We start from the raw sequence: 144,179 nt of genomic DNA, 5'->3' as shown, positions 1-144,179 counted from the left end.
CTGTGGGAGCGTGAACGCCGAGGGTCAAGGAGAGAGAGTCTCTAGGAAAAACTCTGTTCTCTCCTCACTCACAGAATACTTCTGTATTCTCATTACTTTACTTTTGGCCATCAAATGTTTGAATTTTCCACACCAAGCAATTTGGACGCTATCTGCCTAGAATTAGTGCAGACTCCACAGGTTAAGGGTTCAGTCCCACCGGATTGCCCCCCCCTCCCTTCAGACACCAATTACAAGTAGTGGGTCCCCAGGTTATTCACAACTTCTGTCTGACTTGGCTATGAATGGAGTTTCCCACGACTCCCTCCTTGGGTTTGATCATTTGCTAGAACAGCTCAGAGAGCTCAGGGAAACATATTTACTGGTTTGTTATATAATAAAGATTATAATAAAGGGTATGGAGGAGCTGCCAGATGAAGAGGTACATGGGGCAAGGCCTGTAGGGTTCCTGAGCCCAGGAGCTTCTGTCTCTATAAAGCTGGAGTGCGCCATCCACCAGGCACGTAGAATGTTCACCAACCCAGGAGCTCCCCAAATCCTGTGCTCTTGGGATTTTAATGGAGGCTTCATCACATAGACATGATCAATTATTAACTCCATGCCCACTCTCTACCGTCTCTGGAGAAGGGGTGGGGTGGGGGCTGAAGGTTCCAAGCTTCTAACCATGCCTTGGTCCTTCTTGTGACCAGTCCCCATTCAGGAGCCCATCAAGAACCACCTCACTGGAACAAAAGAAGCTCTTATCACCTAAGAAATTCAAAGGATTTAGGAGCTCTGAGTCAGACACTCCTGTCACTCAGGAAATTCCAAGAGTTTTAGGAGCTCTGTGTTAGGAACCAGGGTCAAAGACCACATACTAACAGGAATCAGGGGCAGAGGACAATGTATATATTTCTTATTATTTTCAGGGAGGGCTTAAGGACATAAATGCAATGCTTATAAGAAGGCATGATGTGCTTTTGCAATACTTTATAACTGTTTTTTAGCTGATAAGAAAAAGAATCATTTAATATTTTTGGTGACAAAAGCTTAAGCCTCAATCAAGAAACTAGATTGACTTTCAGATGTTTTAAAGTTCACCATTTTACATTTTTAAAAAGCAGCACATGGATTATACATAAATGCCACTAAAAGAACACATTAGTTCGATCATTGCTTTCTGAATAATGCATATTAACAGCATGAAACAGCATGGAGGGCTCTGCACTCGGCAACAAAAAATAGAAAAACTCTTCGTGTAAACTGTTAAAACCATTGTTTAAGAGTAGAAAAACAGACCAATAAATTATTTCTAGAAACAGACTGATCTATAAGTGCATTGGGGGAGAGGTAGCATGGGAAACGTTTGTTCTACACCTTCAAGTTTGCAGATTAAGAAAAATATTAACTGTTGAAATGTAACAGAAAACTGTCTAAAGTAAATACCAGTCAGATATGTGAACTGGAACATAAGCCATTAAGCAGGGTCACAGGCAAATTTGTGACCAAGATGGGACGTAAAACCCACCATTACAAAAACAAAGTAATCTGTGACCCCATCTATGACATTGCTAATATTTACACAAATCTTTTGTGTGTCACAGTGGCTTTTAACTAGATTAGAATTTGATTAGCAGATATTAGATAGTTAATTTCAAACTCATGTCTACAATAATTCCCTTTCCTTTTTTTCCTTTTTACTTCTAAAATGAGATGGAAAACCTGCAAAGAGATCAAAAACATTTATTAACTTTTGAGTTTTTGAGATTGTTGCTTCTTTTTATAAAAATACAAAACTTACTTAATGTTACATGACAGCCAATGGGAAAGCAAACTAAAATGTAAAATCTTCATATTTCTCCTATCATTCAAACCAGGCACCTTTATGAAAGGCGCCAGCTTTTATGTCCACACGGTATATGATCAATAAATATGCACAGGCGAATGTATCCATAAGAAACTCGAGGAAAGGGTGAGTTCACGAGCAGAGCATTTTCCTTTTCTTTCCCAGTTAAGCTTTGCGGTGAAGCGAGAAGGGTCATAGGAAGACCAGGCTGGCTCTGTGCATCCAGCTTCCCTGGGGGCTGAAGCTACTTCAGATTAAACAAATAAGCGACCCCAACCTCTGGGAGGGGCGCTGAGTGCAGAAGAAACAAATTAGAAAGGTGGTTGAGTTTGGGGAGCAGGGAGAAAGGTGCACAAAGATGGAGAAAAATGCTGAGCTGTTTACCTGACCTTCGCCCCGTTCCTGGACAAATATGAAGCCGGTGCTTTCGCTGAGTTTTTGCGTCTTCTATCAGGGCCAAGTGGGGCTGGATGATGCGGCCTTGGCGCGGCGCCCCACAGAGCCCCCGGAGACGGGGCGCAGGGGCCGGTTCACCTCAGCTGCTGCAGGCGCCTGAGAAACCGCAGGTCGGGGAGACACTTGTGGCCAAAAGGGTTTCCCAGTGAAGGGGATGGAACCTGCAGGCAACACACCTAAGGCTCTGAGGCAGGAGAGTCGTTCAAATACGTTCCACTTCAATAGGGAAAGAGATGTTTCCTAAAACCATTGGTAGATGCATTCACAATGCATGTTGTAGGTTTGTGAAATAAGAACAAAGATCGTTGAATTAAAAAAACTGTGGCTGGAGAAGATGGCATGATTAAGTCACAGAATTCTTGAAATTTAAAGACTAAAATTTGTGATTGCAGGTGGGGATACTGAGAATATTTTAAAATCAGTTTATCAGACGTAACTGGAGTGGACCAGACCAGGAGACTGCTTTGTGGTGGATATACCCAGGTCCTTCATCATCTAACTCTTGCTTGCCTCCCAGTAGCTCCTGATAAGTCTCCTTGGATTCTTACACTCTAGGGCTACAAAACTGTACATGGGTCTCTGTCACATGCTTCTCCCTCTCCTCTGAGCGTCCTCCCTGTACCTTTTACTTTGCTAGTGGCTCCTTGATTTTTATGCCCCAGTTTGAAAATAATCTCCTCCAGGAAGCCGTACACAGTTATGCTAACTAAGATTTTATTTCTTTGGAATCATCTATTTATATTTAAGTCTCCCCAACTAGATTATAAATTTTTGTTTATCCATTCATCCATCCATTGGACAAGGAATTAACTTTCTATGCATGTCAGTAGTAGGCCCTGCTGACAACGGTAAAGCAGATGGAAACGGTTCCTGTTTCCGTAGCCTGCCAGTCTGAGGGAGGTGCTGGACTCTTTGATCTTCTCGGCAGCTGGCCTCGTCTTGAGGGTTCACTGAGTTGCCAGTGAATCTTCACTGTGTCATGGAGAGATTCAACAGGACTAAGTTCTGTGTATGCAATTTTGTCACTTCAGTAATACAAAAAGCCACATCTTATACTTGTCAGGTATTTTTCAAGGTATCAGTTAGGAATGGGTTTGGCTGCATACAACTGAAAACCCAGTTTGCGGATAAGGGGTTAGTGGTTTTCACATACCAAGAAGTGTGTGGTTAGGCAGACCACTGTCTCCATTGCCATCAGGGATTCAGGGTCTGCTTCAGACACCCCTAACGTGTGGCTTTTATTTTCAAGATCGTTGCCTCATGGTGGCAAGGTGGCTGCTCCACTTTCAGCATCACGCTGCATTCCAGGCAGAAGAAAGGGAAGGGTAAAGGGCAAAAGGTACACGCTAAGTGACACTGCCCCCATTCAGGAGATTTCCCTGAAGTCCACCCAGCAAGTTCTAATTACATCTCGTTGGCCTTAAAGTACGTCATGAGACCACAGATTAGCTATAAAGCAGGCTGGGGAAAAAATCTTTTAAACTGGTCATACATTGTCACCATGAACAAAATTTGGGTTCTGTTCATAAAAGAAGAGAAAGTAGATATTGGGTAGACAGCCATCAATATCTGCCATATACAGAAATCATGATTATAATCATTTTATTCATATCACACAGGCAGTTCCTAACTCTGGATTGACTGATGTTAAAATGTTCATTTCAAGATTTATTGTTTGTAACTCCGGTTGTATTTACTCATGCTGCAATTATAAAATGGGTTATGAGTGCTTGTTTATTCCCAATGTGTTCCAAGCAATTCCAAACATAACAGAATTATATTGCACAGAGGTAAACTCAGAAAGTACTAGAGGAGTGTTAACTCTCCTGACAACTGTGGGAGGCCTCCTGCTTGGCACAAAGCCGAACATCTGACAACTGACTGTCTCAAAAGATAAAGGAAACAATGAGTGGAATTAACACTATGGACTGAATTCTTACCAGCAAGAAAAAATAATGTAAAGAGGCCAGGCTTTAAAATCAGATGGTCCAGCTTTAAATTCCTGGCTTTTATGCTTATTGGTTATTTGACTCTTGGGCTATTTTCTCAATGTCTCTAAGCCTCAATTTTTCACTGATAGAACTCAGATAATAAAAAAATATTTCATAAGATTGTTGGGACAGTTATATAAGACAATAATGTTAAAGGCCTGGATAGTCAGAATTCTTTTTTTTACTATAAAAGTCCTATTTGTATTTTGAAGTAGAAGCAATTGGAATGTTTAGGGAGAAATGATCCTTTTAGTGTTAATATACCTTAAGGAAGGGAATTCTAGATATAAACAGGCTTCAGAAAATACAAATTTGCTTTGTGAGCATACAAATGATGGCATTTCTGATTTTGGAATATAGATTTCAAAATTTTCTAAGACAAAATAGGTATGAATTTACAGCCAGAGATTTTAAAAGGGAAGACGATTTGAGGAGGTTGGTAAGCAATAATAAATAACACTTAGGCCACATTATTACTGTGATGAAAAAGAAACAAATGGCATTCAGAGAGCATCCCAGTCAATAGCCACAGATTTTTAAAAACATACACAGGGCTAGTGGAAGAGGGGCCCGTAAGTTAAGATGCTGTGCAGCTCTGGCATAGCCGGCCTCTCCAGCAGGATCTGAGCCTCTGTAGTTTTCTGTACCTCTCTTGATACCTTACTTAGAAAGGTTGTTTTTTAGCAAATCAGAACAAGTCAGAAGGCCGTTCAAGATAGTCAGGACTTTGGTGGCATTTGATCTGGAAAGAAAGACATCCCTGAAGACGCAATGTCTGTCTACAAAGGCCCAGAGGCCGCCATGTGGCCCAGGCTTCAGACGGTGTAGCGAGACAGAGGTCGGCAGAGGTGTGTTTGGCCAACTCTACATTGTCCCAAATAAATTTTTTAATGTTTTGAATTAATAGCCAGCTCTTAAAATAATAAGATTTTGTTCTTAAAATCTTGACTTCTGACTTCTCTTTAAGAATTAGAAATTATATCTCGCCTTATGACAGCAAAGAGCTGGAGGTGAGTAGAGGTTGCCTGTACACGGGGCATGCGCCCTCCATTTCATCAACCTGTTATTCTCAGTGTCTGCCTTACACAGGCGGATTCATAGCAGTCTTTCATCAGTTTTTGGCCATACTTTTCCTAATGACTAAAATCTGGTGTAACTGGGCACGCATTGGAGTGTGCAGTACTCCGTTAGACTTTAAGACTTGATATAGAGTTTATTTATAGCCCCTACCTTTAAAATATCTCCATCCCTTGGTTCATCCAGACAATACTTATACCTCTTAATTCAGTGCAATTCATGTTTGCTAGGCTATCTGGCTCTGTAGTTGATTCTAGGGAAGGAGTACAAAACAATTATAAAAATGAAACACTAAGAATATCAAAGAGCTCACACATAGCCATTTGACAAACTTCCTTTACACTTACAAGTGTAACCGTAATTTTCAAACTCCTTTATTTAAGGAATGAGCCTTTTTTTCTTTTTCTTTTTTTTTTGGCCTGAGGCATCAAACAATACTTTAAAGAATTTTTACAATTCGTCCACATGGTGTTAAGAAATGGCATGGTATCCAGTGTACATCTAAAGATGCTGAATGAGTGTGTACTATGTACAGAAAAAGAGTTTTCTGGACAGAGGGCAACTTAAAAAAAAAATACTGACCCTGCAAATGAAATATTTTGCTGTGTTTATTTCCCATTATGAATTACTCAAAAGCCTGAGAAATTGTTAGGGCTTGACTTAGAGCTCTGGCTCTCTTACCTGAAGAAAAAAAATTGATGTGTTTTAATCACCTGTTCATGGGAGATGAAATGTACCAGGGCTCCCTGCTGCCAAAAATTAATTTGCTCGTGCACCAGGGCATGCACTGAGCGCGTGGCCTGGTTTCAGGGGAAACATGCCCGTGGCTATTTTGTAAGCTAATGTGAGCTTGTGCAGCAGTGCAGGGTCTGCCATTGACTGGATGATGGGCTGTGACTCAGAAAATCCCGGTTTCTATTTTTGCCTTTTTCCCTGACGTAATGTGTGACCTCAATCTTTTAACCCCTCTCTGCCTCAGTGTCCTTACCTGGTCAATGCTTCTCCCATTTTATAGAAGATAAATAAGGAGTAAAATATTGCTTGATAGAAAAAATAAGTGTTCTGCCACAGCAAAATATTGATTTTTTTTTTTTATGAATTGCTTCATAAAAATGAGATGTCACAAAGGAAAGTGAGGATAGAAAATCTGCCAAGTTAAAATAATACTGCCGGTAACTGTGGTAATTGTTCCTGATATTATTATTACTTGTAATGCTGAATTCATAGTGCTTTACTATAGAAATGCCATGGTTTGAAATTCTGTCCCATTAGATATGTCATTCACAGAGCAACATAAAAATAAGAAAGCTATCTTATTATATGTATATGTGTATTTTCTCTGTCTCTCTTTCATTCCTGGAGAGAAAACAGAGAAAGCTCATTGCCATTGTCCTCCAACACAGTAGTACACAGGCAAGGAAAGGAAAGTGTCTTTAGGAGGAAGAGGAATGAGACTTGGCTGTTCACCTAGAAATAACAAGTGAGAACTCTGTTGGTGAGTTTCTTCTCCAAACTTAACTGAGCAACAATATGGAGGACAATTGGCTCAGCAGTCAGCTCCTAATTTTGAATGGACATGAGCTAGTCAAGTGGATTTCCCCCTCATTTTGTTGGTTTAAATATAACCTCTGACTTTCAGTTATGAGCTAGCCCGATTCTGGACACTGAATAAACAATGTAAATAAGCTTTTCTTTAGAATATAACACTAGGCCATGCTTAAAAATAATACATAGTCCATAGCGCTCCAAGTTTAGGCTTGCACTAGTATGTCTAATACAAGAAATGAATTTGTATTTCTTCATTCACATTCTCTTTACTAGTTTCCACCTGTAACCAGGCCATGGCACAGAGCCACACCAACCCGCCCTATGCATCCTTTGATTAGCGTCACAGTCTTATTTCTGACCAAAGAGATCTCAGGTCCTGACAGGCCTCTAGTGAGAAAACATAATGTCAAAACCTGAAAAGACCTAAGCGTGAGCTCAGTTCAACTATCTTTTTGGAGCCCTAATAGTTTTCAGTTGAGGGACAAAAAGATGAACTCACTTGCTTAAGGTCTCATAGCTAGTGTCATGAATGGAGCCTATGTATCTTGATTCTAAATTCAAAGTTGGTTACTGTTTACTGTATCAATGCATTAAATAAGCTGCTTTTGTGTCCCAGGATATGCATTTTGTTTTTTACAGAAAGTTTGAAATGTAATGTAAGAACTGTAACTTGGTGGTTAAAAACAGGGGTTGGGAATCAGGCTGACTGAGTTCAGATTCTGACACAACTTAATGTGAGAACTTGGGAAAGTTATTAATTGACATAGCCTTTCTATTTCCCCATCTGTAAATAGATAAAACAATAAACTCATATGCATATTTTTGTGGGGATAAAAATGAGATAATCTGTATAATGTAGTTAATATAGTCTATAATGCCATTTAAGCAGGTAATAAATGAAAGCAAGGTGTACAGCAAATATAATTTTTTTTTCTCCTGGAGTACTTTGCACAAGTCCAGTTAAATTACAGAAACATACAAATTCTTAAAACTGGAGCTTTAGATGTTATCTGAAAAAAAATTCAAAGAGCTGAAAGAAATGATTCTGAGAAATGTGTGTAAAGTTCCTTGAATGCTTGTTTATTTAAAACAGATATTTGATTGCTGGAGTCAAGCCTAGAGCAAATCTTAAATGATATGTAAAGGAACACAATAAATCTAAATTTGGAAGAAGAAAAAAGAAGGGCGAAGCAGGACAAGCTTTCAGTGAAAATTCCATTTATTATTTTTCCTTTTTAAAATCTCTAGGGGATAAACTCATTCCTACGTTTTACACTTGGCCCTAGTAATTGGCTTCACTGCCCTTCAGAACACAGAAATATGGCAGGACACATGAACCCGGCCGTCCTGCAGATCAAATAAAACCAGGGACGGTTGGTATTTCCCTCACTTTAGCCTCTTGTCTGAATTTAATAGATGGGTGTATAGAATCTGAGCCAGCTGTAGGCTACAGAATCCAATCCCGAAGCTGTTCCAGGAAGGGAACTTTTCTGCTTTGTCCCTCGTCTCTCTTGGTATTTTCATTTCCTCTGCCGGGCTCAAGTGACTCAGACTCTCTTGCCCTCTCAGAGGCCTGCCTCTCCGCAGGCTGCCGATATGCACGTTTTGAAGACTAAATTGCAGCGTTAAGTAATGAAACCTCAAGCCACAATCCTCCCTTAATATCGTTTTTAGTTGTTTTCTCTTGGACCATTACGAACCCTGTCCATGACTTTGTAATAGAGAATAGGAATGCATGTTGGCCAAGCATATTCACAAGCTAATTATGCCAGTGGTTCTTTCTGTGTAAGCAAACACAGAGCCATCTTAATAGCTCCCTACGCATTTTCCTCTATTATAGACCTTGCAAGCTGTGAAAAGTTAAGGTTTCTTTTAAAAATTCACTTATTCCTCAGTCAGAGAATCAGACAGGGACCAATATGAATGCACTAGGATTTTCTTTAATCACTTTGCTTTGGAAGAAAACAACCTAGTAGCTCTGTAATGCACGTTTGTAGTGCATTTTCCTAGGAAATGAAATCTTAAGTAATGTTTGCCCTATGCATTGGGGTAGAAGCTGGATGGTGACCCACATTATTTTATGACGGTGATGCTGTGGGCTCCATGTGCGTTTCTTCTGGTGTTGTCCTTTAAGACAGAACCCCATTTGTACTTTTGCCAAGTGCCCAGGCTTCTATGGCATTAACTTTGAATATACACTCTACCCTCCACCTTTTATTCTATTATTTTGCCTTCATTTCTTGAAATCCCACTTTCTGCCTATATCTTTTCCTACCTTATGTGTTCTTTTTTAGACTTCTTAAATACTTTTCCAAATGAAGCATGAGTGAGTGGATGATAAATGAATGAATAAGCTTCTCAGTGTGATCTGTACATTTGTCTTAATCTCACAATTAAATTTTAAAATTACCCCCTCAAAAAAGCAACGTTCTTCTTGGTAATACTATAGTTTATAGGGCAATCCATGCTAAGTTAATTCAGGTATTTGTTGATGACTGTTTTGTACCAGGTTCTATGTTGTGTAGTAAAACAGTGGTATATAAACAGACATGGTTCCTGACCTCATGGAACATGCAGTCTATTTAAATAAGGTTTTCTACTAATTAATTACTACAACATCAGCATCAGTATTTTCTCTTCAATATGCTTTACTTCAATATATCCTGCCATACCTTCAATATACAAATACATATTTGTTTGCATGTGTGATATATGCAGCTGTTTTTACCTTAAACATGTCTAGTCTGACAGAGACTACAGCCTGGCACAAAATCTTTCAGTTTTCTGTTGAAGGGTTGCTAGCACTGTCCATCTAGGAATTATTGATTAGGATTCATCCTTCATATAACTCTCTAATAGATTGTAGTCTCTGTTACTTTAATGTTTAGGATAAAATTTATTTTCTTTTGCTCATTATAAAAGGAATTTCCTCTGAGGGTCATGGACAGTCTTCACTACCTAATAAATCAAAGCTGAACATTCAACTGTTAACTAAATTAGTGTGTTGCTGTGTGTGTATATGTATGTACATGTGCATATTATTAGATGTTTATAAATATGCGGTGACTACTGGCTTATGAACTAAGTGGGTTGAACAGACGTAACACCTGCCCTCTAGTGTTATTGTCAAAAGCTTTTATTAACCACATACTTGTACAAAGCATTGGGCAGTTGCTTCACCAGAAGAGCTGCATACTCAGAGTTCTTAGATTTTTTTCCCCTGTCAGAGATGATTCTTAGGCAGCTTAATTTTCATATTCATGAAATTAAAATATTGGAGTTTTTTGTTTCATGGAAGATTGAAGCAATATACATCAACTCATAGTCTGGCACGTCCGTAGTCATGTGCAGGTGGCTGTTTGCTTTATCTGCATCTTTTTCTTTCATGGTATATTTTCTCTTCTCTATCCCTGATTCTGTCTTTCTCACATAAGAAATCCTTAGATATTTTAACATCTTTTTTAAATGTATAGGATACTAGGTTCAGGTTGATATTTAACTAACTGACCATTTGTTCAAATCATTTAAGAAAAATATCTTTAATAATTAAAACTTAAGTAGCTATAATGTGCACCACAGTGCTGCACAACTCCAGGGGGCACCATCATAGCCTCTGTGACTTGTACTTCACAACCAGATGCGCATATGGATCCCCAGAAACCCACCTCTGGCTCTGATCTTTCTCCTACAGTTCCAGTTTGTCCACAGAATGTCCCATTTCCCAATATTGATGTGGCTAAAAATGACATTTTAACTCCTCACAATCCAATAAACTCTGTACTGATTTCTCTATTTTTGTTCTTTTAATCACTAAAAAAAAAAAAAAATCAGTGTCTTAAAGTCCTTCTTCTTGCCTCATATCTCCTTAGTCACAAAATGTATTGAGTCACCAAAATGTCATGGGCATCTATCCAGATCTTTTCCTTGCTGGTCCTAACATTCTTAGTTTAAGTTCCTTATTAACTCATGTTTGCATAATTGCCAGTTCCCTTGCTTATTGGGGCCTTTCTCTTTCAATGATCAAAACTCCACTTAAAACTTCCACTGAAACTAGCTTGTTAGCACAACTCAAAGAGATTTAAGCCTCCAAGAATTTCTATGAAACTTAGATGATTATTTTCTAAAATAATCAACAAAGTTGTAAAATTCTTGAGGGGCAAAACCTCTCCTAATGCATAGTGTGCCATCGGGACACCCAGCACTGACTATAACCTGGTCCACCATCAGATGATAAACACATGCTCAGGCCGCTCTCTCAACTCCAGATGTCTGCAGCTGCTCTCCTGGCCAAGGGAGTGAGCACGGCAGTGTCCCTTAGAAAGCACCATGCCTATGTCCCGGTCCACCTACCACCATGTCTCCTGGGCCGGTGACAGTATCCTCCTGCTCTCCCCCTACAGCCCTTTCCTCCCATAGAACTCACTGAAATACATTGAAAACCCAGCTCAAATCATGTCATCCATTTGCTGCAACTCTCCATTCTGAATAAAATCTAAACATCTATGTCTACAAGAGGCCACATCGTCTGTTCCTAAGCTCCTCCCTCGCTCCTGCGTTTCAGGGCTCTGCCCCTCCGTCACTGCTCGGCCACACAAGCTGCCTTGGTGTTGCCCCGAATACCCCGCTGTCCCTCCTCAGGGCCCTGTCATCCAGCGTTTTCTCTGCCTGGCATGTTGCTCGCTGACACTCCTGTGCTTACTCCCTAATTTTACTCAGAGTGTTTCCCACAGAAGCCTTCTCTGACCCTTTATCAAAGTTATGACCCTTTATCCTATCACTGTCTCTTTGACCTCCTGTATTGCATGTCTACTTTTTTATTTATTGGCTGCCTTCTCCACTAGAATTTAAACTCCATGATGGCAAGGAACTCACTGAGGAAAAGAAGCATTAAACATATTCTCTTTCTTGGTTATCTGACTGTGAGATAAAAATAGTGGCTTTGTTGGTAGCAGGACTAGAAGCGGAAAAGACGTAGAGGGTTAGTGCTGTGCATAGATAATTTCTGAGTGAGAAGAAGCTCTGAGTATTTGAATTGAAGAGCCAGAAACAAGAGTGTGGGCTATCAGGGGAATGGCAGTTACAAGAGAAATAAGACAGACAGAAGCCCGGTCACCATGGTAGTGAGGGAGCACTGAACTCCTTTTGCTGAGGGACAAAGCAATGCTGCGATCAGTGAGCTTTGCTAGGTTCTCCCAGTTCCTGGACATTTCCATTATGTCAAAGCCTGCCTGGTCAGCTGTATTCTATGTTCAGGGTGGTTTCAACCTGCTCTGCTATTTGCAGAGGCATGTACTTTTCAAAGTACCCTAAAAGCTCATAATGAGGTACGTATAAAACAATTTTAACATTTACAAAGAGATTTCACATCTATTTTTCAATTGAAACGCAAACCCTAACATAGATGTTAAGAGAGGGAGTGTCTTCATTTGACAGGTTCAGTTAAGTTTCCTTTGGGGAGGTTTCGCAGCTAGTACATGTATGATTTCCCCAAGTCTCATGTTCCTGCCACCATTCCAAGGAATCACACAGCTTTCCATTAAGCCATGGACACCATTTAAACTCCAGATTGAATCTGTGCATCATTTGTCATATCTTAAAGTCAATTATTTGGAATTCAATTTTGCAGATCTCAAGATCTTAGGTGTCTGGTGAATAATAATAGGTACTGTGTGTTTTTTTCCTTTGAATGACAGGTTTTGTTAACAGAGTCAGAGGGTAATAAATTTGCCAATGATAATGCACAATAAAGCACAGGGGCCATTTGATGCTCTAGGTTGCTGTGTGTTGAGGACTGCTTGTATTTAATGACTTATCAAATATGATAGTCATTAATATTCATAAGAAAATGACCTTGATATGATAGGACAACAAAACACCTTTAAAAACTCAAATCCACACATAGAAGCACAGTAAAAATGACCAAAAAATCAGGTTTTTCAATAAGTCAATTTTTATTTCTTTAATACTCAGTGCCAAATCATCTTCTAACTTTGTTGTCTATAAACTACAAGAGATAAAAAAGAAATCCTGTCACACACACCAGCCTTTCTCTCTGAACTGATATTACCCTTGAATCACTAAAGAGGTGTCCTATTTCTGAGATTTATGTTAATTCATTGTAGAATTAAAGATTTTCATTGTTGGCAGAAACCTGAAAGATCATATAGTCCAACCATCTATCTCAAGCTTACAAAATGTGCTAGCAATTTCACTGTTTGCAAGAGGTAAGTTACTGTTTCCTGACATTGTACTTCTGGAAACTTCTAGGAAGTGTAGCCAAATAAACCAACACTCAAAACAACTATAATAAACAAATAAACAACACTTCCCAACAACAGCAATTGGAAGGTGATATGTCTGAGATTTCTTTGCTCTGAAAATGGCCTCTGTGGTTGTTTCAACACTGTCACATGAACTTCAGTATATCCAGGCTTCATGACCTTAACACAGACAAGCACTCAGCTCTGTAGTTTGCAATAAAGTCTAATACAAAGTAATGCTGTAAAAAAGAATTGGTACCCACAGAGCAGGAATCTAGGATACATTCTTTTTTTGTCTGGTAAATCCTCAGTAAATCTGGATGGAGAGATGTGAACTGCACTACCAATTTAGTAAGATTGAATGGTAGATTCAATAAAAGATTGACACTTTGAGCAATGAGAGTCCAGGAAAGTCTTCTTGTCAGGATATTCTAGTAATCTTCTTTGAGAAATTCTTAATCAATTGCACCATCCTTTCAAACACAGGATTTTAATGAGACACAGAGATGTTCTAATCCTTCAAGTCAGCTGAAGTTTTTGCAAGAATAATAGTGTCAAGGCATCTACACGTTGCACATAACTGCCATGGAACCGTGATTGTTTCAATAAAGGATTTAACAAGAAAGGAAGTGAAAATCAGAGCCCATATCTGCCTGACTCTAAAATCCATACTAAAATCCATAGCACTATGCTTTCTCTCGGTCAATGGGAATTGTTTATTCAAAACAATGTGTTGTCATCTTTCTGGAATAACATGGAAATATTTACATCAAATATATTTTTCTATAAGTAGGCAACATATGTTGACAGCACGTGAACTACTTGAAAATTCAGGAGTGACTGATGAGAAAACAAAGATAATGGGGTAATACTAACAATGATCATGTCCATGCATAGTGTTTCACCAATTATAAACTATTTTCATTTATGCTTTTTCATTTGAACCTCACAACAACCCAGCTGAGGCTCAGAGATATTGAAGAACTTATTCAGGGTCACAGAGGTAATAAGTAGAGTCATTGAGAACCAAAACCAATGATTCCCACATAGCTTTTAAATTGCTCAACTCCATCGACCGCCCAACACATTTAGATTAAGACAGAGGCCATTTTAAGATCAAATCATATTTAATCAAATAATATTTGATCAAATCATATTTGATGCTGCTCTTCCAATTTATGCAATTAATGGTGTGGGGGGTTTTTTTTGTTTTTTTTTTTTTTGTTTTTTTGGTAATTCAAGACATCAGTTTCAAGTGTAAGAAAAGTCCCCAGTGGACAAATACTTCTGATTTAATAATAGGATGCTCTGGTTTCAAAATAGCAGGCTGAACATACACTGAACTCTGACATGCTACAACTCTAAAAATAAAACTTTATATGTGTATATAGTTAAGTAAATATATACATCTATATGTATTTAAGTAAACAAATGCATTATCACATTCTCACCAATAAAATAAAAAATATTTTCAAAAATCATGATGAATCTCTAAACTACTTAACAAATGGTATGGATTTTAAAGAGATAAATAGCAGCCCCAAACATGTGCCGAAGTCCAAGGGAAAGTGACACCAAATGTGCTTCAGGCTAAGAAGTGGGGAAAACCAGAAGCTGGAGAAGGCCAAGGGGTAATCAGAAAGATGCCTGATTTGGTTGTTGCAGTAAAAATGAGTTGGCTGATAAACCCTTAGAAACATACACATGCACTTTGTTTTAAGGCTAGGAAACTATGACAGGAGTGTCTGTTTCCAAGAGAAACAATGCTTGGGACAGAGAGCCGAGCCCTGGATAACAAGTGGAGAACAAGATCTATTAAGCCCAGATCAGGTGCCAAGATGTCACACCAGGGCATCCTGTCCTTCCCCCGTACTCATTTAAAGCCTTGTAGAGCTCAATACCTTATAGGAGCTTCTGTTTTTTCCCTCCAGTCAGGTTTTACGTACAGATACCACTGGCCATCTGCAAGAATCATAGCACAGAGAGAAACTCAAAGTCAAGAATGACAGACAGACTGAGGAAAGCCACCCAATGAAAAAGGCAAAACATGGAACTTCCTCTGAAAAAACAGAACTAATAAAGCATTAAGAACAGGATGTGTAATGAATCTAATGCTATTATTGGAAAGATTAGGAAAAGCATTATACCCAGAAAACAAATTACAAGCAGTTAAAAGGAAGAAATAATTAGAAATTAAAAAATTTAATACACAGACATGATTAAACTACACACATACACACACAACTAATAGCTAACTAGGTATAGAAGAAACTTTTCTTACCCTGATGAAAGTTATTGACTAGAAATATTAAGCAAAGGTTATATTTAATGGAAAATATAATGCAAGTAAAACCAGAAATAAGATGAGAACGTCGGCTGTCTTGGGTAATATTCCAATTGTGTCTGAAACAAGAAGCAAAAGGTATAATGATTAGGGAAGGAAATAAAAAACTTTGATTATTTACAGATAATATAATTGCTTACCTGGAATACACATGATAATGAATGGCAAGCTAGTCGAAGTAGTCTGAGAGTGTGTCTAAATGATATCAACAGACAAAAACCAATGGCTTCCATATACCTGAGCAATTACTATTTAGAAAATCCCAGTTACAATAGCAATAAAGACAATGCAGTAACAAGAATAAAGTTTAATTAAAAATTAGAATACTTTTATAGAGAAAATTATTAAATGTTATTAAAGGACATAAAATAAGACCTCAATAAATGGTGATGTGCCATGGTCATTAAAAGGAAGACACATTATTATAAAGATGTTGCTCTTTCCCAAATTAATATATAAAGCAATGCAGTCCCAATCAATAACCCCATCAGACTTTTCATAGAAGTTGACAAATTGAATATAAAATTTGTATGGAATACTAATTATGTAAAAATAATAAAAACAATTCTGAAAAAGACTGTAAATGAGCTGGACTTGCCCTATTAGACATAGAGTTTATCACAAAACTAGGGTAAATAATGTGGTATTGATGCAGAAATAGACAAGTAGATTAGTGGACCAAACAGATCCCAGGGACAGATACATATACATGTGGATACCTGGCGTGTGAGGTTGGGAGGAAAGAAAGGATGGACTACTCAACAGAGAGTTCCATGATAACTGACTTGAAACTTTTTCTAACTCATGAAAAACAATGAGTTAGATCCTTAGAAGAGCAAATCTAACTGTCTTATAGACCTAAATGTACAGCAAAATTAAAACTATTCATAATACTGATTGCCTCTTAGGAGGTAGGGAGAGAAACAATTAATATGTGGTAGTAGAGAGTGATCAAAGTAATTACTTCACCTGTACTATTCAATTTATCTAAAGGGGGAATGTATTCTACTAACTTACATTGTCGAAATCAATTTTACAAACTAGTTATAAAAAATATAATGTTATAACTGCATATTCACTTAGTGCAATTATTCTCATGATTTATAGTTCATTCTTGTAATAAAATTAATAGCTACTTTTTATTGGTCACCTACCACATGCTAGGAACTGTACCAGAAGCTTTATATACATCTCATTAATCCTAATTCATCCTGGGAGTTAAGTTTTACTAAAGTCTGATAGGTGGAAAAAACTGATTCTCAGAGAGGTCAAGCACCTGACCTGATATATGGCAGGGCCTAAGTTTGTAAAACCAGCACCCAGACTCATTTCTGTAACACTCTGAAACCAATGCAATTCCCACCAGCTAAGGCTTCCATCATGTCGCAGACTGATTAAAGCCGACCACTGTCTTCGGCTAATACGGAGACCAGGAGTATAGCACCATTTAAACATGAAGCCTGTCTCACAATTGTCTTTCTCTGGGCCCTTATGTTATAAGGCCGGTGTGAGAGCCCAGGGCCTCATTTGCTCTTTGCAGCTCCTATTAGTGTATACTCCTGATTTTTCAGCGTTCAGGATAAACTCAGCTAGCCTAAGGGATTTGCTAGCTAAATGACCCAGTCTGCAGTACCACGAATGTGCCCAGACCAGAATGTACCAGCTTGGGAGTGAGGGTGATAAATGAGGCTTTTGTTTATGCCTGGGTAAGCCGTGCACGATGCGTTACATAATGCTGAGATTGACGCAGTGTACCTGGCTTGGATGTAGTGGTCACTGGAATGTGTCTTGCTGAATTGTGTGTGCAGAAATATGCTAGACTGGTGCATATAAAGCTGGGCCTAGAGAGGGGCAGTTATGCTTCAAGAAAGTCACTCACATAAACATTATCATCTGCAACTGTGATGGCCCTATAAGGTATTGGGGGTGGGCCCAGAGGCTGCCTCTGTCCAGGAGAATGCAGTTCTCTCTGCACAGCAGGGTGTCAGAGTACAGAGGGTCTTAGTCACAGCGAATTGCAACTGAAAGTTGCCTCTACAGTTGGGCAGTGCACAGCTGGGCAGCCATGCATGCTGGTTCTGTTGCTGTGTGTCTTGACAAAGCTGTCTTCTTTGTGGTCTTTGATAAGTAAGCCCTGTTTGATTGGGCCTAGCAGTGTCTACATCTAGTCTTTTAAAAAATCTGGACCATCTATTGACATGGGCCACTACAGTAGCTGTGCATACCTTATTATGGGCCTTGGCCTTTGTTTTATAGATTCTCTGGTTACTCATTGGGAAAGCACATTTGTCAAGTCAATTCCTCATGCTTCCAAAGTAACCACATGGATAATCTGTGTAACATGCGTGTAATCTTTCATCATCTTATTATTAAAAGCCTTCTGAGGGGATAAATTAGATTTATAGCCAATACTCCATTCACTAATACAATAAATAATTATTTTATATATTTTCTATTTTTATTCAATACAAATGCTTGTAGCTCTATAATAATCATGTAAAACAAGTGCGATAACCCACATGATTAGATCAAATTGTAAATGTACCAGTCAAAGAATTATGGTAAGTGAGGGAGTTGAGAGTGATGTCTTCTTGGTCCCTGGATAATAGCAAACCTTTTTTTGTTTAGGTATAATTCCATTTGGTAGATGGAATTTTTTTTATGCTGTTGGCAAGTTATATCTTAGATCCATTAGACAAGTCATTGCTAAGCCCTGCTCCAATACTGCAAATTGAAGCATAAGTGATAGGAAACAGGAGCTTCTCATGCAAGCATGCAGTCATCACAGTGAACCAGCCCAGACTTGAAAGTCAGGAAATACTTGACATTCTAAAGATTGTCCTAAGGACAGTGATTTCAACTCTGTAGATTTTCCTTTCTAGTGTGAGTTGTAGATACTCAAAAAAGTTGCCTTTAGAAAACATTAATAAAATAAAGTAAACCTGACACATGTTAAATAGCCCCAAGCAGAATAAAGTGATTGTCTTAGTTTAAGGATACCTCCATCAAGAATGACATATGGCCTGCCTTGGAGGGAGTGATCTCACAGGGGAATGGCTGTGTGCTGTGCCTAGACGCCACTGATGATACAGCAAAAATGGTGGCACTATTGATTTCACATGTCCCTTGAATGTGATGTGTAGAAAACACAAACTCCTTGCTAAAGCCTTTTTATGAATATATTCTCTAATAATTGCATCATTAGGAGATCATAGCAATATGGTACCTCACCTGGAATCCTACAGAGACAAAGTTTCACAGAGCTTTTAAGAATTCTACACCTACATAAACTATAAAAGAAAGGCCTTTGTTCAGAGTGCTTCTAGATGAGAGAGAACTGGCTGAATGCAGGAACCACATATGAAAAACTCTTAGAGAGTTTAGAAAATGTCAAATTTGTAAAGACATTTCCCCAGAAAGTATAACAGTAAGGATTTAACTGACTGCCTCGAAATGGATGCAGAGAAGGAATCTTGTTCTCAGTGCTCTGTATCTCATTCCATTACTAGGCCTAGTGCTAGCTGCACCAATCTGAGGATGCCTGGTTTGCTTAGATGCTGAAACTCTTCATGCAAAAGAAATATATTATTGCAAGGTATGTTGACTTCAAATAAATTATTGCAAGGTATGTTGAATTAAGGTATTTTTGGCTCCCTTTTTAGCTCCCAGGTCCTTAGATAACACCTAGACAAAGGTAATCATTGCTACTGTGAGTAGCTTCATATAATCACTCTTCTGTTTATTCTCTCTTTCAACTAATAAGTATTCTGTAGAGAAAACACTTTGAGGTTATGCAAATAATCTCTTCCTTAGACAAAGCGTATCTCTTAAAGTTGTTAAATCAAATAATAGAAGTGAGAACATATTTAAGAACATGAAATTAAACCTAAAGAAAAATAATATGCTTGACTAAAATAGAGTGGAGGAAGAGAGGGGTGGGAGAGGAGAGAAAGAGAAAATATTGTTCACGGTAGGACACTAATAGAAATTGTATAAAGCGTAAAGATAGTATATAAAATTATAATTACAAATGGAAGTCCCTAGAAGCAAAATATAATCCTTTGGACATATCAGAACTGTATTTTAAAATTAAATCTAAAGTAAGCAGCAAATAGACCATATGATGAAAGACTTTGATAAAACTGTAGAAGCAAACAAAAAAAAGACAAAACTAAGACAATACATAGCTGTCATATCTATACATAAATAAATAAAGCCTCATTCACCTATTAAAAGGAATGGATTTTCAGAGTGAACCACCAAGCAATATCTAACTCTTTTTTTTACAAGAGAAATTTAAAACAAATAGAAGATACAGAAAACTAATTCTGAAGGTTGAAAATTTTTAAATGGACATATATGCATGAAGAAAATGCAAGCCCAACAAATCCCAAATCAAGTAACAGAAGTATGTGGTATTTAACAGTACAAAGATAAATAATAAGATAATGTCAGTGACTAAAATAGGGAAAGAAGGGGAGGGATGAGAAAAGAGGGAAAAAAAGAAATATTAGGTCATAATCCTAGTACCAGACAAGGCGGAATTCAGGCCAAAGAGCATTCAGAGAGTCAGTGCCCAAATGTGCAGTTCACAGGGAAGACTGAAATACCACAGCAGTGACATTCATAAGGCAGCATTCACAGAGATACTAGAAATAAAAATATGATAGTGCCAGGAGACTTTAATTCACTTCTCTTAGTCTGTGCCCAGTCAAGTTTATAAAATAAAAAGTATAGAGAAGATCTAATAATAGAATTAACAATTATTTCTTAACAATTATATTTACTAATTAATAAAAACAAGTAATAGAGCCAAAAATCTAAACCTTTTTTTAAGGTTCCTTAATTTCTGGTAAACTCAAAAATTAAGATGTATTAGACAATTTTTTAAAACTTTGATAAATTTCATAAAGCAGAAATAACATTTTTCTACCACAATGCAAAAAAACCCCAAATTAATAGCAAAATCATAAAAAGAGCCCTTCCAATTAAGAAATTAAAAATTGCAGAGAACCTAGGAAAGATAAAAGGCAAACACTATATCAAATCTAAGAAATATGTTTAAATAACTGACCAGAGAAAATTTCATTGTCTCATATAGTGAAAGAATAGAAAGGAATTGAGCACCTGATTAAAAGAGTTAACAAAAGAAAAGTAAGAGAACTAAACCAAAAGGGAGACATTATTAAAGAGAAAGTGTGTGAGTTAGAAAATGGAAAAACAGTAGGACCATTAAACAAATCCAAAGCTGCTGCTTCAGAGGAAAAAAAGAAAATGATAAATTATATAAATCATTTTATATATGCTTAGCATATATGTGGGAGCATATATGTGGGAGCAGCAATTCCATAACTTCTTCTGTATCTTTTATAAAAATATATATTTTTAGATTTTTGTTTCTTATTAAGTTAGTTTTGGTAAACGTATTTCTAGAAAAGTATTCATTACATTAAGGTTTCCAGATTTATTTGCATCAGTATGAAAACAATCTTCTATGATACTTTTAATTGATTAAGCTGTACCATATTACCAGATAGAGGAAAAGCATATCACAAAGGTTCATGATTCATGAATGTTGAATGGCCCTGTTTGTATTATGTTTGAATTGCATTTAAAGCCCTAAAGGTGGAAACAATAAGTACTCAGGAGCAGCAGGACATAACCTCTTAAATAGCAGCAAAACCAGACCTGCTACATCAGCCCAACTCCTTACTTAAACAGAAGTCAAGACATACTTGAAGAGTCATGCGTTGGAGAGTTGTCAGCCTAAAGATAGGGCTGCAGTGCCCTTTCCCCAGGGAGATGAAAGGAAGCTTTCCGTCACCCTCCCTCAATCCATGATAAATGGACAGTAAAATAAAATGCTCAGAATTGGGCTCCGGGGGCCAGAACCAGCGTTTCCCCTTGTGCAGTTATCCCCTGTGCTTTTTGAATCAGGAGTGGTGGCAGGGCAGCGGAAGTCCCCCGCTATTTGGCATGCAAGGCTGGGTCAAGTGCACGCTGCAGGCAGCCAGGCTTGAGCATCGTGCTGACGGCCGGTGTAAAGTCACCAGGTGAAGAGGCCGCTGCAGCCGGAGCCCCAGGGGTGAGCTGCCAGCGCAGGAAGAGGCATGAGCAGATCTCAGGTCAGAGCACTGCGCACTGGGGAGCTGCCAGCAACCCAACAAGGGCCATGATTCCACTGTCCCCTTCCTCTACCCCAAGCCCAGCGAAGCTAAAGAGGAAGGGCCCCCACTCTGGGTCCTTCCTCGGGGGAGGCCTGGCTGGCCCTGGGGCCTGAGCAGCTGAGCATGAAGTTGGACTGAAGTTGTGAACTGAATGAACTTTTTATATCTGAAAATAACAGGAAAGATACGGCTCCTGCATGAGGTGTCTTTAAGGTTCAAAAAACGAGGGGCATTCTATAGCGCCTTTGGGACAAGTGATTAGAGAAAAAAGTAAAGCAATTTCTTGCTGTACCTTCGTTTCATGACTCATCTAACTGAAAATCTGGAGGCAGGTATTGTGAACTTGGACACCTCAAACCTCTTGCTGTTAGAAACTGTGGGACTCAATCTGGCGGATTATAGTTTAACACGAACTGTTCTATGTTTCAACTTTTGCAAGAAAATGAAATATGCATGAGAAGCAGATTGATCAGGAACATGCCTCTTCAGCGCATTCTTTTGCTTTGAAGTGTGTGGAATTCACGACTAGTAAATCCTAACTTTGAACTGATTGACGTGTGTCCTGTATCACTATTTTGTAATGTGTTTAAGGCAATATGTTCTATCTGAATATCTAAGGCCATATTTTCTACTTAGGAATTTTCATCTTTCAAATATAGTGTAGTATGCATATTTGTCCTCAAAAAAGAAGTTCAAGTAAAAAAAAAGAAGTAGTCCTGGTTGCTTGTTCCTATGGCAAAGCTACACACATAATGTGAATTATACAGATGTGTTCCACTGTGGGGGCCACTTCATTGGTCAGATGGGAGCTATATAGAAATGTGTACTCATCATCAATAACCTGAGCTCCCAGCCTGTGTCTGGGTGGCCTCTGCCATTACCTTCAGTGTAATCACTGCTTCCCATTGAAACAGAAGCGTCTGGTCTCTCAGCAGAGCTCACAAGGCAGCCAGCAGTAACCTCCCCCTCTTTCCTTCCACCTTCAGAAGAGCAGACAGGGAAGTTGTGTTTTACTTGCTGGAGCTAAAAATAACTCATTTGTAAGTTTTGTTTCCATGACTTAATCCTTCAAGGCAAAGGTAAAATGAAATTATACATCCTGATGGTGAAATTATCTAGGCGGGGGCAGGCAGGTGTGGAGAACCATCTTTCCCTAAACTGCAGTGCTGCTCTCCTGATTGAATATAAGGTGGTGATAAATGCACAGCCTTTGGTAAAAATATCACTTTTACCACTAATTAGTTGGGTAACTGATCAGACTCTTGGTCTGTTTCCTCTGAGGTAAGAAGAGCAAGGAAGAGAAAGGACATACCAGTATAAAAACCTGTTCTAACCAGGAAAACAGGAACCATTCCTTACAACACAGGGTATTTACTGAAGGGAATGGGTGATGGAGCAGCGCTGGAAAGCCACCCAAGCAGAGTTAACCTCTGGCAGGCACAACTTTCTAGTTGACTCAGCCCCCTGTAAACCTAAAAATAAAAGACCTTTCGCCCTAGTAGGTTTGGCTCAGTGGTTAGCATGACAGCCTACAGACTGAAGGATCCTGGGTTCTATTCCAGCCAAGGGCACCCACTTACTTGGTTGCAGGCTTGATCCCTGGCCCCAGTCGGGGTGTGTGTGGGAGGCAGTCAATTGAGGTATCTCTCTCACATCAGTGTTTCTCTCTCTCTCCCTCTCCCCCACCCCCTTCCACTCTCTCTGAAAAGCAATAGAAAAAATATCATTGGGTGAGGATTGAAAAAAAAAAAAGCCTTTCAAAGTGAGAGGCAACATTTATTTGAGATCAAGAATAGCTATTGAGGATGCACTGATTCAGGCAGAAGCCCAAATAGTGTTTTGGCTAGGAGACAAAAGCAAAGGTTATTCATAAGAAAGGAAAGGGGAATATTTTCATCAGTAGAGGAAGGCATTTCTATTGTTGCAGATAACATAACAGTGATGTTAATTCCAAACAACAGTTTCAATTTTCAGTTCAGTCGTCATCAGTCTTGTAGTCATAATAGCTGCTTTTTTATTATCTTTGCAAACAGTTCTTTGGGACATGATGTTGCTTAGGCCCAGTCCAAAGGTTATTTTGCCCTGTTTTGACACTCCAAAGGATTGAGACAGAGGCATGCAAGGCAGTTTCTGTGGCATGGCAGCTCCCACTCTATTTTAAAGTTGGTTCTATTTATATTATTGTTTAAACCCCAAATCCTGATACTTAATGAGGATTCCTCAGTAAAAGTTTAGGAGAAGAGACTGGAGGAGAAGTGATAACCACATCTGCTCTGGTGGATGCTAGATTAAACAACCCTATGCTCTCTCCCTGGCCAGAGCCTTGACGAGACTCCAAAACCCAAGTAGGACTCTGGGATCTGAGAGGAGAAGGGAACCTATGTTCTGCTCGGGTGGAGCCCCAGGGACATGGCAGTGCTCAGGCTGAGAGGAAGTGTCTGCGTGGGGAATGACATGACAGACTCCTCGCAGCTCTGCCCGTCACCCAGCAGGGCCCGTGTGTAGCAGAGCAAGTGTGGATGTGCAGGGGCAGGCAGACAGGGATGAGCTACTTCAGTAGCAACCTGAGTGAAAGCTTCACCACGTGTTTTTCTCCCTGGAGCCTAGTGAAAAGCTTTTAAACTAAAGATTGTATGAAGAAAGCACTGTGGGACTCAGATAGAAAACACATCAATGTTCTCACAAATAAATTGTTATTTATAGGAAGCCAAGCTAGGATGGGGTTTGGTTTGCAGCGGACATCTGTTATATTTGGTCTCTGCCTCTGCATCCAGGCTGAGCCGGTCAGTATATTACAAACCCTGCATGATTGCTTTAGTAGCAGGCACACAGTCTCAGGGTAAAAACTGTTGGTTTTTAGCTACTGAAAAGTACATTGTTTTCTTATTGAGGGGCTGTTTCCATGAAGCTCCATGGGAGGGAGTGAGTAAAGAATGAAATCAACACAGAAGATGCTGGAGTAGAGACAAAGAAAATCAGGACTGGATGACATCATTTGGGCTGTACCTGAAACTAGTCCTATCCCTGGACTTTCCTGTTGTTTGAGCCAATATATTTCATTTTTGTTTAAGTCCATTACTGTTAAGTTTTCTGTCACCTGCATCTAAAAGTCCTAAGTGATACACTGTTCAATCAATTTATTTATTGCCCCATGTGACTTTGGGTAAATGACTCAAGCTTCTGAGCCTCAGGAAGAGTAAATGAGATAATAGCACCCTCAATTTCAGGGTATTCAACAAACATTAATTTCTTATATAGTATTACCTACTTTTCAAAGAGCTCGGGTTTTGAAGCTGAGCACCTAGATTCTAATCACTTGCTAGCTGTCTGTCCTTGGGCAAATTACTTATCCTCTCTGCCTTAGTTGTTTCATAAAAGTAGAATAGCATTTGTATCAGTCTCATAGGTTTGGTGATACAGTGGATATGGCACTGGATTTGAAGTCAGAAGAACTTGGCTTATGCCCAACTTCTGCCACTCACTAGCTCCTTGACCTTTTGTAAATCACTTAAATAATGTGGATCTCAGAGAGCCAAGGCTACTATTACTTGTTTGTAAATGTCAATAGTCTTCTTTGGAAATCTCAGCATTTTATCTGTCAGTGTGGTTGCCAAATTCTTGATAGGGTCGTGTTGTGAAATGGGATCATTTTAGAACCACCGATGAAGCAGCAGTGCTCAGCCTGGCCATTAAATCCCAGGTCGAACTTGTATAAGAAACATATTCTGGAGCCCACTGCCGTAGATCTCTGTTGACTAGGCTGTGGGTAAGATGCGAGAGCCTGCATTTTAAAATAATTCTTCAGATAATACTGATGATCACCTAGGCTTGGAAACTATTGTACAAAGGGGCTTGATAATCCAATGATGAGTCTGAATTCATTCATAGCTTCTTAAATGAATAATATGAATTTAAAGATAAGTATTTTAGATTAAAAAATTATGCATACATAGTAGAATATTAGCTCTGGAATGAAGCGGAGATGATTAAGTTTGATCCACTTATTCACAAATCACTTTTTTCCCAAATCTCTTGATGTTTCTAGATTCTGGAGGTTTGCTCAAGGCCCTACATTTTATAGAAACAGCTACAATTAGAAACTCAGTCCTGACTTCGCTTTTCCTTTCCCCATACTGTCATCGTAACAGGACATTCAGGAGATGTGCTCTCTGCTTTAAGGAATGAAAGGCAAGATTTCAGGCCCACTTTCTCAATGTTTTTCTCAGTTCTTTAGTTTCAGCAAAGATGGCAGAGAGGGGTATTGCCTTTGTCTGGGAAGGGAAGGAGGCTAAGATTTACTAAATGCTGATTCTGTAATCTAATTTGTAACCACAGAGGGCTATGAAGAGCAATTAGACACTGACCCTAGTAGGGAGATCCTATCAGAACAGCTTTCCTATGGCACAGAGGGGCTTCAGTGAATATTTATTCTGTCTTCACTGTTACCAGGCTTCAGAAATGTCCATCTGCTATGTACCATTTAATTTTCACAGATATTTCACTCTTTCCGGGGGACGGTGAATAGATGAAAAATTACTCTTTTAATGTGATGAGCAATACAGATCCCTCAGCCCTGGTCATATTAATTCAAATACCAAATTTGTTTACTTAATGATAAATTATACTTATTTTTAAAATAGCTTTGTAAGGTATTTTTGTAATGTACACACAATATTCTATTCTAGCATTTGTACTATATTTACTCATCAATCATAAAACTCTTAATGAGCCTATGTTTCAGAATTATCAAGCAAACCTATTATTACTAAAAGCCTGATATTTCATTCATGCTGCCTGAAAAATGATTCCATTTAGATATAATTTATTTCATCTAAGTCTTTACATTTGGTTTTAGTTGTAATTACTAAACCTGCCATCTAATTCCATGTATTGTTTTTGTTTCTATAATGAGGAAGCCTATTTAACTCGGAGAATGTAAAAATGTTCTTTATAGTAGTTAATAACCTCTGCAGGAAATATTAATCCACATAACACATGCATGATCTGACTAAAGTCTTTTAATAATTTTCAAGGATAATTTGGTTTTATGAATGGAATCAGAATATTATATGCCCACAGGGCATTTTTTGTTTTGCACAAATAGCAGTCATAAATGTAATGCTTTTAATTCAACTTTTTATGCAATATTTTTTTTGAAACAGAAGAGTTATAAAAATAAAATGAGAGTCAGAAGGTCGAAGTTCATGTCACTTGTAACTGGCTGAGCTCTCTAAAGTAGATTAATCTCTTTAGAACTTAGTTTCCTCATTTTTTATAAAAACAGAAAACTAACCATGCATATTTTAATGCCAATATGAAGATTAAGTGGCATAATTTATATGAAGTCTCTGTTAAACTCTTTGAAACTGTTAAAGATTATAATCGCCGTGAAGTTTCATAAGCTATTTAGCTTTTAGGAAGATAAAGAGCTTCTTATTCTGGGACAGTCATTATCCCAATAATGACCTTATCCAGTGTGTTTTTCACCATCCCAAAGTCGGCTCATATATTTTATTGATTTTATCCTAAGTTTGCATATCTGTCTGATAGGGTGAATTTTATTTTCCTTATTTTATAAAATAAGGGACAAAAAAAATACACAGTTAGGTAACAGTTTTATTCTCTCAGTGAGAGTGCGAGCTCTTTTCTGGAGGCCACCTGCCTTGGGGAGCTAGTGGGCCTTTGCCAGCATCTTCCTCCAGATGATTTCCTCGGCGCAGTTCAGAAGAGAAAGTGGGAGTGTGCCCATTTGCTTTCTGGGTGTGCAGAAATGTCTTTTCTAGGATGCGGGGTGGCCAGAGGCAGAAAGACAAGTCGGCGCTAGCCCCAGGTGAGTCTGAGTCAGCGCTGAGTCAGTCTGAGCCAGACCTAGGAGAGCCCGTCTGCACTGCATAGAGTGATTGTGCATGTGATTCTGAAATATTGACGTAAGGCACATAAAACGAATGTGTGGCGGTACACCATGTTGCTCCTCCTGCGTGACAATCATAATGTCATCAGTAGCACACACTTATTAGGTACTTTGAGGGGCCTCCGGAACCTGAGAGTTCACAAGTGCCTTCCACCCCTGCTCAGGCACTGGACCCAAGAAGATTCACTGGCTTTGATCCTGAGATTAGGGTCTTCAGTGATGGTGCTACAAAGTCACAAAAGGCGGAAGGTTAGGGCAATGTCGCTGAAGTGGGGATCTGAATATAGAATGAGGGCATTAGTGCCGGTATTTCCAAAAGTAGGGTTTTATATTAGTCAGGGTTCTCCAGAGAAGCAGAACCGATAGGATATCTATGAGGAGATTTATTATGGGAATTGACTCACATGATTACAGAGGCAGAGAGATGTCACAGCCTGCTGTCTGCAAGCTGGAGAACCAGGGAGCCAGTGGTCTAATTCAGTCCCAGTCTGAAGGCCCAAGAACCAGGAGCTCCAACATCTGAGGGCAGGAGGAGATGGGGATGCCAGCTCAAGAAGACAGAAAATTCGTCCTTCCTCTGCCTTGCTGCTTTATTTGGACCCTCTGCTAGTTGAATAATGTCCACCCTCACCAGTGATGTTCTTTACTCAGTCTACTGATGCAAATCTCTTCCTGAAATATCCTCATAGATACATCCAGAAATAATGCCTTATCAGTTATCTGGGCATTCCTTCTCAGATTCAAATGGACACACAAAAGTAACCACACAGGTTTTATAAGTGGAAGTGTGGGAGGAGGTCGTTTAGGCAAGCTAGGAGGGACAATAAGATTAATGAGTTGAACATATCGTGTTTCAGTCAATGAGCATTGTGGGGTACCAAGGGGTTTGTGATCATCAGATCATCTCAAATTAAGAAAATTACTTCATCTGCTGCTCTTTTTATCAGAGCGTAAGAATCAGTACGCTCTGATAAAATTTTCTTATAGTTCCTTTGAAAACATTTCTGACCATGGCTTGCTACTCACTGGGTTAGGAGAAGAAGAGAGTCCTCCCAAATAAAGCCATCCTGCCTGTCAGCACCATCATGGTCATGTCCAGGGGATGGGCAAGGTGTCCCGGGTCTTCCATGTGATAAAGAGGCATGGTGCTTGCTCCAGATGAACTTAGTACATTCTAAATACCTGGCATAGCTTCATTCTGTTTCTACTGAGAATTTTAGTTTCTCTAAACCTTCAAACGTACTGTCTCGTGTCTGACTTTGGTTTGTAAGGGGATACGGATTCAACAAACTGCCTCCTTAGTGGTTCTATAATGAGAGTCCTTACTAATGATACTTGTTTCACCCAGGTGCTAAGACAGCGAAGTTGCCGCTGCACCGATGTGAGTCACATATTACAGTGGCATCCTTTGTTTTTATGAGGGATGAAACTGAAACAAAGCATTTCTCATGGTGTTGCTAGGTAACAGAAAATATCTGGAATTTTTCACTCTCCAGGCAGATTCCCTCTTTCCTCCTTTTCACATTCAGAGATTGAAGTTACCTGTGGTGAAAAGAGCACTGGGCAAAGGCCCTGGACACGAGGTCCTGCATCTGCTTTACCGCACAGCGAATGTGAGTCTTGGGCAAATCAAGTGGAGCTGCTCAGCAAAAATGTGTTCAGTGCCTACTATGACACGGTGCTAATCCCTAGGGATACAGCAATGAGAAAATGATAGTCTTCATTCTCAAAATGCCTAGTATGTGGTAGAATAGAAACAGTTATCCACAACTGCTATGCAATGTATTTTCTGACATAATGAGATAAAGCTCAGGGCACTATGGGAATGTGAAATTAAAGCACCAAAGAAACTGAGGTTATGTTTCACTGTACGAAGACACTGACTGATAAGTGTGAATTCAGACTGTGGACTGGATCCTCTGTCAGGACACAGCTTCACAATCCAACACCAGTGCCATGATGTAAAAACAGGTATGGTGACATATTAAACAGAGAAAGAGGGAGGCTCCCTGCGTTTAAATCCTAGTTCTGCCTTATTAACTCCATCACTTAGGCAAGTACTTCTGCACCTTGTTTTCATACCTGTAAAATGGAGAAGACAATTGAGCTATCTTATAAGTTTTCCAGAAGTACAAAATCAGCCATTGAAGACTAGACACTCTTATAGGCAATTCATATACTTTATTTACTTTTTTAATTTATAAGATCCTAGCACCTTCTTATAGGCTGTCAAAGAAGGATGAGAACAGCTTTTAGTTTTAATTTCAGTTGCCTGTAATACACTTTGCTGGTTCAATTCTATAATTCTATCTCATGTCTCTCTACTCACCATAGGAACCCTGAATGGATATAGGGCTGGCTGTTAAAGTAGTGGTGTTAATAATATCAACATTGGTCTTCGGTCTGTAGTTCTAAGCTGAGGAAGATAGGTAGGTCCTTTGCCAGACAATATGGCCAAGAGCTTACAAACATGGTAAAATTCGTCATGGAAGCTCTAAACAGAGGAACACACTTGCTGTTAATAATCCCTTCTACCGCATCATACAGATCAAAGTGCTTCCCTTCCCTGAATCGTGCAGTAGGTGGCCCACTCCTTATTATCCGTGAATGGCACTCCATTCTGTTGGACTTTCATGTGATACATGGTCTGTTAGCTGTGTAAGGTTCAATGACTGTTTCCTAGGGAAAGGAAATCTCAGGGATCAATTGCAGTAAGTATAGGAAAGTATAGATATTTAATCCAGTTTAACCTGGCCTTGGAACCATTGGCTTTTTGACGACTGTACTTCTGTTTCATATTAGGGCTAAGTAGCTCACTGAATGGCCCACCCATGGGAGACATTCTGCTCTTCCTTTTGAAGCTGCAAAAGAGACACCTAAATCCCAGTAGAAAAGTGCTTCTCCACAGATGGCTTTGAACATAATGTGCCAGGTCTGTCCTTTGTTGAGGCCCATCCAGAGCTCTTTAGCTACCTACACACAGATGTCCCCTAAAATTTATTACTTCCTTTTTTCTGTAAACAGCTTCCTCTTTTTCATCAGCCTTGCTGCCCTTCTTATCTCAAAATAGCAGCTTTTACTAACCTATGATAAACCAATCTGAAGATGAGAAAACTGAATCCGAGAGTTTGTGAATATCGCACCACTTCTCACTGCTTATGACTCAGTGTTCAGTGCTTCTTCCACCACCTCGTGAGAGATCTGCTTCCTGATAGAGGGTTGAACTAAATGTGTACATAGTCTCCTCCCATGATTGTCTTGTGAGTTAGGTTATTGATCTTAATAATTGTATTATCTCACAAAAAAGTTTTATTAAAAAAATTAAACCTAAAAACAAAATGATTTATGGAAAACTTTCAAATGAGGGTAGTAACTTGCAATATCAAATGACTGGCCTTAGTATTAGAATGAGAGTATAATATTATAAAATATGACTATTGTAAAATATGTTTAAAAAGATTTGTCTTAACTATAGAGTAGAAAATCTATTCTTGTGTGAACTGCCTCAGATTCTAATTAGGCAGATTTTTTTAGTGTCATATTTTTTTTACTGCATTCTATTTTTTTACAGTAAAAATGAATTAATTATCACTATAATTTGAGACTTGGTCACTGTGGTATCTTATTTTAAATAGAAATGGAATTGTAAAGGACTTTATTCACATGACCCCATCACCACAAAGCAAAAAATCTCTACATAATGTCCTTGTAAAACAACCAACTAGTTGCTCCCTGAAGATATTTCTTGTTACATTTTTCTGTTTTGTTTTCCTTTTATTAATATGCAAATTTGTGACACAGTTGTGGGATGTATTCAAGTGTACCTCTATAGATATATCCATGAGGGATTCTTCTATCTGTCTGTAGAATCTTACTAATTGCCTATAAACAAAACACCAGTATCCTGGATACCAAGAGAAAAGCACTGACAAAGTCTGGCTCAATAGCTCTCTTCTTTCAGACTTCCATAGAAATCGCTATTAATATATCATAACCCCAAATAGGACAGTTGCAACACACTATATTTAAAAACATTTCCCTGTGAATTAAAAACTAAATATAAAATAAATCTATACAAGTATTGAAAAAAATACAGGAGAAGATATAGTATCCCCGATTGAGCACAACTTTCTTAAGAGAAGAAACCCACTGAAATGAAACAGGATAAAAAGAAAACAAATTGATAGATATTTCTGTATAGAAGTGTACAATTTCCATCTGATAAAAAATATTTTAAAACTCAAATTCAGATAGACTGAGAAAAAGAACTTGTTTTTTAAAAAAAGAGAAAAATCTCTTTAGAAATTAAGGGAAAGATAGCAAAATATAAAACTGAGTAAAGAGCATAAATAAGACAATTCACAGAAAAAGAATTGCAAGTGAACAATAAATATATTAGAAGATGCTCACCAAACTAGAAGTTGGGAAACATAAATTTTTAAAAATGTCTTTTCATTTATTATCCATCAGATTAGCAAAAATTAAAAAGATTAATAACATCTAGCATTGGCAAGGGTGTGGGGAAAATTGGTATTCTCATATGCAATTAATGAGGTTGTCAATTTGTACATAGCACTTTTGGAAAATAATTCTTGCATATTTTATTAAAATTGAAATGTGCATAACTTCTAATTCACTTTTAGAAATATTTATGATAGAAATGAAAACAGGACTATGTAATAATACACGTATAAAAATGTTTATTGACTCATTGCTTGCCATAGCAAAAAAATGAAAATGTACTACATATCTACCAATAGGTCCCACATAAATAAATTATGGCACATACATACTCTGAAACACTCTGCTGCTAAATTGGTACCTAATCTGTATATAATTGGTATCTAGGCAGAGTTAATGTCCCATCTACCGTGCCATATATAATGTGGGACTTCATATTATACCTAGACTTCATATCCCAACCATCTTTGTCAGCCCAGTTGCTGAATATCTCTCCTTCTGCATCATAAACTCCCTGACTTCTCAGGGTTGAGGCGTGTGGAATTCTTTTAGATTTCTCTTGCCAAGGAGCTTTGAGACTGGGCGTGAAGGAAAATGTGGTCTGTAAGACTTCTTGACTTGTGTTAAGACCTGATGGAGAGGTTCTGAGAAAGGTGCAGAGTGATTTAGAAGAAACGGGAGGAAATAAGGGGCATTTCTTAAAGCCCACCACAAAACAGAGGACTTCACCCTGCAGAGGGAAGACAGGGAGCTGGGTGAGTGCAGTTGGGTGGGCAGCTAAGCAGCAGGTCAGCATGACTGAGCCAACTAGGACCTGAAATTCTAGTATTGGGGTTACCAGCCTCCCCAAAATGCCCTCATAGGAAGCACAGCACAGGTGTTGCAGCTATGGGGTCATGCAGACAGGGTGGTGCACCATGCACATACCTTGGCACTGCTGTGCAGCCAGCAGTCTAGGACTTACACACACATTGAGTTGGGGGAGAAGTGACTCATATCCTGCCAGCTTGAAATACCAGGTCTCAGAGTCAAAAATGAAGTTGATTTATGGGAAATGCAGGAAGTGATATTTCTTACATACCTATGCTTAAAATTTATAACTGCTACACTTGCGCCTTCTCTCTAGGTGGCAGGGAGCATGTAAGAGAATTTCCTTCTGTTTTTGATATTGAGAGAAAAGTATTCGCCCTTCTCTGACAGATAAAGCTTTGGGACTAGATGTGGAATTCAGCCAGTGAGTGTCTTTTGTGTCTTGTTCCTGGGAAAAAAATTAAGAGTTCTCAATCTGTTTCTAAGAAAATCTTCTTTTAATGGAAAAATTTAAAGGCAAAGAAAAAAACAGAATTTGGCTCTAAGGTTAACAGTGGTTTTGGAATGTGAAACTACAGATAATAAATGAGATCTCAATTCCAGTTGTTTTTGGGGGTTTCTTTTTGGTAACAGCTTTTAAAGTGATTTTAAAAGTAGGGAAAACCTAATAATGTTTTTACTCCAAGAAAAATTCATCTCCTCAACCTTGCAGTCAGGTAATAAAAAAGCACATTCAATGTAGGGAACTTCATGCCTTCTGAGGCACCAGTAATGCAAGCCAGGTTTCTCTTGTCCTGTGAGGGAGTTTGCTTTGCAAAAGGTAAGGCCCTTATGTATTACATTATGTCCTGCTGGAGAATGAGTCATTCTGCTTGTTCCTTCCTTAGTCTTGAAGTTCTCAGCAAAGCAAGTAGAAATTGATTGGTCTACTTTGAACAGAATGAGACTTTCAGCTGCCCAAGAGTTGGAATCCCTCCCTGTGCTACATCTTGAGTCCTCCTATGTGGCTTGTGTTGGGAAGGCTCACATTTCTGCTATAACATCATTTCAATTTCTCCTCTTTCTCTTTCTTGTAAATATTCTTTTAAAAAATTTTTACTTTAATTACTTTATATGTTACATATCATATGACCTTGATGTATGTTTTAATACCTGTATTATATTCTATCATGTAGATGTTCTATTATTTGCATAAACATTCCCCTATTACAGGAAACCTGGCTTGCTTCAGATTTTCTTTATAAATAAACATTGATGATTTATATTATCATTTATATAGTTTTTCTGTATCTTAGATTTTGTTTCCTTAATATAGATTTCTGGGTGTAGTTCTTGATAAATAAATTGCTACAATCTTTTAAACATTAAGATAAAAATAACTTTGACTCAGAAATCCTGGTTTTAGGAACAAGTCTTTAAGATAAATTTTAGTGTCATAAATTGGATCAAATTATATGTTTACTTGAAAATGAATGGATATTATAAATTGCTCTTAAACATTTCCCAATCTGTTTTCCAAAAGAAATAATTAATAATGTCTTAGCAATGTATGAAAGTTAGGAAGAAGCTGTTATCATTATTCAACACTACAAGTTTAAAATATTCTCTCTAACTTAATAGGCACAAAACAAAAATGTCACCTTGGTTTAATTTTTGCATATACTGCCAGGCTTGTAGTTGTGAGTACATGAAACACAGAGTTTATTCTTATATTATTAATTTATTATTGTATCATTTTCCACAGGAACACCTGTAAACCTACTTTTGCCTACATGTATGTGGTTGCCAGCAGGTTATATATCTTTCAAATTTTGTTTACTAATTGTATTTCTTAATTTGTGAATTACCTTTTTCACTCTTCTGCCTACTTGTCTTTCTTATCAAACTCCAAGAAAATAATAAAATATAGAATTAATAAATAATAGTAATAACTATTTATGTTTGTTATAAGTAGTCCTATTTCTAAACTCTTACTCATATGTTTCTACACCTATAAAAAAGATGTGAATTATCTTTTTCACATACAGTACTAAATATTTATCCTTTTAAACCAGTCTGTTTCCTTAGAGAATCTTATAAAATTCTCTTGTCATACTTGTGGAATGGACACCATCCAGCAGGTCCATATTCCTATGGACTTACATCTAACTATTTGTGTTAGTGTTTCTAGTTCACTTTGTAATTCACACGTAGTTGGGGCTTATAGACTGTGCTTGTAGACTGTTCGTACATAGTAGTGGTTCAGAAAATTACTTCAAAGCACTAGTTAAAAGCTGCAGAGCTGATCTAAGGATATTGATGTGCTAATTACATTGTCACATATCAGGATATTTTATTTATTATTTATTTATTTATTTAAATATATATTTATTGATTTCAGAGAGAGGAAGGGAGAGGGAGAGAGAGAGATAGAAACATCAATGATGAGAGAGCCATTGATTGGCTGCCTCCTGCACACCTCTGACTGGGGATTGAACTGAAATCTCCTGGATCCTAGGTTGATGCTCAACCACTGAGCCACACCCAGCCAGGCCATATCAGGATATTTTATTTACTTACTTACTTACTTATTTATTTATTTATTTATTTATTTATTTATTTTTAATTTATCTTTATTGTTGAAAGTATTACGGGTGTCCCATTTCCCCCCAATTGACCCCCTCCACCTCGCTCCCACCCCCTCCTCAGGCCTTCACCCCGTTATTGACTGTGTCCATGGGTTATGCATATATGCATATAACTTCTTTGTTAATCTCTTCCCACCCTCCAGCCCCCTTTCCTCTTTCCTCTGAAATATGATCACCTGTTGCATGGGTCAATGTCTCTGGCTCTATTTAGTTTGTCAGATTCTTTTGCTCATTAGCTTCTTCTTAAAGAAGACCCTTCAGCATTTCCTGTAGTGCTGGTCCAGTGGTGATGAACTCCTTTAGCTTTTTCTTATCTGTGAAGCTCTATATCTGACCTTCAGTTCTAAATGATAGCTTTGCTGGGTAGAGCAATCTTGGTTGTAGTTCCATGTTTTTCATCACTTTGAATATTTCTTGCCTCTCCCTTCTGGCCTGCAAGGTTTCTTTTGAGAAATCAGCTGACAGTTGTATGGGTGCTCCCTTGTAGGTAACTAATTGCCATTCTGTTGCTGCTTTTAAGATTCTCTCTTTGTCTTTAACCTTTGGCATTTTAATTATGATGTGTCTTGCTGTGGGCCTCTTTGGGTTCCTCTTGTTTGGGACCCTCTGTGCCTCCTGGACTTGTAAGTCTATTTCTTTCTCCAGGTAGAGGAAGTTTTCTGTAATTATTTTTTCAAATAGATTTTCAATTTCTTGCTCTCTTTCTTCCCCTTCTGGCACCCCAATAATACAAATGTTGGGCCTCTTGAAGTTGTCCTAGAGGCTCCTTATACTAACTTCATATTTCTGGATTCTGTTTTCTTTTTGATCTTCTGGTTGGGTGTTTTTTGTTTCCTCATGTTCTAAATTGCTGATTTGATTCTCAGTGTCCTCTACTCTATTGTTGACTCCCTGTAAATTATTCTTCATTTCAGTTTGTGTAGCCTTCATTTCAAATTGGTTCTTTATTATGTCATCGATTTTCTTAGTTGTTTTTGTAATAGTCTTACTAATATCCTTGAGCATCCTTATAAACAAAATTCTGAACTCTGTATCTGTCAGCTTGCTTGGATCTATTTCATTTAGTTCGTTTTCTAGAAATTTCTTCTGTTCTTTCCTTTGTGACATGTTTCTTTGCCTCCACATTTTGGATGCTTCCAGGTGTTTGTTTCTATGTATTAGGTAGAGTTGCAATGTGTCCTGGAATTTGTAGAGTGGCTTTGTGTAGTAGGTGTCCTGTAGGGTGCAGTAACTCAGCGCCCCCTAGTCACCTGAGCTGGGCCTTCTAGGTGCTCCCCTGTGTGGGCTGTGTGCACTGTCCTGTTGTAGTTGAGCCTTGGTTGCTGTTGGTGTCATTGGGAGGAACTGACCCCCAGACCAATTGGCTGTGAGGATCAGCTGCAACTATAGCCAAAGAGCTGCTGCGCTGGAGACACCCCTATGAAGCAGGATTTACTTCAGTGGAGCTTTGGTGTTCACCAAGTGGGCCCCTTGAGTGTGTCACTTATGGATGTGGTAGGGTTGTAATTCAGCGTGGTCAAGTCTGACCACCAGGTGCACTGTCTCTGGGGCCTCCAGGGAGGTGCAAAGTCAGCCCCTGCCAGTGCCTTGCCCAGGGCCACCCAGCATGAGCTACTTGGCAAACTATAGTTGGCTGCTACTTGTGCTGAGCTTGGAGGTGTCCAGGAGGGGCCCAGCTATGAGCCAGTTGCAGGCTGCCGCTAGTGCCAGGCCTGGGGCCACTTATCAAGCTGTATGGGGCCCGCTGCTGCTTGTTTGAGAGATTTTAGGAAAGTCCTGAGCATGAGGCTCGAGAGGCCACTTGCACAGAAAAGCCCCTGGAAATGACCTGGATGAGCTGCAGGTGGGGAGGGGCGGGGCCTCCGGGAATCACGGGGCGGGGCCAAAGGCGTGAGTCAGGTGCTGGTGATTCAAACATGGCACCTGCCTGCCGGCTGTGTGCGGGGAGGACTCGCCACAGGAGCCATGGCCTCCGCCAGCCCTTCTGCCTGGGAGGAAGCCGCCCTCCGCCTCTCGCCCGGATCTCAGGCAGGTTAGTTCCCCCCGAGTGTCCCGGGTCCTTTCAGGCTGCTGCCCGGCGCTGGGCTCAGAGGGAGCGTCCGAGTGAGTCCGTGCCGGGCCCTTTAGAGGAGCTGCTGGGGCTCCCGCAGCCTCCGTGACCCTCAGGGACAGTCCCCGCTGGTTTCACAGCCTGGAGTTGTGGGTGCGTCTCTCCCCAGCCCTGGAGCCCTGGGCTGGGGGCCTGCTGTGGGGCTGGGACCCCTCGCTCCTCTGGGAAACCCCCACCGCCGAGATTCCCTCCCGGGTTTACCCCGTGGCACCGAGTGTGGGCCCACGGCTGCGTCTCCACAATTCAGCCCCGATCCGCCCGCGTCTCCGCCCCTCCTACTGGACTCTGTGCTTCTTCAGCTCCCTGGTTGTGGGGCTTCTGTTCAGCCAGATTTCAGGAGGCTCTGAGTGACGGTGGTTCTGTGTTTTAGTTGTGATTTTGATGTGGTTGCTGGAGGCAGCTGTTCCCTACGCCGCCATCTTGTTCCTCCCTCATATCAGGATATTTTAAAAGACGCCTAAAAAAGGTACACAAGGACAACATTTGGATTTATGTGAAAGCCATAGCAATCAACCTGCTTTTGGAAACAAAGCCATTCGCCAGCAAAGAGTCAGGAAAAACAATGTGTTTAAATGATTCATTTCAGATCTAAAACATCTCTGTAATGGCCAATTTGTAAAGAATTATACAGTTCTGTATTAATCACATTAAATTACCAGCAACACAGATTTTATATGCATCAAGAGGCCTTGAGTTGTAAACATCTTAAGTAAACAGGTCACAAAATTCATACTGCTTATTTTAAGTAGAGCACTGATGGATTTCTAGTCATTAAGAAAATTGAGGCTGCAATCTAACTTTGGTTTTTGGCTCTCCGCAGATAGCTTTAAAGCCTGAGAAGCATAGAATTTGGTTGAAGTCTTCACTGACTGTTGAAAATTTCCCTACCTATCTCTGAGCAAATGGTAGCTCGTATGTTGTTGTATGAGAATAACTGGGGATAGAGTGAGAAAACAAACCAGAACAGCTGGTTAATATTTCAGATTATTAATTTATAGCATTTGTTATCCATGTATAGAATCGGGGGAAATTAGTATTATAGTGGCTGGGTCTGCATAGACAAATTCTAAGGTCATCTTCATACCAAGAAACTGAAGGGTTGGAAGGTGAAAAATACCAATATCCTGAAAAAATATCAAATTTAAGCAATGGTTCTTAATAGGGAGGTGGGGAATTTTGTACCCTCAGAGGAAATTTGCCAGGGTCTGGAGACATTTTTGATTATCTTAACTTGGAGGGCAGGATTGCTACTGGCATCTATCTAGCAGGGACCAAAGATGCTGCTAAGTATCCTACAATGCACAGGACCGCTCCTCACAACAAAGAATCATCTGGACCAAAATGTCAATAATGCTGTTATAGAGAGACCAGAAATTAATGAGGTATTTTTTAAAACTTGGAATATGTACAACTTGTCTCAGTTCTCCTGTTTTTATTGATTTGGTCATAGGGATAAAGCCAATAGGGAAAATATGATTTCTTATTATAAATTTGTTTAACTTGTTGATTAATGCCTAAGGTGTGGAACCCGTATTCTAGAAAAATGTGTTCGTTTTCTAATCCTGCGAATTCTTTAAGTGAATAGTGTTTATCTTATGCTGTGGCAAATTAGTCAGGTAAAAATGAATTTACATAGCATTATCATAAACATTAAGACTGCCTCCATACCACACAGCATGAGGTGGAATCTGGTCATGCTGTAGTTAATGTGATTGATATTAATAACAAGCAAGATGCTTCAGAGCCCCAGTGAAACATTTGTCCTGAATTATCTGGGTTAACTGTCCACTCTTATTATGGGAACTGAAAGAGAGCCAAATTTTCTCTCCATGCAACACAGAGATAAACCAGATGCTGTGGTATTTCAGGGTGTAGGCAGGAGAGATAATTAACTAGGTTTGTTATTGCTCTTAGCAAAGAATGGAACTTAAAAAAAGGGAAATAGAACCGAGGAAGAAAGTGTGACAGAATATTTCATTCATTGTAATTGTGCGCTTATAGATGATGCTGGCAGTTAGTTTCCCTAAATTCTCTTGCATTATTTCAGTACAATTCTTTTCAAAATATGGAAGGCAGATGGAATATGTGTGGAAGTCGTAGGTGCCTTAACCGTTTGTTTCTGTGGTCTGAATACATTTGATGCCTTGTTTATGTGGTCAAGGGTGGGCCTCCTTTCACTGCCACTGTCATTTTTGAAGTATTTATTAACATATGTTGGTAGTAACAGTAAATAGCTGTCAATAGTTTTGGTAAGATATTAATTTCATATCTTACAACATATGTTAGCATGTTAAAAAATGTGTGTCTCCCTATAAAATGCCTTGCTAGAAAACCCAATTACATGGAAAGTTTTTAAAAATATAATGAATTAAAACATTTGGCATACTGTCTTTAGCAGGTTATCACATGGTATGAATTGTCCCTTCTTTTATTTGGTAGCTACTTTTCTTTCACTCACTAAGATTTGTTCGTTAATTTACATTAAATAAAAATTCAGGTGAAAAGCAAATTCCTATGGTTGTGCTTCAGGACAATATAGCACAGTTGAGTTTATACATTGAGTTTATGCTTCAAACCAATGGCAATAACAGATAAAAGAGAAAACCAAAAAATATGTGTCCAGGTTCAAATCCAAGGTGAAATCTTTATGAACCAGAGATGGCACAGAAATGGGCATATAAATGGGGCTGAAGCCACTGGCATTCTGGCATTCTGGCATTCTGTGGTCGCCAGGACTTTCATTCCTGCCAGGTAAAGGGAGCCAGAATCCTCCACAAGATGAGGGTTGGAAAGAGGCTTGCTAGGGAAGCCATGGGCTCAGGGACAGCCCTCTGACCCATGAGATGAGAGTAAATAAATGCTGTTAAACTGCCTCCTGACACTTCAGATTTATGGGAAGCCAGGAACCTAGGGAAGTGATCGGAATGAGCCACAACTTCATGACCATGAACTAAACCAATCCATCCACTGGTTTAGTGACTGCATTTGCAATGTCCCAAATTTCACAGCACAAGAATCCCAAAACATCATTATGAGTCCTTGTTTTGGATTAGGAACCTTTGCTGGTATGAATGGGGTGGAGCCACAGTTTTTTCTATGGTATTGGCCTGCAAAGAGCAGTTATTGTCTAAAACTGTTCTGTCTTGTCAGACTGCCCATGTTCTGGTCCTTTGGCTAGAGAGATCTGGCTTTTCTTGGAACTTTTGTTGTTGTTCACATCTGATGGCACCTGGATTGCTGTTTTCTTTAGCTCCAAGTCTGAAAAATTTAAGGTAAAATAAAACCCAGGCTGCTCACTGCTGTATGTTCCTTGCATTTCAAGGTCCCTAGTCAATCTACGTTCTTGTCTCCACCCTCTTGTGTTATGTTTGTTTTATATATCAAGTCCAGGGATTTTAGTTGTGCTTAGCAACATGAATAGGGCAAATTATGTCAACTCCATCTTCCTGAAAACAGAAGGCTTGGATTTTATTTTTAGCATTGGAATTTTAAGTAAAAAAAATAAAAGCATGAAGACTAGAGCAGAAGAGAAATAAAATATCATGCTCTTCTTTAATTCTATGAACCAAATACTTTAATTTGGAACAAACTAACAGCTGAATGGAATTGCCAGACATTTCCCAGATAGACTAGATATCAAATTATTTAGAGAATTTTAAATTCTCCCTGGATGGTGACAGTTCATCCATCTTTTAATTTTAGTTGTCATACTCATTGCCTTCAGGCTCAAAAAACAAGTACCTCAAGATGTCTGTCATTTAGTAGGCAGAGAAGAGTTGTTACACAAGGGAAACTACAAAAGATAATCATGCTTTTAGAGCTTATGAAATGAAAACACTATGTAGTCAAATAAAAGCAGTGAACAAAGCTGTAAGTTTCCAGAAGTTAATGCTGTTCTGACAAAGAGTAAAATATCTATGCATAACAATGACCCCTTCTTGGGCCACTGAGCTCCTTAGAGAAATAAAAGTGATGACCCAGGAAAAATGGCCACAGTGTTAAAACTTAGAATTCTGTGTAGGTTTCTGAAGCATACACAGACAGAAGCCAAAACATGCACTCGGCACTAAACAGCTTTCAGCTCATCCTGCTTGTACTAAAACTAGTCTAGTTGTGAAAGATTTATGTCTAGCGATTTAAAATAATTGATCTCAGCTTGAGTCTTGAAATTTTTACTATCTTTGCTGAACTTGCATTTAACACTATAACATATTTTCCAAAATAAGGGTCTGAGTAGCAAACTACAATGCTACAATTGCAGTAGCATTTATTATGCTCATACAACAAATGGCATCCCTTCTGAGAGCTCTCTGTTCCTGAGAGACTGCTAGCTTGATTCTCAAGTACCTTTTATGCTTAGACCTTTCTGAGACACTGACTTTATAGTGGTTAATGTCAACGAAAACACTTCCATAAATTCATACCAGGCGATCTGGGGATTTTGTGTAGCACTGTTATCCTTATATCACTAAGAGGACTCCACGACCTTGATTCTCTCTTATTTATTTTTTATTCTAGAATTGTGTTGCATAAAATACCAGGAAAAATAAGTGGACTGATGGCTGAAAATTGAAACTCTTATGATTATATGTGTTTTGATCAAAATGCCACTTGTAAAGAATCTATCCTGAGAATAAAAGCAGCCTTTACGCTCAGCTCCCCAATCCCTGACAAAATAAAATTTAAAAAAATCAATCTTTAATATAATAGAAAATCCTTGCATTTGCTAGTGATTAGATATATTTCATATGGTAGAATTAAATCAAATAGTTTCTGCCTTAAAGCAGTTTTCATTCTAGGATGTGTGGTCTTGTCTTGGGAGGATGGGCCAAGTTCTGCCTCTTCCATCACGAGCTGTGTGAAAGCTCCACCACAAGAGAGGCAGGAGAGCATAGGGGTTGAGTGTGCAGCACCTACAGTCAGATGGCAGGCTTTAACTCCAACATGACATTTACTAGCTGACTAATCATGAGAAAGTTACTTGACCTCCCTAGGCCTCAGTTGCCTTATTTGTATAAAATAAACTGTCTTAGTCTGTTCAGGCTGCTATAACAGAAAACCATAGACCGAATGGCTTAAAGAACAAACATTTCTTTCTCAGTTTTGGAGGCTAAAACTCCAAGACCAAGGTGCTGGCAGATCTGGTGTCTGGTGAGAGTCCCTTCCTCATAGTGGCTTTTTGCTGTAACCTCACATGGTGAAAGGGGTGAGGGAGCTCTCTAGGGCACTTTTTTTTTAAGGGTACTGATCACACTCATGACCTAATTACCTCTCAAAGGCCTCATCCTCAAATATGGTGACAAGGGGGCTTAGGTTTCAACATATGAATTTGAGGGGTTGGGGGACACAGACATTCAATGTGTGGCATGAGGGCAATAATAGTACATCTCACAGGGTTGTTGCAAGGGCTAAAGGAGTTATTACGTGTAAAATCCTTAGAACAGTGCGAACAAATAAGCGTCAGCTTGTCATCTTGCTACAAAGCGGTGGCTGAGTCAGTACACACTCTTTGTCTCTCACTCTTCTGTCTAACCTCCCTTCTTCTTCATTCTTGCTTCTCTGGGATGTACTCCCTGATCAAACCTGGAAAGGTATGTGTTGCAGGAGGATGTTTGCTTTCTGAAGGTTAAGCAGGATGACCTCTAAGGTTCCTTAGCACTCTAAAATCACCTGTTGTGATGCAAACAGAGTAACTGCAGTTGAAAGACCTAGTTTCAGGTCCTGGTTTTAACAACGGTATTTGTGTGAACTTGGGCTAGCCATTTAACCTCCTCACACGTTGGTTTTCTTTTTAGTAAATGAAGAGATCTACTTGATTCTATGAAAAACAGCATTCTTCACAAATTGTAAGAATCAACTGGTGTACATGAAAACAGTTTGAGATTGTAGAACTCTACAAATTTATATATCTGTTGGGGGCAGTCCTTATCCCTTCCACCTCACATTTGCATAACTAGGGATCTCTGTCCCCTATCCATTGGGGTGGGTATTGGGGAAGCTTCTTTTGCCTCTTATCCCTCCTCATAGGAAGCAGAGTGGTCCAGGTTTTTGGTGGGTAGGGTCCCTAGCTCACGTGTGGCAGGCCCATCTGCTCTCAGGCACCTCCTTGGAGTCAGATGAGGTGCATGTTCATTCATTGTAGCCCTCCTCTTAACTTCCTGCTACTCTGTTACCATAAGCACATCTATTCTTCCACATGAATAGGTCTATCTATTATTGGTCACTGCCAGTGACTAGGTACATAAAGCCATCCTGCTAATCTTGCAGCAGGTTAGAATAGACAAGTGCACTTTGTATCTACCATACTGGTTTAGGTGTCCTCAGCCAGTTCCCAAGACTCTGTGGAAAGGAGGTCCCATCACTCTAAGCTACCTGATCACCATAGTGCACAGGAGCCTTGAAATCTAGGAGTGAGCAGCAACCAATGAAGCAGACAGTTTGTGAGCCTAGTCTCTATTTTGTTGGAATCTGGAAAAGACAAGGAGTGTTTCCTCACAGCTCCACTAGACCCCTCAACCTCTAGAAGTATCTATAACCTGAGATCAATGTTATCCTCAAACATTCATTACTTTTATTCCTTTACTGATGTTAAATCTTCAAAAGGGAAAAGTGGATTTGGAATGGCAAGTTTACAATCACTTTCCCTTTGAAAATATAAGAGAAAAAAATCCATTTAGAGAGCTAGATGTAAAAACCTTTAACAAGAAACAGATCCTATCTGCTTTGAACTGTGTTTAGATGGAAAGCCAGCTGGCCACTGCCCAAGCGTCCCTCCATGTTCTGTTCAGAACTTAGCACACTCTCTCTGTTCAACAAAATATACCATGAGCAGCAGGCATTGGTTATTTAATATGGGTTTAGACTGCTGGTTCTAAAAATAATCAGATTAACCAGCACACTTTACTGAATATCTGTAGGACAGAATAAGTATTTAAAACACTATGACAAAAAAGATTAGAACCAGTCCTAATGGTTCTGTTTCTCTGATTGAACCTTGACTGACACAAATTTTGGTATTGGAAGTGTTTCCACAGACCCTTAAGGGCAGGTTCTCTGAATTAGTTTTACATTATCTGGAATTGATTTTCTGATATGATTAGATTTAGAATCATCAATGACCCTATTCTCAGTGATAACAGTTAATCAAGTGCAGCAATGAACTCAAGTTCATGGAATTCCCTGGTATGATTTTATCACCCTGAGGCAATTGGCCTGATGGAATGCTAGAATGGCCTTTTGAAGACTCGGTTATGAATGGCCATACCAGGGTTGGGGTAATATCCTCTGGGATATGACATATGCTCTAACTCAACAACCAGTAAATAGAGCTATTTCTCTCATAACAAGGATTCACAGGTCTAGGAATCAAAGGGCTAGAAATGGGATAGCTCTTCTCACTAGAGATCAACTAGTGAAATTGTTGCTTCCTGTACTCATGACTTATGACTCTGATAATCTCAGACATTTTAGTTTCCAAGTAAGAAATGCTTCCACTAGACAACACAGCAGTGGTTCCACAAAAGGGAAAGTTGAGACTGCCATTGACATTTTTAGGCAACTTGTGCCAGCAAATCTCCAGGCAAAGAAGGGGTTACCATATTGGCTGGATTGCTTGACCCGGATTATTAAGGGGAAATTGGGCTGCTTCTACACAATGGGAGTATGTCTGGGATACAAGAGATCTCAGAGAGTGCCTCTTTAGTACTACCAGGTTCCATGACTAATTCAGTGAAAAATTACATCAACTCAATTCAGGCAGTAGTCATAAAGGCCCATTCAAGAATGGAGGTTTGGGTTACCCCACCAGGCAGTGAACCACAGCCATCTGAAGTGCTTGCTAAGGGCAAAGAAAATTGGAGAGAGAAAGGTCATAATTTTCATCACCAACTAGGACCATAGGACCAGTTACAGAAACAAAGAATGTAATAGTTTGAGTCTTTCTTCCTTATTTTGATATAAAAGATACATATTTGCCCTTACCATGTCCTAATCTTCTACCATTTAACATGTGATAGTAGGAGATAACTTTATACCTTAGTATTTAAATCACAGGATATCAAGAGGCAGGGTAACTCAGCCAGAAGCAGAATGAACACCACCTAAAGATGGGTAAATAGACTCGGTATCTTCTCTGGGGGAGAGGGTTGCCATGTTTTCAGTTATATGAGGAGATTGTTACATTATGTTCAACAGAGCGATGATCTTGTCTATGTTTATAAGTTGGGTTAAAGGAAGTGGGTATAGAGGTAAGTTGACAATGGGCAGAACGTAGAGGATTCATATTGTGTGAACTTAGCTAAGCTGAGACTACATTTCCCAAGATTCCTTTCCTTGCATAGTACCATTTTAGCAAGAGAGATTTTGCACAAGATTAAAAAGCAAAAGAGGCAGCCATTTCCTTTAAATCTCAGACAGTAGATATAAAGGCCACAAGTAGGGCTGCAGCTTGTGCATATTGATGCTTACGCGTTGGCTCACCTTGTTCGCATGGGCGAGAGAATGCAGCTGCTCCAGGTCCCACTATATCTTCCTTCACCTTCTCTGACTCCTAGGGGTGTGTTTAGCTTCGTCCTAGAAGAACACATCGTCATCAGTTTGGAGACTTACGGGTGCTGAGTAAGCAGCATGGGTTCCAGTTTGTCTGAATTCCAGTTTGTCTCCTCTCTCTCGTCCTCACTTCACATTAGTTTCCCCGTCACAACTTCCTGCCCTACGGACTTCAAACTTCAGCACAGATGCAAAAGCAACCGATTTACTTAGACTATTTAGCCAGTTCTGGGAAGTATGTAAGGTCAAATATAAATACTTACATATGATCACTAGATGTATGTGTGTGTGTGTATATATATATAAATGTATTTACACACATATGTAAATACATATAAATATGGCACATGCACATAATTAAAACCACCAGTATCTAGCATAACAAGTAATAGGCAATCAAAACACCTATGTTGAACTCAGACAATGAATTGAATAGAACTGAAAAGAGAGTCTATATGAACAATCTTAACATTTTAAAACAATAGAAGTTTATTATCTTACTGTTCTGCAGGTTAAAAGTCCCGCGGGCTTGGCTGATTTCTCTGTTCAAGAATAAGATGGGCCTTCATTATGAGGGTGATGGTAGAAATTAACCTAAGGTTATGCATTGCAGAAGTATCTAGAAAGTAAAATTGCTAGGAGTTGGATGCTGAGGGTAGGGGAGAAAGAAGGGGAGTGCTTTCAGGTAATTTCCAAGTTTCTGGTTGGAGAAAGGTAACTAAGAGCATGATGGTGGTACTGAGACATGGACTACAGGGAAGCAAGTGGGTCTTGGAGGGGATCGAAAGGGAATGAGAGCTTCCATTCTGGACAAAGAGCCTACCGGACTTGAGATTTATGAGATAAATACAAATCTGTATGTGTGTATGTATGTGTGTGTGTGTGAAGACTTTGTTTTACATGACTGGAAAGAGCAAGGCAGCAGATTTATTGGAGCACTCTGATACTTGGAAGTAAAGAGACAAACATAAAAAAATCAATAACCTCTAATATTAGTTTGTACAAATCTCATACAGATTATTAGTTGACAGTTTGTGATGGATACTGCTTAGTCAGTTAGTGGGATTCAGAAATTTTTGGATGCAAATTTCCTCTGAATATAATATCAGAGACTCTATTCAGGTGTGTGCAGCTTTCTGGTGTTCTTGGAGAATTTCTACCTGCTCACAATTAGGGATACAGGTAATGGAAGTTAAAGGGGCGAAGAAGGAGCTACTCAGCCGATAAAGAAATGGGGTCGAATGCCCCTCTACACGCCACATGCCCTCAGCTTCAGGACCTCATTTTGTTTTCTGGCCTTCAGGGTGTTCCATAGAAAGAAAAACAGAAACTTGGCAAGGAGATTTAGAGACAACCTACACAGCATGAACCACTGGCAGGCGAATTAGAAAATTAAAAGGCAGCTACGAAACCCCGCTGCCATTACCCATCAGAGGTTTCCTCTGAAGTAGAAAATTAATGGCAGTGGTCAAATTCAACCTTTTCAAAGCCAGAGGTTCGTGACGTTGATAACTGAGTCTACAAAGCGTGATGTGTTTAATGCATTTTTAGGAATTAGAATAGAAAGTGAATGTAACTTAATTAAAAGCATAATTGCAATATAAATTAATTGTGTTGCAGGTACCGGACTTTCCTGCTGTTAAAGGCTTGGTCAGAAACTTCAATTTTCTTGCTTTGTGCGTTTTGATAACTCAAAATCAATTGCGCTATTTCAACAAGAGAGCAATCTTGTAAGAATGACTGCCTCTTAACTGTTTTTTTCTCCAGAAGGTTAAATGCAGCCTGACTGTTATGTATGGCACACATAGGCTCACACAGGCACCCCATGAAAGGTTTTCCTGCCCACAGCATCCACTTAACCTTGACTTCACGCAAGGCCCATTCTCTTAATCCTCAAAGAAATAAACTAAACATTTCTTTGTAATTTTTCCAATTTGAATTCTTATTTTCATTACTCAGAAAAATTTCAATTACTTCTGTTAAAAGTGAGCGACAAGAAATAGTTTTACCCTGGACCAAAAAGAGGAAGTGATCTGCTGAATTAAACATAAAGCCATGAGGTGTTTTCACAGCTTGTGAGAACAGTCCGGTTTGTTTGCCCATTAATTAAGGGGCTGATGGGGTGCTGAGATCAGCATCTTCAGCCCTATGCAGGCTGATGGCTTCCCAGCTCCTCATTAGCACTGCCACCACCCCGGCTCCAGCCCTCATTATCTCTCACCTGGACTGTTGTAATAGCCTTCCAACTGGTCCCCTCCAGAACAGTCCCCTCCTGGACCTGGACCTTCCAAGTATCCCTGCAAGATTCATTTTCCCTCAGCACTGTGCTAATTATGGCGCATCTGCTCAGAAGCTTTAATGTACCCCCCACACGCTCCTCAGATCAAACCCAAGCTCCTCAGTCTGCTGCTGTAACGCCCGCCAGCAACGTCCTACCCTCCTCTTCCAGAACCCTCTCCCACTTCTCCTTTCCCTCTAGGTATCAACCGGACTTGATCTTCTTCCTACTCATTGACCCACCTCCCAATCCCTTTTTTACCTCCTTAACTGCTGTTTCTTCCATGCCAATTGTCCTCCCTTCTTGACTTATGACAATTTTTGTCTGTCAAAAAAATACCACCAGCCATGCAAAACCTGCTTCCACTGTGACTGCTTTCTTTAAGCTTCTTGCTCTGCTCATCTCCTTCCCCTTCTTGAGCCAGGTGAGAGCTTCTGTTTATGCCTCTTTCGGGCATTTATCTTATTCTGCTTTATATGTAGTTATTTGTGCCTTCAGAATAATGGCTCAATTTCTTCGATCCATTTCTCCCTTTTGGAAAAAAAAAAAAAATCCAATACCCTCATGTTAATGTTTTTGGGATTTCAAAAGAAAAAAATTATCATGACTAACCAAAAAAGTCAAAGTAGTATTGATTATGCTTTTTAAAACTATAATGGCCCCAACAGAATCTTTCCATCATTTGTTAATTATAACTCAGTACAAACACTGGAGTATACTGAAAATGTATGTAAGAGCTAAGCACAATCAATACCTGTCACACAGTACGTGAGCGATAAATGTTAGTGGTTTTTATTATTATGATTAGCTCCTTGAGAGTAACTCCTGGTTGCAAAATTCAAAACTGGCTGGTCCATTAAGTGACACGATTTTTATGTCATGACAAATTTAAGATCATGTCTTCTCCCTAATGATAATCAATAGTAACAGTCCATTCCATATTTTTTTTTATGACATGGCTTATGGGCTTGAAGAATAAATGAAACTGGCAGAGAAGAAACAATGTAGTTAGTGTAGTATGGGTAGTAAAGTACAGCTAAGTTGACTGGGCACTTCTGGGCATCACTGTGGGTTCAGGATTGGATTGTTCTCACACTGAAAGAGATAGATAAGATACTCTGATCGATAGTTCAGCCAGTCAGGCAAGTAGTCATTTCGGAGCTTTAAATTGTTCAGTCACCGATGTGTATCTCAGGGCTTGGATAGGAAATATGTCATATGACTCAAATAACTTGTTGAACTCACACAAGAGAAAATATCTCAGTGTTTCCAACTCAATGATCTTAAATGGGGGTTATGTAACAAAAGGGCAATTAATGATGTCAAACACCCATTTTAACTTAGGAAAAAGTCATCTATGGTAAAATATTTATAAGCCCAGAATCACCCCAAACAGAAATTTCTCAAGTTTTCTGTTATTATTAGGAAAGAAGGCTCAGAGATTGAGCCAATATCAGAAGATAAAGTTGGAGACTAAACTCAATCACCTCTGTTTTAAAAAAGCTATGAGCATTTTCTTGTCAGATGGCTTAGAAAAGCATGGTCACACAAAGTATGTCATTAAATGCTGATGGAAATACCATCAAACATTCCAGAAAATATTCCATTGGTTCATAAAATTAATTTTATTATTTGTTATTAAAAAAACAAACCAAATGTGTTCTACAAGAACCAGGCAAACAATTTACAAGTAAGTACTCTTTAAATCAACATAGACATTAGCAGGGTTATGGAGCTAAATAAAGAACTAGGAGTTCAAAGCCTCACATTAATTGGGTTTTGAATCTTATCAAAAAATTGAGTCTTCTACATAATTTCTTACTCCCTTATCTTTAAATTGCAAAAAGTAGAAAAAAAATAATTTTTATTAACTGGATTAAAACTTTTAAGCAAATACTCAAGCAGGCTCTCAGGAATTTTACAGTGTGTTGTCTGTATTTGTGCTCTGACCACACAGCTTCCAGGGGTGGGTGATGCCTTTGTGACAAGAGGCTGAGTTTGTAGAAAGAGTCTCCGTTCTATGCTCTGCTAATACAGGAGACAGTCATGAGGTCTCTGGTTATCTTCAGTTAGAAAGAACTGGCCAGCGGTCTGCAGGATCAAGCAAGATTTCCAAGGGGAGGGGACCTGTGAGCTGAGCTCTCAGTGATGAGTGGGTGCTGGGGGAGAGGAGGCAGTGAAGAATGTCCTCTCTGAGGAAGGAGAACAGGGAGCAGGAGGACCTGACTGGAGGCTGCTGGGAGGCTAGGGAGTGACAAAGAATCTTTTATCACCTTTGGTCAGGCATCTCTGAGCCCTCTTATTGACCAGCCCTGTCTTTGGCCTGCCTAGCCCATTTTTAGCAAGAATCCTGCTAAATCAGTTTAGAAAGAATCCCCCACCTTCGATATCTGGTCATCCTGGTCTGCTCTCAGCAAGAATCCTGCTAAGTCAGTTTAGCATGAACCACCCGCCCCCAACTTTGATATCTCTTCTTAGTAATTTTCCATCACAGACCTCGTCACTGCTCATTGATGATAAATTCTCATTGTCCTGTTGTCCTAAGAATTGAGGTAATCTGTTGTGATATTTTTGATAGTCCCCTACTCTAATAGTCTTGACACCTAATAAAGTGAGTTGCATATTGGGACCCACAAAATGGAAGCTCCCCCAGGGTTGGGCCCGCAATGCAAAGGTAAACCTAACTCAGCCTGCTCTTACAGGAAACACCTATCAAGGAAACCTAACATTCACCAATCATAATCCTCTAACTTGGCTCTACCTAGCTTACCCTAGAAAACAGGACTTCCTAGACTTTAAAGGAAATTCCCAGCCTCCTAGCCAGTCCTGATGTATTTCCATGTTGCCTCTTCCAATATTCTATAAGCTTGCTCTTGCCCAAAATCCCTGGGGAAGAGTGCCCAACTGCTTGTGGGTCACTGTACTTCCCCATTGCATGGACTGTTTTCCCTGGTATAGAGGATATCAAACTGTTACTATTGCAGTAATCCTGAATAAAGTCTTCCTCACTGTTGTAACAGGTCTCAGATCATATTTTCAGAGGGAGTGGCGAACAATGAGTGGGGAGGAGAGAGTGTGAAAAAGCAGAGGAAAAAGGAGCTGGGGGAGGCAGCCTGGCACAGATCAGGCAGGGCTCCTAGGCCATGATGAGGATTTTGGTCTCTAGTTAAAGAGAGTGGAAAGGCACTGAAGAGTATTAAGCCACATAGTGACATGGTCAGGTTTGTATTTTTGAAAATCATTTTGGCCTTTAACAAACAGTAACGATACCAGTTTAAAAATTCTTTACAATACGTTAAGGGACATGCAAGAAAAATGAGCTCATTTATACACATGCAAACCTGCACCACAAGAGGCAGGGAGCTGACATCTATGTCAGCCCACAGCTTTTAGTGTTCCTCAGTCCAGGCTCCCCGGCCTCAGTTCGCCTACAGCTAAAAAGTGTTAGTAGTGATTAGCCATGACCATCCCAGCTACAAAATTTTCCCACAGGCTGGGAGGGGTGTACTGGGGGGTGTTTGCAGTTACTCCAGGAGCCCCACCTGAGACCCAAAGAGCCAGGTGAAAAGTATCGCCCGCCAACTGTCAACTGTATGTCTAGGATGTGTGCCCCCACGGGACTGATTTATCAGTGACTCTAAGTGTCTTAGAGAAACCTCTGCATTTTCTTACTCCATTCTAGGATATTACTGCATCTTTGTTTGCAGGGACAAAGAAACTCATTTTCATGGCTTCCTTTCTGCTTTTCAGAGAGCACGTTTAAGTACATTTTCTCCTGATGTTTAGAATTTGTCTAAAAAACAAAACCACCTCATTACTAAACTTCACTTACCAACAACTTTGTTTGTCTCTGATTAATATATGTATATATCTTACATTATGCTGTATAAGGTATTCCCATCCTCTGCTGACTTGTGAGATGTTTCTTTTTCATTCACGGTCAGCTAATTAGCAGAGCAGGTAAAATTTCTAGCATGAAAAATAGTTAAGTATCTATAGGGAAGCATTTTGCTTCATGATTTGGCTGCCAGGTCCTTTGAGATCTTAGTGTTTTATGATTTGGCTACAGTATAAAATCTTGCTCCTTAAGTGTTTGAAAATAGGATTGAAATTTGACAAGTGGGAACATGAATTGTGTCTGACAGTGCTTTGCAGTGAACAATGGAGGCATTTTAAGAAATTGAGCTGGATGCACCCATATACTCTCTGTATGACTAACTATGATAATGACAACAAACAAAAGGACTTGCTGTCCTGCAGCTACAATCTAATATTATATTATTATAACAGCTCAAAAAGCATAGTCGCTTCTAATCCATTATATAAAAATGGGCTGCAATCAAGGCCTCCTGGTGTAGTCATCACACAGACACAGGTATTTTTAAAAGCTGGAAAAGTAGGCAAGAATTCCAACATCACATGAATTTTCCCCCTCCCACTACTTTTTCTGTGGGTGGCAATCAGCAGTGGATATTATTGGGCAATTGACCTTTATAGAAATGAATGAGCACTAGACTAGAGCATTGATTGGTAAGAATTTTGTTTTTATTAAGCAGTAGGAATTGAGGCTTTCTATTTGGGTCAAAAAAATGGATGCAACTAGAGTTTTAATTAGAAATATGCTGGCTTTAATTACCTATTCGTCACTCTTGTTTGATGTCAGTGAAAATGGTTCTACTTTTAATTCACAGTTCTTAGTTCCACCTCCAACCTATCCCCTATGGACAGTTAAATTGGTTGGGCTAAAACCTAGAACATTTAGTATTGAAAAATCACCTTAATAGTAGAAAGAGACTGTCAGAGGCTAAGAACACAAACAATTATACTATGGGCTTCAGAAAACCATCTCCTTTTGGGGGAAGTGGCTGCTCAGGAGCATCTAAGGTATCCTTTTGTGGTCCCACAGTAGGTAGACAATAAAGTTGACTCCCACAAAACAGAACTAGTTCCCTTTCTGCCATCTGGTCCTTAAATGCGTAAGGTTTCTTTCTCATTGCAGCCCAAGTTATACTCCCCCAAAACCACCACTCTTGCAGGTGCTCAGCTCCATCCAGTACAGTAGATGATCTGTGGGGGTAGGATAGCCCTGGTGGAAGAAGCCCAGGTGGCCCGTGACACAGTGAACTACTTATTCACCTGGGCCTCCTCACCCTGCCCTGGGGCTTACTGCCTCACTGAGCACATTGAAGATGACAAATGTATAGTTATAGACTGACCCATTGATAGGATGGGCCAGGGAATATCTCCCTAACCTCCAATGTCACTCAAATTAATCTGTCATAGGAGAGAACGTCTGTAATAAGAAATCAAGCGTTTTGAGTTAAGGTAGTATTTTGAAAAAGAACTTTTAAACTCCAAATGACTTAAACAAAATAAAACCAAGTCATCAGCACTCATTATTAATGTTTACTGAATCTGTATATGCCCACATTAAACACTTCACAAATTTTTAAATCTCAACCATATCCCTAGAGGGTATTTGCTATCATCTCTATTTCATAAATGAGGAAATGTATTAATCTGCCGAGGGGGATTTGTACAAGACCACATGAATAGGAAGTAGCCAAATTCTAGCAGCCCAGCTCCGAAGCTGAACTCCATAGCCTTACTCTATATTGATGGGTTCAGTTATGAACTAGAGGGCACAAGAAGTAGCCCATGCTCCTGAGAAAGTAGGACAGAGAACATGTGTCAGTAGGGGGGAAGGAGAGGCCTGGGACATGGAGAGTGAGAGCAACAGGGAGGCCTGGGACCCCTGTGGAAAGAAAGAGTTGGGCACAGGTAAAGGAAGGCCTCTGAGGCCTGCCTGATCTTACTTTAAACTGTCCGATTATTCACAGTAGCCAGGACATGGAAACACCTAAGTGTCCATTGATCAATTAATGGACAAAGAAAATGTATATGCATAGAAATGTTAACTAACCTTAGTGGGGTGATCATTTTGCAGTGTATGCATGTATCTGATCATCACAATGTATGCCTTACATGTGTTATATGTCAATAATATGTCAATAGAGCTGGAAAACAAAACAGAACTCCAAAAAGGTAAAACTCTCTGAGGTTGGCCCTGGACATAGCTTGGTATTGCCAGCTTGAGATGAAAAAGTCTGCCTATTAGTTTCCTACTGCTACTGCAAGAAATCCCTACATATTTAGTGTCTTAGAATAACAAGCTTAGCTCACAGTTTCTCAGGGTTAGCCAGTTCGTAAGTAACACAAAAGTGCTGGTATTCAGAGCACCTTCTCCTACCATGAGCCACCTCATATCAGCCCATGAACCAGCAGTTAGAACTACTGGGCTCCAGGTATAACTCAGGGCCCTGGCCAGGGAGCTACATAAACAATGGTTTACACAATCTCAGGCTTTCCTTTCTTTCATAGCCAGAAATAATTTCATGCAACTATGGCTGTTTCAATCAACACATATTCTATTTATGTGTTTATAAATGCAAGTTTTATTTTAAGGAGGCAAATTTCTAAACTGGAAGTGAGGAAATTCCAGTGTGTGTGTCTGTCTTAATGACAGCTAAAATATACTCCATAGACTACACATCTACTGGTTAAAGAAAGAAATAGGAACATCTTGAGATGAGTGTTTATTTTTAAATAAAAAATTGAAGATGCTAATATCTTCAGTGAACCACAAAATTAATATGGACAATTATGCTAAGTAATGTTGCCATAGTAACTTTCTATTCAGATTCTCATATACTCAGAACTTTTTCACTCTAATAACCTTAATTATTGATTTTTTCAAAGAAAGTGAAATTTAGCATCTGTATGATATACCATCTAGCTTCCTGTCAGATACTAAATAATCATAACAGTTCTCTACTTTCTAAAATAATGCTCCAAGCAGTGTCAAAGCACTAATTACTGCTTTAACACATCCTTTTTTTTTTAAGCAAACTGATTTGAAAGTCAACAATTTAAAATATGGCTATAGTCATTGTTAAAAGAAATTGACACTATACAAGTCAGCAAGTCCTGTGTCTGCCAGTATAGCTATGTGGCCTCAGTGTTGATGGGACCTAATGTCTCTGGGCTTCAGTTTCCTTATCTGTAAATGAGATTGGTGGACTACATTACCTCACAGTCATATGATGCTCACAGTCAATGCTTTAAAGAGAATATCTGATTTGCATTGTCTTTTTGGCCCTGACCACTGTTCTCACTGAATCAATCTAGGAAGCCAAATCTCTAAGAGTTAACGAGACAATTGATTTATTTCAGGAATTAGACCTTTCACAGTTTGGGGGAGGGGGAGGGCACAGGAGAATTGATGGTCTCATAGGATAGTTAGAGTATCAATGGATTGGCTGACCCCTCCATTTGAGAAGCTAAAACCATGCAGCCATAAGAGAAGCAAGCCAAGGGGGAGCTGGTGGAGAAGTGTACAGGAGAAGCCTGTGGGTCCACAGCCAAGTGTCTAGAGACAGACTTAAGGACACTATTGGTCATCAGGCTCAAAGTCAGGAAAAATGGCTGAAAGAGAAGCAGGAGAGAATAAGTTGAAACTGGAACCTGCTGGCATCTCTGACCATAGGACCTTCTGAGAGGGAGGCTTCTGCTTCACTCTGCCTCCCAAATCTTGTATAAGGTTCTCTTTTGGCCAATTCTAACCTAGAACCACTCAACAATGGGGATCATAGATGCAGCTTAACTAAGTTGATAATGGAATCATTTAATGCGAACAACCCAACAATGTAGTAAGATCTTTGTTTTGATTCCCTCTCTATTTCGAATCCCGTTCTATGCATCTCAGTAATACTCTCAAATCCTTGATGCAAAAAGTAAGGTAATTAACACTTTTAAACAAGTATGAAAACATCTGAGGATTTAAGGACCATGTGGACAATCTTCAAGTGAAACTTTGGTCTAGAATTAACCTGACTGCTTGCTCACACCAGCCCCTCCCTCCTCACAGATGCCTGGGCTGTGGGAGGAAGAGTAGGAGGTTTTGCAGAAATGGGACACAGAGCCATAAGGGCAGGGGAGGCAGTGGGAGGAAATGGCAGGTGGAGATACAGGATCGAGAAAGACACAGAGAAAGGACTTGGGAGAAGGCAATAGGAGTAACAGAGGAATAGGGGTTTGGAAACAAGAACAATGAAAGTTGGAGAAACAGCCCTAAATGTACATCTGGCTGAGCATAAGAATTACCTTGGGAACGTCTGTTTCTCATTACAATGATGTATTTTCTATATCTCCCAAGGAATATATGTAACACACATGTAAAAGTTGGTGCATTATAATTATATCAAATACCCATCACGCTCAGCTTAAGAAAAAAATATTGCCCAGTCTTGAAGCTTCCTGGGTTCCAGTCTCAAACTGCCTCTCTTGCCCTGAGAAGGTGGCCTCTATCCTGAACTTAGAGCCCAGAACGTGAGGTTCTTTTTTAAAAAAAATGCACAGGAGAGTAAATGGTGTGGGCTATAAAAAGGAGGGTGGATGGGGTTTCATTAACTTTTTTTTCTCAAGAGAAACATCAGGTTACTATGACAGTAACCCAGCTTCTCGGGGCTGCAGAGGCCACCTGGGTGGTCTCTGGGCATACTGATAAGGTTCGAGTGAGCCAGCAGGGATCCTTGTCCTTACTCTCACTCCAGTAGCTACACTTCAATGCCTTTTGCATTTTTGCCCCAGGCAAATTCTAGCCCTATGATTATTACACTTAAACTGGAAGAGTAACCTTATCTGCAAGTAGGAGCTTTATACAAATGAGAGGCATTACTGAGATAGTTCTTGTATATAGAAATTCAGTATTTAATAGCCCCACTGAAAGCTGTTACTTTGTAAATGATAAATTAGCAGAACCTTCCAATAAAGAGGGCTATTGTTCTGTTGCCTTTTCTGGGACTTCTAGATTGGTCTCTTTGGGTCCTTTTAGCTTTATAGATTCTAAGCAGTCAATAAGTAGAAGTAAATCACAAGGAAGGGCTTTTTAAGCAAGTGAGGAGCAAGTACACAGCAGAGAGAAGAAAGGTGGAAGGAGCTGAGGCTGTGTCTCCTTGACGAAGGGACTGTCTTATCCGATGTTGAATCCTTCCCTGTGTCTTACACTTTGCCTGGCACAAAACTGTTTGTTGAATTGTTGAGCTGAAATGAGACAGTCATAATTGGTCAGCAAAGCCTCCACAGCTTTCTAGTTTAACCATCTTTTCTAGCATCTACTTTGATTCCAACTCCACTGTTTCAGAACTGCAAGCAAAAATGAAATCCACAGAAAAACCTCTCCAGCGTCAGTGTGTCTGCCAAACGCAGTGGTGACTCAGGAGTGGCCACACAGCAGACAGTCATCATTCTTCAAGTCTGTGAGCTTAAATGTCCCCAAAGAGTCAGATATAAGTCAGCATTTTCATTTCCTTATCTCTGTGCCCAGATTGTTAAAATGCTCTATAGTAAACTTCTGAGACTCAGCCCACATGGGTTGGGGAAAGTGGTGAGTAGGCACCATGAACAGGCTTGACTCATGGGGAGGCTATAAACGAAAGGCAGATGTTCTGAGTTTTGGACCTAGGTCTCACTAGGTCAGTGTGGCTATAGAGCAGGTGTTCTCAACCTTAGCACAACTGTCATTTTGAATCAGATCATTCTTTGTTGTTGGGGGCAGTCCTGTGCGTTGCAGCATGTCTACCGGTATCTTTGACCTCTACTCACTAGATGCCCAGTAGCACTCCTTCCCAAGCTGTGACAGTTAAAAATACCACCAGACATTGTCAGATATCCCCTAGAGGCAAATTTACCCCCAATTGAGAACTGCTATCATGAAAAATGTGTCTATAGAAGTTTTTCACAAAACATTATTTTTGTATCAGAAACTTCCTGTGTGCTCATTAAAATAGAGTCCTAGAGAACATTCCAGAATCACTGGGATGGTAGCATTTGTGTGTTTGACGCGCACCCTAAGAAATTCTTACATACATGAAGTTTATAACCAGTGGCTTTCACTGGGAGCTATGTGCCTGGTTACTTTGGGGAAGGGGCTTATGTTATCAGAGTCCTGGGTGTGGTAGTTATGGGGAATGTCATACACAGACATTCTCTGGGCGTTGGAGGATTGAAGCTGCCCAATAAGATGTGGAAGAACTGAAAACAGAACAGAGACTTTAAAAGTTAACAGCCTGCCTAAAAGTTTTCCTTAAGGCTGACACTGCCAATAACAGCAGATGACATTTGTAATGTACTTTCTCCCTGTTTAATGGGCCTTTCCTCATGTAATCTCCACAGCCCTAGGAGGAAGGCGGGTGCTCCATTGCAGATGGGAAAACTCAAGTTGAGAGGCAGAACCATGACCTGAATGCAGGTCTGTCTTCTCTAATCCACGTTCTTACCATTACGTGATGAGCTGCCTAAATTCCAAAGAACTCAACTTGAAAACACCCTCTAGGGGGACAAAGGTTCTCAAGCTTCTGTAGATCTAGCAGCTAATCTATTAGAATGGCTTTGATTTGATTCACAATTTGGGCTTCTAATGTATCAAAGTCATATCCTTTTGCCATCTTGGCGGGCTGTTGGGTGAAGAAGCAGAGCTGTCCTAAGGGGAGGGATTGGGAGAAACATGGACAGAGTAGCTGGACCATCCCCCAGGGACCCAGCAGGAGAGCAAGGGCCTGGCACCCCTAGGGACTGGGAACCAGCAGTTCTCCCAGCTGGTGTGAGTGTAGACCAGAGCCCTTTAAACAGTTCAGCGTCACCCGATATCCTTTCTGTACTCTGCTTTCTGCTGCATACTCCCTTTCATGTCTTCTTTTTCCTCTAAGACATTCTCTTCCATCTGAATTCATTCACTTGAAAATAAAAAAGAGGTGAGGAGGATGAGTCCAAGTGATTTTTCCAGCTCTGCACCCTTGCAGGGAAGCCCGAGGCTCCAGAGCTTTGCAGAGACCCTGGAGGGCTCTGTCAGTCACCATGGGGGAGAGAGGCCAGGGTTGGAAGCAAGGTGGCATCAGAGCTGAGTGTCTGCAGAGAAGAGAGAGCAACCTTGCTTTATTTAAATCAGGAGAGAGAGAGATTGACAGACAGACACATGCTATTCTGAAGGGATCATACAATCTTAATTTCCAATCAAGTGTATTAACACTAGAGTTTATCTGTATTTATCTGCTCTGTGCTTCCATGACTCTGTCATCTTTCACGTCTTTTACTTGCTTGTTTTCCTCCTTTCTCACTTGGTCTGGAAAAGACGGTGCCTCTGGGGGCAGGATCTGAGGCCACAATGATGTGACTTAACAGTTGCCAGCACATTTTATTTGCTTGTGGTTCCCCCAAATTCAAGTTCCCCCAGTCACAGAGAAAATGCTGATTAAAACAATGCTGAGCTACAATTTGTCTTCCAAACATATTGTGCCCCCACAGTAGGACATGCCCTCAACAGGGCCAGCACTTGTCCCCAGGCCTGGCCACAGACAGGGCTATGGGAGAATGGAGCCACCCAGTGCTCCTCCTGTCCCTTCTTTTTGCTCAAGGTCATCCTGTAAGCCACCTGCAACTCTAAGATGCTGTGACTGAGGGCTTTTCTTGGACTTGCTTCAAGTTGGTGTACTTACATTCATCCTTGGGGGAGAACTGGCCATAAGTGAACCACTTAACACCTGTTTTTCCCATGCAGGGGACAGGTCAGTGGGGAGAGTGAGGATTTCAGCCCAAGGCCATTGTGCCCTGCACTTTGTAAGCACTGCATTCCAACAACTGTTGTGTCTTTGTGCCCCTGTGTTTGGGACAGAAAATACCCATCACACAACAAGAAAAATGCTCAAGAAGAATAAAGGAAGTAGACTTCCCTTTGTTTCCACCCAGGGAGACTTAGTTCACACGCACACACACAACTGAACGAGTCATGTCAGGAAACTCAAATTTCCATTCACCAGTAGAGAGCAGCTACCACCAGGGACCCAGGCTCTGTAGTTCGCTTTCATAAAATCACTTGGTTTTAAAGAATCACATCAATCGTGTCTATTTTAAACGCTTCCCCAGAGGAGTGTCCACTCTCTGAAGAGCCACCTCAAAGATAAAGTGCTCTCTTTAAGGGAACAGATAATTACATTCACGTCTAATTCAAGTCATTCCTTTTATCGTGATGACAGTAGACCTTGAAATCAGTCTGAGTTCTTTGGGGATTTTCCTCAATATGAGTCTGAAAACATGACAAAGAAGTAGACCTAATTACCGTGTCCCCATGCTGGCAGTGCTTTTTTTTTTTTTTTGGTCCCTATTGCCCCCATCTCCTCCCCACTTTATATTGGAAGCATTAAAAGAAACATCTCAAACAACTTAATTGTTCAACTTTTGGAGGAAGTAACAGGGACTGAAATGGAATTCATTCTGTTTTGTCACATTTTCATATCTGGAGATATCCACTGTCTCTGAATTTAAGGAATAGAGTAGAAAAAGTTCAAAAGTTTAGATGTATGAAACCTGAGAGTGCTCTTTGTTTTAAAAGGTGCTGTTTGACTAGAAATAAGGTTTTTCCTGCCATGTTCCTGCATCGTATCCTCTGAGCAGATGGTGTGTAAAGTCCCCGTCAGGGTGCTCAGCTTCCCTAAACTTGTCTCCTCTGCAGCCACCAGGTGCCAGGTAGGAACACTTCTGAACATAGTAGGGCAGCTCTCATCATAGGACAAGATAAGACTCCCAGTGCCCACAGCTATGGGCCCTACTAAGTGGCCAGTCTGACAGCAGTGACTTCAGTCTGCCCTCCCTCTTCCTCCTCTCTGCCCCTACCCCCCTTTTCCTGCCTCCTTTCCCAGACACAATAGTAGGTTTCTAAGAGGCCAATGTACCATGCGGTACCATTCCAACCCTTGGCAAGGGAAAAAATCAGGCCAATTTTGTGCGTAGGCAGGATGGAAGAAGCCTATGTGGCATGATTTTTTAAAAAGCCTATGAGAGCTAACATTTTAAAGTTTATTAGTCTAATGGGTTAATCAGATATTTTAAAAGATACGCCGGATGGAAAGAACTTGAAGGAACGTGACGGGGTTGCAAACGCTGTTCACTCAAGGCTGCCAAGAACCTATAATTTTGCCCCAGGCCATCTTTCCAAAAAGGCTTTCTTCCATCTTTGAATCCACTGAGCTGTGAGACAGCCTGCTCCCTTCTATTGTTCTTGGGACTCTTTCTAGGAAAGCCTTGCTATCTGGTACAGTATTTATTCCTTCTGATGATAAGAGACTTCCTCATTTACCCTTCACTATAGAATTTTATTAATTTTAATGAAATTCAGAAACTTTAAGTCCATCAACTTGATTGATGTCTCTGCTTTGAAGAAGATGTAAGGCTATCCTTAATATTGATTTTCTTTTTCCTTGAGGGTATGCCTAGACCTCGTCAGTCTATTTCCAGGTAAATATGATAGTGATGCGTTATGGATGTTTGAAGTTATTATAAATATTTAATGCAACAAGGAGCTGTTTTAGTCAGCAAAAACCCTTTGGATCTTAAAGCCTGGTAACCTGGAACCAAGGGACAGGTTGGCTGAGAACACCTTTGTAATTCAATTGTCTGTTTACAGATGAATAGTTGGAGGTGGTGAGCTGGTTTTCTAACATCAGCAATGAAAAATTTATGACTGATGCTTAACTTCTCAGGATTACTCTTCCATCAGAGACCAGCCAGTGCTGCAGTGCAAAAATAAATATACAGTTGCCACGGAAACAGAGATCACCTTGGAGATTATTGATACCAATAGGGCTAACAGTGGAGGCTGTGATCACATCATCTGGCCAAATCAGTCGTGATCAAACAAAGAGCAGCCAACACTTTTATGACATGAGCCAAAATCCTCTTTTCCAGACCACTGAAGAATCATCATCATGGTTTTTTTTTCCCTCTGTGAGTAAAGAAGTCTCTCAGTAAATGGTTACATCTTCATTTACTGAACAACTTTTTACTAGCTCAGTTGTCTGTGGTGAGTGTTGAATAACTTTTAGGGAGAAGAAAGGAAGGTTTGATGATAAAACACCTTGGAAAGGAAAATTTAGGACCATGTTTTTTTATTATTTCTCCTTTTTCTAGGAATCATTATCTTTTGAGAATCTGGTAACTTTACGTTTTTATAACCTTTGAGGTTTTAAATGTTTGGGTTTTTACAGAGATCACCTTGGTTGAGAGAGCTTTGCCAAACCATCAATACGTGATGCTATCAAGAGAGTCTATAATTGGACAGGAAGAAATCATTATTGCTTTAACAAACAAGTTCTAAATGGGATGTCAAGGCAATTAAAAAAATCTTTGTTCCCTGGCATGGTTGGTTGGAGATTAGGCTGTCCTGGCTTTAAAAGACAATAAAATCATTATCAACAAGGCTGTGCCAGTTACATATTTCTCTCAGAAATTTTACTATCAGAGGGAGACAAAATAATAGAAATAGTTATGCTTTTCAAGTAAAGAGGGTTACATTATGAAAATATTAAAAATTGATAATGTGAAAGATGATTATTTTGATGCCTATAATGTACTTTATAATACTTCTTCTGGACAAAGTGATGGTACTATAGATGCATTAATAATGATGAATAGTATAGCTTCTGTAGCAGAAAATCCCAGAAATCTCAGTTTAATTCCATAAAGATTACATCTCAATTACAATCCAATCCAATTTTAATGGCACACTGAACAATCTTAACATCACAAACAGAGACCACTGATCTCATGTGCCTCCTTAGACCCAATGAGAAGTACACAATACCATCTACAAAATGCCCTTGCCAAAACACCTCACTGATCAGACAAACCACACACAGGACATATGGGGCAGGGAAGCTTGGCAAATAACACCAGAGAGATATAATCAGCTAAACCAGAATGTGGAAAATGACAAATGGTCTGGTTTCTTCAACACAGCAGAAGAAAAAGAAAAAGAAAATGGAAGAGGTACCTAAATACTAAAAGAGACTTAAGAGGCATGTTAACCAATTGTAATTTGTGGACCTTATTTGTATTCCAATCTGATTCCAAAACGGAAAAAAAAGTTTGATAATGGCATTTTGATTAAATTAAGAAGAAAGAAGGCTCCTTTAGGGATAAATATTGAAACGTTTACAGATGAAATGGTATATCTGGGATCTGCTCCATAATAATTCAGTGGATGGTGGTAGTCGGGGTGAGACTGTTACCTTTTTGTTTTTTAAATCTTTCAGCAACAACAGACTTTGTTAATTGGTATAATGATATTAGAAATGACTTTGCATTGCTAAAATTTGTGCCTTTCTAAAAGCGAAATGGTGTGAGGGATGGGCTTCCACTGTGAAATCGATGGTATTCAAGACAAGAACATGGGTTAAAATATTGTGGCGTTATCCCTACACTTGCATGAACAGATTTAAAAGTCCTGGGATTCCTTTGACTTCATCTTTTATCCTTCATCTGTAGGGATGGTGCCTGAGGTTTTATTCCTAAATTGTCCTACATCCAGATATTGGTTCAGAGGATTCTAATTGCATCTGCTAATTTTTAAATAACTGAATCCTGACTGTAGATGGGTGAATCTGAAATCATGTTCCTGGGACCTCTGGGGGCCCTCAAGACTTGAAATAAGTCCATGAGGTTAAAATTATTTTCCTAATAATAAGGCTATGTTTGCTTTTCTCACTCTCATTCTCTCAGGAGTGTAGATGTAGTTGTCCAGAGGCTACATGCTCTGCAAAAACACCACCACTCTGGCAGCTAGTGTATTTAGCGATGTGTGTTTATTTTCTAAAAGTTTATTTTCCAATAAAATACCCATGAATATAAAACATAACAAAACCCCCTTTGGAGTCTTTAATAAAATTTAAGAGCAAATTGATTTCTGAGCCCAAAAAGTTGGAGTTACCGCTGCATTAGATTGTTATTGTGTCTACCTTGAATGAAACTGTCATGCAAGATGTTGATGGGGTTCAGGATATGCTACCCCAAAATATGGCACTTTGGTATAGTGAATATCTTAAGCTGGAAAAGTTTGAGAAAACAGCAGAAACAAAGTCACTCTGATCTTCCCACTTGCCCTTTTCTCCTGAAAGCTGAGATAAATTTGCCATGTGAAAGATGACCTCTTTGTACCAGGAGAAAGGGAGACATCCTTATCACTCAAGGGAATTTAGGGCCAGGAAGGTTGTATAAACAAACCTTGCTACTCTTTCACCATTTACTACTCCTAGCCCAAACCCCATCATCTTGTCAATTCTTCACAAGTTTATTGTTTCTTTATCTAAAAGGTAGGAATCCTTCCTGTTCTGGTCACTTCTTCAGGTCTTTATTCTCTTGGGAAGACTCCCATGTACATATAAAAATTTAACAAAATTTGTATGTTTTTCTCCTGTTAATCTGTTTTTGTCAGTTTCATTTTAAACCCAGTCAGGGACTCAAAGAGGTTCAAGGAAAACTGTTTCCTCCCCTGCATTGTAATAGGAGCTTATGAATTTTCAGAGAATTATGACTTTATCAAGCTTATAGAACAAACTGGGTTTTTTCCTACTTGCTAATAAGTGTCTTTATTTTCCCAGAATTTGGTAGATTTGCCTTCATTACAAACTGGTAGCAAGGTAAGAGACTAGTTTAATATTCACCAATAATTAAGACACTGATCTGTAATTATTGGTGAGTATCATAATAAAAAAAAACCAACACCCCACTTTAATGGTTATTTGTGCCCATATTGGCTTAGGTGACTTGTATCAGTAATGAAAACCATAAAGCATATGTGCTCAGGGGACTTGAAATAGAGGGTTAGAAAGTTGGAAGAGAAATAAAGCTATAGGGTATGAGAAGATAGAATGGAATCCAAATTCAGGCAGAGAAGAGAGCAGGTGTTGGGGGAAGGGCTGGTATGGAGGGAATATAAAGGACCCATGTGGTGAGGTTCTAGGCCCTAGAAAAAGCAGTAGATATGGGACTTACACTCCTCCATTCCCAGCAGTTCTTGAAATGGTTCTCTGGCAACTAAGCCAGACCTGGATTTCAGAAGAGTAGAGCTCCCAAGGTATAAATTCCCCATACCCCACCCTGCTTGCAAAGAGAACCAGACAGTCACTCCGAGTTAGAGCTAAAAGGCTTAAAATCAAAGTGTAATCAACCAATTAACAAGCATGAATGATTATTTTGGATCTTTTCCTCTTGGGAGCTCAGGGGATGGAGGAAATTGCTCCCAAAGAGCCACATATAGAGAGAGGAAGAGATTGAACTATAAACAGACATCGATTCACAATTTCCTTAGCAATTACTCCTTACCTAGGTGCTTTTTCAAGTGTAGTTAAGAAAACGTGCCACTCTGTTTCTCAAGTTTGGGAAGACTTTTTCTTTTCCTTTTTTTAAATAATGATTTTAGTTCCGAGAAGATCTATCACCGAGAAAGCAAGAAACTTAGAATCTACTCAAATCCATTCAATTATAGGTGACATGAGTTAATAATTTTTAAGTTTCTGGATCATCTCAGAAACAGTCTTTTCAAAACTGTTTGCCTTTGGTCTTCCTGGCCTCATCCAGCCTCTTCACTCTGAGTCCATTGTTTCCACCTCCCCATCCCTCATGCTGTCAGCAGGGGGTTCTGTGCATCCACACAGTAGAGAAGGCCAGAGAGGCAGGAGGGTGACCAGGCCAGAATAGATGGTTTGTGTCCAGAGCTAGGTGTGAGATAAAGGTCATAGTGATATTGGAGGAATTAATGGGCCATGTTTCCTAGACATGAGTGGGAAAGAGGTTCTTGGGGCGTAGATGAAAGAAGCATTTTCAGAAGCCCCCACGGGAGGATAGGACGTGGGAGAAGATTTTATTGGCATGGAGTTATATTTCTCGGGTTCCAAAGTCCCCTGCCCTTAATCCAGTCTGGAAAAGGTGCAGCTGGGGTTTCAGCAGAGCCAGAAACAAGGCCAGTGTCCAGAATTTCCTTTCCATGTTGCAGCTGGGTGTGGTTCATCATCTGAGCTAATTAAAGTCCATTAATCCATGGGTGGAGCCCAACGTGGGGAGAGCATCCCTATGCAGCAGGAGTCTCAAGAGGGAGAAAAAGAGAGAGAAAACTTCTGTTGTTTGGAAGTTTAACTATTCAGGTTTCTCATGCTTGCAGTGGCCTCGCTCATCCTGGCCACTGACTCATTTTCAGGTGTGACTGATGGACAAGTACCTTCCTTCCTCACTCAGACCTTACTGGGCTTGTGTCTCAAATGCCTTTGTCCAGTCCCTTCTCCCATCAATCAGCGGGGGAACAGACTTGGAGAATGTTAAATGCAGCTTTTTAGCAAAGCTATATGAATGGCATACCTATGTCTAGTCTTCCCTTTCCTCCTTTCTTGTTGAATAATAACCAGGTTATTACAATGGCATCAAGAGCACAGTGACCATGCCCATGCAGGAAAGGGGGATTTGGTTGAGTTTTGTAAGCTGCTTAAAGGATGGGCAATGTTTCATTTAGCTTAGTTTTTGCAGAACCAAACTCAATGCTTGGTACACAATGACTCTCAAAAAGTGATTGTTACAGTGGCATCTAAGGGTGGGATCATGGAGGGCATTTCACTTTCTACATTATTCAAGTCCATTTTGAAAGACATGGTTCTGGTAAGAAGCAGCATCATTGTCCAAATGAGGCAGGACCCATATTCAAGGTTCAAGATCTGCCTTGGGGAACTGGGGAGGGAGAGAGTATGAGAAAAGAATAAACCAGAAATACTAACTCAGCCTCTGAGAGCAAGAAGGCATGCCATTTTATCTACGGCAGGAACAGCTATCTGGAGGAATAATTTTCCAGGCAAAAAGGCACACACTGTAGAGAGACTTAAGGTAGGAGAATGTTTTGTTCAATGAACAGCAAGAAATACGAGTTGCTAGAGCTGAGTAAGGGACAGAGTAATAGATGAGGTTAGAGGGTAATGAGGGACAAATTACATAAGATCTTGCCAGGGGTTGGAAGCCACTGAAAGGCTTGAGGAGGTAGTGACATAATTAATCTGGTTACCATGTTGAAAATAGACTACACAGAAGCAAGGAAAGAATTAGGAAGACTAGTTAGGTGGGTGTTTCAGAATTCTAGGTTAGATATGATGAAGGCTTGAATCAGTGGAAGTGGTAAGAAATGTGAGGCTTGTGGATCTATTTTGAAGGCGGAGCCAACAGCATTTGCTGAACAATTGGATATCGGATGTGATAAAAAGTCTTGAGTCAATGATGCTAAGGTTTTGGGCTGAGCAATTGGAGTGATGGAATTGCCATCAACAGAGAAGGGAAAGCCTACAAATGCATCAGGTTTAAGGGAATCATCCGAGTTCCATTTTTGATATGTTAAATTTCATTTGTGTATTAGGCTTCCAAGTGGAAAAGAAGAGTCTGGAATAAAGGGGGAAGTTTGGAAGTCATGGGCATTAGGTAGTTTTAAAAGCCAATATACAGCCATAAAAAGAATGAAATTCAGCCATAAAAAAGAACGAAATCTTGTCATTTGTAACAACATGGAGGGAACTCAAGGGCATTGTGCTAAGTGAAAAAAGTCAGACAGAGAAAGACAAATACTGTATGATCCCTCTTATGTGTGGAATCTAAAATATCTAAGATGTTTAAGAGTCTTTTTAAAAATCTATTTCTTGACTCATTTAATAAAATTATGTAAGCATTAATTTTCATATTTGACTTGGAAGAACAAATATTTGCATCTTATATATCTAATTTCTCATTCTTCTGGTATCTTCTGTTAGCTCATACATATAAAAGTCCATTAAGAGCAAGTTCCTATTTCAGGCTTACACCTAGAAAATGAAAGTAATTTGTATGCTCAGGTACTGCTGGGATTCCTGGGAGACTAGCTAATGAGGAAAATGTGCTATACCAACCACAAGATCTGTGTAAATGGACTAACCTGAGATTCACAAGAAGCACTAACTGAAGATAATTATTTTGATTTATAGATAATTGTATCATTGATGAAATGGAATATCTGCTTTATTTCAAATAGGGCTTGGGCCATTATATTAAAAGGCAAACATATGGGACAAAAAGATAATATAAAGTTAATGTTTCAGAAAGGCCACTGATCAACTCTACAAGTACCAAATTCCCTTTTCATTTCAGAAATAGCTTTTCTGTTTTTTAAGTCTGTAAAAGATATATAAGCTTTTGAAATTATTTTTCTTGTTCATTCTAGGATCAAATAACCAAAAATACCACTGGATTAATTCCTCCTTTACCTTCCTAAAATTGGTTTATAAGCCGTCTGTGCCTGATAGTCCAGTAAAACTTAAAAATTTATAATCAGCCACATATGTTCTCCCTTTGTTATCACAGAGTATTTGCAAACTGACCCTTAAGTGTAGGTCAATAAAATATAGACAGTATTTTTCACCATGAATGAAGAAGTGAATTGTCTCAATACGCATTGTAAGCCCAATGCCTACCAGCGCTGCAATACTCTAAGGCATCTTGATGAATAAAATCTGAAGTCTAGGAGTATAGAAATATTGAGAAAGGAGTCTACAAAGAATATGTTAAAATCAATTTCAGAATTTCCTGGACTTTCCAATATATAAGTAATTCATTGACATACCTGAAGTGATAATAATCTTCATTCTGACCAACAGTCAACTCTTGGTCAACTATGGCAACAGAAATGAAAGAACAAAGAGAACACATATAACGTATGTACTTAGAAATACCCCCCCATCGCACCTTCTCAGGTACTCTCCCTTTTCTTCCATGAGGAGCCCATTATGTTGCAGAATGGTCAGTAATGAATGTTACCTCTCTTTTAACCTATCAACCAGAGAACACAGCCATAAAACTATGTGGACAAAAGTAAATCATGAGATATATAAATAAATAAAAGAAGTTGAAAGAGAAGAGCCTGAATGATCCACAGGTTAAATACTAAATATTTAAATATTTGAGACCAGGCTATACTTTTAGGATTAGATTCTTTTGGTGTAATTTTATAAACAGAATAATTTTGTATCAGAATTTCTTATTGTCTGTCATTGCCAGAACTCTAGAGTAAGAAAAGAGTGGCCTGTATTAAATTGACTTTGTAAGTTGTTAAACATCTTGCTAGCCAGTATTAAACACAATGTAGTGCTCACGTGCCAATATATTTCACTTAGATTATTCATAAGACAAAATTTTTCCTGTCGGTTAAATGGTAATGAGCATGCTACACTGTAAGGGATAATTAATTATAACCCATATTGAATGTGATCCAGGTTCTAAATGTTCTTCATATTTTTTGCTCATATATATTTTATTTGACCCTCTTAAAGGCCCTGAAACAGTAATAAAATGTAATAACGAACTCATAAAATGCAAGAGTCTTTGAAAGATACTTCCTGAACTCTTCAACTAACTGGCTGAAAAGTTAATTTGATTTCTCAGGTTATGAACATTGTAAATGATAACACAGGGTAACACATTTGGAATTCTGAAATGCTTTAGGGAAAAACACATATATAATGAACACAGAAAATGTCTGTGTGCAAAGAAAGAGTGACTTCATTTTTTTAAATAACAACCTCTGAACAGCTTTGAGCTATTGATGACTCATTAGTTGACAGCCTCAAATTAATGATTAATTCACTTACCCTTAGGGCGACTGACTCAAATAAGCTGAGTAATAAACACCGGTAGTGCATTTTAAAATCAATTAGGAATATTTTTTTCACTGCTTCAGGGATTAAAATTATGAGCTTGGTTTTATCCCAAAATAATATATAAATAAAATACCTTTTGCTGTGCACTGGTCTGCAATAAGCGGGAAAAGCATATGTCATTCTTTCCTCTACTCCTTCCCTCCTCATCTTCCTTACTTCCTCCTAGTACATGTGGTTTATAGAATATGGATGTCAATGACTCATTTTCGTTCCATAGAGCATGTTCAAAGATAATATAATGGCTCAGAAAGGCATAATTTCATGGCAGTTACATAGTTAATACATTAAAACACAGGAAACCAATCCATAAAATGAATACTAAGAATTCCCATTTCAAACTCTGCGCCATCTCCCATGTCAGTCCCGAGTGTATCATCCCCTCCCAGCCACCCCCACACACTTCAAAGATGTGATGAAAATTTCAACACTGTATTTTCCACCTGAAATTTTAAGATACTTTTCTCTTTACCAGTCCTAATAAAGCCAAACTTATTCATCAGATTTTGAACATTTTAAAAAATCCTTTTTTAAAAACCTGGTTTGGTTTTAGATACTGAGAATCAACAGTCCTGGATTCAAGTGCTAATTCTGCCAGTAACTGTGTGCTCCACTGGGTGTCAACTACAATGTCCTTATTGCCTCTAAATTTCAGATTTTTATGTTTCTATTAACAAGTGTCCAATCTTTTGTATCACAAATACTGTGGCTTTGGATAGATTATAAACAATTGCACTACAAACAAAAATCTCTAAATTTAATTTGTAGAGTACACATATTCCTGGAGACACAATCTATACCATTTGATGATGAGAAAGAATTAGAGAATTATTAGAAATCTCAATGTGTTAAATGGTGAATTATTAGGTGAGGAGACACAAGTCAGTCATTTTCTCAATCATTTCTGTAATATAACAACTACTGAATCGATCAGTAGTAAAGAAAAGCAATAAAAAGAGAATACATGAAGTTTAATTTTACACAGTACAGTGAAAACCAACCTGATGCTGTGAAAATGACAAAATCCTATGTGTAGAGATTTCCTGTACCCTCGTTATTATTTTCGCTCCCACCGTCAGCAACAGAAATATAAACAATAAGTTTACCAAAGACGTGCTTCAAGAATAGCAACTGAGCTGTGGACATATAAAGGTTGAGTGACTTCACTGGTTCACTTTGATGTGCCCTGTTCTTGGGCAGCCCTGAATTTTAAATTACTACCCCAAGATGGCATCAATGAGTAAAAGGCAGCTCAGTGAAGTTGGCCTTCCCCCCTTGTGCCACCATCCTGAGAGCAGCTTATAGACAGAAACAAATGGAGTTACTTCAGTTTGAATTCTGATCACAAAGGACTTAAGATAATTAAATAGGGATCTGATCCAATATCAAGGTTATATACACTATTATTGATATAGGGTTTAAAATAGGATTGCATATACGATGGGAAAGGGTAACGGGACAATCCATTGAAAGTAGGGGACAGAACCCATGTATGGCTACTCTTTTGGTTCCTACTTAGAGAGCAAGTGATTAAGATCTGTGAACAATCTGAATACCATAGCAGCTGAATAATCACTGGGAAGGCCACAGATTTAGTATTTATAACACTATAAAGTTTTGGTAAACTGACAAATTTTTAAAAAATTATTTTGCTTCTTTTAGTCATTCATGGCATGTTTCAGCAAGGATTAAAATGGGTTAAATTTGAACTGCTAAAATAAGTAAAATTTTATCTTTATCTAGCAAATTGTTAAATGCTAATATCCATTTTGATACAAAGTTGTGCTAAAAAATGTGGTTTTTACTTATATTACCACTGTGTCTTCTAAAATTATAGACACAGAAACATTCATTTGAGCCTGAAAGCTTTTACAACTGAATGGCTACTCTTAAACCAACTGTGGCCTTTTATATTTTTTATCTATCCAAATCAATATTTCCTAATTCAAAGAAGCTCTACCTCCTTTGTTTAAATTATTATGCTTATGTTAAGATTATCAGAGCTAAAGTTTATGTAAAGTGAATCATATATCCATCCTGCTTTGGGCCACCTGCCATTGCCTGGTATGGATGGATGCCTTTCACTTTGCTTGTAGGTCTGCTGACAACTGGCTCACTGCTCTGAAAAAGCTCCTTTGGTTTGGAGGAATGTATTCCCTATGGCTGCTATAACAAATGACACAAACTTAGTGGATTAAAATAATACATATTTATTCTCTTATAGTTCTGGAGCCTGTAAGTCCAAAATCAGTTTCCCTGAGCTAAGGTCAAGGTGTCAGCAGGGCTGGTTCCTGTAGAGGCTCTGAGGGAGAATTCCTTGTAACTAGACCTTTGTTCCTTACATTTCTAGGCTCATGGCTACTCCCTCCATCTTCAGAGCCAGGATCTTAGCATCATCCATTCTTTCTCTGCTTTGGTCACATCATCTTCTCTGTAGTCAAATCTTCCCCTGCTTCCTAATAAGGACCCTTGTGATTTCATTGGGCCCACCTGAATAATCCAGGATAATTTCCCCCATCTCAGTATCTTTAATTTAGAGTTGTAAGCCATTCTTCCATATAAGTAATATTCACAGGTTCCAGAGATTGTGGACATGGGCATTTTTAGGGCCTTTATTCATCCTACCACAGAGGATATACTTGGGGTTGGGGTGGGGATGAGGTGGAGGTTGGAAAGCTCTTAGGTGACACTTTCAGATAGAAATAGTGCACACACACACACACATATATAAATATATACATATGTAATGCTTGCTATACGTCAACCTGGGAACCCCCCTGGAGCATCAACTCATTTAATCTGTATCAGCTGGGACTGGGGCTGGCACTCAGTTGTGATACACCAATGGTCTTGCCTCAGTAGTTCTCAGCACCTCTGGTGGGTCAGCGCCCAAGGCCACATGACCAGAAAGTAGAAGAGCCAGTACAAATCCTAGTCCTCTGGCTCCAACATCCATGATTCTAACCAGTCTGCTCTACCTCAGCTCCTGGCCCTCATTTGAGAAGCAAACTGCTGCAGAGACAGTGACAGGAAAAAGAGATCTTCATCCCAGGGCACTTTATAGTTTATGTTCTTAGTTATCTCACTTCACAGTTGAGGACTCTAAAGACTTGAAATTAAGAAATTAATTGAAATTGTATCTAGTAAAATTGGGAGATTAAGTGATTTATTCAAGGCTTACTGTGGGGGTGGTAAAGCCATTAAGGACATATTGTGCTCTTCTCACAAACTGTAGGCTCAGAACACTCTCTCAGCTCTACCACTTCTCAATGGCACACCTCACGTCATGGGCTGAACTGTATTCCCCTAAATACTCATGCTGCAGTCCTAACCCCCTGTACCTTGGAATGTAACTATATTTGGTGATAGGTAGGGCCTTTAAAAATGGTAACCAAGGTGAAAAGAGGCCTATAGGATGGGGCCCTAATACAATGTGACGGTGTCTTCATAAGAAAGAAAGAGACACCAGAGGTACTCATGCACAAAGGGGAGGCCATCTGAGGATACAGATAGAAAACCAACACCCGCAGCCAAAGAGAGAGGCCTCAGGAGAAACCAGACATCTTGATCTTGGACTTCTATCCTCCAGATCTGTGAGAAAATAAATTTCTATTGTATAAGCCACCCAGTCTGTGGTATTTGGTTATGGCAGCCCCAGCAACCCAACACAGCCCATGATAGGCCACAAGCCTTAGAAACTCTTTGGCTTGGCAGCATCTAGCCCATGATCCAGATTCCTTAAGTTTCCCACAAGAAGAATGGAGATTCTGAATAACTTTCACTATTTATAAAAGCTTAAGGGAAATGTACAAAATATAGTCTAATTAAAATTCCAGTACAGTAACATCAATTATCTCATATTCATCTGAAGCTTTAATTACAGCATGTGTTTTTAATTTAAAACAAGAGAATTATGGATCACTTAATAAAGTTGATTTGTTTGGTAAATAAAAAGCTGGGGGTTTTTTATGGAGGGAGGTTGAACAGGAAGCACCGCGTTAAGCCTCAATTATTTTATTTGGACCCTCCAACACCCATGCTGCTTAATCCTCTTCGAATTGTGAAAGCTCTTTCAGGGTGAACTGAGCAAATTATATGGCTTTAGTCATTTGTCACCTCAGGGGTGCTGAGAGCCATTGTTTTGAAATCTGAGTATTACTGATATTTGCTAGATGCTGTATACATGGTTATTTTTCTGAGAGTCGATGAAATTTTAAATGAAAATGATCCTAGCTGTATTAGGCTTCTCTGGAGAAACTGAACCAATAGAATATACACAGATATATACAGGGAGATTATTATAAGGGACTGGCGCACAAGATTATGGAGGCCAAGAAGTTCCACAATCTGCCAACTGCCAGCTAGAGGCCCAGGAAAGCAGGTGGTGTAGCTCCAGTCCAAACCTGAAGGCCTGAGAGCCAGGGGAGCCAATGGTGCACACCAGAGTCCAAGGCCAGGAGATGGATGTCCCAGCTCAAGCCCAAATTTGCCATTCCTCTGCCTTTTTGTTCTGTTCAGTCCCTCAATAGATTGTCTGATGTTCACTGGAATTGGTGAGGACAATCTTCTTTACTAAGTCACTGATTCAAACGCTAATCTCTTCTGGAAACACCCTCATAAAACACCTAGAACTGTGGGCGTCCTTTAGCCCAGTCAAGGTGACACATAAAATTAACCATCATACCAGGGGGACAAAATATGACAACAGCCTAATTAAATAGGTGAACGGACCAGTTCTCTAATCTAACAGAAGCAAAATAAAAAAAGTCACAGCAACCAATACATGTACTAGAGTATCAGCAACCTTCTGTAGAATGTGTCAGAAATTGTGAAAAAAATACTTTAAACAGAAATTTAAATTTTATTTAAAAAATTACAGCAAATGTATGAAGAACACAAATTTATATTAAGAACAGAAATTTACTATTAAATGCTTTATAGTAAAATACTGAGCCCACTCCATTACAATACACAGGCTTGATGTTCTAACAAGTAACACTGTACCTCAAATTCATGATGCCAACACAAGATGGAACTGTGGGAACCTACAAATAGAAATAGATCTTCCTTCTCTTCTTCCACAACAACTGCAATACTGATATTCAGAAATGTTTAGGCATTGGGAAAAACCTGTCAAGTTTCCTGAGTATTCCATTAAATAATTCTTAAAATTATATGTTACCTTAAAGGAAAACATGACAATTTTCTGGTGGAAAAGTTCATTTTATCTTCAATAACTGAGAAGCACACTCCCAAAAATGTATTATACCATAAGAAAGTCTTTGGAGTCATAAGGCTTTCCAGCACAAGATAAATTTCAAGGCAATTTATCAAGGACTGGATTTTCTTAAACCACCAAGCGAGGGACACGGGAAGATAAAAAGAAATGTCAAGGTTAGCTGATTATTTTCCAAATAACAGGGTCTAAAAAATACTGGGGAAAAATAAGGATGTGAGAATGAGTGGATACTGGGTGATCAAAGAGATGACTAGCAAAAGGAACTGACACTAATTAGCACTAACTAGCCTATAATGCATTTTCATTCATTAGTCAACATTTTTTCATGTATATTATTATTTTAAGGTAGCATTTCTAAAAACTTAATTGGTCCATTCATTTTTCAAGTCAGTCGAAAAGAAATTTCAATTCTGGATATCTAATGTTATAGCTGATAGCATTTTGACAATCTACCCCTAAGAATATCTCGCATTCTCAGCCATGGCTCTTGAATACATGGTTTCTTGAGAAAATACCACTAAAACAGAGCTGATGTTGAAAAAAATAATACCTACTTACCAACTTAACCAATTCATATCAATTAGCTCACACAGAATTAAAACAATTCATATCATTTAGCTCGCACAGAAGCTAGAATCTTTTCCCTTTTTAATAGTCTAATCAATCCTACATAAAAGCAATTATTCAGAAAAGCACACCTAAGATTTGCTCTCCTACTCATTTATAAATATATATTGAAGCTTGGGCCTGAATTTGGTACTTCTAGTCCACACTTTGGTTTCCTACCCTTTCCAAACTGGACATTTCATTCTATGAATATGACCACCAATGAGAGAACATAAAAGTAAAGAAAAGTGAGCTTTCAGGTGGAAGTATTTTGTATTTATATTAATAAAAGAGATCATGCTTTCAAAGGAATGGAAAAAATAAAATCGTATTTGATAACACAGAGTACTACAATCTTAGTAACCCAAACACACAACTATCTCCATTACAGAATTAAGCAGCCAGGTCTAAAACACTATGAACCATTTGATCAAAAATGGTTATAACCAGTGCTTTCACAAAGAAACACTGCTGAAAATAGTTTTAAAATATATAGTCTTGTAAAATCATATCCTTTAAACATTAAAACCTTGTTTCAGAAGTTCCCCGCTTTAGGTTGTTACTCAAAAACTCATCATGTTCAAAACTTAAATTATTGTGAGATCTTGAAATCATAAGAAGCTTCTCCTTATTGGTGAAGTCTTTTTTGATTGCAGTTTGGGGCACAAGCAACCTCTCCATCGGGTCCTCTTTGTTCTCTAGTTTCATGTATCCTTTGCTGTTGCTTCGATCCAACCGAGGCCAACTTGGATGTTTCCGTTGTTCTGCCTGAACAGTCAGGGTAGAGCGACTTCGGTCTAAGTCTAAGGATTTTGAATGTGATGAGAGCAAATGCAAGGATGTGTTGGACCCAAACTGTCTTCTAGCAGCCCCAGGAGATAAGAGCTGTCCAGCCCCAGGTCCAAGGGCCACAGAAGACTTGTACTGAGTAGACAATGACTCCCCAATGGAATTATTCCGCGGGAGCACCATGCTGACCGGCTGGAAGGACTCACTGGTGTTGGGCAAAGGGACCACCAGGGAATCCATGGACAAATTCCTCGACCTACTTTTGAGGTTCTCGGCATCCTCAGTGATGTTATCTATACTGGGCTCATCAATAACACAGTTATTAAGTTTGATCACAGGCAATGTAAAAGCACTGACGGATGATGACACAATTGACTTGGTTTCACATTTCTTAGAGCCGCTGGTCTTATCATCAGTTGTCTTGGAAGGAGGTGGATAGAGGCCAAAGACAGAGACAGAGCTGTCGGAGAGCAACGGTGGCATAAGATGCCCCAAACTCTTATTTTCATTTAGCACAAGCTCATCCTCTTCGACAGAGCTGTCCATCCGAAAACTGCTCCTAAAGCCCGAGAAAGAGGAAATGGTATTTGCTGCCAGCCTCGAGCCGCAGGAGCTCCCATTCTGCTTTACTTCTGTTTCTCCTATCAGACCAGTGTAGATGCCGTTCATGTGCTTTTGCTCCTTTATTCTTAGCGTGTGGATGTCGATGACCGTGGAATAGATGTCCCTCATGTGGATGATTTTGGTTTCTTTGTCACGGTTCTCATGAAGGATGGCATTAGCACAAATGAAAATGAAAATGCCAATCCCCATTGTGAAAGGGCCGAGCATTTTCATCTTATCAGAATGTAAATGCTGCTCAAAGAAGCGAACCACCACACCACTGTGGTTCCGAATGACCTGAGTTTCGTTGGTTGACAGTGTTGTCTCGGCATCCATAAAATGCTCTTTTTGGGGCCAATATCCAAGGACCGCCATTGCAATTCCTACAATGGAGATAAGCACTCCTAAAATGAGGAAAAAACCAGAGGGGGAATAAAGCCGGATTTTGCCTCGAACAACCACGACATCGGCCCGAGGCCGACGCCTGACTGGTTTCTTCTCTTGGGCAGCAGGCGATGGGCTGAGGCTGACATGATGCTGTGATCTGGCCGAGTCTTGCCTCTTCAAGGCGGCCAGGCCTGTTATCACTCCACCAGTCGCTATCATAGCTCGGTCTTTTATTCTGAAAGGAAGGGAAAAAGGTGATAATCTCAATATGTTTGAGGGTATGCTCATCAATTCAACAATTGTTTATGTATTTTTGTTGTTTCATATAATGAAAGGGGGCAGAATACCTTTTTAATTGACATAATTTGGGCAGAAGTTTTATTTATTGGCTAATGAAAAATCCTGTCGATTTCCTTTTTTGGCTGAATTAGTGTTTCTATTATTAAATGTAAGCTCTAGTATATTTTACTTAAATAATTTTATTATTTATATAAAATAGTTCCCTGGTCATAATCCTGTCTCTCTCTCTCTCTCTCTCTCACACACACATATACACACACAATCCTCATTATCTGTGTTAATTTAAAGAAATAGAAAAATCCAGAACACTTAATAGGCCTAAAACAAACAAATCCCAGACTTAAAAAAAGAAAGAATACATTCCACTCTTGTGAAAGCCATCAATGGACTCTTAAAACTTCCACACTTAATGTCTCAATTCTCAACTTCCCTCCTTCTCTAATTCCATGGATATTACTGACCCCTCCTTTCTTGAAACTCCTGTCCAGACTTTTATGATCCTAAGTCTTCTGGCTCTTCCCTCACCTCACTATTTAAATATTGGACCATCTTCCCTCATCTAAAAGTAGACCACCATCTCCTGAGGGTCCTGTCCTTGGCCATTTTCTCTTAATACTCTCCCTTGGCATTCATATCCACTCCTACACCTTCCGCCATTTCCTTTAGGCTAATGATTCCCAAGTCTGAATTTCAAATCATAGCCTGAGTTTCATTTTCACATTTCCAACTCTCCAGTGGAGAACGTATATACATTCAGGCACCACTAGCAAAGCTGCACTCTTCCCTACCAGCACTGCTTAACTTTTTTAATGGGGTCAGTTCTCAGCCTTGACTCCTCATGGTTATTTTTAACTCCTCCCTTTCTTCTTTCTCTCATCTTCCAATCAGGTTCCAAATCCTAGAAGTTTTTACTTCTCGATGCCTCTCCGTTCTACCCTCTAGTCCAGCCCCCTGTTCCCAGCCCAGAGCAGCTCTTACTAATCCTCACTAAACCAATTGGTCTTAATAATCTCCCAACTGGTCTTCCAAACTCCCAACTTCACTTCCGCCACAATCAAGCTTACACACTGCAGGCAGATTAATTACCCTCAAACACAACTCGGAAGTTGTTTAAAGAGTGGAATAATGCATAAAATATTCTCCACCACCTACCAAAGTTTAATCTGGGATTTCAAACCCATGGAATTCAGCTTTATCTCTAACTGCTCCCTTTCATTTACATAAAATGAGAACCCAACTATACTCCATATTATACTGTTTCTGAAACTTTGTTAATAATGGTTCCTCCATCTAGAGCCCCCTTACCACTCTCTCCCCCCAATTTCACATACTGACACCTGGCTGGTCATTAAGGCTCTTATTTCCACTTCCTCTATAAAGCCTTCTCTGACGGACTCAGCAAATCCCATATGTGCTCTCATTCCTCAGAGCATTTTAGCAAGTTTTCTATGGCACTTGCTGTATTATAATGTCTTAGTTCTTCCACATCTTGTGGTCAAACATCAAATTTAATTCACATTTCTTTTTTTTTCTTTTCTTTTTTATATATATCTTTATTGATTTCAGAGAGAGGAAAGGAGAGGGGGAGAGAGAGATAGAAACATCAATGATGAGAGAGTCACTGATCGGCTGCCTAGCCCGCAACCCGGGCATGTGCCCTGACCGAGATTCGAACCCCGATCGCCTGCATCCTAGGTCGATGCTCAACCGCTGAGCCACGCCCGGCCGCGCTTAATTCACATTTCTATCACCAGAAACATTCACTACAGTACCTTGCACACAGCCAGTGTTCAAGACACATTTGCTAAAATGATCAATAAGGGAGTAATTTTTCCTGAGATTTGATGAATGACTACTATATTGGTATACTAAATTTCCTAGCTAAAAGCAAAATTAATACTAAAAAGCAACATTTTGTGAGTTGGTAAAATATTTGTCATTATTTGTAATGAAGAGTTCTCAAGCTGCCAAATCAGGATGGTAGGAAACGGTATTTTAAGACCCACAAGGTCTCTGGTGAATTTCTGAGAGGGTTTCTTCACGGCATCGAATCTTGTCTTGCAAAATCAGGCTCTCCTTTTCAATTTCTATTTATGATTTCTGTTGTGTTTAAATAACAGCGCTGTGAATGGTATCTACAGTTTTAGCTAGCTGAGCAAGCTGGTGAGTAAATCCAGCCTTCGCTGTAGTTATAACTAGGATTAAGAGTTTGATATTTGAAGCACAAACTATACTGTAACCCACAGTTCTAGTCTATGAAATTCATCAAAGTATGCATATTACAGTTTAAAACTCCCAAACCTTGCCTGCAACAAAACTTTGTGCCAGCTTATGTTTTCTTAAATCAAAACAGTTTTAAATGTTTACATAAAATGCTTAGCTTAGACAGCGGCCATCTAACTCACTTATTCCCATAGGGCAGGATAAGATTTACCCTGAAATCCTTCTAAATAGAATGAAAACAAGGGCAAGAGGCTTTTCATCCGGTTTAAAAACAACCACCATGAATTATCACTCCATACAGAGTCTCAGTCTTCCCCCACTTGCTAAAACATTCTCTGCAGGCTGTGCCACTTTCTGTTCCCGAGGCTGACAGAGGAAAGGGGGCCGAGAAAGACAAATATATATTTTTTGAAAGATAGATGGGAATAGTCCGGTGGAAGGGAGTGATGAGGGACTGAGCTCCTTTGTGAGGAAGCAAAGCAGGTTAGACCAGGCATGAGCAGGTTATACCATACTCAAATAGCAAGGGCAGTTTGAGTATGAAATTTTATAAAAAATGAGAAAAGACCCCTGGAGAAGTTTAGAAATAAAGGATGGAAATGGGGAAATCAAAGCATCACACAGCTTCTTCAGCCTGTCTACCCTGGCCAGGCCTGGGAACACTGGATTAGCAAACGCAGGCTGGGGGCCCTGGTCCTGCTTCAATTCTGCTGGAGGCAATTAAACGCTCAGAGAGCCTCTACTGTGACTCGGACCCAGCCCTGAGGGGAAAGCCAAGGCCTGCAAACTCAGTCACTGTTCCAAGAGCTTAGAACCTAATGAAGGAGCTGGTATATGAATGAGATAGCCCCTAGAATGAAATTTTCAATTACGGGGACCTTTGCAACAGGCTTCAAACCGTCATTAGCATTCTAACACTGAAAAACCAAGTGAACAGCATTTCAGGTAAGGTCAAGAGAAAGAAACAATAGACCTCTGACCAGCCTTTAGCACACAGCTCAGCACTGAGGGAGGAACCCAGGTAAGGCTAAAAATGAAGAGGGTCAGGTCTGAGAAACCAGGAAGGGTCACACCTAAATGCTTGAATTTTAAACTCATAAGCAATGGGGCCGGAGTAAGACACAAATACTGGTGCCGTTATCTTAGGAAAATTAATCTCAATATAGATAAGAGCAGCCATGCAAGACTGGTTTTGGGAAATAGCCTGAGGTTGCCAAGGGCAGTGTTGCAATAAGAGGACTGGTGAAACTATGAAACCTAGAGGGAGTAAATGCAAAGACCTTTGCTTCTTCAAACTGCAACATCCACTTGGTCCAAACTGTTCAGTATAAGCAAAAACAGCCTAAATCTACTTATTAGTTTATGCTGCAAAGCCACATCCTACACATCTATCACTTTTGGGAGTGTTGGGGAAGCATAGGGACCCCGTTAATACAGTCTCCTTATTGTAACAAGTCAGCATTCTTCTTAGTTTTAATAATAACAATAGTAGTAATGCTAGCTAACATACAAACCCACACTGCTTATGGTCAGGCACTGTTCTAAGTTCTTCGGATATAAGAACAAATTTATTCTTACAATTCTGAAAGTAGATATAATCATTATGATCTCTATTCTGCAGATAAGAAAACTGAAGCTCAGTAAGTTTAAGTACCACACCCAAGGTCACACAGCTCAGGGTTGGTTCCAGAGCCTGTGCTCTTACAGAATTTGAAATGGGGACAGGCCCCCAAATTTGCTTTCACTGAGGTTTTCTTTCCCTGTCAGTTTTATTTACATTCTAGTTTCCATCAGAACACCAGATCTTAAAAAATTCTCTCTGTCTTTAAAACTGTGAGTATGGACCAACCAACGGCCATTTCTCAAGTCACAATGACCACATGGGAAAAGCCATGGGGTGTAGCTGAGGTTAAAGGACTGTCCTTGGGAGAGCAGTGGGCCTCTCACACCTGTCTAAATGCTCTTCAGTGCATGAAGGTGCAGGCTCAGAACAGATCACCCCCACCTCCACACTCCTCTTCTTTACTCTCCCCCATCCCTGACAGGGCTAGGCCAAGACTTATTTACTCAAAGATCTAAACGAAAAATCTCACTATACTGAATTTCCTTTTGTTAACTTGGGCAGAGCTTTTGTTTATCAGTCTCTGGATTCAAAACTTCAACCAAAATTCTGGAACTTGAAGGAAGCCCTGTGGCATTCCACTAGAGATCTCCTCCTAGGTAGACATTGTTAACTGTGTAGATCTTCATTCATCGAATAGTATAACTGGTGTCTGGTAGTGCAACAGGCTTAGGGCTCAAAATATGTTTCCTGGCCCAAAGAATATAATGATCAGCAGCTATCTTTTTGAAGAGGTCATTTGACTAGTTATGAATAAACCTAACTAGAGGGTCAGTCACACTCGGTTTCCAAATTCTTATGATTCTTATGTTCTTACCAAAGTCCAAATGAAAAGTCAGGTATGCATATACTCTTCTGTCAACAAGCAAAAAAAAATAGTTTGGGTTAGCTCTTGGCTACATATTAATCATCCTATTTTCCATTCCCAGGGTTCAAAAAAAGTCACAATTTTGCTACAAGATCGCCAGCTTAACATTCCCACAACATACCTTCTTCAAGGTGCAAACCTGGGGCCTGCAGGGCTATCTCCAGGGCTTTCCCATCTTATCCATCCATCAGAGACCTCAGAAATCATCAGTAGGAATTGTCTCCTTTGCTACCTCTCTTAGCGCAGGTGTGGATCCCTGCACTCGTGCAAGGGCCTGCCGTGGGCTCATCTTCCCCTGAACCATGTTTATTCTACCCCTTTCAGCCGAAAGGTCTCACCTTGACTGAGAAGATGTCCGCCTTATGTGTCACTTTAACACTACAGCATCCCATCTAATCATCAGGCTTAGTCTCTCCTGTTCTTGCTCTGATAACAATCTTTAAAGCCTTACTGTGTCCTTAACCCCTTTTACAAGCTTAAGCACACTCTGGAATTTGCTTTTCATACCGGTTTTTCGTATTCACACTCTCGTGGGAGTTTATTCCTGCACACGTAGGTCCTCGCCTGACCACACTGCGAGCCTACTACGCATCACGCACGGTTCCAGATGCATTCACGCACTTATATCTGAGTTGACGACAAGTACAGAAGCTTGCAGAGTTGAGTGACTTTAGAAGTTTTTGAATCAGACATTCCTTTTAGCGAACAAAGGACCAGGAATGTTGTCTAAGTTGCAATAATGAATTAGCAGGAAGAACAGGATTGGAATTCAAGCTTTCAGGCTCCCAGTGCAATATTCCTTTTTGGTGCAATGGTCCGCTTTCTATTGTTTTTTTATGCTATCCCGATGCCTCGCAGAGTGCCTGCCATGTAATAAATGCTCAGCAAAGTTATCTGTTGACTGTGAACTAGCATAACATCACTGAAATGGGCTAGATACTAGGCACTCTCTGATTTTAAGGAGTCTGGAGTCCAATGGGAAAGCAGTCCAAGTGCACATTTAAAATGAAATGAACTGACTGCTATGATGGAGTCAAGGGAACACTGAAGAATGTTCTTCCACACTACGCAGAGGTATCAGGGGACGCTTCCGAGCAGCAGCAGCAGTTACCAAAAGCTTGGTCCATCAGTAGGAGTCTGCCATGCAGACTTGTCCCGAATTCTATCACTGGGGTACCTGCCCTATGGTTTCTCTTTTATCTTTTCACTTGAAGTGTGCCAATTATTTTAAATATATTTGACACTGTCTTACTTATATGGTTGAATTTTTAGTCTTATCTCAAAGTTTAAAATTCGCCAGAATGTAAAGCTATCTACCAAATGGAAGTAGAAATTAATCTATGCCTTCAGGACCAAACAAAAACATTATATAAAACCCGCATGGTATTCACCAACGTGACAGATGGAAAAATTTTCTGTGCAAGCCAGAACAGTTTCAGGACCTTCTTTCCCATAGAGACATTTTAAGTGTTCAGAACAGGATTTCCTGTCTGTATCTTTACCGGAGTTCAAAGAGCAAATGCCCGTGGTGAATAAATGGTTCAATCGTATTAAAGTTTAAAAGATAAGCTAGAATGGAAATCATTTTTTCATGTGTAGCGTAATGGTTTGCACGTGGACACCGGAATCAGAGAAACGAGGGTCACACCCTTGCTTCCTCACTTGAGAGCCACCCCACCTTGGCCAAGTTGTTATACACTCTTCTTATCGCAGTCCTTCCATCTGTAAGATGGCAAACCCCTCTTTAACACACAGTATACCCCACCTTCTTACAGCCTCAGTTTCTTTGTCTGTAAAATGAAGACAGCTGCAGTACCTATAGGGTTGTTATAAAGCAAAGGAAATAATGAATGCTAATCACCGCTCAGTGTTTGGGAACTAAGATCTACATGAGCGACACCAGCTATGTCTATTTTGAAGGTCTTTCTAAGGACAAAATTAAGTAATATATATAAAATGTTTACAGTGTTGATTATAGTAAGTTCTCAGTAAGTTAGCTAATAATATCAAACTCTTCATTGCTCAGTATTAACTCCTTCATTGCTCAGTCAAATCAAAAATCTATTTTAATATATTAAGTTAAATTTCAATGATGGCTCACTGTATACGGAAAAGAAATTATGATTGAAAGTTTGTACTGAGAATTAGAGTCAAAAACTATCTGAGTGGAGTCTGTGTATTTTAGTGGCAGAGCACCATGAATAATTTGGTGGTTGCAAAGAAGACTTGAGTTTACATATGAGTGAGACAGGTGGGGAATATATTATAGAAAGAATAGAGCATGCCTTTCTTTTTAATTCATTCTATTTCTTCAGATTTGAAGACTTTTATAATGAAAAACAATAGCAAAAATAAAAATAAGGTAGGAAATCCCAAACCAGTTCATCTGATGTTTTTACTGATCTTAATGATGCCACTGAATCAAATGCACGAGTGATCTGATGGATTCTACAAGGACCATTCTGTTTCCATTGGGACACGTGGACATAAAACAGACTGAAAACAAAGAGGAATATGGAGGTTGGGAATATGAGGACTAGAGAAGATGCCATAGGGTGAAATAGAGTAAAAATGCGCAAAATGTTAATTTTGTGACAAAACGTTTAAGCTGTGATTTTATGTACATTCTGAAGGCCTTTGCTGGTTTGTATTGGAAAGAATGGTTTCTTAATATTCAGTATAATACTATATTCATGTGAATGCTGGAATTAAAGGAAGCATAGAATTTTTTGGTAATCATCAGAATGATAGTTATTAAATATAAAATATCACTTTTATGGTCAAGTACATCCAAAGCATGCAGAAACTGCTAGGAGTAGGGACTATACTTGGAAATCTACACTGTATATGTTCTTTGTTACTGATGCCTTCCAAACCTGCCACCCTGACAAACTATAAAATATGGGCCCAAACCAATTATGAGCTGTGTAACAACGACATGAAACAATTGCTCTCCAAGGACTAAAATCCATAAAGTCCACAGAACACAAAAGTCTTCAGGAGGCCAAATAATGGACCCATAATGAGCTATTAGAAAAAAACCCTGCTGAGACCCAGTGGGAGACATTTTCTGCAGGAGCATAAAAAATTAGAAGCCTATTTCCCCCAAAGTAGAAATATGCTTCCCGCTCTATACCCCAATTCTTCAAATCTGGACAAGCTCTTACAATGGCTGTCACATTCCCTTTTCACTGCAAAGTCAACTTGAAATTGGTATAAAGAAGCTACCCCTAAAGAAGTCACATATTTACTAAATGCAGGAAATTAGCTGAGATATTCCTGAATAAGAGATGAAGCACTTAAAATCACAAATTGGACTTTTTAATCAGATCCCTCCTTTGAAGAATATATATGGGAACTTCACTTACAGGGAAGACAACATTGGAAAGTGAGACTCTAATAGGTATTAACATTCTTTCCTGTGATTTTACATGCCCAGAAAATCCAAACACACTGTTGACATTCATAGAGGACAAGGGAAAAAGATAGAGGGCGTCAGTAAGTTTCAATTCCAGTTGCTCCACTTTCTATCCAACACCCTGGATAAGTCTATCAGCTTTGCACGTTGCCCAGCTGTGCCCATACGGTTAAGGATGCAAAAGATCTTTCTTCTCTACTGTAAACAAGGACTCATCTCTCACCAGAGCAAAAACACCACCTAAATTAGTAACGAGCCATGTTATCGTTTAATCCACAGTAACATACGTCAAATTTATTTTAAAGTTTTCCAAACGATGGTACCTCAAAGCTATCATTAGCATTTTTAAAACCCTGTGAAAACATTAGGAAATAGTTCAAACTATATAATTTCCACTGGAGCATTTTACTTTTTTTTTTCCTATAAGTAAAATCTGAGCAGGGCTGCCCATAAAGCAAGGTAGAAAGAAGTATAAGAGGAGGCCTCATGAGGTATGGCAAGACCAAGCTCACCAATCATAAAAAGGATGACAGTGAGCCTGGAAATAGAAAAGTCCTTTAGTACCAAAGGGACACATTCTACAGGTCCTTTGAGAAACTCCATTAAGGGAGGCTGTGGAGTACATGTGACTCCTCCTATTTCATCTTCTTTCCCCTATTCTACTTGTACATGTTAGTGGCAGCAAGGGGAATTAAGAAAAACAAATTTTTTAGGCTTCTAATTTTTAAAAAAGTATTTTTGGTCAGTCCGTCTGTCTCTCCTTATTTGAAAAACTACTTGTGCTCATGGTAAAATCCCAACAGTACAAAATGAAGCGAAAGTCTCTCCAGCCATGGTTTCCCCGCTCCCCCTTCCCAGAGGTAAGCACGGTTTAGGATTTCTTGCAGCTATTTCCAGAGAAGGGGGAGATGTTTTCTCATTTGGTTTCTATAGAATTGATTTACAAAAGCACTTCATATATTGAAGAAATCCACTCTTTAGGAGTGATATGTCTGGCAAACATATTTAATTTGTTTACTTTTTTCATTTTTTGATTGTATCTTTTATCAAACAGAAAAAAAATCAACTGTATGTGGTTAACTTTACCAGTATGTTGATTGATGGCTTCATATAACCATTAGAAAGACCTTTTATAATCTAAGATCATATTTTTAAAGATTCCATGTGTTCATCCAATAATTTTATGGTCTAATTCTCTTTCATTCTAGTTTTTTGATGTATCTGGAATTTCTTTTTGTATAAGAACTGAGGCCAGAATCGAACACATTTAATCAGTCTCTCTTCCCTTGGTATGGATGCTACTTTCATGACATATTAATTTCATATATTTGTACTATATACCAAATCTCATATGCATTTGAGTCAACATTAAGACTTACCATTCTTTTTCAGAATTTTTATTGAATTTATTGGGGTGACATTGGTTAAAAATAGAAACAGATTCATAGATTCAGAGAAGAGACTGCCAGCAGTCAGAGGGGAGGGGTTTGGGGGGCTGGGTGAAAGGTGAAGGAATTAAGAAAAAACAAACCAACCCCTCATAGACACAGACGATAGTACGGTGACTACCAGAGGGAAAGGAGGGTGGGGGGAGGTAGAAGAGGGTCAGTGGGGGGTAAATGGTGATGGAAGGAGACTTGGCTCTGTGGAGTGAACACACAATACAATATACAGATGATGCATTATAGAAGACTTACTGTTCTATTCCAGTGATCTAATAATTCGCCAGAACCAACTGATTTAAGTGCTATTCATATTGTAATACACTGCATATTTGAATATCTGATTAGAATAGGTTATTCTCATTCTCTTTTGTCATACGTTTCTTGTCTGTTCTTACATATTTTAGGTTGCTTATGAACTTTAGAATTTGATTTTTTAAAATCTTGTTAGCATTTTTATTGGGATCATGCTAAATCTCTACATAAACACAGGGAGAACTGACATTGTTTTACCACTGCAGCATTTTATCTAAAAAGTTTTCCTTTATGTCAGTTTTTTAAAATAAGATCTTTCTCATTTCTTGTTCCTTTCTGTTTCCTGGGTGTTTTCTCACTGGGTTGCCATTGTACATCGGGTATGTTTTCTTTCACTATCATTTCTATCTTCATCTGGTTGTTGTTTGGATGTCGGAAGGCTCCTGATTTTTGTGCATTAATTTTATACTAAGCTACTTCATTGAACTTGATCAATGTTTTTTTAAAAAGTTTTCAGTTCATTCTCTTAGATGTTCTAGAAATACAATTATATCGTCCAGATATAATAATATTCCCTTCCCCAGTTTTAAATCAACAATTGCTATTTTCCAACGTTACCGCCTCTGACCTGGAGAGCTGTGGTGAGCAGGTAAGCCACAGCGAGGCCGAGACGTCCTGGCCTCTCCCCTAAGTGTAGCAGGAGAGCCCACTGCTTCCCCACTGAAGGCCGATCAGTGCCTCTTTATTTAGAGTTTTTACCTAGAATTCCAGGAGACAAAGGTAACTGAGCCAGCGCTGCTCCTGGAGAGGAAGCCGGGGAAAGTGAAAGGAACGAGCTGAAGGGCAAGGGCAGAAAAGGAAGGAGGGGAGATGGTGGGAGATAAAGCAGAGGAAGAAGAGGAGAAATGTGTATGGGGGAGAAAATAATGGATCTTTATCGCAAATGTTAACTATCTGAACTGACGAGACCTCCTGTATGTTTTCTGTAAGGCCCTTACGTCGTCCCATCTCTCCTTTTAAGAAGCATTTATATAAGGCCAGGAATGTCTCCCGGGATTACTGAATCAGCTACCAAATCCTGACTCTAATATGTTACCTGAAAAGGAAAAATTGAGAAGGAAGATAAACTGCATAAGGTATCAGGAATATAAACAAGACAGGAGAGAATGCTCAGCAGTGAGAACGGTGTCGAGGGAGGCCTAACCTAACAACAGAGGACGCCACCATGTCTCCGAAACACCCCGTGCAGGTGACCGCTTTTCACGAGGGGAGGGCATCTGGGGGTCGTGTCTGGGCATTTTTAGCCTCCAATACCTGTTATGCTTTACAGTGGTTTGCTTCTGGCGATTTCCTGTGAGAGACAGCCAGCCAAAAGAGAAGTGGGCCAAAGACCTTAAGGGCCGATTCATAGACCGAAAAATACAACTGTCCAGCTAACGAATGGAGAGGGTAGCTCAATAGTAAGCAAAGAAATGCAAATTAAAGCAATTTCAAAAGTAAAAATAGAGCTCCACTTACTAATTGACAGAAATGCAAAAAAAGAGGAACTGGTTATGCCCATTACTGGTGAGGTACAAGGAAATAAACTCTAATAAGCTGTCAATGAGAGGATGGATTGGAGCTTCCAAATAAAAACGATGGAGAGAGAGAACTGGCGTAATTGCTCAGCTTGTTCGGGCTTCAAAATCCTTTGCTTTAAACTGTATGTGTGCAGGTGTCGGGATTGTTTTTGTATTACTATTGGAATGACGAAGGGGGCTCCTCTTCCTTCTTAAATCTGCATAAGATAATGAAGTCAAGTAATTAAATATCAAATCACATTCCTAATTCTTCCAAAAGGATGTTGATAATTGATTCCAATTTCTAGTTCACTCTGAAAAGCAGAGAATTTCATCTCTATTTCGCTCTGCTTGGGCTGTTTTTAATCCAGGTCATCACTTGTAATCATTTCAACCTTCTAAGCTCCTTTATCTGAGGAATCCATGCCTGTGATGTTTCACATCTACTTCTGCATTCAACAGCTATTTGTTGAACACCACATATGTGCCAGAGCTCCAAAGTGAATCCAACATCCTCTGCGGTCTTACCAGGCTGAGCGCCTAGAAGCGGGCAGACAAGCCAGTAGCAAGCAGCAGTCTAGGCCCGATGATGGAAGTATTCATGGGAGGAGAGGTCAACAACCCAAGGACACAGATAATGGTGGGGAGAGGGACTGGGGAGGGGGATGGGATGGGGTGGAATGGGTCATTGGGGAGAAAAAGGGACATCTGTAATATTTTAAACAAAAATAAATTAAAATATATATATATATTTATTAAAAAACAAAAAAGGCAACAGTGACCTTAGGGGTTAGGGACAGGTGTAGGAATGAGTAGAGAGATTTCATAAAGGTGATCCTAGAGCTGTCTTCCAAGAAGGGAAGATGGAAGAAGCAGAGAGGCAGAGAGGACTTCCCAGCAAACGCAGGGAAGATGCGCCACGAGTATGGCATAAATGGACTCGCACGAATTCAGACTGCTTGGGGTTTAGACCGAAGAAGCGTAACTTCCTATCTGAAATCCCAAGGCAGAAACTGAATTCAGTGGTGAAATCTTAATTGATGGAGACACCGGTCACTATCATAGCTTCCCCTACCCAGCCCTGCCTGCTCAATCCATGATCTCAAATAGTAATTCCATTTCATAAAATAGTTGACGACCTTGTTCTGCTTAAAAGGTCACTTTAGGATTTGTTCAGATTTCAATGGAATAAAGTTGGCTAAACTAAAGTCTACAGCCTTACTGAGATCCAAGTAAATATTAGTTAAATAGTGACTTTCTAATAATGATGAATTCCAGAAAGAAAGAAAAAAGTTTTATCTTGAATCTTTTCCAAGAGAACTGCCAAGAGGTTCCAATTATTTATCTGGAGACCTTGAGGGAAAGTATGAAAATTGAGAAGAATGAAAAATCAGAAACGAGAAAGGAACTAGTGCTTATTGAGTTCTGATATTTTTAAGGAACTTAATATATATTATCATGTTTAATCTTCAGTAAGATTCTGTAAAGGAGAAAAAACCGTACCATTTCGTTGAGGCTTAGAGAGGATAAGTCATTTGCTCAATGCCACGCAGCCAGGGAGTAGAACAAATTTCAAATGGAAGAACATGTGATTTCTCCTTCAATCATAAGGCACGTTAACAGAAATAGGATTAGGGGCAGGAGCCATAATTGGAAATGTTGAGAGAGAACAAGCAGATGAGGGTGAGGGAGAAGAGTTTAGGATTATGAATTTAGAGTGCAGTGAGAAAAACATGTTATTTAAATAAGAACAAAGTATGTCATTTAAAGAAAGAAACCAAATGCATCTCTGAATTGCATAGCATTGTGCCATGCCCTCAATAACTTGCAATTGTTGGTTAAGACAAAATGAGTTAAACTTCTAACCTTTATAAGAACCCACTTTTATAAAAATTATCACGTCTGTATGTGAGAAATAATCAAGTTCCTCAAATAAAAAGAAACTAACCAAAAAACCGTATCACCCAATGCATAGATAAAATAAAGATCCAATATTCTCAAAAGCAGGTAACAGTGGCAACACTATTAACCTAGTTAGTTTCCTAAGTATCTTATGACTTTGAGGCATATTTTTTGGTATTTTATCTCTTTGTCACTACAATTTTGACTATCTGTTTCCTAAACTAAGAGAAGGATATTAAAAACTGACTCCTATCACCCTAAACTGATAATATTTTAAAACCCAATCAGTTTAAAGATTTCATTTCCCCCCTTAAAGTATCATATGAAAAGTATGAGCTGAGAAAATATCAGCAAAAGCTTTTTATTTGTAAGCAACGTTTATATAAACGTTTTCTCTGTCTTTCCAAAGGATAATTTAGCAACATGTACACAATGATTTGACCAACTAATTATGGTACATTCAAATAAGGGAATACTACACAGACATCTGAAAATGTAGAAAATCATTTATCAACAGGAAGAAATGTTCAATTAAGTAAGTTAATTGAATAGAAAAAAACACAATGTGGTAAGCAATTTCATTTGAAAAATATTTTAACACAAACACAGACCTGGAGAACAAATACCAAAATGTACACAGCTGTCTATAGTGTACTACTGACTGAGCTACACAGATAGTCCTATTGTAACTAAAGGCACACTGAGAAAAAATCTACATAAAGAAAAAATCCTGACAAGCCATTTGGAAAAGAGTTCACTTTATTGTCCATATAAGCATAATTTTTCTTTGCTCATATATTAATAAACATCTCAGATAGATTAAAAGCTGGAATTTCATTTCTTTAAGCTAATGTGTGCCTTTCTTTTCAAAAGTTGAATTACTTTGTTGTTACATCAAGAGCAATTTAAGAGCTACAACTGTGAATTTGTAGCTCCGATAAGTCAATGTGATAAAATTCCTTGTGAAAAACTGCAGACACACTAATTTTATCTCCCACCAATATAGCTGAAATATCTCCTTTTTAATGATTTCAAAAAGGCCAACCGGCTATCTAGATAGATACTAGGAGTATAATAAAAAAACTCATAAATTTCTTAGCTGGTAATAAGGTCCAAATGTCTTTGCTACAAGGAAACCATCCCTTTACGTTTGTAAGGTACCCAGCATTGTGTTTACTGTTTTATATCCACTAAGATCAAATACAGCCTTCATGAGTGCGGGGCAGGCAGCTCCCTCGGCTTTACCCCTTTAGAAAGTCTTCTGGAAAAGGCAGTTCCAGGGCGCAGGGATTCATAGCCCCAACGATCAAGGCATTTTGGCAGATAAATAAAAGGGAACGTTAGTACTGCGATATCATAAAGGGAGAGAACTAGGATCGTTCCGACAGCTCAAAAGCAACATGAGAAACTAAGCGAAGCCAGTGCCTGGAAAGCAACAGCACCGGAAGCGTGGGCAGGGGGAGGAAGGGGCACCGGAAGCGTCGCTCAGAATGTGGCCACACTGCCGTAACCCGTGGGCTGGTCAGAAACACGAACTCCTGGGCCCACTGCACCTACTGAATCAGAAACTGGGGGGCTGTTTCAACAAGCCCTCCAGGTGATTGTGAGGCCTGCTGAAATCTGAGGGCCACTGAGATGGAGAAATTTCCTCAACAGACCCAGCCTCTGCTCAGATGAAACAGGGGTGGGAGCTGCTGACTGCATTTCTTCTAAAACAGGACTCCTTTTCAGGGGGGGAAGGAGGAGGGGGAGGGAATGCTATTATTAGACAAATATGCCGGTAGAATTAGGGGGACTCCTCCTTGCTTCCCCAGGGGTCACCACCTAAAGGACTCTAAAAACCATTCGGACTTATTTTTGCCTAAATTGCTTTGACTACAATCTGACCTGGCTCCTATCAACCTGGAAGAATCCGTGAACCATAAGCAGGGCTGTGTGTTTTGCAGCTTAACATGGTGCAAAAGAATGTGCAGAAACAAGGTTGGATGCTCAAAAATAATGAATGTGCCTCCATAAAACGAAATGTAGAAATCCAACCCTTTTTGTTCTTTAGCAGTTTGTAAACCACAAATTTCCCATCTGGACAGAAAAGAGTAACTGACCACTGTTACACATAAGTCACCCGAGTCATTATGGTTCGTCTGTGTAGTACACTGAGTCATTTCCGTCACACAAGGTTATGAGGTTACGCAGCCCTACTCTTCTAGACAGGCCTTATTGCAAATGTTTCGTTTTCTTAAGGAGTACTAAACGCAATGAGTTGAAATAAGCTTCAAGTCATCATTATTAATAAAGTTTGTAAGCAATGTAAGTCGTAACTATCCCTAATATTTACCTAGTTCTTGTAAGGTGCCAGGCATTGTGCTTAGTGTTTTAATTCACTAATTTAATCCTCTTGACAATCCTAATAGGCCCAGGTGGTGGTCATTAGAGCTGTTGATCAACATTCCAGTTCTCCTTCCAGGCCACAGGCCCATTGTTGGGTTGCGTTTTCCTGACCCAGGGAAGTAAGACAAGAGAGGTGGATTGCTTTGGTCAGTGAAATGTGAGTCAGAGATGTGTATCCCTTCTCGGCAAAAATCTTTAAGAGTCAGTATGCGATTTGATATGATCCCTTCCCCTTGCCATGATGAGCAACAGCATTCCAGACAGTAAAAAGTCAGTCATCCCAGGTTGTCATAAGTATGAAGTAGAAGAACTACTGGTCAGCCCACAATGGCCATGAGTGAATGAGAAATACGTTTTGTTATTTTAAATCATTGAGATTTGGGGCTTATTTGTTATGGCACACAATCTTTTTTGACTGATACAGGTGGGTACTATTATTACTCCAATGTTATATGTAAAGAAACAGAGTAAAAGAGGCTAAAAAATAACAGTAAAACATAGAGGGGTAGTGTCACCAGGTAAATGTAATTTTGTTTAATGCCTGATCCTTTGGCTTCAGGAGCAAAAGGAAATTCATTGGCTGATTCCTCTAAGAGTCCCACTCGTGATTTCCATTTATACTTTGCCAAACTGATATATGAAAATATCACATCACCAAAAATGTCTCAGAAACTGCCTTGATCTAAAGAGATTAAGCATGTTGCCTGGTACGTGACCAAAGGAAGGCTCTAAATCTAGATCTTTCTGACACTAAAGCTTGTGATTTTACACAAAGCTACATTGCTTTTATGGCTCAGTGTATCCAAAAAGACTAAAAATTCTGGTCCTTAAAAGCTGTAATTTTGAGCTCATAATTTAAGTTATGGCTTCAGGTTTTTATTTATAAAACGAGAAAACGTATTCTCCTTTCCTCACAGGTTGCTATGAGCTAAGTTCAGTTTAAAGGGTTTTCAAACTACACAATAGAAGTGGAACTAGTAAATAGTAAAACTTCAGCCCTGGGACACTCCCCGGTTTATGAGTGGCTCTAAACACTGGATGCAATACTTTGTATTCAACTCTTTTAGAAGAAAAGCTTTTTACTTTCATTATTAGGGAGGAAAATATTTCTAAAATGTAATACTTCATTGCAGGCTCCTCAAACAATATTAAACATAATTTGATTTTGTCCTGATGACTCAGAGTTGTTTCGCTTTAAATATCAACTAGGACATGGTCTTGTGCGATGCTCTGAGTACCTTGGGAAAAGCTGTCTTTTCTTAAGAAGCTTAAGATCAAGAATGGGAAAAGACTTTTTTAAAGCATAACCATGATTAATGCTGTCACACAAGGTTCACAAAGGTCTGGATGAGGGCAAGAGGGCTCTGCTGACGACCAACGCTGCCACTGGGAAGAATGGGTTACTGCAGCACTTTCCCTGTCCAGCTCCTGTTTGGGGCTTTGGCCTTAGAAATGAGAGAGCCAAGTGAACAGGCTTATTTATACCATGTGCAAATTAAGAGCAAGCGAAGTTGGAGTGAAAACTTTGGGTATACACATTCTTTGGGCTTTGTGACACCTATTTAATCTTTTGTTGTCTTTTTCGATGTGTGTCTACTTCCTGGTTTTGCTGTATTCTTAATAGGTCTGCACATTTCCAGTAAGTGTAAAGTTCTATGTCGGATCAGCCTCGATGTTAGAGAGCTGTTTAGATTTGTAGCATGAATACAAGAAAAAAAAATCTCTTCTTGATTTTACACTCCATATACATTCTCATTAAGAGTCCTTTCCACTGGTTCAGGGCTTACCAATATATTTAAATTTCTTCACCTGAAAGACTCTGTCTATAGGTACCCATACATTGCCAAGGCCACTGAATCTGAGTAGGCAAGACGGTTGATGATACGGTCAAACACACTTTTAAAAAGCACCATCCATCTGTGCTCAAATTTTCATTACTTGGTTTCTTTGAACTCCAACTGTCATAATAACCCAACACCAAAAGTAAGTATTTGAATGATACTTATATCAGTCTTTCATTCACTCGCTCACTGAATTCATGTATTCATTTTTATCCATCCAACAAATATTTACGGAGCATGTGCTATGCCTAAAGCACTTTGCTGGCAGCCAGAGATAACATAATGAACAATTCAGACTTCGCCTTCACGTCCTTGAATCTTTACACATAAGATGGCAGTTGGTTTTCATTTGTTTGTGTTTTGTTTTTACATAATGGCCCATCTTCCGACACCATCCAAGAATTGTCTTATGAGGGGTAGGGACGGAGGCATCTAAGGAGACGTAAGTAGAGAAAAGGAGATCTCATAAACAGGGGACGGGCGGGCAGATTTACTGTAATTTAGTAAAGTATGAGTGTCCTCTCAAAATTTAAGGATGTATCGTGTTAGAGACTTTGATTCTCTTTTTTCTAACTAATGACATGTAGTTCTCTTTAAATTACAAAGAGCTGATTTCTTCACCAAGGAATGACACACTTCATTAATAATGAAGCTTGCTGTTGGCAAGCCAAGCGCACAGCATTGAGGAGAGCACACTAAACAATTCATCTCTTCAGGTTCCAGTTTGCTCTTTTAGTGTCCACAGGGTGCACGGGGAATTGTGGGTGGGGAAGGGCCTCTACTCTTCTCATCCTCGCACCTTGGCACCTTATCGGGCACTCATTAGGGGAAGGAAAAACCTTCCCCTCTGGGCCAGACTTCAGTTCTTTCCATCCATCATGGTCCCTAATTCCCTATCTTCCCCTCTTCCTCCTCCTTCCTTAGAGGCTAAATTTCCAAGTCCTTCCATGCCAACGAATTCTCTTCTGGATGGGGTGATAGAGGATAGATGATCTAAAAAACAATAAAATCTTTCATACTGCCTCAAATAATTTACCTTCTATTAGTTCATATGCCAAGAGTCTCTGACTCGCCCTTTTCTTTGTACTTCACTTCCAAAGGTTGGTTTGGAAGTTCGGTATGTTCCTGGCTCCAGAAAAAACAGTGTGTATGAACAACAAAAAATACCCCTCCAACCCATATTTGTATTTGCTGGCTTACTTGGCTTACTTGTTTTTTATGTGTCTCCTCCATTAGATCATGAGCTCTAAGAGAACATTTTTGTTCACAGATTCTTAGCCTAGGGCTTGATGCATAGTATATTCTCAAACAATATTTACTGAATGAAGGAGGAGTCTTGGCCAGGAGACATTTCTCTGTGCTCTTTGTATACAGAGAAGTGTACAAGTCACTTCTCTGTGCTCTTGAGGTTGGAAATTCAAGAGAGACAACGCATGCACACGTGCTTGTACACTGAACTATTGTGTACATATAAGGAATTATTATAGTATTTACAAACACCATTAAAAATTTATCATCTTTACTGAAATGAGTCATGTGAAAATTAAACTAGTAATAAGTTAATAACAATAATACTTTAAATTCCATTTTCTTTCAGGTTTCAAAGTGTTTCATATACTGAATATTTTATAAACACTGTGGCTTTCTTCCTTTTTATATTTTAAATGTTATAATTACATTGGTTTTTATTAAGATGTTTATTTTAGAAGCAGTTGGAAGCAAGCTTTTTTTTTTAATGTATCTTTATTGATTTCAGAGAGAGGAAGGGAAAGGGAGAGAGATAGAAACATCTATGATGAGAGTCATTGATCAGCTGCCTCCTGCATGCCCCCCACCAGGGATAAAGCCCACAACCTGGGCATGTGCCCTGACCAGGAATCAAACCAGGTTCTCCTGGATCATAGGTTGATGCTCAACTACTGAGCCATGCTAGCCAGGAAATAGACTCTTTCTTGTTGTTTTCTTAATTTACAAATTAAGTTTAACAACTAGTGCATACTAATTGCCACTGAAATTCTCCTTCAAGTACAAAATAAATAATATTATAAGAGAACAGAAATTGGTCCCCAAATCACACTCATCAGTAAGCATTAGGCTCTAGTGTGAAGATTAAAGGTTCTATTTGGAATAGGAAAGTTTATGATATTCTAGGTAGATGATGTTCGAAAGCTCTAAGGTAGCAAAACGTTGATATGTTCCAGGAACAAAGAGAAGGCAAAGTGCTCAGACATAGTGAGGAGTGAACAGCACAAGATGAGACTGGAGGGATGGACAGGGGCTGTTCAAGCAGCTGTACACAGAACTGTGGTATTGGTGAAATGACATGATCCAATATGCAGATATCACTTTGGCAGTTGTGAGGACAATGAATCACCAAGTGACAAGAATGGAGTAAGAAGGAGACCAAGTGATAGGTATTGCTGGGTTGGATTAGGGCTGAGGCAGAAGGTGCTAAAAAGAACAGAACAGACCACAGAATGCACTGATCTAGTCTACATAAGGGATAAACGAGAAGAACCAAGGACATTTGCAGATCTCTGGCTAAGAGAATTGTTATGCCATTCACTGGGATAGGGAAGGCTGGGAAGGACATTTGTGCTGGGAGGGTGGTGTTGGAAATCAAGAGTTCAGGAGTGGGCATGCTCAGTTTGAGAAGCCTGTGAGACCTCAAAATGAAGATGTCACAGAGGCACTGGCTATAGAAGCATGAAGCCCAGGGATGCCTACTTGACATGCCCATTTTGATATTTTGCAAGCATCTTCATGACAAAGTTGTGGCCCAATCGAGACAAACGGGCAGTCCAAAGTAGAGGACTTTGAAGCCAATTCCAGGGCCAATATCTGGGCTGCAAGTATAAATCTGGGGCCATCAGTATACCTCCTCATGTATAGAATGGGAAGTGGCTTTGAGACTGTTTGATATAAAAGACCACAGATCTGATGGAATGTAAATGAGAACCTGCTGGTTCTTGATTCTGAAGTTTTCATCATGCATTTCTTTAGACACAACATCCTCTGCAGACAACTAACTCCTAAGTAATTAGAGCACATGCCTACTTTGGAGAAGATATGCTATAAATATGTTTTTGTTTTTCACTGAATGCAGAATCAATTAAACATCAAAGCTTTGTCTTATTAAAATGTATTTTCACATTAAAAAATAAATTTTAAAAATTAATTGGCATGAGGAGACTTAAGCAGTCATTTTTCTTCAATTATATGTTCCAGGATCTCTGGAAAAATATGACCACAGATCTTTTTACTTTAGAAAATGACTAGGTAACTTCTATATCAACATTTTAAAATGGCATCCAGCCCCATTCCCCTTCATGAATAATTCATGCCTAAAGCCATTGGGTGGGACTGAGAAAGGTAGACATCCACATAGGAGCCATGGTGATGGAAAGTGGGATGGCAGAACCTGGTTAGTATAAGGAAGGTGTTCACTCAGAAGCGTGGCAGCCCTGACCAGGGTGTCAAAATTTAAGCAGAGCAAAGAAGGCATGGGAGGCTGTGGGGATGCCCAGGCAGTGTCTCAGAGCCCAAGCAGAACAAGAGATATTTCCACGTGGGGTTGTGGTCCAGCGCAGGGTATCAGAGCCTGAGCAAGGTGAGATAGGACTCCCGTGGGAGGGGTGAGGAGGCCAGACACGGTGTTGACACCTTAGCAGCATAAGGAAGGAATGCTATTGGCCAGTAGCCCAGGATAGGAAATCAGGGCACTAACACTGAGAAGGGGGTGCCCACAGGTTGGGATGGGGGCAGCAGTGATAAGAGGCCATTTACCTACTGAGGAGGTCTCTGAGCAGCAGCAACAGCCTGATAGCAATGAGCACATCTACCTTCCAGATCTTGGTTTCTAAATACCATTCTCCACTAAAAAGAATCAGGGCACCTGGGAGAAATGGCTAATTTCAGAGCTAGGGCAGTGAAGGTATAAGATGATCCCAGAACAACACGTGCCCACCCCCCGAAGCAAGGAAATGCTCAAAGAATAATGGGGTTATCAAAAGGACAGAGAAGCCAGCTTGAATGATCTGCCACTGGACAAATATGGGAGAACCAAGCGCCAAAATAAACGACAGTAGCAGGTTATGACCCATTAAACCATGAGACCATAATAATATAAATAAACAAATGAATAAATTGAAAGTTTAAGTAGGAACGAGATACTTGCATAAATTCAAAGTACACCCTCACAAAACACTTATTAAAAATGGAAAACAATGTGAAACCTGACAGTGGCAGACGCCCCTAATGAAGCAATCAAAGTGATCATCATTATCACAAGATGAGTTGACATCAAGCACTAACTGACACAATGAGAATACAGCACCATGAAGGGATTTAGGTTAAGCCACTGTGGCATAAAAATTGTTTTAAGCCAAAGGCTTTTGAGTTCCTGAAATCCTTTATTTGCCTAAAAGCAGAACCTCCGAAAAGAACTAAAAAAATTCAATTGTCATAAAATCCCATCCCTGGGAACAAGTCCAATCTTCTCTTTCAGAGAGAGAAGTTGGTACCACATCCAAATAGATACTGTCACAAAACTATCATATCTCCCATCTAATCTCCGAAGGGCCCATTCATCTTTCCAAAACCTCATTTGTTTTTCCATAAGTGCCCCTTTCCCCCACTTTGCTTCTGAGGAATCATTTGTTCTTCCAGAAGTGCCCTTCTGGCTGGCCCTCCCCATTCCCTATTAAGATGGTATATAAACCCCCAATCCTAGCTGCCTCTTTGAATGTTCTTTATGAACTCCTGTGCATACATAATTAAATGTTTTTCGTTCCTCTTGATAATCTGTCTTTTGTCAGTTTAATCTGCAGACCTCCAAACACTAAACCAAAGAATGTAGAGGAAAAATTATTTGCTTCCCCAACAACTACTTCTGTGAAACTCCTGCCAAATCTGAATCTAACAACAAGAAAGCATCAGACAAAACCACATGAAGAGACATCCTACAATAACTGCCTTTCAAGATCATCAAAGTCTAGGGAAGACTGAGGAAACATTCCAGATTGAAGGAGACTGAAGAGATATGACCATTGAATTCAACATATGATTCTGAGTCAGATTCTCTTATTACAGAAGACATTATTGGGACAACTGGAAAAACTTGAGTGGGGTCTGAGGATTAGATGGCAGTAATGTACCAATATTAATATCTTGAACTTGATGGTTATATTGTAGTTACGTAGAGAATGTCTTTGTGTGTAAGAAATGCACACTAAAATACTTGAAAGTGAGGGTATCATGCCAACAGCTATTTTCAAGTGATTTAGGAAAAACAGTTTTTGTACTATACTTGCAAAATTACTGTAAACATGGGTTTTAAAAAATAAACACTTGGAAAAATGACATTGATATGCTTTATCGCCCCACTGAGATGCGACACCGATTTTCCAAAACTTCCACTTGATGTAGGCAGCCTCCCTATTGCAGCAAAATGTACATCCACTGTGGTTTCCCTGTGCTACAACAACACTGATAACCTATTCTTAATTAAATAAGAAGGTCATGCCCCCCAAATTCAATCTTATCAGAATTAAGACGTAAGTTCCTTAACATTTCACTTGGGGTTTGAAGTAACCATTTTTGACAAGTTCACTGATTATCATTTAGCTTTGTTTAAACAAGGGATATGCCACACTGAGCAGGAGCAACATCTCATTTGTACACAGGCTCTAAAAACTGTAAAATTATTATATCAGTTGAAATCTTTCACCAAACAGACTTCCTAGAACTATCAGACAATTCCACAGAATTAACAAGACATTTTTCTTTACATGGTTCTTTTCACTTTTAAGCAACTACTGTATATTCTCTTTAAATGAAAACTTACCAGAAAATTCCCACAATCACAATTATGTCATTGGATTTAAAAGTTTTTTTAATGGAAAAATTAATGTTAAAGGCATCTAACATTTTATCACAACACAGATTTTGAATCCATTTGAATTTTTGTGAGCCTTTTAGTTGTCTCACTGAACAGATTCTAATGTGTAAGATGAAAGTGAAGCAGTGCAGCCAAAACCATGAAGCTGGTTCTCTGTCTCTCCTTAAATCCTGGCCCACACAGGGAATTCCACTCGTAGAGAACCCAAGAAGGAGCTATGATCATGGGGATACTCAGAAATCTACCTAGGATAGATTTATAATAAACCTAATTCCACAACTTAACTCAAACACATTCACCTTAGTTTCAAAAAACATGATACTCAACCTACCCTTTTATTTTAAATAAACGCAGTGTACAATTTTGCTATTAGCCAGGTTATATAAACTGCAATAAATATGACAGACCTTCTAAAAACTAACAATCAACTTTCATACTTATCTGATGTTTGACGATCACAACCTACTTCAGGACCAGGATGCATTGTTTTTACTTACACAGTGAATTTTTATTAAAAAGAGAGAGGGAGGAAGTACCTGTCATACACAAGGCACAATACTCCATAGAAAAATCCTGCCTTGACAATCACACGGAGGTTGGCTATAATTAATCCTGCTCCCTCAAATGCTAAGCCACAGGCTTTTAAGACTCGAATTATCTTCCTTTTTTATCTAACCACCTGCTAGTCATGAGATATCAAAATACTTTATAAGAATGACAGAGGGAAAATCCTATCTGTCTGAAGCGTTTCCTGTCCATCAACTCTTTGAGCTGGAGCCAATCCTGCCACGACGAGATGCATTTCTTAAGCAGAACCAGGCAAGGCCGGCGGCTCGGCACTAGTTCTCACTAGCCTGTCGGGTCCCAGGTAGTTGTAATGATAAACTTGCGTAAAAAAGCTGGGTATGCCCAGAGGTCCAATCTGCCCTAATTTATTTCAGATTACCCCTGACTTCATAAAACAGTTTATTTCATATAAAGGAAAGCATGTTGGTTCACAGGGTAAAACATAACCACTTAAAAATATACACTAAAATCTAAAAATAGACTTTAAGGCACCATGTGTCAGTTCATGTCCTATGGGAAGCAGATGTCAGGACAGATTTAGAAATATAAGAGATTGTTGGGGAAAGCACCTGTGAGGGGTAAAGGGGGCTGGGTACAGAAACAGGCAGAGGAAGCTCAGTCCACCAGTAACTCTTGGCGCCCCTGAAAGGAGGGAGAAAGGATTGAGTAGGAGCAGCCTCAGGTGCCTGAGGCTCTGAGAGTTTCTGCCCGTCCAGGCTCGAGCAAAGGCTGCCCACCAGGAGACCTCTGCATCGGGCAGAACTGGCCCCTCAACGGTAACCCGTCATGCTCGGTCATTTTACACGTTAAAATAATTGTTAAAATAGTTGAAATATTAAAGAAACTGAAAAGACCTAGTGATGACAGAGTGTGGAGTAAGCATGAGCTGGGAGTTTAATTGGTATAGCCTTTCAGGACAACAATCTTGCAGTGCCCATCCAATACTTCAAGATGTGTACACCCTTAGACCCAATGATTCCCTTTGCAGGCATTTACTCTAAAGTTGTGGGATAGGAAAGCATTTACGTAAATTTTAAAATACAAAAGACAATGTTCTAAATAATCATAGATATAAACTTATACAGCATAAGTTTAAAAACAGTTTTTTATACTTTTGCATAAAAGTATGAGGTACTGGTTACTTCTGAGGACGGAGGGCAGAGCATGAGAGGTACAGGTGGGGGTTCTAATGGGACCTGAAGCATTTTACCTCTTAAAAGGTATTTTTAAATTATAAAATGTTAAAATAAATTTAGGCTGGGTAATGAGTACATACGTGCCTCCTAGCCTCTGTATATTTTTGTACATTTGAAGTATTTCACTATTAAACAAAATGTTAACACATTAAAAAATAGGTATAAGATGATTCTATTTTTGTTAAATGCATTGAGTATATATGTGTAAGTGTATATCTAATATGTATATATTTTTATATGTTTTTTAAAATCAGGAAGGCTATGCACAAAATATGGATAGTTAATTTTTCTGGAGTGAGAATTTACTGCTGATTTTTATTTACTTCCTAAAATTTCTTTTAAAACTAAATATTTTTTTCATAAAACCAACAACAGCAATCACAAAAAACAACTCCCTCATTACCTCTTGGGAAATCTGATTCTTTACAACTTTTACCTCACCAATTTACCCAAACAAAAGTACATAAATAAAAAATGTTATAAAAGATTTTTAAATGTTTTAATCTCTTATCTCATCACCAGCTAATATGTGCAGAACACCCACTATGTGCAAGACACTACTGGCCGTATGTGCAGAAATGTCAGAAACACTAGTTAATAAAAAGCCTAAGAAGAGACAATTTTTAAAAACTTCAGTAGATATTTTTGAGCCGAAAAATTAAACTATATTGATTTTGCACACAAGCTCATAACTAAAGTATACCTGATAATTTTCTTTGGAAATGATTCCAACACCAAATGTCCCTTCTCGCTATTTTCATATTTACTCCAGTAAGAAAGGGATGTTGAAGTGTTAAGTTGTAGGCATTAAGGGCACCATCACAAGCTTGATACCCTTACCTGTTTTAGAACTGCTCTCAAAAAACAATTATCTTAAATGACCACACTCTTACAGTTTCCATATTTTAACTGCTATTATGTCTAGCATTTGCTATAAATTCAATCAGACATTGATCCAGCCTGAATTAACTTTTTGGATACATCACACAATCCAGTCAAGGAAGTGTGTGGTGAGCCTGTTCTAGCATCATCACCAACAAAACCTCCACCTGACCAGTGAATTTAAAAGCAATTGTTACGACAAAACAGAAACAAACTCATAAATACAGACAACGAACTGATGGTTGCCAGATGGGAGAGAGTTAGGGAGCTGAGTGAAAAAGGTGAAGGGATTAAGAGGCACAAATTGGCAGTTATAAAATCGACACGAGATGTAAAGTACAGCATAGGGTATGTAGTCAATAGTATTGTAATAACTATTATGGTGCCAGGTGGGTACTGGACTTACTGGGGGAATCACTTCGTAAGTTGTAGAAATGTGTAACCACTATGCTGTACACCTGAAAACTAATATAATAACGAATGTCAACTGTAATTGAAAAATCAAAAAGTAAAAGCAACTGTTATGAAAAGAAACACAACTAATCAACCTTTTATTTTTTTAAAAAAAGCACTTCCTAATATCAGGTTTAATAAGAGCTTTATAAAAATTGAGCACTTAGGATTCTCAACCAGAACCTGAACATTTTTCCAAGCTACTGCACTTTCACTCAAATTAGCTGTTTACATAATCATCCCCTCCGAGGAATGGTCAGTGAGAGCTGTTCTTCCTGAGAATGCCTTCACAGAACTGCTATTAATGTTTCCGGCAGTGTAACAGCACAGACCGTCCAGGGCAGGCGGCTGGAACTGCTTCTCTACAGCCTCCAAAATTACAGATCGACTTCAACACCCGTCAGCTGGCTGGCATTTCAACCATGGGTCCAACCACTTGAGGGAGGGAAAACTACTGAAGTGGCCCCTTTCCCAGGCAATTCAATCAAGCTGCAAGAATTAGGGCCAACCCATTCAGTATGGCTTGTAGATAACAGACTTTTTTTGAAGAGGGAAGGAGAGAGGTTCTCTTTTTCTATCCTACGTGCAGAAAGAACCATGAAGATAGATATTCGATATCTCCAATAGAATTTACTGAATGCCTACTACTTTCAAAACATTGCAATATAGTGAGAACAACACAGGACAAAGCAAGACCAGAATTCTGACACAGGCTCCAGCATGGCCAGCTGGGTAATGAAGGCAGTAGATCACATGAACTTTCAAACCCCTACCTGCTTACAAGTTTGAGGTTCTGTAATTTACTGTTCACTAAAAGGTCCTGAGGCTTTTGCAAGAAGGCAAGTAAATCACACCCACTATCTTCTATTTACCCAGTACTGTAACCTCCATTGCAAAGAGAAAGCTTCTAACATCTCAGACCTACCAGAAGCTCCAGAATTAAACCCAACCTTCACTCCAATGCTTTGTACATGCTGTTGACATCTTAACAAATGCGTAAAGGATGTCAAAAATAAATTAGCAAGGGCGCTGTCAGCCAGACATGAAGGGGAAAGGATAAACTGTGCCCAAAAATGTCCTCCCACGTGCTAAGAAACTGGTAATTGGAAGTCGGAGGAATCCCCCACCTCCCAGAGCAGACTGTGCAGAGGCGGGGCGCCCCTACCAATTCCCAAACCTTTGCCAGCAGCAGAGGCAGCCTGTGGAAGGAAGAAAGCTCCCCACCCCTGCTACTCTGTGTACTCACAGGGATTCATTCGAGTTCCTGGCAGGAACCTGCTGGCAGAAGTACATGCTCCCTTCTTCGGGAATGGAAGGGAATTTCAATATGACAGGTGTCAACATCAGAATCAAACCACGCCTCGATCAAAATTCTTTCTTGCAGTTTCACGTGAGCGGTACTGTACCAGGATTACAGACTCCAGCCTCGGTTTAGTGGAAGGGTGCTGGCTCCTTGGATACAGAGCAGTCAAGAGCCAAATCTTCCAGGGCTGGTATAAGGTTACTGAGAAATGGACCAATATCGACTTCAAACCCTAACAACTGACTCACAAGTACAATTTATTGAATCACTAACTCCAGCCAGGGATGTGATTCATTGCTATTTCACCTCAACAACAAGGCAGTGCACACGTAATGGAAATGGGGACTCATTTATGATTCTAATTGAAGAGCAATGTGCGCTACTCAATTTGTAAGATCAAGAAAGAGGGTCCTTTCCCAGAAGAGATGAGATTCCAAAGGATAAAACAGTTTGGGATTTTTCAAAAGTACTTCATAAAAGCACATACTCAGGCAATTCAGAAGCATGTTCCCTGGACCAAGGAGACCAATATGATTCCTTTTAAAAAATCATAGATTAAAATGGTTAGTGATGCCACTCAGTGATGTTTGGGACACCTCCTTCGTGCTGAGAAAGTGGACGCCGTATTTCCCTGCTTTACATGAAATGCCTGAAAATAACCTTCCTGAAAAAAGGACTCTTGACACTATCACTTTTAGCAGCAAACTAATCTAATAACACTTAGGTAAAAAATGACAAAACACTGGCAGCCCTTGTGGTTGAGGCCATGTGATTCCAAGACAGTCTGGTCTATGGAAAGTGGTATTTGATCAAGCCCTTACGTGAAGCTGTTGTAGACACCGGAGGCTTGAAGCTGATGTAAAACACGTGCCCACTGCACATCTGCCTTTGATGTTTGAGCTGATCATGTTTGGCCCCCAGGCAATGATGTGACTCCAACTTGTTAAAAAATTACTTTGTCTCTAATGCCACGACCTAGGTACATACCTTTTTAAATAGCCTTCTATTGTAAGAATTGATTTATGTTTCCTCTGGTGTTTCTCCCTTGTGATGTCAAGATCCTTAAAGTCAGGGACAATAAAAGGAGGTGGCATGCCTTAACACCCAGACCCCTTGGTATTCTGTCAACTTATTCCAATTTAATTTTGTTCCTATAATTTTGTCAGTTTATGCTTCCTAATTCAATCTTATTAAATCCTAGCTCTATTCAGCAATGAATAGTTATTAAACACCTATTATGTGCTAAGAAATGAGCTACTCAGTGTAGAAACCAAAATGAATTCCATGTAAAAAAATCACAATTTAGTGGGGGACACAATCAAGAAACAAAAGTTACATAAGGTAGGTGCTGGGAGCTACACATACATGGCATGTAGTCAGAGGACAAGCACACCGTGGAGCGATGGTCTCCGTGAAGGGTGGCCAGGTACTGCTTCTAAGATGAAGAGATGATGGAGCTTTGTCTTAAAGATGAATAAAATGTTCACGCAACAAAAAAAAGAGAAGATAAACAAGGGAGAGGGAACAGTCAGTACAAAGGCGTGGAACCATGGGATGTCAGGAAACAGATGGTAAGACTGAAAGGCAAGCGGGAGGCAGGTCACAAAGGGCTACCTGCATCGCGCTTGAGAGGCTGGCTGTCTTTATAAAGGCCTGTCTCCACCCGGGCAGCCAGACAGTGGACAGAGGGGCCACACGGAACTGAAATGGGCAGTAGGGTTAACAAAATGTAGGGTTTTGTTGGGTGGGAACAGGGGAATGGTGGGGGTGGGGTAAGAGAGGGAGTAAGAGGATAGAGTCAGGTATCTGGCTAAAGCAAGTTTTAGACAATAACAACATCTACCATTTATTAAGCAGGCCAGGAATTTTTTTCTAAGTGATTTACTTGCATCATTTAATTTACAGACATTATCTAATTTAATCCTCACAACAACCCTGGGAGACCAGTACCCATTTGACAGATGGGGAAAATGAGGCAAAAAGGAATAATCCGCACAAGATCACTGAGTTATCAAGTGGCAAAGGAAGACTCACTCCAGAGCCCTGCGCCATTCACTGGATAAAGAATCCTGAACGAATTTTTAAAGCAGCAAAAGAAGGGAAAGGATGAGCTCAGTTTTATACACATTGGGCTTCCGTGTTTAGAGCTTCTACAATACACAAAAGGAGGTATCTTGTAGGGCTAGAAAACATGAGTTGATAGGGAGGCTCTACACTAGACACACGTTTGAGGATCTTCAGGGTAGTTGGAGCCTGGGTGCCGAAGGTGTTACAGAGTTTGAGAAAGGAAGAGAGAGAGAAGTGTCTCTAATATCTGCCTGGACCCTGAAGCCTAAAATCTCAGGTATCCAATCTCAAATTACACTCTACTTAGAGTGAGCACGCTGCATAATTCCATCAATGATCAGGGTGTAGGGCAGGGAAAAGTCTGAGAATGTGGTGACATTAATGGTCTCAAAAAAGAGACTTGAGGTTATGGCAAGTGCTTGCGCTTTTTGGTCCAGAAGAAAACAAAAATCCACTACATATAATGGACCAACACAATCACTATAGCTGATTAGTTAAGTAGCTTTTCCTTTTCCTCTTTCCATATTTATTGCACTTCTACCATGTGACAGAGCTCCTGCCCAAAGAAAGACCCAGCACTGCCCTCTCGGGGCTGGCTGGCTGGCGGGAGGCGGCGCAGGCACACTGCTTATCACATCGCAAAGTGGGGATGCAGGGAGCCCGCTGTGAACAGTGGCTCACGACTGAGGGCAACTTTGTTCCTAGGGGACAAGAGGTTATGTCTGTTGACATTTTTTATTATTACAACTTGAGTCAGGGTGTTACTGACATCTAGTAAGTAGAGGCTACAGATGCGGGTAAACGTCCTACAATGCACAAGGTGATCTCCCAAGCATGGGCCCAGACTGTAGTGAAAAAACTGAGAACTGCTATACTGGAGAGCTGACAAAGCCCAGGGCAGAGGAATCAAACACTCAAGACTGCCTACGAGAGGGTCAGAGCAACCTCACAAACACTGGCACTGACTCCAGAAGGAATCTGCCAGGCAGTGAGCCGACATCTGATCTTAGTGGGCACCTGCTCCTTGCTGGGCAGTGTTCTCCTTTTCACAGTCCCAATCCATTATCAGCGTTTACTAAGCACCTAATGTATGCCATGCATTCCCCCATGGCACGGGGGAGATGTATTCATGAAAAAGACAGGTTCTCACCACTAAGTGTATAAAGAATCTTAACTCTTGTCAAGTTTTTTCACATCATCATTTAAACCCCAGAGCAATCCTATGAAGCAGGTGGTACAGTCTCACTTCGTGAATTCAGAAACAGCTGACTGAGATGACAGGACAGGCCACATGGAAAGTGGCAGAGCTGCTCTGAACACAGGTCACTCTCATGCTGCTCCTGCGCTCTGCAAAACAGCACCGAACATAATGCATGTCACATTCACACACTATGATAAAAGACACTGGTCCTTTCATTCAAATTTTCTCTACGGCTGCTACAGTTAAGAACTTCAGGATGCGTCTTGGTTAAAACCAGAGAACGGAGAAGTAGGATAAGATCCTGTTTCCCCAGGATTCAAACAACTGAGATAAAATAAACAAAACTGTATGATTTATAATCATGTCTATCGGGCTCTGAGATTTTATAATCAAAGAAAGACTAAATTAGAGTTAAAAATAGTTTGGAGGCTGTTGCACATTTCATTTTTCATACTTTTTTGAAAATAGGTAAAGCATTTATAGTAATTCTTTGTTAACCAGAACATCCAAGAAACTAAAACACTTATTTCTGGCCATTCCTGACAAGTGCTTAATGCACTTGGAAGCAGAATAACTTCTGCTAGTAGCTCTAGCAATTTTCACAAGGCTAAACCTTAAATAAAGCATATTAACAAGGAAGTGGGCAGGGGAACGCATAGCTTTGTTTTAACAATGGGACCCCACGTAATGAAATGAGACCATGGAACCTTGAACATATGCTCCTTTCTTAGCACAACTGACCTGGAAATTTTACTGAGACATTTTGAAATTTCTAAGAAAATCTGAAACTCAGTGAATCATCAGAATCAACCAATGGTGTTAAAAATCTGGCTTGTGATCTTCTATATCTAGAATGAATGGTTTTCAAAATTCCCCAAGGCTGTTTCACTGCTTGCCTCTTATCATGTAAAATCTTTTTTTGGTGGAGGACCCTGGGACCCATATAACTTCCCAGTTTTTAACATCTATTTTCTCTCAAATTTTTTTCTTATATGACGATAGAGTCATTGAGAGAGACAACATAATGTCAAAAGAGCAAGACTCTGGTGACAAACCACTTATTGGTAAGCAACCAAGGACGAGTTCCTTCACTTTTCTGCAGTATTCTCAGATGGAGAACAGTTACCTGCGAGAGTGCAGTGAGGGTCACGTGAGAAGGCCTGAACAAAGTACCTAGCAAGGTAGAGTTCACACTAACAAACGTTAGGCATTTTCCTTCACAGAAAGATGAAATTCACGGTCTAAAGTGATATTTACTTCACACAGCCTTCCCTTCATATTTGAGAAGGCAACTGTCAGCGGTCACATATCATGGGGTCACTCGTGTACAGCGGTCACACGTGTTCAGAGTTGGCTTGGTGAACTACAGGTCCTGGCCCCAGCCCTTCTTTGTACTTTCCCGCAGGCTCATGCCTCACTCTTCCCCTGAGGGTGCCAACACTGAAACAGCTCTGCTCCTTGTCATTACTCCCCGCACGTGCCTCCCCTGCCCTCCTCAAAACCTGCACTTGGCATTCAGGACACTTGGCATGCAGTGGAATGTGCCAGGGGCTAGAACTGGGAGACAACCCCACACCCCAATCTGGTCCCTGCTTCCACTAGTATCTTGCTGTATGACTGAGTCCCAATTCTAAATCTTTGTTTCCTCATATGTAAAATCAGAGGACTATATTAGATCTTTTACAGTCTACTTAAATCCAATAAGCTATTGTTCCAACCTAAAATTATATTCTAAGGTTCTAACTTGTTGAGAGGCAATGAAAATATCATTGGCCTATCTAATTACTAAAAGATAATGGAGCCGACGATAGTGACATTTTTATATGTACTATATAAAATAAAATGTTTTATATTTATATTCAATACATCTTTATCAGATGAATGATGCAGCATTGTGTTTTTTAAAAGTAATAAGTTTGCTTGTCTTCTCCTTAAGATTAGTGTTAAATTTTTGCCACTTAGTGCCTAATGCCATGAGTTAGATGGTCTTATAGGCACCCATGCCTGCAGTAGTTGATGTAATTCACATAAACAGCAATAATTATGCTTTAGGGAAGAATATTCAAATGCTTTCTTTTTCCAGTCTTGGTAATTTTAGTGTTTATAATCGAGTGATGCATGTAATTTTTTAAGTAGCATAATTATTTTAAAAATCAAATATATACTTAAAAATATAAAAATTAATAATTTCTATTGTCAAGATTGAGAAAGCATAATTACCTAATTATGTCACTCACTAAAAGAATTAATCATCTTGTCAGAAAAAGAAAAAATAGGGATATGTACATTTAGATTATGAAATGCTATACATGTGTGAAAACACACATAAGGAAGCACGCACATATAACATCAACAGAAACAGAACTCACAAAAGCAACGAGTTGTCACACCAAGGGGATGGGCCCCATTTTCTCTAAGGACAGATAAATTACCTCTCTTGAGAATTCATTCTGGGAGTTATCAACTTAGTAAGGAAGCATCTATAAGTAGCTAATTTCCTAATGGTGTGTTTAAGTACATTTCCTTTTAAACTTGTATTTCCCTGAAGAGAGAGAGATGATTCTTACATCTGAAAACCATTACTACAAGTCTTCTTGTTTCCAGAATAATCCTAGTCATTTCACATTTCCCAACTTCTTAATCAAGCCTTATTGTTCACCTAGAACTCCTTCACCTCCCTCTTGACATGAAGATCACTGAAGTGGCTGTGATCGTCTCCAGAGGACCTCCACTAGAGCACAGTACGATGAAGTTAATGAATTTTAAAATTTTGATCTCATTCCTGAGTGGTACTTGCCATTCTCCCGTCTACTCTCATACTGCTCCTAATGAAAGCTTCCCACCTGTGAAAAATTATTTTGAGAAGCAGAAACTCACTGTAAATTTCCAATTCTCTAAAACACTGGACCGTGTACCCTCACATTTTTATGTTCCTTCCTCCTTTCACATAAAGCAAACAGGACTTGAAAAGCTTCCAAAGAGAAGAAAAAAAAAAACAGAAATTGGACAGGGCTCTAAAACCATTTTAGAGAGAAAGCTTAAACCTATTTATTCCCAAGTCCAGTTGCCAGAGATCCTCACATATGACTATTCCAGGGAAACGTATTTATGGGTAAGGAAACTGTCATGAATTCGGCCTAGGTTTCGCTCTACAGGTTTGAGTCCCCTTGGCTCGAACAACCATAAACAGGCTCGAGAAGTGAGGTGTCAGGTCCACACGGTCCGGTGTTGCCTGTCCTTTTAAAACCAAATCCAAAAAAAAAAAATGGTTCTGCTACAAAGGAATGATGGGAGTTTTTAATGTTGCTAACATTGTTCTTACTATAAACACAAGAGGGCTGGGGGACAGTTACAGACAGGCGATCCCTCATTCTTTCTTTTCCAGCATTTCAGTGTCTTGAGCTAACTATCACCTTCATATGAGACATCCTGCCACAAAATAACAGAGCCAGAAAGAGCCTTAAAGGTCAATTCCTCTTAGGATCGATAATTAAAGAAAGGGCCCTCTTCTGCCCACTCACTTTAATGGCGTGAAAGGATTACTGATGAATGAGCCACGTGCCTGCCTCCGGGACGTGATTGGAAAGGTTTAGAAACAGGTTCTCTGCCAGGGAGGGCCTGGGAGTCCTGCAGTGTCCCGTCGAAAGGACCTGGCTTTCAAAGGCTGCTGCTGAAGAAAAGGGAATTCTGCCTTTTAACCCAGTTTGAAAATAACAGTATTGTAATGCAAAGCAAGTCTGTTATATTAGAAAATGTCCCAAGGCGTATCTGTCGAGATTATCTCTTCAGTAGTTCCAACCCCCCCGCCGCCCCCCCCCCGTTTTGTGTGTGTGTGTGTGTGTGTGTGTGTGTGTGTGTGTGTGTGTGTGAAAAAATATTTCACTTAGTGACCTAGAGGAGCTTTTAGTCGCCAACGTTTTCCTTAACGTTTCAAAGGGACGGAGACTGGCAACGTTGCATCCCTGGGGGAAGCGGGGTGGGGGCGGCTGAAATGCCATCCAAGATGAAGAGCTTAGAAGCCTTCTCTAAACTTGCCGGAGCCTCTCCACTGGTCTGAAAAGTTCCTCGATTCACATGTGCCAGTCTTTATGGCTGACAATAACATGGTTCTTTTAGTAACTCTAAAAGCAGACAGCAAAAGGGACACTATTAGGGCAACCCTGACTGGCTCCGACGGGCGGAATCAGTCCAGGCAGCTTCCAGCTCTGCCCCGAAGCCGCCACCCTTTCCGCAGAGGCCGCAAACCCTCGAATGCTGCCACGGGGGCATCGCTCAGGCCCGAAGCCGCCACCCTTTCCGCAGAGGCCGCAAACCCTCGAATGCTGCCACGGGGGCATCGCTCAGGCCCGAAGCCGCCACCCTTTCCGCAGAGGCCGCAAACCCTCGAATGCTGCCACGGGGGCATCGCTCAGGCCCGAAGCCGCCACCCTTTCCGCAGAGGCCGCAAACCCTCGAATGCTGCCACGGGGGCATCGCTCACCCTTCATCCGAGCTCAGAGAACAGGACTGGCCCTGACTGAGTTCCCGCTTCGCTTTGTCAGAGGTCCTTTACCTTTCCGGGCTGGGGCTGGGCTTATCTCAGAGAATGGAAGCCGAGAAGCTCTTTTAATACTTTAGATATTTTTAGCAATGGCTGTGTGTCAGTTGTTGTATAAACCCAGATACATACACACAAGTGAAATAAAGACTGCAGGAAAAGTCTAGGTAATTCATGTTTAAGAGCTCTCCCCTCACAAATATATAAACAATTTCCCCCAGAATATCAGTATGATTTCAGAAAAGGGGGAGTTTCCTGGTCATCGTAAGGATAATTGTTCATTTGCATTTCAAAGCGTGGCCAAAGGGCAAAAGGTCATCCCTAAAAACTCATCTGAAAATTCTTCTTGTGGTTTATTTATAATAATGTGAGATTACACAGCATTGTGAGTTGGTTGATGCTTAGACTCTTAGAAAAAGATTTCAAAATGGAAAATGGTCTGAGAGATGGCTGGTTACAAGGTTATAAACCTCCTTTTATTCTAAGCCAAACATGATGTGATTATAAACTTACAGAACTGCAATTAATTTTTTTCTTTAGACAATGGCTTCTCAATAAGGGCATTTTCTTTGGGGTACTTGGGTGGAGATGAAAGAACTGGGGGAAGAGGAACCATCTTGTTAAACAGCCTCCTCTAGAAAATGATCTATAAACTTACTTTTACAGCGAGTGTTTTACCAGGGAAGTGACATCTTTATTGTGCATTAAAAGTGTTTACTGGAGGAACTTTGATTTGGCAAAATAAGACAACTGCCTTATGTAATAAGGTTAACAAAATAAAAATGACTTGACAAATCCCAGACAATAAACTCTTTAGAATTTAAAGGAATTTTGTTAGATCACTGAAGTACAAACAAATTATAAAAATGATCATAAAAAGCCACCTTCCACGTGATAATCAGTCCCCCAGAGCCCTGATGTCATCCTTCCTTGTCACTCACTCACCTCCAGACACAGGATCCCAGTCTGGAGCCCCTGCCCCCCAGTCCTTGCAGTGGCTCCAGGCCGGGAAATTTAAAGTTTTATTATGTAATCTCCATAAGCAGTAATGCTCCAAAAGTGCATGCATGCAGCATAATGTTAACCGAGCAAATCCCATTTCTAGATAAACAGTTTTTTTCTGACTTTCTTCCACATTTATACTCAAAAGATTGTGTTAAAAACGACTGATCAGTCTTGTGTTTCTCTCTACCACTGTGCTAGAGATAAATCCTTTTGCAAAGAGATAATAAATGTACTCCAAATGTAAACTTCTGTAATATTCAAAGAAAAAGAAAAATAACACCAAACTAACGTTATGAAACTTCTAAAAAGAAGAAAAAAAAAATCTGTCAGAAAACTTTACAGGAGAGTTATCTGCTCATTGACAACTTGACCTCACTGTGATTTGATCACTTTAAATTGATAGAAAATGTCAAAAGAGCCAAGGATACATTTGGGAAACATGCTTTTCTTTCCCGAATCAAGGAAATTGCAAAAGAAAGTTCTAAATGTCGTAAGAATTAATATTCCCTTTTTTATTAATTAAAAACTAATTTAAAAACATAGGTAACAGAATATAACTCATCCTTTAGAAAGATGTATTTACCAAAACTTCAACAACACGACAAATGTCTATAATAAACTAAAAAATACATTCATAAAGGGTAAACTTATTTTATATGAAATACTGATTAAAAACAACTTACAATGTTGAGAAAGTACTTAAGAAGTGATTTCTTTTTTTTCCGTATTATTTAAATAAATTATTCCTAGAGACTTCTTTGGGTTCATTGGCCCTCAAGTTTTTAATGCTTGTCAGTTAATCAGAAAAATTTAAAATGGGAACAGTAATCCTTCATACTCATTCTTAAGACAATATTCACCACTTTTTTATATCCATTTTTATCTCTATACCAGCCAAATGTGATTTAATAAAACACTAAAAATTAAAAGAAAACTGAAGACATTTACTGGGCTTTTGAGCATGACAGCTCATAATTTATTGATCAGTATTTTCAGAGCGACCTGGAAAGCAATATCTAGAGACATGGCTGAGTTATGACGTATAGGAAAGTATTTGCTGCCGCCAGGCATTCAAGTGCTCAATTTTAAATTTTATTAGAATGGCTTCATGGATGTTTCAAAACATCAAAATAAATAAGGCCAAGAAAAGAGATGGATTATCTATTGTCATTTAATACTTCCCATCTGGCTATGTTTCGGAATGCCAGCACGCCCTGACTTGGCTGCCTCGTTCCGTTCAGAATGTCTCTTCCTCTAAACTAGTTCATACCCTTGCTTGACAGGACCAACACCTCAATCAAGGTGACACTATTGTACCCAATGCTACAGGCACCTAATAAACCCTTCAGAGCTACTGTCCTAATTCAATTTAATTCAACAATTCAATAACCACTGAGAGGAGTCAAAAACACAACAGAACACCACACCTAACCGTGAGGAGCTCACACAGTTCATCAGGTGCGAGGGTTTGCTTCTGGTCTGGAGTCACCAGGCAGAGCAGGTGCCTTGAGTAGCCCGGCCACAAAAGAAACTTAGTAATAGAAACTTGGCAGACTTATTAGCAGAAAGGTTCCTGCTGAGTGCGGCTGCCTTGACCCTTCCCCAGGAAGATGGAGAGAACACTTTCCTGGGGGGTGGAGAGGGGCTACTTCTTGAAGGGCCTCAGCCTTTCTTCAGAAGCCTGTCCACTGGTCTCCAAAAGGCAACTGCTCAAGTCCATACCCACAGAGCGGCTGTGGGCTCTATTTTTGTAGCACTGCCAGTGGTAACATCACTAATGGAAAACAACAACAACAACAACTCTCCTTCCAATCTCCATTCCCCTTTTTGTTGTTCTGAGGGAGAAGTTAGGTCCAATTTTACTACTCATATCCCTGGGCATCAGACAGAGACAGAAGTTAGACTAGTCACTCCCAGCGCATCAGGCTTACCTGCTGGCATGAGCGAAGCACCTCGACAGAGCTGGAAGGCACAGGCAACTCGCCCAGGAGCGGCAGGGGAAGGCTGCACAGAGGAGGTGCAACCAAGGAGGAGCTAGAAAAATGAAAAGTACTTCCCCTAGCAAGGATTTCAGCTTAGGTAACAGCTGTTCCACACAAGCACATGTGCAAAGGGCATCTTGGTGGGAATGAATGAGAGATGGGAGTGGGGGAGAAGGGAACACACCGGGCAGTGTCCACTCTGTGCCACACACTGTGCCAGATCCTTTACTTACATGAGCTTTTATAATCCCCAACCACCCTTCGAAGGAGTCAAGTTGTCCCATGCTAAGGATGAGTGATGTAAAGCCCAGCATGGTTAAGTAACATGACCAAGGTCACATAGCTCTTAGGTGATAAAGCTCAAATTCTCCAGTGATGTTTTTTGTTTTTTTTAAAATATATTTTTATTGATTTCAGAGAGAGGAAGGGAGAGGGAGAGAGAGAGTTGAAACATCAATGATGAGAGAGAGTCACTGATTGGCTGCCTCTTGCATGCCCCACACTAGGGACCGAGCCCACAACCCAGGCATGTGCCCTGACCGGGAATCGAACCTCGATCTCCTCTATCATAGGTCGATCGATGTTCAACTACTGAGCCATGCCCAACCGGGCTCTCCAGTGATCTTCAAATCATCCCTGGTAATGGAACTCTTTGTCAAGCAAAATCTCACTTAAATCATAAATAGCCCAGAAAATCAAAAGTTGACTCTATATTTTCTAAAATATCTTTGAAAGAGAGACACTTCGGCTACACAGCCAGATGGCAGTGGATTCTGGTGAGCACGGTGCTAACTCCCAAAGGACTCAAAGTCCAGCAGAGTTTTTATTTATACTTTTCAATCATAACTTAAGAAAGTACTATGGACCTAATAAGCACTATTAAGTGTTCTGATAACTTCATTTGATAAGTAAGGTTATTTCTGAATCTTAATGTTTTAATATAATGAAAACCATTAAAATGAAAAGGAAATACCGTAAGATTAGAGAAAGTGTAAAGTAAATGCAGTAAATCACCTCTAAGTTGACAATGCTTCACACGAGGATGACTGTCGATTTCTGCACATTAGTTTCACGTACTAGCAGCACTTCTCCAGTGTGTATTTCTCTGTAGGAAAATAGGAACAAGGATGTGATTCTCCCTCAGGTCCACCATCACATACGAACTTCAGTAACAGGTGATTTTTTCCTCTTCTATTTAATGAGCTAAAATGCATTTATAGTAAGAGTAGAGGTAATCCTCTGAGTCTTCTGTTAGCTGTTCCAGCACTTCCCTTTTAAATTATACACCTTCCTTGTAGTGTCCTGGAAAAGAAAATAGCTTACATCTCTATTTGCGGTTTTAAAAACATCTGTCACAAAGATGATATATGACCTAGTAATGCTTTAAATTAAATTTATAAGACAAATAAGTCCTGGGAATGTAATATACAGCATGGTGACTAGAGTTAACAATACTGTATTGCATATTTGGAAGTTAAGAGAGTAGATTTTAGGTAAAGTCTTCCTCATCTATGCCAATGCTACCACCATCCATCTACTTTCTCATGCTAAAATCGTGGCATGTGCTGGACCACAATTTCCCACGTGCTATCAGTTACCAATGTCTGCTGGTGCTGCCTTAGAAATCTCTTTCCTCTGTCCCTTCCCTCCATCGTCATTGTTGCCAACAAGCTAAAGCCATTTTCTCTTCCTTCATGCTTTCTTGCCTCCTCCATCCCCTTCACAGTAAAACTGCCACAGTGGTGTGTAAATGTAGATCAGTTCATGTCATTCCTGTTTTTTTCAAAGTCTGCTCTTTGGATCAAGTATCAAACCCTTACCATTTCCGTCATGGCACCACATGGCAGGCCCCTTTCCTTCTACCCTCTCTCCCTTGCTCACTATGATTCCTTTCTTTCTGTTCCTCAAAAAAAGCCAAACTCCCTCCTTCCTCACCTTCCTGCCTGGGTTCTTCTCTCTGGCACGCATCTTCTCCAGACAAGCTCCCCAGGTTTCTGTTCTCATCTTACATTTCCTGGGGAAGCATTCATTAACCTTCTGACTCACACCCCCCTCTCTCAGCAACCTGAATATTTTTGTGGCACTAATTACACTCATTACTTATGATGTAATTGTTTTTGCCCCCACTAGCAGAGTATAAGCTCCCTCTCCACCCCATTCGCAGCTTTCCCCCCAGCATCACACACAGTCAGTGCCTACATCATAGTAGGTGCTCCATGAGTGTCTGTTGACCAGAAAAATGTTGAAATTTAAGGAAGTTGTCTGGAAATGTCCAAGCTGTTGACCCTGGAAGCCCTGGTTCTTATTAGGTGACTAACTTCAGTCCAAATTTCACAGCTTTTCTTTTCCTTAACAGGTGTGTGTCACCTGCATTATTCAAGGGCCAAGATCAGGAGGTGAAAAGCCTGATTTTAATCCTGTATCTGCACCTAGGATTCAGTAAATGAACTTTACAAAAAGTGAACTGCCTGTCCAGACCTCATATTTCTCACTGTTGTATGAAAACGAGCCTTTTGGCTCTCATACTCTGAATCTGTGAATGCACACAGTTTTCAAAATCACAACAAAATTTTGTTCACACTCAAAGTAAAACAACTCCCACTGGCTTTGGAATTCTCTGGGCTATGCTTGCTTCAAAGTATTTATCAACGTCTCTTTTATTTGATCACATGGCTTCTGAGAACCTTGAATTAGAGTTCAGACCCATCAGGTGAGGGCAGGACCTGCAGGTGAGGAATGCAGACACATGGGCCTCCTACCTCACCTGCTGCCTCCTCTAGGTTTTTGCACGTCCTGTTCTTACTGCCTGGTACCATCCTCCCCGGGCACTCTAATGATTCCTTCCCTCCCTTCATTCAGGTCTCTGCCCAATGTCAGACCTTATCAGAGGGGCTTCTGTGATTATGCCCCACTAATCTCCATCCCCGTTGCTCTGTCCTGAGCCCTGCTTCATTTTTCTTCTTATTATTTGTCACAGCAAATTATATGTGTATTGTCTGTCTCCTCCAACTGGAATGTAGAGATCATAAGGAGAGAAACTTTGTTTTGTTTACTGTTATATACCCAGTGCCTAAAAGAGTACATAGTAGGTACTCAGAAAATATTTATTGAATGAAAAAGTAAAGGAATGGATGAGTGATGCTCTACAAGAAATCAAAAAGAAAGCAGGATTGGGAATCTTCCAATCTAAAGCTGCAGGAGTGCATGAAGGCCGGGAGAAGTGGTGCTGATGGAGGCAGGGAGGAGGAGCTTAGATCCCTGAACCACAAGGCAGGAGAGTCAAGAGGCAGCCCCCGCCCCCATCTCCCACCCCTTCCAGGAGCCTGTAGACTCGAGGGTTGGGTTTCTGGCATGGAGGTGGGGCTGGGTCCCCCAGGGCCTGCCAGTTAGGGGGTCTCCTGCCAAATGAGCAGTGAGCCTCTAGCAGTTAAGAGCAGGAGAACAGGGAATCCCCAGGGTAATATCTTTGGAAATGAGAATCAGGACTCTGGTGGCCTTGTTACCTGGAGATGGATGGCATGTGCTGCCTTTTTCATCTTTGTCTTCCATTTGTAATGTCTCTTAAAAATCACTTAACCAAATTCCGAATGTAAGGCTCCTGTGAATTAATCCACAGTTTCACTCACAACCACTCCCTTTCCCCAAAGTCTGCCTCAGGGAGACCTACATATCATCTTATTTCAAAACTCTCAGCCTCACTCTAACCATGCAGGTGTTAGCCGAAAAGTTCTGAACAGAGGTTAGTTCAAGGATTTGGAGACTCACAAAATAAGGCAGGCATTTCCACATGTGTCAAGTAAGGTGTGATAAGACTAACAGATGGTAATAAAACCGTTATCTAACGTGTATTTGCCAGAGAGTTCTACCTATACTGAGGGGGGAGGGGTGGGGACTATGTAAAAATAATTATAGCTGTATATTATAATTTAATTTTCAATATTGCAATTTTTAACACTTTTAATATAATTTTAAAGTATTATTAATATTCACAGTACAGTTAACATTCTATTTAAATTTTTTCAAAGAAATTATTTGGTCTTTTCATAAAAATACTATGTCCCAAATGCGATTTTGTATGCTAGGGTGATTTTTTTCCTGACATCATGGAAGATTCAATACTATTAATTCAGCAAACATTTACTGAATGCATACAATATATACAAGTTAAAAAATATAAGCTTCACATAACAAAAAACTTCACAGTGAAACAACTATGCTGTTTTCATTCTACTGAGAGGACAATATTTATATTAATATTTAATATTTTTATTTATATTAAAAACCCTTTGAAGGTGGAATGTCTTCAGCCACATAATGATGTACGACACACCGTGAGCATAACCACACAGGGAGTGTCTAATGCGAATACTGCTTTGCTCCCAACCCCAATACCATCATCACAGCAAAGAATGCACTACTTTGCATTCTTAACCTATTTTTAATAAATGACCTCAACCATCATGGCCCAAAAGAAAAACCTCCTAATGGCTTCCCACTATACTGAGAATAAAGCCTACCTCCCTCACCCACCCAAATATGTAAGGCTGGCTCCTTAGTATTTTAAAGGTCTCAGCTCAAATGCCTCGAACACAGAGAGGCCTCCCTAACCATCTGACCACAGAAGCCCAAGCACTCTGTACATCAGCTCCCCTCATTTCCTCAGAGCCCTTTCCCTCATCTGAAACTGACTTGCTCATTTATTTTTTGTACATTCCCCACCTAGAATGTACCTTCCACCAAACCTTTGTTTGGTTCCCTAACCTATTCCCAGCTGGCAGCACATAATATTCATTAAATCAATTATTAATTAGTGAACTTCCTGCAGAGCTTGCTTTCTATTTTATGCATGTTATGAGAACTTTTACATGTCTCATCAGAAAGCAAGTAATGGATGTACGGGTCATCGTTTCCTGCATGGTTTTCTATATTATCATTGTGTAAGATGTGTCTCAAATTTGACAAAACAGCTAATTCATATAATTTCATAGCAACTACTGAAAGACTCTCTCACTAAATAATGATTTGGTGAACAAATGAATGAAAACAATTTTGTTCAAAATTATTAAATAAGATCCATAAAAGAAAATGGAGTTATAACGCTATAAAACTCTCCCTCAACTTTTAAAAAGAAACCAAAATTATTTTAATTTTAGTTGTGAATTATTTTTGTAGAAAATAGCAGTTGTGGAAAAACTGAAATTGGTACTCAAAATCCACCTCAAATTGACTGCTACAGCAAGTCTGATAGTTCCCCTGTCATCTCAAGCAATGTTTTTAGACAACAACAAAAAAACCCTTTCAAGGTTTAAGTGAGATCCAAGTTCCTCCTTGTGGAATGGGTCTAAGTTCATCACTACAGAAATTAGATACAAAGCGGCAGCTTTTCTTTGGAAAATGGAGTACAGTCAGAAGGTTCGAAGTTCAAGATCGGTGGCAAGTGTTGAGGGAATCAGTGACTAACAGAAGGGAGGTCCTCTGGGGGAAGCTCCAGCGTTTTTACACCCTACATTACAGCACATTCCACCCACCGGCACCACCTGGGGGGTGGCCTGCTGGGAAACCACCAGGAACAGCACAGACACAGGCCTGCCCTGACTTAGGCCACAGCCCCTCAGATAGTATAGGACCATGAGCACAGCAGTGACAACGTTCCATGACCGCAAGGACCTGACCACCAAGCTACAGAGCTGAGGTTGGCAGAGGGTTCGCTCCACAACGTGGGGCTCATTTTTTTCATGTTTAACAATATTTAATTCAAACCTGAAAGTTCCATAACAAGCCTTTCGCCAGTTCTCAGCACCAGGGTTTGCAGAGCCCTCACAGGACATGCATATTATTGGCCCTAAAGCTCATTTTGATCTTTCCTCTGTCACCCACCTCATCTGCATATTCAGGAACATTTGTAAATAAGTTTTAAAAAATTGAGTGGTTCATCACAGTATTTAACCAGTCTAAATTCTAAAAGACAGTTTTTGGTAACAAAGGGACAAAATCAACAGTGAGCATAACCTGTTACTTGTTTTGAAATGGTAGCTTTTTTTTAATTTAAAAAATAAATAACCCCTAGTGCAGGCATAGGGAGGAGGTATTTCTTTGCACTGTCCATCACAAGGTCACCTATTCTGAAAACGAGTTTTGCATTAAGCATCAAGTATCTTAAGACATTCATTACCTTTGACGCAGGAACTACCCTTCCATGGATCTTGTCTAAAGAAGTCATCTGAAATTTGAACAAAGATTTCATTGAAGTGCCATTCATAATGCCAAATATTTGGAAACAGCCTAAAGGTCCAATTTTAAAGGAATGGCTAATAAATTATGGTGTATCCATACAATCAAATTTTATACAGACATTAATAAAGTTTGTTGCAAAGTTGGAAATATTTAGGACATAAGGTTAAGCAAACAGTGTAGGTTATAATATGTTATTGACTCTGGAAAAACGTATTAAAAATAAGGGGGAAGAAAATGTCAAAATGTTATGGTGCCTTTGAGTCATGGGATTATAGGCAAATATTCTTGTCCCTGACTTTTTTTATACTTAATATATTTTCCAAGGTTTTTATTGGGAGCATATATTGCTTTCACAATTAGAAATAATAACATCTCCTCAGAAACGCTAACTCGACTGTATTACAAATACTTGCACATGTATTTTCACTAAGCTGCTCTGATATGTGGTTCACCAAGTGAGTGAAAATTTCTGCCTCTCCTATATTAAGATGAGTACTGAGATTCTTTGAATTCACCTTGCATTTCAGTCCAAAGACTCTAATTCTCAAAAAGAAAAATATTCCTAATAGCTGCCAACCTATCAGCACCTCTATGATTAGCTCACTATTTGCAAGAGACCGCTCCTTCTCAGCTTTACTTTTATCCCAGGAGACTCTAACATCCTTTACCTATTCTAATATCTCTACCAGCTGTGTTTCAATGTACTGTGGTCACTGGTTTATATCTGGCTCTTCCATTAGATTGTGAGATTCTTAAGATCCCTGTCATCCTGACTTCCTCAGAATCTAACACAGTGCCCACTAAACAGTGGCCATTTAATAAATGTTGCTAAATAAATTATTCTCACTAACCCCCAAGAGAAACATTCCCTGACAGGATCCTATCGTAATGGGATCTTGGTTGACGCATGGAATGAGATATACTCTGGAGTATGAGTTCTAGTTTATGAAAGAGCAGGGCAGCACCCCTGACACCCAGGAGCTGACCTGGCTCTCACAGCCACATCCTGGTGTCCTGTTAGAGGGAGACGATACCACAGAATATCAACACCAGACAAGGACACTTCGTGACCGTGATGGATCAGGATAGAAACAAGACCACTATGTACTCAGATCTGAACACAAAAGCACGAACGTTGTCCAACCCCAACATGACCAATATCTCCCTAATATGGCTCATGAGAGCCCAATTCTTCTTGGCCAATTACAGTGTTAGCCTCTGTAGTCTTGCCTCTTTCTAGAGAAAATTTAAGATACAAAATCATAGGATTATCCCCACTCCGACTAGGAGCAAAGCCCTGCTTCTTTAAACTCTCTCCCAAAGCATTTAACACAAGCCTAAATCCTATAATAACTAATTCCTAACACCCTCTTACTGAGACACCCCACTTTTCCCTACGGTATACATTCTCACTCCTCAATAAGTAGCAAACCCTGTTTGACTACATGCAGTTCCCTGGTGGTCTCTGGCTGGATGGCATTGATGAGTTCTTAGTCCCCCTGGAATGCCCTCCTCTGATCTCTCTGCCCATACATGTTCAACAGAACTCACCTCCCCCTGTAAGCCTCCCCTGTTGGCCTTCCATATTTCAGGTGGTTCCATTTCTTTTAGTCTCCATAATGCTTGTATTTAGCTGCTACTATTAAATTTGTATTTCATAATACTAGGTAGAACTGTAATCTTAACTATTCTCTAAAAGATCTTTCCAATTCTAAAAAATCATATTATTCCATTGCGTTGTTTTAAAAGTTTTATGTATGGTTCTTTATCTCTCCGAATAGGCTTTCTCACAAATACACCTCAAATATGTTCTTTCACATATCTTCTCCTTCCACTTCCTCCTATCATATATAAACAGAGTCCACTACACATAGTGAAGAACTACAACCAGTCATACATCTAAACGGATACGAACTCGGCCTTCCATTTGTTGGGGAAAGCTATGATGTTCCATTAGTAATAGTTTGTTTAGAGCAGCTTCAAGTACAGATCTTAATAGCTGGAGTGTATTCCACAGACCTACTATACTCAGTATATGTTAGTGCTTTCGCTCTCTCTCTTTCTCTCTGTATATACCTATTTTTTATTTATCATATTTAGGGCAAAGTACCTGTACATATAAAGGTAAATCCAGGCCATGGTAGCTGGCAGAGGTCCCTGCTCTTCAACTGAGTTCAGTGACTAAAATTAAGCTTTCCAAACATCTGACTTGCTGACGTATGTATCCAGCATAATGATAGAGATCCTGTACTGAGGGGAAAAAACCTACTAGATTATTAGGTTTTCTGCCAAAGCCGGATATAATCCTGCTGGACAACTGTCTTTAGATGACCTGCCCCCATCTCATATTCAGATGTCTAAAAGTTAACTCTCAGTCTCCCTTCACAAACATATGCCCCTGCCAGCTTCCCCATTTCTATGGTCCAGATTTGATATTGACCTTGCCCTGCCAGGACCAGGATGACTCCCTGAAGACCCAGGATGAGGTCTAGACTCAGGCGGATCTGGATTTCCATGACTACATCACCTTCCAGGGTAGTTCCAGAAGCTCAGGCAAGTGACTTAACCTCCATTTCTTGGCTTTAAAAAAAAAAAGCCCTAATATTTACCCTCCCAGGACTCTAATGAAGACTTGGTGAGATTATGTAGTTAAGGTGCATGGCAGACACTTTACAAACGTTAGCTATTTTTTCCTTAGTAGTGTCTGACAACTAATAGAACCCAGTTTTCCCCTGCGGAGGCAGTCGCCCATTCCATATTCTTAGTGACTCACACCAGGAGTAGATGGTAGCCAGAGTAGATGGTATAGAGTTCCTGTACTCAGATCAACGATCAAGCCCTACTTGCGCTATTGAACTGCCCACCTGTTCCTGATACCACTCTCATCTGACTTTCCTTACCACATTCCAAACCCCAAACCAAGAATCAATTCTTCCCTGGCATTCCTGTCCCGTTTGCCTCTGAGCTTGGACGCTCTGCACCTCTACCCTGATAACCTCTATTCCACCCTCTCTGGTTGCCGATTAGAAGGCATAGCATTGCACCTGCCCCTCAATTTGGCCCGCTCTCCTGGATTCTGCCCTTGGGCTCGAGAGGTCGTTTTGCACAGTGTCTTAAAGCACAGGCTTTTGTTTTGGACGGCTGGGGTTTGAATCCCAGGTCCACAATTTAAGGACCACATGACCTTGAACAAGTTATTTACCCCCTAACTTTCAGTCTTCTCACCTTAGAGGTCTATTATGAGATTTAATATAATGAACTTAAAACACGTAACAGGCGACCTGGCATATTAGGTAGATGTTAAAAAAATGTCAATGCCACACATATAAAGGTTTTGTCCCTAGCACTCCTGGTGGTCATAGTCTTCCTTTCCATACAATCCAGTTACCATGAACCTACCCACAACAGACAGCTGTTTCACCCACTGGCCTAGCCTATCTACTCGGTCTAGTCCCTCCTGATATGTTTCATCACACACATGCTTGGTCAACACAGATGCTCCTTCATCCTGACATACAACCTCACCAGACTTTCATAATGTTGTCCACATATTCTAACTTGGGACCTATCACCTTATGCCTCCTAAATAATAACCCTACTCTGAGCCTGCTGCCTCCCCTCTGTGCATCTCCCACAGCCCAATGAATCTGTATAAACAACAGTTCTGTGGTCATCACTTCACTTTCTTGTTCAAGCTTTCATTGATCTATAATGCCCAAAGCAGGGGTCTCCAACCTCATGATCTCTAGATGACAGGGCTTCTGTAAATAAATTCTTAGGCTGGAAATAACGCACTGGGGTTTTTGCTAAAGGTACAAAGATAAATAGTCAGCTCCTCATAAAATAATGTTCTGTGAACCACAGTCCTTGTAGCAAAGTCCACTTCTGGAATTTGCATGGCATCTGAGTTGTCTCCCTGCGCAAACTTGACATCACAATGCAGGGGACTGTCCCCCCAAAAGAGGGGGCAATTCTCCGTAACAGCAGACAGTTTTGACTGGCAACACTGTTAGCTTGGGAGAACCATACCTCTATGTGACTAGACAGAACGGTCCATCGTGGTGCCTCTACCAGACTCCTGCTCTCTACCCCACCCCTGGCATCACATACACAGTACTGGACAGATGATCTGGCTAAGACTATCATGGTACTCCTCTCTGCTGGACACAGAGACTGATTCAATGATCGCCAAAGAAGGGTCAATCTGAGCCCTACCAGGAGATTTCTAGAAATGGGACCCGGAAGGGATAAGACTTCTATTTCTTATGGATCAAAAGGCCAGAGATGCAGGCTTGGAGCTATGAAAAATCATCTTCCTCAGCACATGGAAAAGGATCTCAGGATGAAGCTCACTCAGAGAGAAGGGGAGCTGATAAGCAGGGAGAGAAAGAACCACGTCTTGTGTGTCCCTGGCATCCAGTTAGGACTGAAGCAAAGTCTACCTTTGGAATTTCCAGTCACATGAGCCAAAAAATCTTCCTCTTTGATTAACCTGGTTAAATATAGGTTCTTTGCATGTATAAGCAGATGAATCCCAACCAACTCCCTTCCACAGGAACACAGGGTGGAGTGGTGGGAAAGAGGACTGGTCCCCGTTGGAACGCTTAATCCTTGAACAGATGACAAGGACACTACAGGAAAGAATGCAGAGCTCCAAATCTTCTCACCTTGCTCACATTTCTGTGTAATTCCTATGACTTCTGTGTAATTTCACCTCTGGTGACAAAGTTTCCAAACCGCAACCTGCTACTGGAACATATCCCATTGTTTCACAGCATAGTGCCCAAGAATCCACACCTTTATACGACAATTCCCTTTGCCAGCTGCACTGAAAGCTCTTGGAAGAGTCTTACCAATGAGTCTGTAATAATCAAATCCCCAGAATTACTGCAGAAGGAGAGGGAGATGAGGTTAAGAGGAAGCACAGACAGGAGCCATCAGACTAAACATCAACGATCAGAACTCAAGATATTTTAGGAGGTCTCTATCTCGTAATTGGAGACTCTTCTCTTCCAGAATGTAATCTAAATTTTTACTCAGAAATCTGAACCCCTACTAAAATGTGACACCAACCCTATCTCTCCCATTTCCACAGAGTTTCCAGGGCATGTTCTATCTAGCTTCTCTTATCTCTACAAATCCTGCAGAAAGGCAATGGAGCTGACTGGTGCAAGCATACTTTGCAGTGTTAGTGCTGGTTTCATCACCTTTCCGCTCTAATTACTTCTTGGGTTGTTATGAAAATCAATTGCCATTATTTCTGAAAATTCACTGAAAACCATCAAGTACTAAGTGAGCATTGGTGCTTATTTTACTCTGCATTCTGAACAAAGACCATCAATGACAGGCCAGACACCCCAGGCCAGATCTCCTTACCTCCTATCATCATTGTATTACCCTTTCCCTATGTCATCCCCCAACCCGAACTCTGCTAAAGACACCAACACCACCCTACTACATTCTGATTTCTCTCTCTCAATTCCTCTAGCACTCATCACACAGTATTTTAAAAAGGGGATGGAAAGATCACAGCCCAAAGGCTTTTATCTGTCGATGAGGGCAGAGAAGCCCAAAAAGGCCAAGAAATGTAATCAGTGGTTTGGTCAGGATAACAGCTGGTTTTTCCAATTCCCCATCCAATGCTTTTGACAACCCCTAATGCTCAGGGAACACCCCAGGTCCTCAGTCATCCCTGGCATATTTTCCAGTCCCCTCTCCACCAGCCTGCAAACTCCCATAGCAGAAGCTACTTTGTCCTCCAGCAGCTAGTATGACACCATAAGTGTTCATCCACGCTCTCTGAGTGCTTGGGCACATATCACACCTTAGCAGACAAAACAGATCTAAGTCCTAAAATGCATACACTTGATAAACCTGCAATTCATATACTCCTTAATAAAACAAAGGGTCTATCTCACTGCAGGCTCATTTGTTCCGTCTCTACGTAAGTTCTTATTCCAAATGTGTTTTGCTTGATGCAGACTCCCCATGCTGTCTCCTATTTAGGGAGAGTAACATTAAGTGAAATTTATATTTAACTGCCTCCTCTTTTAAACTCTACATTCTATTTGATAAGTAATATGCACTGCCGTGAGGATTTTTATCTTCTAATCATTTTGCTTAAGATATATAAAAAGTGACATCTTCTTTTATCTTTGTTTTTATCTATTTTCCTATGCCAAAGATAAACGTATTTCCCTTTAAGCTGAGAGTCATTGTGAAAATGAGAGAATTTAAACAAACAATTCAGACTCACTCCCCTATAAATCAGCAGTTACCTTTATCTGCCCAATGAGCAGTTGTCAAAATTCTGAAACTACACAAGTCCAACTATCACGTTTTAACTCCTAGAGCATTCAAAAGCTTCACTAAAAATTTCTCCGAGTTAAAATAACAAGTACAGATTTCTTTACGACCATCTTGCCTGCAGAACCCCTTCGATTACTGGTGTCTTTGGGGTGCTACACGCATTTACCTGGACCTGACACAGAAGCAACAGGTAAAACCTTCCTGTGCCAACTGCCTGGAAACTGCACACAGGGACTTTTCACAAAACAACTCTCATTCACTGAAGGCTTCCCCAGCCTAGAATACACAGCTATGTATAACCAGGTAACAAATTATAACCAAATCATTTCACAGTTATGGGCTCTCTATTAGGACTTGCTTAGAGAACATCATTCCTAACACCACAGAATATATTTTAAAGAGTAAAAAAATCCCATTACATTAAATTGCGAAAGCATTTAACTCTAGTTCCACTTAATGGCAATAATTTCTGTTTAGAAGGTCACTTATTCCTCACTTAAGCTGTTTGGAAAGCATGAAACTATGAGCAGATGCTTCAGCATGGGTGAACGGTAACAGGAAAATAAGCTAAGGTTTAAGAAGTTTCAAAATTTAGCCTACTTTTCACAAAATGATAATATATTCTAGTATCAGGAGCCAAATAACAAACTGAAAGTCATTTTGTGGAATAAATATTACCATAATGCAAGACATGACAAGCCACCAAGGTAAAGGAAATGTTTTCAATATATACAGCTGTCCACAACTACTTATGATGGTCTCCAGAAGAAAAAAACAAGGAAAGAGACACTCGTTCAACATACTTTAGTTTTTAAATACACCACACTAAGGTGTACCAGGGTGGACTACAATTAGTAAATTACACTGATGTGAAGCATATGACTTTCTGGCTTTACCGATGCCTGGTACTGAACAATGAATTGTTTTTATTACAAATCCTCACACACACACACGCACACCCCTCAATCTAAATCTAAGGGCAGAAAATACACAGAGAGAGCTTATAACCACACAATATGAAATGCTGGCTTGGACAATTAATTATGGCAAAGGAATGATTAATGAAGCAAATCTTGCAAACCCTCAGTCCTTTCTCCTGAGGGCAGACTCTACAGGAAGAAGAGCGGTGCAGACTCTGGCGACAATTGCTCGGCCTCTCCGTTTTCCCTATGTAGACACCACCACGCACAGGTCTGGCTTCGGGAACCCTGAGCGCACCTCGCCTGCCAAGCCGCCCTCCAAGCGAACGCTGAGAACGTCCTCCCGCGGAACGCTGGCTCCCGAGCGGAAACAAAGGAGGGTGTAGCTGGAGAAGCCCAGCCGCGCGCCGAGGCTCCGGGATCCCCGGCGCTGCTCCGCGCGGCTCGTGCGCTCGGGGACGGGGAGTCCCGAACTGATGGCGGACTTGGTTTATTTCCCAAACTTCAGAGGCAGTGTTTACCGCGACTCGCTAACTCCAGCGGCTGAAGCCGGCGCGGGGGGTGGGGCGGCGAAGCGGCGGGTTTGGGCTGCGGCGGCTGCCCACCCGCCTCCCCACGCCAGCAGCACCCTTCCTTCCCCTCACCTGTCCTGAGCGCGGGGACTCGGCGCTGCAGCCGCCCCTCGGGGCTCTCACTCCCGGAGCTGCTGGGACGTCTGGCGCCTCCGGAGACGAGCTGGGGAGGCGGCGGCGGGGTCGGGGTCGTCAGCGGGAATCCCGGCGGCCGCAGGCAGCCGCTGTCTCCCTCCCCATCCCGGCGGGGCTCGGGCGGCGGAGGCGCACGGCCACCGCGGGCGGATGAGTCAGGCGAGGGGGCGGGCGGCGAGGGACGCGGGACCGTGCAGAGGGGCGGGGACGTCCCTACCCCCGCGCCGGCGGGGCGGCGGCCGCCTCTGCGGGGGGGGCGCGCCGCTGCCTGTGCCCCCCAAGAGTCGCGGGGCCGCCGGCCGCCGCCATAGGGCGCACGGAATCCGAGCGCTCCTGCCCTCGGCGGTCGCCGGGCGCAGCGCGCTGGGCTGGGGACCGGACTCCCAGCTCCGGCGTCGCCACCGCCCAGAAAGACAAAAAGGACCCAGGGGTTGGAAAAGGAAAAGTTTTCTGCTCCGCTCCAGAGGGATCCCAAGGAAACCTTACGCCCTCAGCGTCCACGAGGCGGGTGAAGGGCAGGGCGCGGGTGAGGGGCGGGCTTCCAGGAGCGTCGGCGCACGACCGCCGCCCGGCTGTGAGCCAATCTCGCGGCCGCCCACGACCCGTGGGAACTCCCCCGGCCCTGCCGCCCCGCTCTCGCGGCCCGCCTCCTCCTGGAGGGTGCAGGCTGGATGTGCTCCTCCCCGTGCCGGACCCCCAACCCCCGGACCCGCGCCCCGCGCCCCAGCCGCAAAGTTGCACTTCTAGAGCCGGGAACACCGCAGACAGAAACCTTATCTTTGGGAACAAAATACTCGCTCGTAGGAGCTCTTCTCCGGCTGGAAGGCCAGAGCGCTGGAAACGGACACACCCACCGCAGGGGCGCCCTTTCCGCGGTGGAACCCCGCCCCAGGGAGCCAAGGCCCCGGGACCCGCCAGTACCCGAGAGCAGTGGCAGAGCCCCGGCCGATTCCGGTTTTCCTAGAGCGGGCGCCTCGGCCCCACGCCCCTCGTAGTCTTTTTCAGACGCCTCCCGGGCGGGTCGGGGTCCCCCTGGCGGGCTGCGCTGGCGCTGCGCGAGCGGAGCCAGACCCGCCCCGAGCGACGCTGAACCGCCCTGTGAGCCGCTCTGGAGCGCCCGGCGGATAAACCGCGGTCTGGCCGGGAAAGGGGCAGCAGCGGCGACGAGGCTGGACTGGTGGACCGTTGAGGGCTTCGATGGCCAGTGCTGAGGTTCAGCTCCAAGTATCAGAGCCCAGGCGGGAGGCCGGTTTCTCCCCCTTGCCCCAAACATCCCCTGAGTGGAGACTGCCCTGCTCACCGAGCAAACCGACATGACGGTTACCTCCAGCTGAGCGGAGGTAGAAGTGATGACTGTACAAATGCAGGTCAGTTCAAGAAATAAAGTTTCATGTGAGAGTGGAATAGCGGCTCTGCGACCCGCGGCGCGGAGCGGGTCAGAGCGCACCAGCGCCCACCCCGGCTCCCAGCGCGTGGCGGCGCGTGTGCCCAGGCGTGTCTCCTGTGTCTTAGGTGATGGGCCAGAAGGCAAGTACAGCTTTCTGGTGCGGTGGACTTGTGTATTTCAGTGTGTGATCCGCTGAACTCACTTTTTTCTATATAGTTATTTTATTATTACAAATTAAAGTTTAAACTAAAAATAAATCTAGAAATTTGAAAAAAATGTTTTTAAGAGGAGTTTGTTTCTGGAGATGGAAAATGTATGAGAAGGAGGAAGGGAGAGTGGGAGAGAGATGAGGGGGTTCCATGCAAAACTTTCCACTTTAAAAAAAATCTTGGAAATCAGATAAGAGACTGCAGAAATGGATTGCTTGTGATACAATCTTCCTGCCTGGACTAGAAAAAAAATGGAGATCTGGCACTTTTAGTAAAAATTTCACAACCAAAATGTAAAAAAAAAACCTAAACTAAAAGGGTTGGGAGGTTGGGAAGGAGATGGAGAAATGAGTCACTGCTATAAGCCATCTGTAGTTTTTAGCCCACCTGCATCTAGTTCTTTAGCCCACAGCCGCCTGCTCAACTCTCTTAGGTTTTCTTACACATTTGTCCAGGCACACCATCAAAGGAATGTGATTCCACCGGGCCTTTCTTCTAGTCGTAGCCTCTACACTTAGAAAGAAATACCCTTGCACTGCGGGGAGTGGCTCAGAGATTGAGCATCGACCTGGGATCCGGGCGATCCGGGTTTGATTCCCGGTCAGGGCACATGCCCGGGTTGCAGGCTCCATCCCCAGTCGGGGGCCTACAGGAGGTAGCCGATCAATGATTCTCTCATCATTGATGTTTCAATTCTCTCTCCCTCTTCCTTCCTCTCTCTGAAATCAATAAAGATATATTTTTAAAAAAAAATACCCTGAAGCCACCTTTCCCTATAAAGCTCCTGAGAGTGAACACCTCATGGTTATGATCACTAGCTTCCCAGGAGGAGGAACAGGCTCATAGTGTCCTTAGAGGTCATTCAACAAGGCATCTTATCTAAGACAAGCAGTGAAATATTTAAAATGGCCATCTAACCATTTTAGACATTGAATGACTGAGCCTTCCTCAAAGAGTGACCGATGAAAGGAAAAATTAGCACATTCTTATGCCACCGATATTAATGATTCCTCATTTCTAAATTTAGATTTCAGTGATTCAGCCGTAAAAGAAGCAACAGAAAAATGAGCTTTATAAGACCACCAACAGGGAATTATTTACATTTCTTTTAAAAATAATTACTATTAGTCTCAGAAAAGATTAGGGTAGCATGTCCTCTAAATAGAGGATTATCTACAATTGAATAGACCAAGCAACTCTTGAGATATTAGTTATAAATTCTTCCCTGGCACTGAGTGCTCAAGGCAAGCTCAGGTAAATTACACATTTAACATCTTTTAGTGGCCAGCATCTTTCCATCTGAAAAAACCCCAGTGCATGTACCATGCCTAATAGATTCTGAATTTAGCTCCATATCCACTTTTAAAGTAATGGATGGGACGTCTCGCCATCAAGCTTCACTGCACTTCACACATAATATTTTTTCCTGTATCCTTCCAAGATGTATAAATTTCCACTAGAACAAGCCCATCTCATAAGAGTATGTATTGGAAAGAGAACACTCCTCCCTGTGATTCAGCCCCAACTACCTACTAAGAGAGGGACTTCAAGCCTTATTCCTCTCATCCCTTAGGTAGAAACAAAGTACCCATTTCAAAAGGTTTTTTTGCACATCGAATAAAATAATACATATAAGACTCTTCACCTGTGACATAGGTCCTCAACACGTAGCTACACAAGCACAGCACAAGTTTTAATCCTATTAACATAGTAAAAAAGATTTCCTCTGGAATCAAGAATTAATTTGAAAAAAAATGTTGAAATATGAAGCTCAACATTTTTATTCTTGGTGCCCTATAAATGTAATAAATTTTTAATGAATTGATTTTGAAAACATACATTGGAATGAAAAACTAAGTATTCTTAAGTAGATCATGTAATGAGGCTAAGGGAAGGCCTATTAGAAAATTTATGTGGGATTATACCCATTTTCTTTTGCCGTAAGTGTAACCCATAGCTTCTCCAGACTTGAGAAGGGGGTCCTCAACCAGAAAATAAAAATATCTTCAAAGGAAAACAAGTCGAATTGTTTGCCAGACTCTTATCTGAATTACTTTGCTCCAGCTGTGAAATAGATTGATAGTCTCAAAGCCCCAGGGGTATCTCTGCTGGCAGCCATCACTGCTGTTTCAAAACAGGGAGTAAATAAAAGCAGTGTCACTCAAAGAAAATGATCTGTCTCATTTTATCCTTAAAACATAGAATTTGGTGGAAGGAATACAGGAGAAAGAAAAAGGTAGCAGAAACACATTTTAAAGTAAATTTTAAGGGCATTTTTATTTCACTCTGATTTTGACTAGCACTTTGACACATTTTAATTTTTTTCTCTCTCATTATGTACAATTGACTAATAGTTCAGTAGATATAGTGGCAGAAATTTCTGTTCATCAAATGTGCAAGTTAGAGTGCCACCCTCTCAAGTAGATATTTTATAATATTGAGGCTGATGATCTTACTTAAATATTTTATGAATTCTGTATTGACGTCCTTATTTGATAATGAGCTTGATTAAATTCTTTTTGTCCAAGGAGCACTGGCAGCATACCTTTTAAAAATGCAAAAGGGGCACCCTCTGCCCTGTCTAAAGCCCCAGTTCTCTCCTCTGGGCCGATTTGTACCTAGATGAAGGGAAAGATCACCACATAGCTGATAGCAATCCGAAAAGTAATTTTAAAAAATTCTGTGTGTTTTGTTACTATGATCCCACCACAGAAGACATTAAGAGATTTGAAGGAAATGGCAGGGAAGGTGATGGTGATGTCGCACCTGTTCCACTGTCCGTGGTGCTGAACGAGTCATCGAGTATTAGCTCTTGACAACCAGAAGTATGGTCTCAGGATCCGCAACACAGCCATTACTCAGGAGTTAGAATAGCAAGGTCCCAGGTCCCAGCCCAAACCTACTGTGCCACGCTGCAATTAACAGCATCCTCATTTATTCATCTGCTTGTTACAATTTGAGAAGTGCTGCACTGGGATGCGGTTCATGTTGCCTTGTGATTTTCCTGGTGCTCTGCTTATATCACCCCTCACAGCAGTTTCTTCTGGAGGTGCAGCCCCAATGCCGCCTTTAGCTACATTTAACTTGGGGGTGACAGTGTGCTGTTAAGAGAGTATAGCCTTTGAATCAAACAACTAGGTTAAAAACCTCAACTTGTACTGACCACTGTGAGCTTCATTGTCCCATCCATAAATGTCAATATTATTATATATCCTTATAATGCTGTTTTAAGGATTCAATAATAATAAAATAGTATTTGTAAAGCACTTGACATGACACACAGCAGATAAATCACTCAAGCACTGTGTGAGTGTTACATCCTGTACCAAGGAGGCGTGCCCTCTCAACATAAACTGTCAGGCATGGTAAAAAAAACTTAATCTACAATTTCAGCTCAATCGAGTCAACAGTACATTTACATTAAATTAGTTAATACAAAAAGTACTTAAAACCCACCAAATCTTTCAATTTGGTGCTTCTCCACCCCCATAATTATAACCTGGAGTAAAGAAAGATAAGGTCTTTCTTGACAATTATATTAGATCTGTTTTTATCAAATTAGAACAAGATGATTTGGTATTTTGAATTGTAAAATGTTTATAAATATCTGGATGCCTTAATTCTACTACCAACAGAAACCTGTACACATGTGCAGCTAACTTTGTAAACAATAATCATTTACACTCATGTACAGACTCTAATTAAGCCATAATGTTGGTAAAATATAATGCAGTTTAAATTGTGTTAATTAGGAGCCCTGGGAATACTGTGTCGCACATTTATTTTAGAACATGAGGAAATATTGACACAATCTTTTTTTTTTTCTTCAAAAGAAATGTCAAATTTTATCATCTGCTCTATTACAATAGTCATTCAATGAATTTTGACACTAGGATCATTGCTCACTGCACCACTGCTGATCTGGAAACACCTGTTTCTATAAGGGAATGAGCTATCATGAACTTGAGAAAGTCAAATTTTCTTTTTAAAAAAAAATATATTTTATTATTGATTTCAGAGAGAGAGGAAAGGAGAGAGAGAGATAGAAACATCAATGATGAGAGTCATTGATCAGCTGCCTCCTGCAAGCCCCCTGCTGGGGATGGAGCCTGCTACCCGGGCATGTGCCCTGATGGGAATTCGAACCAGCAATCTCCTGGATCCTAGGTCAATGTTCAAATGCTGAGTCACACCGGCGGGGCTCAAATTTTCTTTTAAGTGCTACATTCAGTTTTTAAAGTTCCTGGAAAATAATCTTTAAAATATCTCAGATATCATTTCTTTTAGCTCCCTCATTTTTTAGTTTATGAACATGAGTAAAGTGCCTGTCTCAGGATCATGTAACCAGGGAGTGAACCCAGGTCTTCCTATTCCTAGTTCAGTAATTTTTCAAGACTCATAAAACATGACTCATATTAGGCTGATATAAAGCCCCCAGGCGACTGAGAGATTTTTACATATCCCTGGGAGTATTTGCATTTTCCCATCCTTACCACACCTCCACACCCAAGGAAACAGCCTTCTGGTAAAAATGAGAGTCCTTCAGTTTTAGAATGTTCACTTGAGATTCCAAGGTGTGGAGATTGGAGGCTGACTGGAAGGATGGCAGGAAGAATGTCTGAGTTTTCAGTGAAATAAAATCTTTTCTAAGTTAACAGCTTATTCTAAAAAATCCTGAGAGCATTCCTGAAATTTCACCCCTGAAATTGCCTTTTATAGCAGATTCTACAATAGCACCTAAAAATCAATAAAAATAATCCTAGAAATAATTAAATTTCATTGTCATTTCCAAAAAGTTAAGTCTTCTTCCAGAAGTTTTCTAAAATTAGGTATTTGACTCCATCTGGAAAAGTCAAATTTTGTTTCTAGTAGTTTTGAACCAAGGCCTCCCAACATGGTGTGAATTTCTTAGGTTCACCAGCTACGTTGCTTATCATTTCTTTTTCTTTATAGGTAAAGCCTTTGATAATATTATAAAATTTTAATAATATTTGTTGCAGCTATCTTTCAAGAAAGCTTCTTACTGTATATATATGAAGAACAGTTAAAATCAATTAAAATATTGAGTTACATATAAAACTTACTATATAATTAAGTATTGAGTTTAATAATAATTGGGTTAAATCTTTTTTAACAATGGAGTTTCACATTTTTAAGCAATCATTAAAGAGAAAGATGTGTACATTTGCAATAGGAGTTGTGTTGTTCTGTCAAGATGAGATAGTGTTTCATATTTTTAAAAGGAGGGAAATCCTTGAGAAAACAAAAACACACCATGGCTTGTAGAGACCCTAAAGTGACTTTTAAAGCTATTAACTTTAATTAATTCTAAATATGATTGTAAGATATTAAAATTAATAGACCAATTCTTCAATAAAATTAATTGAAAATTATGCCTAATGCACAGGTTGCTTAGCAATTATATATTTATGTTTTCATATCAATTTTTCATAGTTGCTTCTTAGTTTATGCATGGTGGCCCAAAACAGTTCATTATGATTCCAAACAATTTTTTTCTGAAGTTTACAAGAAGCATCTTGTTAAAAAAAATTCTAAATCTCTGGTCCTTAAGCATTTTATTTTCTTTGTTATTATTTGTTAAATACAATGTTATTTGAGAATCTGGTGAAAGCTATAGCTCCTCATTTCAGAAAAAGACACTTGCAGTCATATCCACAATTTTTTCCTTTGTTTATAGAGAATTCACTGTGGGACCACCCAATTACCCATAGACCTGAGGTTCAGAACCCCTATTTAAAAGCCACGTCAGCATTTTATGTTATGGTCAAGAGACATGTTTATGTTTTAGCTTTGTAGCAACTCTTTCTTTCCCTGCCAAGTTTAATGCACTGACAGAATAACAAACATGAATCATTTATGAATAGTTGAAATTGAGTGAGCTGAATTTACGAGGTGTTTGGGTGTGGAAAGCACATAATTACACATTTTAATATATTAGCCAGTCAGCGGGGTTAGAGAAAGTAGAGAAGTTAGAGAAAGTAGTGAATTGTCATCCTTCCATCAATCATTTCCTGAAAGCTTCCCAAAGTGCATGTTTCAATGTGTTTAACAGCTTGCTACCGTAACAACAAACCTCCACTCAGACCACTCCTGGGGCACCATCCCAAGATGCTGTCCAGGTCCTCACTCAGTGGCAGATGTAGGTCATTCCTCACCAGCACAAAGTTCTCACTACACACACACCCGTCACATGGGCCACAGACTCTACTGTCCCAGAATATCTTCATTTACCTGTCTATGATTCCAGAGTGGGCTTCAACTACTAGAGTGGCCTCATTAGTTTTGAGCAAGTGAAGCCTGATTTTATTTTATTTCATTTCTCATTCAACAATCTTAGTAGGTTCTTAATTGAGAGAAAACAACAAACAAAACTAAAACCTGAATTACAATAAAAAATAAGGACAAGCATTCCTATTGCATCTTTTTTCTAAATGTCATTAATGTTTGACCATTTTGAATTGTTCATAAAACACTAAGTTGTCAATTAGCTGAAGAATTCTGGTGTCATATGTTGTTGTGTTAAAGCAAGGTAGAGTGACAGACCATATTAGTTATTATCACTTAGCTTTTCTTTCGTCCTTTCTCCCTTTCTCCCCCTTTTTCTTTTTCTTTCTTTTCAGCAAACTGTCAAACAAAACACAAACATACATTAACACTGAGAGTTTGTGGAATTTAATGTCAATAAGACTCAATCATTAGATGCACCTAAAACTTTATATACCTCAAATGTACTAAAAACCTCTGGCATCATTTTTTTGCATCCAGACAGATTTCACTCAGGATGACACAATTGTCTGGAGGCCAGACTGCATCAGGGAAATTAAACCTCATCAGAAGAAAAAAAAGTTTCAGAAAGAGACTGAAACACAATATGAAACAACATAACCTTGAACTTTATCATAAAGGATTCCAAATGGCTGGCTAGAATAGCAGGACACCTCACACTAAAGTGTTTATGAAAGAAGAATCGAAATGATATAGGTATAAATATAAATATTGAATTAAACCAGATCTAGTATTTTCTTCCTTTTTGAGTTTCCAAGGAATTTTTACAGAACTAAAAGATGATTGTGCAAATCCATGGTAATTTTACCTTAACTCTCTTTATTTTTACTTAATTAGTATTTGTGGCAGGCATAGTAACGGTTTCCCAAAGATGTCCATTTGCTTTATCATGTAATAAGAATTAATGCACTGTTCTTCACTTAGCAAGATGGGAGTGATCCTCTATCGGGAAGACTCACTGATGGAATTGTCTCCTTGGTAGTATTGTCTTGGGCTGAGCTGTGACGTCCTTGACATGTTTGTCCTAGTGACAGTTCAAACACATTGGAGAGTCTCTTGGTCAGGGTCAGGGCCATACCCATCAGTCTTGGCACATTGTTTTCCCATTAAGACATGTGCCTACCCATAACGGGAGAGAGCTCACAACCTTGGCCTCATTTCCATTCACCCTGGAGCATGACAAACGCTGCTAATCAACTGCCTGCTGACCACTTGGCTCCTCTTTGGGACTAGGAAAGCCAACTTGAGAAAAATAGCAGCTGGGAGCCTGACTCTTTTCTACTGTCTGGCCTTGAACCATCCACTGCAGCTCGGAGACAGATGATTGATGTTGCCAAGTGTTTATGCAAATATTATAAATCTTTTAATGGAAAAGGGTTATTGATAAATGATAGGTTGCCCTTTTCACACTGATCATGCATACCGCCTGTTTGCTCGTAACAGATTTGTCTGTTAATATGGCCTGGTCCTCCATATTTCACTGCCTTTCTCAGATGACCACACTAATGGTGCAATATGAACAGAACAGCCGTGGGAAAAGGGGAGCCTGGGCCTTCACTCTGGATCTGCCGCACATTGCATGGAGGGCTTTGCACAATGGGGAAGAAACCCGCATGGTTGAATGACTTCTGTGTATCATTTTCTGCGTAAGGTACCGTGTATGCATGCGAGCCCTTTAAATCTTCCAGCTACCCTAATAAGGTAAGTAGAATGATCCCCATTTTATAGGTGAAAAAGTTAAATCTCAGAAAGACTATAACGTGCCCAGGCTCACTGAACTAAAAAGATGCACAAAGGAAGATTTAAATACAACGTGGCATTTAACATTTGAAACAATTAGGAACATATTATTTTGCATGATTAAAAATAGAACATTTTAAATATAAATAAGCCTTTAAAACATTTCTTTACATTTTTGATGGATCAAATGGTCTTAAACATTAAGGTAATAGTTAGCAAAGATTAGTTGAGTCCCAAAATGTTGATTTAGAAGAGGAGACCTTCTTAGTTAGAAGTTACCTTTGAGATAATTAACTCTTACTTTCAGACTAGAAGCCAGGCCTTGAAATTCAATGGTGACTTTTTTTCTTTTTAAACTTATTGCTGCCACAATTTGGTAAAAGCCATTGGTATAATAAGTATTTAAGTGTGGTTGATTTGGCTGCTAAAAATGTATGTGAGGAATACTCTTGACATTCTATATTTTTGTATGGTTGCATCAATTTCTAGAATTATTTTTGCCACTGGATTCTTTACCATCAAATATAAAATTTTATTCTTAGATCTGTACTTAGCCCTTTTCACATTATGAAGCACTTTCTGAATAAGGTTTGTACCAATTTACTGTGGGCTTTCTTCCCCTTGGAAACTATTTCTCTTTCCTTGAAGAAACTAGGTTAAAACTCTGCTTATCAAGAAAATTAGGCTCGGAGGAAGACAAATGATCTTTTAAATATGTCAAGTAAATCCCTGAACTCAAAAGACCTGAACAATATCCTTGAAAATAGCTGGGACTAAAATAACAAAAATTGTATTTGGAAAAAACTTCTTGGAACAGAAAAATATTAATTAATGCACAAAGTTGTCCAAACGCAATCACCTAGTCTGGTCTGGGTGCAGCCTACACACAAGAACTGAGCCTTCCCCGTGTCACCCTGGATCGCTACTGTGCAAGCTTGCCAAGGAGTCAGGGGGTCTTGCTTTTATTGGTTTCAATGAGAATCTTGCCATGTTTAAGTAAAGTACCTTTTTATTGCCGTCAATATCAGTGTAACCTTAAATGAAATTCTGCAGGTGCATGCCAGCCCTGGGGAGTTATATCTATTCACAAACAAGAGCTGTACCTCGCAGGTTTTTAATTTGGCAGAATCCTCATTGCGATTCATTTGGGATTTATGTGTTTCTTTGTACTTTTGGCACAGTTCAGTGCTGAGATTATTTTTTAAATGTCATGATTTAAGAGCCTCCATTCGGATGTGTTCATTACTGAACTCATTACTGCCCCTCTCCTCTCCCACTATCACTGACCTCAGGGAATGGGCCACATCCATCCAGTTGCCCATCCAGAAACCCAGAAGTCGGCCCGCACTGCTTTCTCTCCCTCCCTCACATTCATCAGACACCTAACTATGGACTCAGGCAGGGGCCATGGGGGCAGGGACTTGGTCTATAAACTCAGAGGCTAGCCCAGTCCCTGATGCTCAATAAATACTTGAGGAATAAATGAATGACAAATATTAATCTAATCTATACCTTTCCTCCACTTCTATCTCGACCCTGGTTTCGGCATTCGCCTTAGTCTTACCTGGCTGTTGTAATGGCTTCTAATTTGGACAGTTCAACGCCATCATTTCTCACTGCAGCTGCCTTTAACTCTAGCCTCCTTGTGCCCTGGCTGTGTAGCTCAGTTGGTTGGAGGTCATCCTGTATACCAAAGGTTGAGGGTTCGATTCCAGATCAGGGCACATACCTAGGTTTTGGGTTTGATCCCTGGTTGGGTTGTATATCGGAGGCACCAGACTGATGTTTCTCTGTCACATCGATGTTTCTCTCTTTCTCTCTCTCATCAATAAAGACATATCATCCTCAGGTGAGGATTTAAAAACAGAGAAAGGGAACAGAACTGGGAAGTTAACTTTGTTCTTTTTTTAATTGAAATATATTTAACATATATAATACTGTGTAAGTTTAAAATGTGCAATATGTTGATCTGATACATTTACATATAATAATATGATTGTCATTGTCGTGATAGCACCTCTGTCACATCACATAGCTATCATTTTTAAGTCTCTTAGCAAGTTTGATGATTATAGCACAATATTGTGTCTATACTCACTATAGTGTGCATTAGATCTCCAGGACTTATTTGTCTGCTAGTTACAACTTTATACCCTTGAACAACATCTCTCCTAGTCCCGCCTCCCAGCCTCTAGTAACCACCATTTTACTCTGTTTTTATGAGTTTGTCTTTTTTAGATTTCACATATAAGTGACATCATACAGTATTTGTCTTTCTCTGTCTGTCTTACCCCATTTAGTTGAATGTCCTCAAGTTCCATGCATGTTGTTGCAAATGGCAGGATTTCTTTTTTCTCATGGCTGAATTATTATTTTATGTGCATGTGTGTATAAACCACATCTTTACCCATTGACCAGCACGCAGATTGTCCATATCTTGGCTGTTGTGAATACTGTTGCAACTTGGCTCTGCTCACTGCAAAGCCTTTGCAGACTGCTACACCACCCTGCCCTGGAACTGTCCTCTCACCCAAATAGGAAGGAGGTGAACTAGATGGGGCATCCACATTTTCTCAGTAGAGAACCACACAAGTTCAAAATCCAATGCCATGGAGGCCACAGTCTTTCTTTTTTTCTATTTCTTTTCTTTTTAAAACATTTTTTAAAAAAATAACATGCCCACGCATTATGTAGAAATGTCCCAGGATTATTCACTGAGACAGTAATTTGTTTAAATGTGTTTCCCTCCTCCCCTCGCCTGCCACTGCCAATTTCTAGCAGTAGGCAGGGCTGTGCTCCTTTGCCTCAAAGAATATTTGTGGCAGGATGGAAACCAGAAGCCGCTTGAAATCAGAGAATTTTCTTAGTTTTTGTAAAAGCCTAAACTCCTTGACATTATTATGATAAGTGCTCCAGAGGGAAAGGAAAGAAAAAACAGTACCTTTGAAGTCAACAGATGGAGGCGAAAAGATTTCAAAAAAGAAGGAAAAGAAAGGAGTTCTGTGTGCAGGGAACGGAGCATAGCTCTCAGACAGAGTCCCAGGGAAGCAGCAGCTCCACAGAGGGCGCTGTCCTCTGGTTTTATTGAGGCTGGGTCTAAGCATAAGCTTCGCAGTCTCCATGTGATATGAAGGCAGAGAACCCATGGGATTAAAAGTGTGAGAATAGATGACTGTGATGAACTAGAAATGAAACAATCTTCCTTCAGCCAGTCCCACATACACTTCTTTGATTCTCACGCAGCCTTACTGACTAATACTGAATTTCTCACCTGCCTGACAGCATAGGAGCTTAGAGCAGATTTTATATGAATTTAAAAATAATAAACAAACGTAATATTTCCTGCCACCAGTTTATAGACTGAATTCCACCTGCTCTACAATATTAGAGGGACTCAGACATGAGCAAAGTACATGGAAGTTTTATTCAAACCTATCTTCTTTCTGTTTATAATGTCTCATAAGACACCCTTTTCATGGTTTAATTTTAAAGGAATTAAATATGAGCTACTCAAAATTCTATATTAAATGCTACCCAGCTTCCGTTAGAATTGCTAACTGATCCAAGTTCATTTAACAATATATTGCAAGTAGTCAGTCATGAAACGATCACGCAGGAAGGGGTTAAGATGCACCGGACCACTAGCCCACACTCAGGTTACAATACCCATTTTAGAACCTTGGCTGCTTCGGGCAGAGGACAGGGTCAGGGAGGGGCACACAGGGCCGTGAGTGATGATGGTTGAATTCTAAAGTCTAGATCTTAAGTGGGTGATAGGAGCAGAAGGCTTTCCTTTATTATGTATACTTCATAACTTACACTT

General features: G+C 40.0%; 1 protein-coding gene across 2 annotated transcripts; it reads right to left on the bottom strand.

Annotated features, from left to right (window-relative positions):
* Nucleotides 1-74,831: 74,831 nt before the first annotated feature.
* Nucleotides 74,832-130,753, bottom strand: TMEM200A (transmembrane protein 200A). Of its 2 annotated transcripts, XM_087817614.1 has the most exons (4): nt 130,652-130,753; nt 117,559-117,649; nt 116,494-116,596; nt 74,832-77,870 (listed from the first exon to the last, which is right to left on the bottom strand). In XM_087817614.1, exon 4 carries the CDS (start codon nt 77,852-77,854, stop codon nt 76,379-76,381), a length of 1,476 nt encoding a protein of 491 aa, XP_087673740.1. In that variant the 5' UTR covers nt 77,855-77,870; nt 116,494-116,596; nt 117,559-117,649; nt 130,652-130,753; the 3' UTR covers nt 74,832-76,378. The 2 variants fall into 2 exon arrangements, with proteins under 2 accessions (XP_087673740.1, XP_087673739.1); XM_087817613.1 differs by lacking the exon at nt 116,494-116,596.
* Between the last annotated feature and the right edge of the window lie 13,426 nt (nt 130,754-144,179).

This window comes from Miniopterus natalensis, chromosome 5 (genome assembly GCF_054644295.1).
Source record: "Miniopterus natalensis isolate mMinNat1 chromosome 5, mMinNat1.hap1, whole genome shotgun sequence".
In the NCBI taxonomy this organism is placed as follows: Eukaryota; Metazoa; Chordata; class Mammalia; order Chiroptera; family Miniopteridae; genus Miniopterus; species Miniopterus natalensis.
Note: the sequence above shows the minus strand (reverse complement) of the source record. Positions and strands in the feature narration are given on the sequence as shown.

Bases quoted from the DNA above. Each gene is read 5' to 3' on its own strand.
- TMEM200A (XM_087817614.1), bottom strand. From the start codon at position 77,854: ATGATAGCGACTGGTGGAGTGATAACAGGCCTGGCCGCCTTGAAGAGG.